The 144,179-nt window shown below is 34.2% G+C and overlaps 1 long non-coding RNA gene and 1 other non-coding gene across 2 annotated transcripts; both read right to left on the bottom strand.

Annotated features, from left to right (window-relative positions):
• Positions 1-31,004: 31,004 nt before the first annotated feature.
• LOC139081812 (uncharacterized) lies at positions 31,005-106,280 on the bottom strand. Its single transcript, XR_011537165.1, has 3 exons — positions 106,067-106,280; positions 36,322-36,446; positions 31,005-32,435 (listed from the first exon to the last, which is right to left on the bottom strand). It is a non-coding gene; the product is annotated as an uncharacterized lncRNA (long non-coding RNA).
• Positions 106,281-131,324: 25,044 nt separating this feature from the next.
• Positions 131,325-131,427, bottom strand: LOC139082115 (U6 spliceosomal RNA). Its single transcript, XR_011537845.1, has one exon. It is a non-coding gene; the product is annotated as a U6 spliceosomal RNA (small nuclear RNA).
• Positions 131,428-144,179: the final 12,752 nt, after the last annotated feature.

Here is a 144,179-nt window from a genome sequence, read left to right as displayed (position 1 = left end):
AAGTGTTTATTTACTACAGAATAAGGCCTTTGATAACTCATTATACTACATCTTGGTTGTATTTGAATTAGGCTATTAAGAAACAAAGTATGACATAACATATATCATATTTTATACCTCTGGTTTCCTAAAATATTTTCAGGTATTCTCACCAAATAAAAAATATTTTATTTTTCTCTATCATGGAAATGTTTGTTTCCATCACTAATTGTACAACATGGTAGTAATGATGAATTCACAAGACCATATTCTGGATAAACCACTGCAATATTTTTCTTTCCTGAAATTTGCTTGGTTACACAAATACATATTCTAAGTAAAGATAAAGCTTCACACATATTTCATATAATTCTCTTCCAACTTCACACAGAAAAAATGTAAATATTTACAAGGTTGGGAAATCTTTTTGGTATAAATCATTTAGATGCTGTATCTATTATTTTTCCACGTTATTTTTCTAGACTAACGATGTCAATCATACCACTAAAACTTCTGTTGAATCTTAGGACCATGGACGTGTGTTTTTCTTTCAAGACCTAATTGGAATTTAAAAGTCAGACTTCAAAATTAAATTTAATTTTCTAATTTATATTTTCGGAAATATATCATTGAGAAAGTATAGAAAAGGATATTCTCCTTTTGTCCAACATTATTGTTCTTTATTATACAGACAAATAATTCAATGGTGACTTTTTGTTTAGTGGGGTCTTTTTTCTCTTTTATTTTGTCAATGTTTTTGAGCAAATGTAAAATGCAGATAATTACCTTAAAGTGGAAAATGCTTTCAACCTTTCATACTCAAAGCCATTTTTCAAAGAGTGAATAGTGCTACATAATATAGAATATTTCAAAGAAATCATAATTCTATGAATTTAGAAATATGAAGAGCAACTGGAGTAACCAAATTAGATATCACGCTGTGCTAAATATGCAAAAAAAAATCTTTGTGCAGATGGTGAAAATCAAATCCATTCTCAACTTCACAACCATCTCTATATGATGAAAAATAGTTCAACAAACTATCCATCTGCCATATTCAACCATCTTAAAATCAAATAAATGAAATGCTATAAATAATTTGTGGTTAATTGTACACAATGTTTTGACTTTTTCAAAACTATAAACAATAGATACAAATCCATTCAGCAATTCTTTGATATGCCCCTTGTTATAGTCACTATTAAGATGGATATGACATTAAGGTATTTTCTAGTTGATATTTTTAGAGTGAAGTCATTAATGAAAAGTAGAAGAAAATATTTGGCTCAACAGAATATATATATCTCATTTCTTCTCTTCTGAATTAATTTTACAAAACAAAAATCAAACAAGAAACTTAACGTCTAATGTTAGCTTATAAGACGTATGTGGCATTAACATATTTTTAGTTTATACAGTGACTATAATGGTGTTTGTAGTATAAATTTTAGTGTATGTGAATTTATTTCCCTGTAAAAGGTTAAGAAAAGTAGATTATAAAATGTTTCATAATGAAATTATTTAGGAAAATAGTGTATTTACTAAGTGATTTGGAATTTGCATATTTGCATCCTGTCATCAGTATCACACTCAAGCCTACAGGTAAATTACTGGATGACTTGGATAAATTAATTAAAATATCATTCTTTCAGTCTGTTCTCTGAATAAATAAAAGAATCAGACACATTGGTCTCCAGGCCTCTTTTGTGTCAAAAGTTTTTGATCCTATGATACTATACATGATACTATATATGATACATTAGACTTATGTTTATTTGAAATAGACGGCTGCAAGTTTATAACAAATACAATAGTGTCACGTAACTTAATATTTAAATATGTTTCAAATTAAAACAAGCATGCTTATTTAACCTTCATTTACATATATAATTCTTTCATTCTGAGTTATAAATTAATTGTATCAAAGTCAAATTTTTGGTGTACAAATGATTTGACTGAGGAAACTCCACCTTCACATTAAAACAAAGGAATATTTGCATAGCAGTATTAATAATTTATATCAGATGACATTATAATGTCGTGACTATTGACCATAATAACAGACCAGGATAAAAGTTTCAAATTCAGTTGGAATTTTATTTATTCCTTCTCACTCATAACATAAATAAAGATGCCAAACACTCAGAAAGCTTAGAATCTTCTCTGTAACAATGGAATTATTAAAAATGACAATATTTGATATAATAAATTTAAACACACCCCAAATATACATATTAAATGTAATATGTTAAATAGGAGCATGTGATTGCATTCAATCAATTAAATTAATATAAACTAGAGATTGAATTTCATCATAGTACTTTTCAAAAAAATAAATATTTAAGCATTTTCAAATACTAAAACCAAAAACAGGCCTCTTTCCTAATATAGAGCGAAACACAAAAATATTTGCAAAAAGAGACTTTCACAGATACATAACTGAATAATGATCAATTGCAGTTCTTTCAGTGGAGGGTGGAGGTTGTTATGAAAAACTGAATCTCTCAGACAGGGGATGGCACAATTACCAGAAAGGAGAAATATAGAAAAAGTAAATTTAAAATATTGTAATACTCTTTGGAATACAAACCAAAGAACTCCAAATTTTTCAAATCAAAAGTACAGCTTCAGTTTCTTTTAGCACATAGTAATACACGGAAAATAAAGAATATTCTAGAGGTAGTCCTAGGATTACGTGGTCTTCATTGTAAGTATGACTTAATTTAAACTGTTCTTATAACTTATTTCATTAATATAAGTGTGAATCTTGTCTTGAATTAAAAAAATAAACAAATTTGGTTGTACAGTTATTACAATGATAACAAAAATGGGACCTTAAAATTTGAAGAGATAAATTTTATCTCATTTTTTTCATCCTTCATAAGTGTCAATGTGCATCATTCTGCCTCAAGACAGAAGTCAAGGACTGCAAGGCACATCATTTAAATCTGACTTCAGATACCATTAAATGGTAACCATCATTAGTCCTCAGATAGCATTGCATATGGAAGTAAACAGACTTTTGCTTTTAAGAGCTTGGGTATGACACTTAACAAAAAAAGACAACTAATAGTCATTGATTGCAAACTATTCATAACTAATCAACCACAGAGAAAGCTATGTTCTATAATTTTTGATTTCAGACTTTTATTTGTATGTTTGCATGTTTATGATTGCCTTTTGTACCTTAAAAACAAAAACACTCTATGTATCTCTATGTATATAAATCAAACTCACAGTACCAACTCTTAACAAAGACCAAGAGCAACTAAGACTCTACATTACTGTCAGAGTGTAAAATGCTTTAGCCACTTTGAAAAATAGTATGGGAGTTTTTATAAAGTTAACATACACTTACTTATATGTACATTATATGCTTATATATACATATACTTATACTTATATATACATATAAATGTGTATATAAAAATAAAAATATATTTACATATTTTTATAAAATATATATGTATATAATATATTATATAAATATAAATTTATATGATATATTTGTATGTTTATATAAATTTATAAACATAAAAATTTATAAACATACAAATATTTAATTTATATTTATTATATATATAAAAATATTTTAAAAATATAACAATGTTTATAAATGGATAACTCTACCTCTAAGTATTTACCCAAGAGAAATAAAAACATTAAAAAAATAACTTCACACAAATGTTCATAACAATTTTATTCTTAATAGACCTAAACCCAAATACCTATCAACAGGTAAATGAATAAATAAATTGTGGTATATTCATATAATAAATAAAATGGATCAAACTAACGGTACATTCATCCACACAAATGAGTCTCAGAAATTATTCTGAAAGAAAGAAGTCACACAAAAACATATTGTATGAGTCTGTTTTTGAGAAATATTAGAACAGGCAAAACTAACCCAAATTGATACAAATCAGATAAATTGCCTGGGTTGGGCATTAGGTAATTGTGAAGACTGAATTACAAAAAAGGACATAATGAAATTTTCTGGGTAGGTAGAGGTTTTCTATATGTTGATTGGTTTGGTAGTTTTATGAGGGTGAGCATTTGCAGAAAATTATCCACAGTACACTGCATTTTTAAGACAAAGACTTGGGTGGTTGAAAACTCTGCAACATAGCAACGTATTTTTATATTTTCTGGAGACACACCCTGTTGAATCATATGACTATGACTTGTTCACTTCTTTCTATTGTTTAGTTCAAATAAGAAAAGAAGTCAAATTATAAATCTTTAGGAAGTATTGCGAGATAGTGAATGCCACTTATAAATATGATCTTAATGAGATCTTCATCTTATTATAACATATCTTTTACACTATTAAAACATTTTACTCAAAGAAACTTTTTACCACTTAGAGAATGGGACACATATGTTCCAAATCACATTTAACACAAAATGTTTGAATACGGATATGCTATTGCATCTGCAAATGTGTGCAATTAACTTTTCAATCTTCATAGGACATTAATTATTGGGGCTTATGTCTATTTTAGAGTTAATAGCCATTTAAATATTTTTGATTTGAAACAATCATAAAGCATTCTTTTAAAAAGTGTTTCTGCCTTTGTACCTAGTAGGCAATATTTCCTGTTGCATCTAAGACTTAACCCTTAATATTTTAATAGTACATTCTCATGTATACATGTAGTGCAATGTCTGTCCTCCAATGTTTTACAATTTGAGTTTCTGTTATATAGAGCCAAGCTTTAATATTAGGCCAGGAGATTTGCACACAGTGCACTTCCATGACTGTGGCACCTCATTCTATCCACCTAACTAGGCAGTCATCCTGTTTGGTTTGAAAACATGGCAGGGGTGGGGAGGAGAATCTATTTCTGGAACGTGGGCAGTTTGAAAGAATGTATGGAACATATGATAGGTTTATATAATAAACGTGAGCAATCAATGGAAGAAATGATAAAATGATGTAGGTTAAAGTAATCTAATAGAGAAATCTGAAAATCTAACAATAGTGGCTGCTTTTGAAGTTTCATGAAGAAATCACACATATAAATTATCCAACTTAAACTATATAATCTAAAGACTAGACATTAAAAATGTATTAATTCAGGAAATTTACAGTAGGGCAAAATTCCAGGTCATATTTGGCAGAAAGAAATGAGAGAGAAGAGTGAATCTTTGAGGTAATCTAAATGAAAAAGCAGCATTATTTGTGGTTTCAATAGACAGGAAAGTGGGGTGAGAGATCAAATGATAATTCCAAGATTTCTTGCCTCTTACAGCAGGACGTTGGCAATATATTCTGAAGATATCATAGCGTGGCAATGGAAAAAACACAAAACCGCCTCACTATCTTATGTTTTCAATCTATATTCGATTCTTCCATTTCATGCAATGGTATTTCACATGACAATCGCTTAAAGGGAGGAGCACTTGAAAACATAGTATAAATTTATATGTTTATTAATCGTGATGTAAGAATACTAAAATTTATGCTATTTCATAGGCAGACATCTTAAGTACTCAAGAATTTAAGTGTTTTCTTTAGAAAAAAATTTACATGGAATTTGCATGGAAGTCTTCATAGCAAATCACTCTTAGCTGATGCTAAGAAAAAAATACTTTCATGTTAGATTTAAAATTTTCAAACTTTATTTCTGAGACAATCCAAATATATAGACATATTTAATGATGATGGTCATGACAGCATTTAACGAGCAATTACTATGTGGTAGACTCTGTATTATGAAGTGTACATGGATTGTCATATTTAATATTCATCAAGATTTTCTGAGTTAATAATATCCATTTGCCATTCATGTTGGAAATAATCCTTTTGAAGGCATCCTTTGCTCTAAAGAGTTTGTCATTTTGATGGTCAAGATATGCTGTATTTAAATAGTAACATGAACAAATCCATGCTTTAGAAGGATAAATTTGACATTGTGGGAGATGTAATACATAAAAAATGTTATGACTTCCTTCTCTATGGTTCCTGTCACTACAGCCAACTTAATCACTTTCAAGTTTCACATTGCTTCACTTTAAATTAAGAAATTATAATGTTATTGAGTGTTTACGATGCTATCACTTTGGAAAGATGAGGAAGGGTGAAAAGATGCATAGGACAGCTTACTTCACGCAGCTTAACTGAAGACAGCAGAAAATCCATTGATACAGGAAAAATATGATCAATTACACAAACAGTGGCTCACGGTTAGTGGCTCAATATGTCCTGTATGCAGGCATGGACATGGAAGATTTCACATCAAGATTGACATCGATTTTGTCTTCAACTGCCATCAAGATTGTCTTCAACAACACCAGTCATTGGAGAAATGGAGAGGGGATCATCAATTGCGGGGAAAATTATGTACAGATATATATTTATATATCACTAACAATTACCAAAGACTTAGATGGACTAGAAATTCTAAATTAGTACATGTTGTGATCTAAGAAGGCAAATAAAAAAATACATATACACAAAATAAAATTATCAGAGTATAAAAAGGAAATATATCATGACCAACACAGGTCCCTTTTGTGTAAGGGATGACCTGAGGTTGTCATTACTTAGAGGCCGCATGTGTTGACTGTGGCCGGAATACATCCAATTGTGTCAGGAAAGAATGTGAGCAGTGGCATTTGTGGTTAAACAACTTGCCCAGAGTCGCAGAGCTAGTAAATGACAGCTGGGACTTGAACTCGGATGACATAGCCCGTTCTCTCTTCTACTCTTCTATAACAACTTTGTTTACTAATTCACATTGTGAAATCTTGTAACAATGTTATTGAATGTATGACATTATCTTTATGGGCATGTAAAAATGTGATCAAATGGACTTTTGTATACTTCATATTTCTTGAATTTGGTTTTAAGGTTAAATGTACTCTCTATCTAGAGCTTTGATAGTAACTTCCAGATTTTCTTCTTTTTTAAAATTTACAATTACAAGCTCCACCTCAAAATTGATTCAATTTGAGATATGAAGGAGGTGGGCTAAATCTTTTAATTTCTTCATACAGAGAGATGGTTTCACAGTCACTATTTATTTTAAAAGCCTTTATTTAGTCCCTTAATTCTAAGGATTCCTAGTAAACAATTACACTTTAGTTGTATAACCAATAATATTAGAGTCACACGATCTTGGGTATTACTAAGATTTAATTGTCAATTTAACAGGCAAAACGAGGAGCTATTGTTGAATTAGTTTGTATTTCTTTGAATACTGATAAGATTGAGTATGTTGTTTTTTATTTCCATCTGGATTATTTTGTTTGGTGTGTGTATGTGTATGAGGCACAATGAGAGACAGAGAGAGATTGGTCATATTTGTTGCTCATTTTTCTATGGAAGTTATTTTTGCCTTGTTCTTATTAAGAAAGTCTATATGTTTTCAGATTTTAACTATCTTTTTCCACCATAAAAATTGCAGAGTCTTCTGATTTATTACTTGCCTTTTAATTTTGTCTGCTTTTTGAATTGCAAGCACTTAAAATTTTTTTATGTCAGGTGGAGGTATTCAGCCACTAACTAACGTGGACTAAATCTTTTTTCTTTTTGTTTGAACGTAATCAGAAGCAAAAGTCAGCAAAATCATAGCCTCCATTAGTTTTTAGTCATGTCACTAAGTTTAGTGAGTTTATTTTAATTCCCCCCAGAACCTATCAAATTATACAATGACAATCTTTAGTTCATTGCTTTGTGATTCTGAAGAAAGTTTTTGCCTTCATTGTTATTTTAATGACATATTTGTGGAGGGAAAAGAATTTGTTCTTGTTCTCTCATTATGACTAGGAATTATTGGCTGTTAAACTTGTGAATGACATCTTCAAGAATGCAGGGAGCAGTATTAATAGGGACAATAAAAAGCTGGTAATAACCAAATATATCGCAACAGAAAACATACTAAGTATTCTGTATCTGCACATAATTTTGAATTATATTGTCACTAAAGATTTTTTATGAGAAGTTTATTTTAAAAGTTAAAAATGGCTAGTTATGTTGTAAAGTACAAAAGAATCAGCATGCAAAAGAATAGCAAATATTTCACAACCTTTAGAAATACATAAAAATTTGGAAATAAACAAAGGCAGTACTTTTCCTTCTTTTCTATTGAAAAATTTTGTTATAAAACTGACATATTACTCCTATAATTAGAATATACAAGATAAACTTTTTACTTAACATGAGAATAGTAACTTCTACCTAGTCCTTTATTCATATCTGTTATTAAAGCTGATTAAAGAAACATAAACATTTTTAAAAAGTTATCCTGCAGTATCCAGACATTATATGAACACATAGCATAAATTAAATTGTAGAGATAGAACTGTTCTTAATTTGCAAAGATACAATTTTGAAATAGACATCAGTCTACGCCTCTTTGCAGAGAGCACATCGACAGGATTGTGTGTGTGGTCATACAGACAGATTGATTTTTTTCTAAATCTATGAAAGTATCAAACAACTTCTTGTTTGCAAAACAATGAAGTACCACCTCACTTGCATCACGAGGTTGAAGGGTCCTTCATGGATATCCTCCCGAATGCTGGTTTGGCATTCTTTTCAAACACGGATCTGCCTCTAAAACCGTGGCTGGGCAGTGTACAGAGATCACATGGTGCAACTTCTGGGGGATGTGTGTCAAGAATGCTATGCTTCTAACACCTCTTCTTTGCAGCCTCGAGAAAATAAAGTGATAAACCATGACTATTTCACTCTTACATAGAGTTTTAGCATAACTTTGTTCAGAAATCAGCAATCTTCCTAAGTGGCCGGACACATAGTTGAAGCTTTGCAGCCCACATATGGTCTCTGTTGCAAATACTTTGCCGTTACAGGGAGACAGAAGCCATGGATAACACTTAGACAAATGGGTATGGCTGTGTTCCAATAAAATTTATTCACAAAACAGGCAGCTAGCTAGCAGGCCATAGTGTACTGACTCCTAAATGAGATTACAAGATTGACATCTTGTACATCACGAGTTGCATATTAAGTATTTATAAGATACAGAAATAAATGTTACACTTTTCTAGTTTGCTTTATCAACAATTTGGAGTTTCTTTATAACTCACTTACTTGAATAATGAATTATAAAAGTGGTTCCTTTTCAATCATTCTTTAATATCGCTTGGAATTAGGGTGAGGAGAATTCCACTTTCTTTTCTAATACTCTATATTCCTAACTGACAAATCCAACAATAAATAAATAAAACATCCATCCTTAGGGTGGAAAATTGCCATCCTACATACATCCATCCTTCAGGTAGAGAATTATCATCCTACAAACATACATACAATTGTGGGCCCTTTCTTAGTATACTCTGAGCTTTCCTGCTATAACTTAGTACATGTATTACTAAATATTTCACATTCTATAGAATTACACTAAAAGTACATGCCCATGAATATGATAAGCATAAAATTTGTCAACTAAACCTTAAGGGCGTTTTTAAAAATGAAAGAAGACATTATTCATAATTATGCCAGAAACAAAAAATTTAAACCAGGACTGTCAGGGGCCATCCAAGACTTAAGATCTCTCTATTTATGGGAAAATAAGTTGGAGGGAGACCACTCAGAACACATACAAGTCTGTACCAAAGCTGTAAGTTCTACAGTAATTGGCCCTTGGGGGAGATAGGTTGGACCACTTAGGCAGCTCAGTCTGCTTAGAGGCTGCTCCTGAGATATTAAAAAGGCATGATAGCAAAAATATAAAAGTGCTGACAGCAGTTTACTTAAAGCTAAGGCTACACAGCTGCTGTAAGGATGAAGCTAAAGTGGAGCCCTGCATTAATGGAGATGTGCAACCTGTTATTAGCAAGAGCTGCGCAAGGTTGAGAATATGACTTTCTGGGGAAGAAACCCCGTAGCCAGGTACTCATTTTAGATTTTGTTGAAATATAACCCAAAGAGGCCTGGCTCTTATAAAGCACACTTCCTTTTCTTGTTGGAAATTTTAATCTACATCTGTTATTTTAATTCTTTTTGCTTAGGAAAGGCTGCAAATGAAACAGTGTAGCTTCCACATTTTCCTGATGTTTCTCTATGTAGCAATCATGCATGGGAATTCATGTTACAAAAAAGGGCTGTTTTTTCTACAACTTCAGCTAAAACAATACATTGAATTAAGTTTTTTAAAAGATAATTGTAGATTCACATGCAGTTGTAAGAAATAACACAGAGAGAGACCCCTTGTACACCTTGCTCTGTTTTTCCCTGACAGCAACATCTTAGGGAACTATGGTATGGTATCATAACCAGGATGTTGACATCGCTTCAATCCACCAATATTATTCAGGTCTGCCTAGTTTTCCTATATTCATTCGTGTGTGTGCAAGAAGTTCTATACACATTTATCCTCTGTGTAGTTTCTTGTATCCCCCACCACAGCCAAGATCCTGAACAGTTCCGACACCATGAGAATCATTTTTGTTGCCCTTGTAACCATCCCCACCTCCCGCTTCTTCAGCCCCTCATCTCTATCACCTGCCCACCACCAATGCATCCTCTCCTTCTAAATTTTCTTATTCCAAGAATATTATATAAATGGAATCATACAATGTGTAAGCTTTTAGGGTTGACTTTTTTTTTGCTCAGCATGATTTTGTGAAGATTTATCCACATTTTTGCATGTATCAATAGTTTGTTCCTTTTGTTGCCAGTTAGTATTTCATGGTATGGATGTAACATGGTATATCTAACCATTTACCCATTGAAGGACTTCTTGGCTGATTCCAGTTTTTGACTATTAGAAACAAAGCTGGCATAAACATTCATGTAAAGGTTTTTTTGAGCATGAGTTTTTGTTTATCTTTTGATCAATCCCCAAAAGTACAATTGTTGGGTCGTATGGTGGTTATACATTTAGTTTTTACAAGAAACTGCCCAACTGTTTTCCAGAGTGGTTGTACTATTTCACATTCCCACTGAAGTTCATGAGTGATCTAGTTTTTCTGCAACCTTTGTACTATTTGGCATTGGTACTTTTTTTTTTTTTAATTTTAGCCATTCTCATAGGTGTGTAGTGATGTCTCATTGCAGTTTTAATTTTCATTTCTCTAATGGCTAATGATCTTGCACACATTTTCATCTGCTTACTTGCTACTTGTGCATCTTCCTTGGTGAAGTGGCTATTCACTCATTTTGTCCGTCTTACACTCAGATTGGTTTTTTTCTGTTGAATTTTGAGAGTTATTTATAATCTAGATGTTAGTCAATTGTTGGATACAGAGTTTGCAAATATTTTCACCCAACCTAAAACTTATTTTTTTTTATTCTCTTCACATGAACTTTCAAAGAAGAAAAGATTTTAGTTTTAATTAGGTCTGATTTAACAGTCTTTTCTTGCATGCTTTTTGTGTCAATTATTAAAACTTCTTACCCAGCCATAATCCCATGATTTTCTCTGATGTTTTTTCCTAGAAGTTTCATAGTTTTACATTTTATCTTTACATCCATGACCCATTTCAAGTTAATTTTGTATAAGGGAGAGGTTTGGGTTGAGATTCATTTTTTGCCTATTGATATCTAATTGCCCTAGTACAATTTATGGGAAAAACTATCGTTCCTGCATTGAGATGGTTGTGCATTTTTGTAAAAGATCAGTTGAACATATTTGTGTGGGTCTATTTCTGCGTCCTCTATTCTGTTCCATTGATCTGTGCTTATCCCTCCTCCGATATCACATTCTTTGGATTACTTTGGTTAGATAGTAACTCTTAATATTGGGTAGAATTATTCCTCCTATTTTATTCTTCTTTGTCAAGATTGCTTTAGCTAGTCTAAATTTTAGAATAAGTTTATTTGCAGAATGCTTTGCTTGGATTTTGACAGGAATTACATTAAAAATGTAGATCAAATTGGAGAGAATTGGTATCTTTACTATGTTGTCTTCCAATCCGTAAATATATTTCTCCATCATTTAAGTATTCTCTGATTTATTTCATCAAGAATTTGCAATTTTCAGCATCAGAATCTGCAATGTTTTATTAAGTATATACTTAAATATTTCACTATCTTTGGAGTGATTATTGTAAATAGTACTGTATCTTTTATTTCAGTGTCTACATGCTTACTGTTAGCATATAGGAATATAATTGATGTTTGTGGGTTTGTGTGTGTATGTGAGTGTGTGTTGATCTTATTTCCTGTTACCCTGGTGAACTCACTTATTAATTCTAGGAGTTTTATTGAAGATTTCTACACAGACAATTCTGTCATCAGCAAATAAGGATAGTGTGAGGACAATATTTCTTTCTTTCCAATCAATATTTGTTTTATTTAATTTTCTTGTCGTATTTCAGGGGCAGGAACTTTTAGTACTATATTGAATGAGTGGTGAGAGAGGGTGTCCTTGCCTTGCTCCCAATCTTTTGGAGAAACTATTCTCTCCTTCACCGTTAAGTATCATGTTAGTCATTGCATGTTAGTTGTAGGTTTTTGTATTTCTCAGGTTGAGATAATTTCCCTTTGTTCTTAACTTGCTGAGAGTTTTTCTCATGAATGGGTTTTGTAATGTCAAATGCTTTTTCTGCATCAATGGATATAATGATAATTTTTTCGTCTTTTACTTATTGATATAGTAGAGTAAATTGATTTTTAAATGTTGAACCAACTTTGCGTAGTTGGAGTAAATCCTGCTTGGTTGTGACATATAATTTCTTTCATACATTTTTGGGTTCTAGTTGAAAAATATATATTTTTGAGACTATTTCCCTATAAACTCAGGGGAGATATTGGTCTATAATTTTCTTTCTTTCTTTTTTTAAAAATGTTTGCCTACTTTTGGTATTAGAATAATCCTGGCCTCATAAAATAAGTTGGAAGTTCTCAATTTCTCTTCTATTTCCTGGAAAAGATTGTGTAAAATTGGTGTTATTTATTCGATAAATATTTGTTTGAATTGTTCTGTGAAAACATTTGGGCATGGAGATTTCTTTTTCATGAGTTTTTCTATTACGAATTCAATAGTTTTATTGTTATAAGTTTATTCATATTGTTAATTTTGTCTTGGTTGAGTTTTGGTAATTTGCGATTTTTGAGGAATCAGTCCACTATTTCTAGGTTGTCAAATTTATGAGTGTTATTAGTTGCAGGATTCTCTCACACTCCTTTTAATGGTTCCAGGATTTGTTAGTGATATACCTGTTTCATCCCTGATATTGATGATTTCTGTCTTCTCTTTCTTTTTTTCAATATCTCTGGCTAGAAATTTATCAACTTTACTGATTTTTTTCCAAAGAACTAGCTTTCTATTTCGTTGCTTTTCTCTATTTTTGTATTTTCAATTTCATTGATCCCTTCTCTTTATATTGTCCTCCCGTTGATTTGCTTTGGGTTTATTTTGGTCTTTGTTTTCTAGTTTATGAGGTAGGAACATAGATTATTGATTTTATACTTTCCATTTTTCTAGTGTTAGAATTTCATGCTGAAAATTTCCCTCTCAGCACTGCTTTAGCTGCATCCCAAAACTTTTGATATGTGTGCTTCCATTTTCATTCAGCTCTATGTATTTTTTATTTTCTTTGAGGCTTCCTATTTGATCCGTGAATTAGTTAGAAATGAATTGTTTTACTTCCACATGTTTAGAGATTTTCCTATTGTCTTTCTGTAATTAAGTTCTAGTTTTATTTCATCATGGTTAGAGAACACACTCTGCAAGATTCCAGTTATTTTAGACATGTTGAGGTTTGTTTTATGGACCTGGTTATGATCTTTCTTGGTGAACATTCTATGTGCATTTGAAAATAAAATGTTTATTCTACTTTTTAAGTGAATACAAATGTCATTCACTTTTTTGGATGAAGTGTTACATGTGTCAATTGAATCCTGTTGGTTGACTCTCTCATTCATGTCTTTTATATCCTTGCTGAATTTCTCTACAGCAGTGCTTCAGTTACTGAGAGGGAAGTATTGAAGTCCCTAAGTATAATTGTGGATTTGTCTAGATCTCTTTTTAACTCTATTAGTTTTTGTTTCATGTATTTTGGTGCCCCATTATGTTAAGTCTCAAATTGAAAGTATATCAGTATATAATATTTCTCTTTATCGCTAGTAATTTTCTTTGTTTTCAAATCTACTTTGTCATGAGTTAACTTTTAAAAGTTTAATGTTTAGAAAATTAATTAAAAATTTCTTAAGCTCCAATTTACCTTTCCACTGGGTTTATTTTGAATATGTATACTTCCCTAGCATTCATCCTGATCTCTAAATTATCTATGAGTGTAAAACAAAGTTTAGTTTTTCATCAAATCTTACTTTTAAGTTGTAATGCCACAACTCTTATTGGCTTATCACATTTCTCATTCTTTTCTTATTTTACTGCACTTGAACTCAGAAGGGGAGCAAAAGAAAAAAATTCATCAAATAGTTTTAAGATTCCTCCTAACCCCACCAAGGTATTCTAGAATTGCTCAAGAATGGCAAGGGTCTGCTAAAATTTTTAAGATTTAATTTTGAGCTGGTTTCCTGAATATACTGAAAATATCCATAAAGAGCTGAAGAGAAACCATAAAAGATAAAGTTGAATGGTAACTTTCCATTTCCCTCTGGTTTAAATCTTTTAGATATAGAAAGAATCTATGCAGCTTTGTTATATCAGAATATAGTACACTCATATTCTATAATTTGTTTTAAAATGCATTTTTCAAAATGAAGCAAGAACATGTTTAAATTGCTTAAAATTTTTGACCATTTAAACATTTAATTTATTCCAGCATCACATACATTTATGTAATACTTTATGTTTAAATTCCATATCCCAATAAAATGCAAAAGTTTGGTATATAAGACAGCTTTGTTTACTAAACCTCCTAAATTATCATCACATTATTTGATTACTCAGTACTTTCTCAAAACTACCAGTGTTTAAAACTTATCATATTAAGAATTCTGTTTCATTGCTTTTTCTTCTTTAGCAAAGCCCTTAAAATAATGCTAGAAAACTTATATGCTGTTAGCCAGCATAAGAGCATTTATAAGGATAGATGTGTTTGTTTTGAAGTCAGTAGACATGATTTTATGATCCCATTTTCAAGTTTAATAAAAGTACTCGAAAACTGGAAATAACAGAAGACAAGAACTTTTGAATCATTTTACATGATATACGGATATGATTGAAGTAGCGGAAAGATGTGTTTAGAGCTTAATTTTTAAGGAGGAGATAATAGCTATACTGAGGAACTAAAAGAAGGTCTTAGTGAAAAGCAAAAGAAGAAAAAACAATTTCGTAATGAATACATGGGTTTGGAGTGTATCTAACAGTAATTTACAGACTGAAGTGTAGCAACGTTTGCTTGTATTCTCAGCACCAAACTACTAACTCATCATAAAAATAGGGTTTGACTTCTGGATATAATATACTTTCTTTATAAAATAATGTCCTGAATTTTAGATGCGAATTTTGCATTATAAATCTGCTACAGAACTTTCTGACAAAGATTATGATAAATCCTTCTTCAAATTTTGCTCTGATGTATCATAAGAACAATGAGGAATGAAACCACACACATATAAAAGGAAAACAAAGTATTCATCTTATGTGGTACTCTTGCAAATCTCTCTTAACATCTAAAGATATAGGTTTCATATATTTAATCAAACAGGTTAGGTATACAATATTGCCTTTACTACTGCACTTTAGAATTGAAGATGTCATGTTTAATATATTTTTATCAAATGTCAAAATTTCAATAACTGGTAAAATAAAATTAAAAATAAAATGAAATAAAAATGTATGAAAAAACTATACTCTTATGTACTTAAAAGTTATGGAAATATTATACATTTTATATGTTTAGAAGCTTGAAATTCAAACAGTAATTGCTTATCCCAAAAGTAAAATAATATACATATACAAAAATATTTGAAATTTGTGTGCACCTATTTCGGATTTAGAGTCACATCAATAAACATCAAATTACTTTGATTATTTAAAACATGTAAGTAGACAATATTTCATGTCTTAATATTCTTTACTGCATAAAAGTTCTACTTTGTTGATTATTTATGAATATTAAATAGAATCATCCAATGTAAATTCTAAATTTTCAATATATTTACTAAAATGAGAGAAAATGCCCCCATAATAAGATATGTGGACTATGAAGCAAAACTCAGCCTTTGTAATTTTTTACAAGTAAGAGTTTAAAAGATTTATGGAACATTATTTGAAGTGATAAATTTCGTCTATAAAAGTAATACATTTTCTAAGCAATGTGAGCAATAAAAATCATGTAATTTTGGGGCCAGCCCAGTGGCATAGTAGTTCGGTTTGCACACACACTCCACTTTGTTCCGGGGTTCATGGGTTGAGATCCCGGGTGCAGACCCACACTCTGCTGGTCAAGTCATGCTGTGGCAGCATCCCACCTACAGAATAGGGGAAGACTGGCACAGACGTTGGCTTGAGGACAATTTTCCTCAAGCAAAAGGAGGAAGATAACAACTGATGTTCACTCAGGGCCAACCTTCCTCACAAGAAAAAAAAAACTCACATAATTTTATTGTTAATTATTTTCTAAAACAACATATGTTGAAAATTCACTATTTTTAAATTTTTTTTATGTGAAAGTTTTTCTTTTTTGTAAACTTAAGCAATCTACTATAGATTTTCAAATTTTAAAAGAGCAAAGTACAATTTAAGCATTATACAATAATGGGGAAATTGTATTCTTTCCTGTTGTTCAGAATGTTCTATAAAAGAAGTGATAAATTTTACTAGCAACGGATGAGAGATTTGGGTCTCCCATTAATTTCAAGCAACTTTTTAAAATTTTTCAGTTATTTGAAACAAAGAAACCAAAACAAAGTAAAGTAAAACAAAACAAAAATATATAATGACTAAATAAATTTACTCTGCTAAGATAAAACATCTTTAAATATTAAATATAGATGACAAAGTGTTAAAAATGTTTAAATAAATTTAAATATGAAGAGCTAAAACTTGTTAAACTTCTGTCACATTTCAAGGACCAATAAACTATGCTAAGATGAAATATCTCTGAGTCTTCACAGCCAAACGAATTTGTTGGTACCCAATTTACAATTGAAAACTCTGTCTCTGCTTTCTCTTTTCCTCTCTGTCTCTGTCTCTCTCTCTCTATATATACAAATGTATAAATATATGTTGTTAAAAGATAAACTGAGGCATATTAAAATTTTTGAGTTTGTGCAAAAATTGATTCTAATCAGGCAGCATCCAATCTAGCAGGTAGAAAAGAGCTCAGAGGAGCTATACAAAATGAGGCTTTCATAGGCAGAAGGGAGCAGGCATAGGGAAGTTATACTAGATAAAAAAATGGAATAGTTATTGCAAGATTACTTTCTTTTACAGAATGGTAGGGGTCTATCAGGCAGATTACCTAACTACAGATGGTCCCCAATTTATGATGGTTTGACTTAATGTTTCTTCAACTTTATGATGGTGTGAAAGTGATACACATTCACTAGAAACTGTGCTTTGAATTTTGATCTTTTCCTGGGCTTGCGATATGACATGTGATAGTCTTTTGTGATGCTGGGCAGGGGCAGCAAGCCGCAGCTCCCAGTCAGCCATGCGATCATGAGAGTAAACGACTGATACACTACCAACCATTATGTCCCTACACAATGATCCTGTTTGTCACTTTCAGTACAATATTCAATCAATTAGATGAGATATAGAATACTCTGATATAAATAGGCTTTGTGTTAGATGATTTTCCCCAACTGTAGGCTAACTTAGGCGTTCTGAGCACGTTTAAGGTAGACTAGGCTGAGTTACGATGTTAGGTAGGTTAGGCGTATTAAATGCATTTTTGACTTACAATATTTTCATCTTCTGATGGCTTTATTGAGCTGTAATCCTATTGTAAGCTAGGAAGATCTGTAGTGCTGATCAGGGGATTCCTGATTGACTGGATTAAGATTTCATTTCTGAGAGAGCTGAAACTATAATTAAGTCTTTGTTTGGTGACATGAGGTTTAGCACAAGCGACTCCATTTTGGGCCTATTGTCTTATTTCTAACAACGCATATACATACATATATATAAAAGAGCTATTTGATTTCAAAACCCAGGTTTTTTAACTAATGCAAGATATTTCCTCTCCTCACATTTTATCTATGTTGGTCTATTATTCCTGTGGCTTTCTATGCCATGTACTCACATGCCCATCTCATTTTGACAGAAAGCACAAATAGCCTCTTAGGAGATCTTCCTCCTTTCAATGTCATCTCCATTCACAGTAACCTCTTTACTACCGTAAGAGTGTTTTTTTAAATGCCAATGTGAACATATTCCCTACCCTTTTTAGATCCTCTCAGTGGCACTTCTTCCTGTCCTCACCTTTTATTATCCCAAACTTTCATCTTGGGACACAAGAATATTAAAATGTTTGAAACATTTGTATTCTCTTCCCTTCTGTCCTAACCTTTTCCTTTCATTGTCATCTTCACCACTCAATAAATACAGACAAATACGTGCACGTGCTCACCACATTCACCATGCTCTCTTGGGAACACAACTCTGCCTTTGCTGTTCTCACTATCTCAGACGGCTGGCTCATCTTCCAAATTACTTTTTGCAGTATAGTATCTTTTCTTATTTTTTAAAGCACAAATGGGCTTCTTTCCACTAAACATCTTGCTTGATTAAAGATGGTTCAATGCCTATCTTTTCTTTCAAAATTTTTCTTTATCTTCCATTTTCTGTTGTTTGAAAATGACATGCCTAGGTGTAGGTTTTGACTTTTATCTTGCTGAGGTTCCTGAATCTGTGGTTTGCTGTGTGACATCAATTTGGGGGAAATTCTCAGTTATTATTGCTTCAAATATTTCTTCTATTCCTTTCTCTTTGTCTTCTTCTTGTATTCCCATTATCCATACGTCACACCTTTTGCAGTTGTCCCACAGTTCTTGGATATTCTGTTCTCTCTGCTTTTATCTGGTCTTTTTTCTTATTGTTTTTCAGTTTTGTAACTTTCTATTGACAATCCTCAAGCTCAGAGATTCTTTCCTCTTTAGTAATGAGCTCATCAATGGCATTTTTTATTTCTGATATAGTGTTTTCGAACTCTAGCATTTCATTTTGATCCTTTATTAAAATTTCTATCTCTCTGCTTACATTATCCATTTGCTCTTGTTTGTCATCTGCTTTTTCCACTAGAAAGCTTAGCATATTGATCATAGTTATTTTAAATTGCTGGTCTGATAATTCCAATATTCTTACTGTATCTGACTTTAGTTTTGCCCCTTGCTCTGTTTCTTCAAATTGTCTTTTATCTTTTAGCGTGCCTTGCAGTTTTTCTTAAAAGGCAGACATGATGTACTGGGTTAAAGGAACCCAGTACTGGCTCCCATGAGGGTTTTCTGCTCGTGGGTCTCTGCTCTGGTGAGTTGTGATTCTCTACATCTTCCTGTCTATCTTCCAATTTTGGGGGCAGCGTTTTGTCCTGTACCCCCAATTCTTTGGCAGATCTAGGAAGAGTTGTTGATTTTCCATTTGTTCAGCTTTTGTTTTGGGGGCAGAGTTATGACTTCAGAATTCTTTACATGCTAGGCTGGAAGCTGGAAGTAATAGCTTTTTCAGTGCCTATCTTTTCTATCTCAATAAATGAACACTTGTGTGATCTTGTTTCTTAGGAAGCTGCATGCTATTCCAATAATTGTCCATATCAAATTTCAATACAATTGTGTGTTTATTGTTTTTTCCTACTGATTAGTATGTATTTTGAGAGTGTTATTACATCTATTCATTGTTCCAGTACTAGGGATTAACTCAGTGTTTGATAGTGGTAAATGATTTTGGAATTGGATTAAAAATAAGTGATACTTATATTAAAAGTGATTATTTTTTATATACATTTACTAAGCTTAATTTGGGCTTAGATATTTGTTAATTTATTTCATCTTTTTATATGAATAGGCACTATTTACTCAAGACAGCTTAGTTTACATTACAGAATCAAGCAATCTCCAAATCGCAGTAACTTCAACTAACTAAGGTTCATTTCTTGTTCACATCTGTTGATGATTGTCTGAGAGCTCTCAATCATTTGGGTTTTATTGAGACTCACAGGGTAACAGGTCAAACATCTGGGACATCACTGATGAATGCAGCTTTTGCCCAGAATTGACTGACTTGAGAATGTTTCATATTTCTTTGGCTAAAGAAGTCACATGACCATACTTAGTTGTAAAAGGAGTAAGGACATGCCAATCTACCATGTGCTAGGAAGAAAAAATTCACCTTCACTTTTTCCAGTTTTTTTAAATTTATGTACTAGTATGTGTCTTCTAAACTGGCTCTACATAACAACTTGCCCCTAGGCTTTGCAGTTAAATGTGAACATTGGGACAAAGTTTTTTTCAAATATTTCCAAACATTTATTATTACCAACTAATTTACTTGTTTTGAATTTTATTTAAAAATTTTTCCTGCTTATTATCTGATAGTAGGGAGTATTGAAAAAATCTTAAATTACCATTGAATGTGTACTGTATTTTAACCTAAATTTAATGAAATAACATCTGTCCCCAAGAACTTGGTTACTGGTAATTTCAAAATAATTGATTAAGATGTAGGAGTACTACGTTATCATGGAAAAGAACATTGCAGAGAAATCAGCAAATGGAAATGAAACATTGAACCTAATAATGGAGAGCCCTTGGGCATGTTATTTCAACTTTCAGAATGTTATATTATAATTTTTTTAAGACATTTGGATTAAACAATATATTCCTTAGCTCTAAAATTCTGATTTGTAAGAATTGGTGATGAAGACATGTTACATAGCCACAACTTACTCCTACCTGCTGTGTTTATAAATTGGCCAGACGTTGAATTCTCAGTATTCCCAAGCCTGCTATCTTTTAACCTTTCTTTGACTAGTTAAGCAAATGAAGCTTAAAGGGATTAGCACAATAGTGTGTTTTCATGGTCTGCAGTTGCCATGAAATACAATATCTGGAAGTTTCAACACTTCAAATATTATCTTTTAAGAATATTTACTGATTATGGGAATGAGCATTGGATAGTCACTTTAGAAATCTAATTCAACAAATATCTCTTAAATAATTCCCACTAATTTTAGGTAGTTTTAAGGTTTTGTTTCACTAAGAATTAATTATACTAAATGTGTGAATTAGATATTCACGAGATGTGAATGTATATACATTTTTTTCAATAATTTTTCTTTTCAAACTTAAATAATAAATTAAAGGAAATGACATATTAAGTTTAGCATCAAGAATTAGGGGAAGTGATGAAAAAACTGTCTTTTTATTCCTTAAGTGATACAATAAGTTTAATGAAGCAAAAAGAAATTGAGAGTTATACTATTATTATCATTTATAAAAGAAACTTAAATGCATATACCAAAATGTAATTTTTAAATATTCCTCACAATTTTCACATTGGTGATGTATATTTTCAAGTATTTTTGTTTTAGAATCAATTCTCCAGTCAATGTTTCATCTTACCTTGCCTTACAATTATTATATAGCTTCACATTAAACAAGGATATATTTTCAAAAATTTAATATTCCATTTATTCATCAACCTTTATTAGCCTCGTATTTGGCAATTCTGTATTTTCCCTAGATAATTTCCTCCCCTTATATTTGTTACATTAAGAAGTTAATGGGTTTTTCTTCCAGAGTTCCCATTCTATTAATTTATCATCCTTTACTTCCGTACCCTCCATATTTCATGATGTCAGAATATCATTATTTTAACCAAAATTTAAATAGAACTTGGGATTATGTGGTAAAATCTTTATGACTCAATATTTAGCACAGTGTTTTAACTATTTTGCCTGTTTTGCTTGTAGGTTTACACGTGATTGCTTTGTTTTTTACAGTCACAGACTAGTATTTAAAATAAGCTTTAAGTGATATTTCCATGAATATTTAGCTCTGGAAAATTTCTAGAGTAGAGTGCTGGAGTAAATGCTCTTTCTTTGTATTCCCAATGTAGCTCTTTAGTCATTTAGATTTTAAATTGTATATCATTTGACTTTCTCCCGTAGAAGAGGTCTTTTAGGTTTGTTATGATCGTTGAATCTCTTTGAGTGAAAAATAACCAAGTTAAATGGTGGAAAGTCAGGGAAGGTAAGAATTACAATAGAAATTCTGAAATTTCATTTTTCAGAATGTATGTTATTGATGAATCTGTAATTATTGAACAAATTTGAAAAAAGGGGCAATGGAAGAATTTTAAAAATGTAGACAATAAAATTCAGGAGAGAGAGGAGAAAATTATGGAAAAATAGGGGACTAATGTAACTGAATATTAAAATATGGTCTATGTTTATTAATTAAAATTATTTAGTAGTAACATATGTTTAAGGAAAAACAGGAAATATTGAAAAACAGCAGTACATACTCTCATGCCTAATGTTGTGTTAACTCCCTTCTTCTCTATGTTGCAGTTTACGGGGACTTTTAATTTTTTATATTATGTAGAACATCACACTGGTATACTATAGTGACCAGGTCATGCTAATTGACTTGATGGTCAGAAATCTACAAGTTACTCCAGGTATTTTGGAAGACACGTGCTGGCAAGAGGGCAAGATATAAACCATAAACAATATCAACATTTAGGCATCTCTTACATAAGCAAAGCTTTTAAGGATTTAATGAACCAGCCCATGTTGGGACCCCCCTACATGGTAAAGAATTAGCTGTTGCAAATTGTCCCCTAAAATTCACTGAGAGTGAATTTTGACTTGGAATCTTCATATGTTGCTTTGGGTAATACTGCTCCATCCCATTCAGGAGACTGCCAGTTTCTATTTGGACTCAGGGCAAGAGAAGCCTTTGGAGCAAGTCCAGTCTGTGATATATGCTCTAATCTGCCATAAAGTTTTGGCTATATGATCCAGCAGATCCATTGATAATAGACTTACTCATGGTTGATAAAAGATGCTGTGTGGAGTCTTTGGTGACCACCAAGAAGAGAACTACAAATTACTAGAGCTCTGGAGCAAGATGAGAACTACTTGCTACTTGGGAAACAGCTCCTCATGAGCAACTTGGCCCTAGTAGAGACTGAGCTCCAGGCAATGAGATAACAAACAAACAGGAGAGCTGTGTATTTTCAGAAGATAAGGTAGGTTAAGCAGAAATTCATCTTATAATGTTTGTGATACATTCGTGTTCAGGCCCAAGCAGGTCTGGAGAGAATAAGTAAGTGAACTAAGCATATGGTCTAACTCAGGCCTTTATCTCTGTTGTACTGATTCTTCAGTTTGCACCTATTGCCTGATGAATGATTCCCTAAGACCAGAAGGTGGAGTAAAAACAAAACAACAAAACCACATTCACCTCCGGATTTGCTTATTATATTATGTGAGCCAAAAATCGAAGGCCAGTGCAGTACAGTTCTAATCTGGGGGAGTCTGATAGTCATCAGAGAATATTCTTTTACTGGACAGAGCAATATTTGAGCAACAAATTTGTTTTTTTACTTTGGTCTCATGCCCTCAATGGCTAGAATACAAGGACCTGAGAAATAGGGAATGATGATAGGAGTGACCTCCTCACCTTCATTCTTCAATAACGCAGTTTCAAAATGTGAGCTTCCTGGCCCCACAAGTTCAGTTTTTGTTGGATCAGAGATCCTGGTTTTCAAGTATGAGGACACTTACAAAAGTGAGCACAGTACTGTGGCCACTGAACCCGAAGCCATGAGTATCACATGGTGACTTTGGGCAACTTGTGCCCATGGACCAACAGGTAAAGAAAGGATTTACTATACTGGTTGCAGGAATTAGCCTTTATTGTCATAAAGAGTCTTAGTATATACAATTATATATGCAATGCTCAGCTCCAGACGTTACAACATAGTGTCACCAAGGACTTCTTGGTTGTCTAAGGCTTGTACTCTAGTAGGTTCTTCAAAAGCACTGAAAAGAATTGTATTCCAGGTTTTGTTTTTGTTTTTTTTAGTACTCATTATTGTTTATGTACTTTTATTTGAAGGTAAATTGAACTGGATATAAAACTTTGGTTCACTTTTTTTATTTTCATGCATAACTTAAATACATTGCTACCTTGTGTCTGTCATGAAGTTTTGCTGTTCAAATTTTGATACCAAATATAATTTTTCTCCTAATTAATAACTTGGGTCTCTTGAATGTTCAAATAACTTTCCAGCTTTTAACTTATTATTCATTATTATTCTTTTTTATAATATACCTCAGCTTTTATTGTTCTGAGTAAATATTTACGGATATATAGTGTACTCTCTCAATATAGTTCCAGTTCAATGTTTCAATTTAATTGTAGTATTTTTATTACAGGAAAATTTTCTTAAAATTTATTTATTCATTCATTTATCTATTCATTAATTTATCTACTTGTTCATTTATTAATCTATTTATAATCTACCTATTTATTTTTATTGCTTAGGTTTATTTCTTTGGTACCTCCAATAATAGGTATGCTGGATCTTCTTTGACTGTTTTCTATATTTACCTTTTTTCCATAAATCCATTTCCTGTCTTTATTTCTGTTTCATTAACGTCTTTTTCTCCTATATTTTCTCTAGTTCCTTTACTGTAATTTCTGTGGTATTTATTTACTCTAGTTAAGACTTCCTTTCTGAGGAGTTTTGTTGTTGGTTTTTTTGAACTCTGCCAATTATATATTCATATCCTCCATTCATCAGTTATAACATTTCTAGCTTTTATATTTATATTTATATTGCTGTTGTTTTTTTGACCTTTATAGTTTTCTTTCTTTTAGCTAATTTTATAATATTAGCATATAATCTCATTCTGTTTAACTTTTTTATTTTTCAGTACATATTTAGTTTTTTATAAATTTTATTAAATATTTTATATAGAGTTCAATCAAAAATTTTTATATTCCTTCTCTATAGAATAGTGTTTTCATATATAACCTTTTAGTGGAAGTTTCTTATATTGGAGTTGAGAGTAAGCCAGGGTAGTTTTTCCATCTTTACTTCTTGAGGGCACTCATTTAGTACAAAATATTAGGAATATTAAGCCTGTCTATATAACTATTTCCATAAAGCTGAGATCAAAATTCTTTATACTCCTTACTAGATGCTAAAACTCATTTTCCTTATTGCCAGTGTTCCCATCCTGCTTAATTTGAAAAGTACTTTGAGCCATTTTCTTCAAGTTGATGCTTTGCCCACATAGAACACAATTCTATACAAGAATGCTCAGAAGTGAGGGTGAAAGGTGCTACACAGCCCTGTGTGTTTATATCTATGCATTTTATGGTTACCTTAGTGAACATAAATTATGACATTTATATTGGATATTTCCTTGTATTACTCATCTGCCTGAATGATTGACAGAGCACACATTTATGTAGTTAAATATTAATTAAGAAACTTTTCTACTGAAATATTTTTAAAAATTTGTTATTTATTAATGTGTGGGTCTTACAGGAAACATCTGTTGTTAATTTGTCCTATCAACAATATACAGATACAGTAGAGATAATTTATTACCTGGTTTTATTTGAAGATGTTGCTCATAATTTTTAATTTTCCTATCTTATGCTTTATTAATTGCTTTGTCTTCAGAATGGAATCACTTTTAAACAATCATTATAATTTTGCCAGAAATTTAAATACATTAAAAATATTTTTAAACATGTACTTTTTTCAAAGAAGAGTAACTATATTGTTTGTAATGATTTTTTATTCTTATGTGTAGCTCTGGTCATAATTTTAGGAACTTGAAAGCAAGAGATCTTCAGTTTGACTTGTGAACTATTTTGTTTTGTCAAACTTTCACTGGGCATAATTGGAAGAAATTATGATTTCTGTATGATAAACTTAAAATTTCACCTAATACAAAGAAGGCCAAAGATGTAGCACAATTTCTAACATGGATATTATACTTTTGTCAATCCCTCCCTGGAATATGCAGTATTTTTTGTATTTAATCAATGTAATGTATATTAACAAGAAGATTTTTTGTTGTTTTATTCTAGAAGTGGTCAATCTAACAACGAAAATATTAAATACCAAATTCCTAACATTTACAAATAAATTAAGAATTACTGTGCTGATTAATCATATCTCACAGAAGTTAAACTTGTCTCTTGAAGAATGAAGTGTTTTTAGTAAATTGTTGCTGCCACTCTCCTGCTCGTCTGAGGTACACTCCCTTCGGTCACATTCTCCCTGAACCTAGACGTCTTGTCCCCATTTGCTTTGCAGCATAGCTGAGACAAGGTTTGAGTTCTTGAACAAACCTACCAGAATGAAAAAGGAGCACCAAAGTGAAAACGAAGAAAAGTAACATCCAATTCACGGTCTACAAGCTGTTTTCTGTTTTGCTTTTCATCAAACTGTGACAGCAATAATCCCCTTTGTGGAACTGTTGGCCCAAGAATCTAAGACCTGTCTCTAAGCCCTTGATCTCCTTTCTAGACCCCGTCTCCATATGAGGGTAAATCTCTTCTGGGTGATTGACAGCCATCTAGGAGATACCCAGCTCTAGGAGAAAACTCACCTATCTCCATGACAGACAGGCCTAAGTAAGAGAGCATATAATTTAATATGCTATCCAGTAAGCCCAGCAATCACACCATAGGTGATGCGATACTAAAAACCATCCCACAGGTTCTTCCATTGTAGGACTAAAGGTGCCTGATGATTTTAGTTCAGCATTCGTGGCTGAATTAAAATGTTTATTTCCTTTATTTTATATTTCCCAGGAGTCATTTAAAGCTTTTACCCACAAAAATCAACATAATGTGGTTTTCAAAAAGGTGGTTTTAGTGATTCTCTTGAAGATAAATCACACTGTGAATATTTTATTTATAGTGGTCAACATGAATCTGTTGTTATCCTGTGGAAAATTAGCTTAAATGTATTTTTGATGATAAAGGGCCTATGGCCCCAATTAGTCAGAAAATCATTTTAGTCTGTTTCCATAGTTATTAACACTTAATGGGAATCTACAATGTCCCAGGCTTTATGCTAGATACTTTACACACATTACTAAAAATATAATCCTTATTTTGTAAGGTGAGTATTATGCCCAATTACACATGAAGAAGGAGTTGGATATCAGAAAAGTGAAGGGAGCTGTCAAAGGTCACACATCTGGTAAAAAGTAGGGATGGCTATGTCTATGCAATTGAAATGTTTTTTCAATTTTTTTTCCTGACTAGGAACATTTTTTCCTGTCTAGAAATAATAACCCTATTAGAATCCAGTATGTGTTGATCAATAAAATATCCAAAATTTGTTTATATTTTTCTGCTTAAACTATCACTTTACTGATGCAAATTTGATACTCAATTTTAACTCTTTTTGAAATGTTTTATTATAAGAAAATTATTATTAAAATCTGATCATTTGTTTAAAGAAAACAAGATTCTGACAATGATAGTCAGTTTTCCTTTACGTTTATTTCTTAAACACGTCTTAGTTAAAAGCAAATCTGTTTCCTGGGGAAAAAATGAATTTAACAACATACGTACTGAAAACACTTGACACATAACTGATATTGTCTAAGAATTTTATAATTAAAACCTAAATGATTGTACCCATTTTGAAAAGAAGAAGAACATTGTATATTGAAATGATTCTTGAAACTATTTCTGGCTATCAATCAAGGATTATGGAACAATCGTTATATTTCTTTAGTGTAGTAAACTTAATACATAAATTCACGATTTGCTATTTAATCATTTTAAGGCAAGAAATATTTCAAGTCATCACTCACAACTTTTATTAATACATTAATGAGAGCTATGTAGAAATAGGCTTCATGAAGAATGTATAAAATAACTCAGTGGTGGCCTATATTCCATTCTTTTATTCATTTATTAAAACATTGATTGATGTTTTCTCCATTCATTCATTCCTTCCTCTAAGGGTCAGATGAGTTAACGACATGAATTCTTCAAAAGCATCTCTCCAGGTGTACTTTCATAGCCATATCAAGAAGCCAGCTGTTTGGAGATGTTGAATACCTACTGGTAAAATATGATCAGTTAGATGAGCTAGACCAGAGAGGTTCTATAATATAAAAATTTTTGATAGAAATGGTACAACGCAATCTGGCATTCACTCAAGCTGAATTTGTATTATATTTCACATTCATACACGCATATTTATTCAGCAATAGATTCCAGCACTGCATATACTTGAAATGATTAGGAGCATAGGTCTATCCTTAAAAACAATGCACTTGTCAGACCTAGCCATAGGAGTAGTTGTTGAACCTCTTGACTTTCACAATAGCAGAAGTATTTCTTTGTCAAGTTGTGTGTTGCTCAATTTACAAATAGCATTATTTTGGAGTAGTGAGTGATTGATATCTTTGTGCTTCTTGACATTGTTGAAACACAGATCCAACATCATAAGTTTAAGAGTTACCTGTAATAAATGTTATGAGAAACAATAGCTTATATTCATCATGTGCTAATTTACACTCAGTAATCAGTAGACAACTCTTTGTGGAACTTAAGTGAATAGCCACTTGACTCTGCAGAAATAGTTGCTGAACTGAAAATCTCAATGCAATGTAATACATTTTCCAAGTCATCAGAGAAGTGACTCAGAAATAGTTGGAAAACCATGACAGCGATTTAGTATTCTAAAGCACACTTCAAATCCTAGCTGTGAATTTACAGGAAAGAATAATAAATTGTATGTAACTTATTTAGTATAGAGAAGGACAAGCAGCATGGAAACAGAGGCCAATGAAGCTGAGTTTGGAAATTCTCTTTCATTTGTATCTGAATGTGGGAGGCAGTATGTTTGTGCTCATTTCCTGCTGATTCCATGATCAAAGCACTGTTAGTATATTATACTAAAATTTGCATTTATATATTAATTCCTACATAAAGGCACTAGAAAAAAATCAGCAGTAGCCACAATTCTAAAGTGAAGACATACCTAAACTACTTTATATAAATAATTATTTTCAGGCCATCAAAGATTGATGTTATGTTTACAAAGTTAGTATAAGAAAATGGATAGTTAGTAACAATGTAAAGTAATGACAAAAGCCCTGCTTTTGCAGTCAAACAAGCTTGGTTTTGAATTATGATTTCTCCATTCCTTATGTGCAAGTAACTCCAGGCAACTCATTTTCTTTTGTGGAAAAGAGAAAAACAAAATAATTATCTCACGAGATTATACTTAACATTAACTCTTATTCTATGTAAAGTACTTTGTAGGCGACCAGTAATATCGACACTTAAAAATATCTTTGCCAAACACCTCTTTATTAAATACACCTCCTTTCTTTTCTAACTGAATGAAGTCCTCCATAGTTATAGACTTTGGTGAGGATCAAGTCTGTGAATATCAGTTCCTACTTTACTATTTATTTTTTATGTTAAATTCCCATGATATCATAACAAATGTTAACCAAATTTCTTTCCAAAGAAAACATAGGCATTTGTGTTTTATACTGGCTCACGTTGTATTATGGAAAGAGGAATGACCTGTACCTGGAAGGCATGAGTTCAGACGTCATTGCTACAGCTTTTAGCTGTGTGATAATGGGCAAATCACATTACTCTTATTTTTAGCTTCTTCATATGAAATTCTAGGGAATAATATAAAACATACTTAAGTGAATACATTGAGTTAAATGGTATTTTGAACAAAATTCTTTTTGCATTTGATCTGGCTTTTTAGTCTTAAAATCAACAAGATCAATTGACTTCAGGTAATATGAACTGTTTTGGCTAGTTCTGGTCTTCATTCTAATGAATTCTCTAACAAATCTCATGTTAAAATGAGCTGTTCTTACGAAACGTCTACCTTTACATCTTTACCTACAAATTAACAGTGTTTCTAAAACCTATTTTGTCATTAGTCATTCTGAACTAATATACATATTTTTCTAAGTATAAATAATCTATTACACTAAAAATGATGGAGTAGTCTTTATTTTTATATTATACTGGTAGTTATATTAGTAGTTGCTTTTACTAGTAGGTTAGACTAGTGGTTATTCCTTTGTGTTTTTGAAAAATAATTCATTACACTCAGGACATATTTTAGTGCACAGTGTGTAAAATTTAGTTCCCTCGAGATTAATTATTAAGAAAAAATTTGTTGTGAACTACCACATCATACAAGAGAATATCATAGCATGTTTGTTTGTTTCTACCACACTTTTCTTTTTCTGAATGTTTCTGGTACTAACACATCGTCTACAAAACGCCATGCAGAAATAAATCTTGTGATTCCATAAGACAGGCAGTATCGCATTCACCAAATTATGGAGTCTGGTTCTGAAATTAACAATGCCTGATGCTTCCTTTTAGAAATGTATATACATTAATCCCCAAAATATAATATTTGTAAGTGAAACAGAGGTGGAGGATTATTTTTAGGTCTGATAGATTATCAATAGCCAGAACTTCTTTTTTGAGTGCACTCTATTTTCATATAACAAACTTAAATTTCTCCCTGGATTTTTAATTAAAAGACACAAGTGAATGCTCTTCTCCTGCACTGTAACGAGAAGATACTCAAAGAGCATCTCAGTAAGATTCCCTTCCCGGTGACCTTTAAAGCGTAGCTCTTTGGTTTCCGTATACTTTCACTATTTATTACAGTAAATTCTGCTGTTTACTTAAGTTATTTTGAGACCGTTTCTGTTCTGTATAACCCAGTTTAGTTCTGATAGTGTTATTTGCAAATCTAAAATAGAAAAATGTTTAAAATCAAAAGCTGGTTTATATCTCATTTGGCAGCACATTCTGGCAAAATCTATGTCAACCCAAGCTAACACAGGCTTCTTATACAGTTCATTACTCCCCCTTGGGATGAACATTCACATATGTTACTGAGAAATAATAATATCAAGCTACCCAGAATCTGATAGGGATATTACATAATATGCAAAATGTAAAATTCTGAAATACATTAATTTGCAGGAATTTTTTATATTTTATATGCTTGATTCAATATTTTGAGGACTTATGGCAGTTCTTGACTTCTTGCACCCATTGCCAATGTAGTTTGGTTTGATGGACTGTTTCCATTGTACTATAATTAAAGTTTTGTAAAAAAAGCACACAAAAACAAATATTTGTAATGATATGTCTTTCTGTTTCATTTAATAAATAATCTGGGCTGCCATTTTAAGCCATGACAATTCCAATGAAACACTAATATTTGAAAGTCTACTGGAGATTCTGAAATATTTTATACAGTTACATATACAGAAAAAAGCCATTATTTTCTAAGTGCCTAGTTATAAATTGTGCATTTACCAAGGCAATCGGGAAACAATTCATGCATATTATATGTATATTGCTAAATTGTGTACAATGAAATTCTAAAATCTATTGGCCAAAAAACATGAATTATGCAATACATTTTGGTATCACTAATAAACATATAATAAAACAGAACTGACTTACCCTTCTGATATAAGAAGGAGATTTATGAGATGTCATCTAGGTAGTATATTTGTGACACTCTAAATTCATGAACTCCTTCTGCATCCCATCCACACTGATATCAGAAGGATGTGACAGTACAACACATGGGATATAAAATTCTTCATAAAACATTACAACTCCATGAAGAAGCTTTCAGGATGTTGCCTGACTCTGTTTAGAGTAATTAGAATATTTAGGTTTTATTTGAAGTCAAAAATGCTCTTAATGCGTAATACTCAAATGTTTCTTTTTCTTCTATAAACTGTACATTACCTGTATCTTAACTTCCAAGTTTTCAGACAAGGCTTTATAAATAAAGCATAAAGAAATTTCACTTATGGAAGTTGTGAATTGTGGGTGAATCATATGAATATCAAAACTTAGTAAAGATTGAAGGATATGGGTAATTTTTGTCTAGATATAGTAGTTAAGATGTTTTTTAGAAAGTTAAGGCTAGGCAAGTTACCTATATGTAATTTAATTTTAAAGCAAGTATGTGAATACACATTATTGACATTGCTTTGACAACACAAAAACAAAACAAAACGTAACTTGGCATTGAAAAAGTATGATTCCATGAAATAACCATTTTCCAAAAGTGTTCATGCAAATGGGTATACATGTAATAAATTTGCTCCACAAATAGAATTTTACATTGTTTATTTTAAAAATAAATTTTCAGATAATAACCCCAATGAATAAGCAGTTGAAACTGACACAACAGAAAGTTTTAAAGCAAAGGATGGCTACAGTGTTTTGCTTCCCAAAGTGAAACTGAACAACTACCACCACCGCACTTGCATCCTCAGGCTCCTTCTTCATTCCTGTTTCTCTAGTAATGGTTGGCTGATGCATTACTACCCACTGGGGCAATGCCAGTAATGCTGTCGCTGCAATCTCTGGCGCAATGACATCAAAAGACTTCTTCGCGCTATTATGCCAGGTATAAAAGCGAGACAAGTTCAATCTGGACACCTGAAGAGCCCTTCTCCAAGGTCTTGTCAGCTGTAATCTTTCTGAAAGCTCCTGTTCATCAGGTCTAGTCTAGAGCAAATAGGAAATCCCAATAGGTAGTCTGTTCAGGAGAATAGAAAAATCAGTGGAATTAGATGGTTTCATGGCAATGCAATCAAGGAATGAGGCAATTTTTCCATTTTTATCTATTTTTTAAACATTTTATTTGAAGTGTATAGGCATAGCCTCTGAAAATTATTTGAAAAGTCAATGCTTATATGCTCTGCCAGTTAATTTTTCTTACTGTGCTTTTAAATTATTTCTTTGAATAGCACAGGCCTTCTGAAGACAAGGGAAATAAATTTCAACCAAAAAAATCAATTCCGTAAGGCATAGTTTAGTCCAAATAAATACAGAGTCCATTTGGACTGTACATATTTCTTATAATAATAAAAAAATCCCTCTAATTTTGTTGCTATATTATAAAATCTATTGCCTGGTATTGACATATACTAATACTTGCCTACATTGATACACATGACAAAGCTTGACTCTAAAATCTATTGACAAGCTGTTTTATCTGAATCCACTTAGTTTAGTTCTATAGAGACATACTTTGTGAGAAAAAATCTATTTGAAAGCACATATTAATAGTTATTTATATTTAAATAAATTTTATCTTTCATATTTTAGTGGTCCAAAACAATATTGTTAGTAGTATAATTATTACTATTAGTATAATAAGAGTAATTATATTATCTTGGACCACAATTATGTGAGATAGATCTATTTAAATATAAATAAAATACTTATTAACTTGCTATTTGATGATTATATTTTGGAAACAATTTTTGATTTTCAGACAAGAGGTATTCTCTAAGTACTAGGAAAATATATTATAAATATAAACATAATATATTATAAATTATATAAGTATATATAAGTATTATATAAGTACTAGTGAAATATATTATAAATACAATATATTATAAGTAGTAAATATTCTCTAAGTATTAGGAAAAATGCTACCAAACTTCATATCTTCTAAGTATTTATTGTTTAAAGCTGGTAATAACCAGTGAGTATAATGACCATTACCTTTAACATCTTCACTGTTTACACTTGGAGAAGTAATCTGTTTTCCAGCAGGCATATAAGGAGGGGTCACATGAAATTCTAGACACTCCAGGAGAAACTCATGATGACTTGCCATAAAAATCACCATCATTGGAATGACCCATGTTATGGATGAAATTGTACTAGCAGCACACTCTGTTCATTTTATGGATTTTTTTCAGTTATAAATATTATGAATCATTAAAAATATGTATCTGGATATTTGAAGTATTATGACCCAAATTCATATGCATATGTTATGAAATAAATTCAAATTCATATAGCATTAAAAAATTCTTTTTTCTCATATGTAGCTTTCAAATCCTTGAATTCCTCTTTATTTTTAGCTCTTTTCGCCTTAATAAATTTTTAAATACATATTTATGTGTATGAATACACAAGTATTCTATTTGACCATGTTATAGACCCAATTTGCATGTAGAATGTGTTTGGTTTATTAGTGATTTGCTTAAAAACAAGTGTTATCGTTAGTGTAATAAAGTTATGTGACATTGGTGATTGTCTTAATTGACCTTTTTTAGAGATTGGACTAGCTTCTTGGGGAAAAAAATCTTCAAATACAATTGGTAGCTTGTTAGCTAGTAAAATATGTAGATTCACAAATATGATTGTATAATTTTTCCGAAGATACCAGAATAGTCCTTTATTACATATGAGAATAGAGTTACTAAGTCTTACCTTTGATTAAAAAATAAATATAAATGATTTGATGTCATTTTGTACTTTTTCATTGATGACTATGATAGGCTTCAATTTTAAATTAATTCACAGGATATTGTTGAACTATTACTTTATGCTCACTTAAGTTCTATGAAAATTTAAGAAAAACTAAAGCTCATAAAATTTTTAGGTTTTTTTCTTCTCGAGTCATAAAATAATCTGATAGTACCCACACTTATTATTGGTATCAATAAGAAATAGGAGAAAGATGGTTTTTAAGTAATATAAACCAAACTAAGGTTTCTTTTATTAAAATTTGAAGACAGCAACAAATCCAAAATTATCTCTTTTATGCCTATATTAACAAGGATTATATAGCACTACATTTAACCTGAAATATGTCAATATTTAAAAAAATTAATATTTAGGTAAATTCTTTAAGTTTCATATTCAAGGCTTTGAATTATATGATTGTGTGCATGCAGAATACAAACATGATCTCATCACACACTCAGAATATTTTGTTTGGATATAAGAATTATAATTTTAATGATTGATCAGATAATGAAGAAAGTATTTATGTGATATTTACATAAACATATGAAACATAAACTTTACTCAATATGACTATATCGCTCACAAAATAGAATTAAAATATGGTCTACAGACCTATTTTGTTTGGTTCTTCTGTGCTTTTATTTGTTTGTTTTTCAGGAAGATTAGCCCTGCTCTAACATCTGCTGCCAATCCTCCTCTTTTCACTGAGGAAGACTGGCCCTGAGCTAACATCCATGCCCATCTTCCTCTACTTTCTATGTGGGATGCCTACCACAGCATGGCTTGCCAAGCAGTGCCATGTCCGCACCTGGGATTGGAACCGGTGAACCCCGGGCTGCCAAATTGGAATGTCCCCACCCAGCTGCTGTGCCACCAGGCTGGCCCCCTTCTGCGCTTTTATTGGTACTTGCTCAGACAAAATATTTGTCATAGTTTGATCTATATAGCAGACAAGACATCTGGAATAACCATACTGGAAGAAACAATTTCCTAGATTCAACACAAAAAAATCTAACTATGAAAAAGAAGTACGGACAATTGGGATTTCATAAAAATGTTTTAAAAATCTGTTTGGGAGGGAGTGACAGAGAGAGAGAGAGAGAATACACCATCATAAACACCTTAAAGAATTCCAAGAGCTAACATACCTTCAAATATGACTTAATACAACAGTGAAATAAGAAAATAAAAATACCACAAACATCAGCAATAACAAAATATGTTGGCAATAGAGAGACTAGAAACATGCACTCCCATATGTTGCCTTGATTGACAGCATAGGTGCCATTGCAGTGTGTGGGGAAAGGAATTTTTTTTTTTTTTTGTAGGGAAGATTGGCCCTGAGCTAACATCTGTTGCAATCTTCCTCTTTTTGCTTGAGGAAAATAAACTTTGATCCATTTCTTTAACCACGCATAATAAAGAATTTATATATGTTAAACTTGTCCACAAAAGGGTTCATTAAACATTTAAAAAGAATTCCTACAAATCAGTAAGTAAAAAGTAGATAATCCAATCATTTAAAAAATAGGTAAAAGCCTTGAACAATCACTTCAGAATAGAGGATATCTAAATGGTTAATAATCACTGAAATGTTGCTCAACTATTTAGTCATGGGGAAATTCAAATATAAAATCACATTGAGATAACACTACAGATCCAACAAAATCCCTTAAAAATAAATAAATAAATTGTGGGTATTAGTAAATTAGTGGCACACCTGGAACTCTCACACATAACTAGGGGATTAGAAATTCCTACAACCATTTTGAAAATCAATTTGGCAGAATCTACTAAAATTGGAATTCATATACTCTATGGTTCAGTAAATCATACTATTTACTATATGCTCAGGAGAAATGAGTGTCTGTATGTAACACACGAGTCAAGGATATTAAAAATAACTTGATTTGTAATAAAAAACTGGAAGCATCCCTGTTACTCATCAATGACAGGAAGAATAAATAATCTGAGGTAAATTTATAAAATATAATACCGTACTCGAGCAAAAATAATGAATTATTAACATATACTGTAACATGGATGATTTAATAGTAGACAAAACATTAAGCAAAAGAAGTCAGGCATCACAGAATCCATTCTACATTTTTCCATTTAAATGGAGTTCAAAAACAGACAAACTTAGTACTTACTGATGGAAGTCAGAAAACTGATAAAACTGAGGGTATATTCACTGAGAGAAGCAAGATGGAGGCTTCTGAGATGCTTGTGATGTTTTATATCTAGATCTGGGTGACGGTTATATTGGTGCACACATCTGTAAAGACATCATGAATTATATATCTAATAATTGTGCATGTTACTCTACATAGCTTATTCTTCAATAAAAACTTACTTTAAAAGAGGGAAAAAAACAACCATGTTAGAGAATCAGCAAGAGATCAACCACCAACAAAATTATGCAAGGAGACTATAAAAGTTGGAATTGACACACACAGATTATAAAATACATATGTTTCATGTATGTAAAGAAAAATACGAATGAATGATGAAGGAACAGATTATACAGTGAGACCCACTGAGTGTACATCCAAGCATATACCCTAGGGAATTATTTCATATTTGTTTAAGGAAACACAAATATGAATGTAAATAGCAGAAATATTGTAATAATAACTAAATAGATAAACAAATTAAACTTGGAACAATCTAAATGTCTATAGATAAACATATTTGTTTTGTTTATCCAATGTATAGTATGAAGAGTGAATATGACTAAAATACAAATATAGATATTAATGAGAATAAATCTGATTAACATAATAGTGAAAGAAAGTTCCAGAAGAGCACATATTTTATAGCTCAATTGACAGGAAGTTAAAAATCCGGAACAAAAAAGGATATTGTTTAGGATACCTACATACCCGTAAAACTATAAAATAAGCAAATAAAAACACCAAATTCTGGATTATGAGAATCTGGGAGGGGCACAAACTTCAAAGTTGTGATAGCAGAATGATTTCCCTTAAACTTTGTTGTAAGTACTCTAGCCTTCAATTTGTTATTATTCCTTATGCTTTTCACCTAGCTTATAAATATTTCTTTATATTTATTCAAAATTTATTTAAACTTGTATTTAAATCAAGGGAATGATAATCTTACAATTTAGGGCAATATTTACTTAGGATAAGGAACTGGGAAAAGAAGGCAAAATAAATGGAGAATAGCACACCAGAGGCTTCAACTGTTTTGATAATGCTCTATTTCTTAATTGAGTGAAGATACAAAGGTGTTTAAAAATTATCGTATGTTTCATACGTATTTGAATGTTCATTTAATATAATTATTGTATGTATGGTATATTGTACTTAATTTATATATATGATAAATACTTTTGGGTACACAATTTGGACCATCTTAAAATTAAGTTGTCAGCATATAAAATTTAAAAAAATTAGTAAAAATCCATATTTTGTGTTTCTATGGAAGTGTAAGAGATCTATGCAAAGCATGTACAAATAATGGCTATTGCAGGCTGAGAAGAGTCAAGGGCGCCTACTGTAAGTTCATGTATTTTCCTTTTTTCCATAGTACCCATCAGATCAATTCACTTATAAGTTTTATTGCTTCCATCCTATTTGTAATGGCGATTAACATATTTTAAAATTTCTCAATCTTCTGAACAAGCAAATATATATTATAACATCAGAATAAGTAAACAAATGCAACTTCATCTTTGGGATTAAATTTTAAATGAACATCTAAGACAAAATTTTTAAAAATTGGAAAATATACATTCTATTCAGTAATACTCCTGTTATCAGATATATTTCCTGTAAATAAGAAAACAAAGCAACTTTTCTGATAGGTACCACCCCAAGGATGGAAAGCACGAAGAATTCCCAGCATAAAAGCCACTAGTATTTGTAACAGCCCAAGAATTTTTTTTGAAACAGGCTATAATTTCACTAAATATATGATATTAGCATCCTCTCTACAAATTTTATAATATGACATGTGGGCTTCTATTGTTGGTATAAACTACCATAAGAGTGATTATATACATTGAAGTAAATCACCTCCTTAATGTTGAGGAAATGAAAATTTAGTCAACTGATAAGGCAAACATTCCAAGAAAGTCGAAGTGATACCATGTCTAGTTCCTATCAAATGATTAATAGTTGTTAGTGGTAGTTGAATTGTTGAAAAATCATACTGAAAGGATGAAGTGTGTATTCAGAAATAGAACAGCAAAATAAGGAAGTATATAATTAATGGATTCCTAAACATATATATGCTTGACTCTAAATCAAAAAGTACAAAGTGCTGTGTATGCAGTGTTCATGATTTCTTAAATTATCCATCACTTCCCAGTGTATTCTGTTAGAATGGTGCAACACTTGGTTCCCCTGGGAGACGGAAGTCTCGGTGCTGGCAAGTTGGGCAGTCAGATCAACAGCAGATAAAATAGACTTGGTTAGTAGGATACTTTGCTGTCGTATCCATCTTTAGCCTCCATCTCTGTTACTGAGGCTACAACATTTATGTGCCTTCTGGCCAGTTCTGGGATGACCAATGACAAAGGCTGGCTTTGTAAACTGAATCATTTTGTCTTGTTGTTCACACTTTTTCCACGGTAGATGCTTCCTGATGGGTATTAATATACAACACAAAAATCCTCACACTTTATGCCCATACTCCATCCACATGCCTCTAACTCAGACCTCCTTTTCTCTCATCTTCCAGTCTTTCTCTTTTCCAAGTACCTGGGCAATGTGTCAGGCCATTTGCCATCTAGAAAGCAGTCTGCTAAGCACTTTAAATGTATTAACTATTTTAAGCCTCACGAAAGCACTGTAATTTAGTTATTAGTATTACCTATATTATCTTCCCTCTTTTAGTGATGAAGAAAGTGTTGTCCAAGGTCCTACAGTGAGTAAGTGGCAGCGCCAGGATTTGAACCTAGGCAGGATGGCTCTTGTGTTCCTTATGCTTATGAACTTTCCATAGATTAGCTCTAGCCCAGACAAGAAATCTGGACAGATGTATGTTGTACACTTGCCAGGTAACCCATTCCGCCCACGTGGAAGAAGAATTCAGGCGTGCTTGGGGAAAACAAACAAGTGTGGGGAAAAGTCCCCCAGTCAAAATTAGATCTACTGTTTCCAGATGAGTTTAACTATTTTATGATTAGCTAATTGACTACTTTTATTAGATGTTACCAAAAGTTATCATTAGACATATTTGATAGTCAGCCTATATGACTTCAAAAATAATATAGATAAAAGCAATTTTTACCCTTGCTGTCATGATCCAGAATTCACAGTGGCAAATTAAATGAGATCTTAAATTCCTCTAGTCCAGTTCTGTCACAAGACTGTTATGGAATTACATTTTGAAGTAAAAAAGAATTTCACATATAATTATTACTCTTTGTATTCATGACCAACTTGGCCCACCATGATTAATTTGCAATTAAATGGTACAGAATTTAAATGGATATACAGTGTTCTAATTGCCAACTGTATTTGCCTATAAATAAAAGCAAGGGTTTCTCCAGAGTGTTTCTTTCTTTTTATTCTTCAGCAAATCTATGCGTTAAAAATTGAGATCTTAACATTTCTTCATCTTTGTGTAATATTGAAGTGAACTAGAAGGGATGGTCTTTTTCCAAACATCTTCTACTATAAGGAAGATAGAACTTCAGTATCTGAATCCATATTCATAGAAACTACTCACAACTTGGGTATTATATGACTACAATCTAAGGAAATGGGAACATTTGATCACATTACACCTTTCTTTGGCTTTTCTTTTCGTATTTTACTAATGAGTAAAGAAAAAATATATGGAGAAATAAAGCAAAGATAAAACAAAAAAGAAGTCAAAATATCTTTTCTCTTTTCCGAAATATGTACCAGTTGAGGGCAATATCTATTACCTATCTTTAGGAATTATGCTTCAGTTTTAGCGTTTCTGGACAAATTTTGTGGTAATAACGAAATTTTCCACAAAGCAAAAAACTTAGAGTTAACAAAAATCTTAGAATTAACACAAATTCTGATCCAACTTAGGTTCTCTGTGGATTATACTTTCACTGAGTGGCATTTTAATCAAATTTAACAAACGGAGGCATGCCTGGTACTAGTGAGGACTGGAATCTAAAAATAATACAGCATGATTTTCATTCGGCAAGGATGATAATACAAAGTACAAAGTGATAGTCTCAGAATGGGGTTTTAATGTGCCATTGAAACTTAAAAAAGGGGTATAGTTCATTGAATGGTAAAGACTGTAGTAAGTTTCAGGGAGGATGTAATATTATATTTAACTTGTACTTTGTAAAAGCTTTGAAATGCTGAGGGCTTCAAGTTAAGAGAATAGGTCAAGGAGAATTATAGATATTTGTAACCTGGAAAAATACTTAAAAAACAGAAATGAAGTTAGCTTGATTAAAGGAAATTGCACAAAAAGAGACATGTCTTCATTTTGTATCTGCAGTTTCTCATGACCATTTTGTTCCTAAAATATTTACTTTTGTCAAAGTCACCTGCTAATATTGTCCTATCCAATGATCAATTCTAAGCCCACATATTTGACAACTATTAGTGACTTTTGACTCAATAATTCTCTTCCTAAGTGTCATATTCACTTGGCTTCTGAGGTATCATAATTCTTCCCACCTACTTACCCAATTGACAGTTCTGTCCCCGGCTCCTGTTATGAATTACTCTTATTCCTGACCTATAAACGTGTCCATGACTGATGTTTGTCCATGGGCCTTCTCCTTCTCTAACTAGCCTTCTTTCTAAGTGATATCTTCTGGTGCCATGGTTTTAAATACTACCTATACACTGATAACTCCAAAACTTGCATCTCCAATTCCATCATCTTGCTTAAATTACTCACTTGAATAATCTCTTAAATGCTATACAGGGCAAAATTAACATGCCCCAATCCAAACTTGAAATCCATTTTCCCAACCATGTTCTTCTCCTAGGTTTTCCCATAATATTTAATAACAAATCTATATATTCATTTGCTCAGATTTTTAAAAAAGTAATTCTTGACTCATTTTTTTTCCACATCAAAAATCAAATTGCTTAGAAAATTCTTTCAGCTTTATTTCAGAAATATATCTGAAATCCAACGTATTTAAGTCATCCCATCACCACTTCTGTAGTGTAAGTTACCACCCTTTTTTAGCTGGCCTGTTACCATAACCCCATTACACTTTACTCTCTACATAGCAACAAATATATGCTTTTGGAATTAAAGTCTAGACTTTAATTCCTTTCTGGAAGAGTAAGAGATTGACCATCCTGCAGATAACAGTTAGAATTACTAGACAAATACAAATAAAAAGTAAAATAAACAAACAAACTGAAACTACCAGAGGGCTCTGAGAGTGAATAATATAGGCAGATTTTAGAGAGGAGATGATGAATGGAGAAAGCGAGCAGCATAGTGTGAATTTCCGGTTTCGATGGCTATGCAGAGCCCACGGACTTCCTGGATTCATGTTTAAAGTATCAGAGGAAGGAGTTAAGGCAATCAGGGCTCTGAGACAGACTTATGGGAGGAGTTTGTGGAAAGGAGAGAGCTGGAGAAATGTGCAAACTCTACCCAGGAGGCTGCCCCGTGGCCCAGTGATTAAGTTCGCCCACTCTGCTTCCGCGGCCCAGGGTTTTGCCAGTTCAGATCCTGGGCGCGGACATGGCACCGCTCATCAGATCATGTTGAGGCAGCGTCCCACATAGCACAACCAGAGGCACTCACAACTGGAATATACAACTATGTACCAGGGAGCTTTGGGGAGAAGGAAAAAAAAACAACTTGGCAACAGTTGTTAGCACAGGTGCCAAACTTTAAAAAAAATAAACTCTACCCAGGTCTAAGGATGACATCTGAACCATGCATTTGAAGGGCAAACTGAGATCAATCTGAATTGAGATTTGAGCTGCCACTCATGGTAGGCAAAAGAGAGTTTGCAACTTGAGGCTAATGAAGTTAATTGCCTGGTAAAACAACTATATCAACAGCCTCTAAAGGAATATATTAGAATGAACAACCTACATGACAATATGTTTGTAATGTTTGGGGTACAGTTCTAAATTATTCAACATACAAAGATGCATGAAAATGTCCTCGAAGGAAAAGATGATCAATATATTTCACCCTATGATAGCCCAGATAATTGTAATTATAAAATAAGGACTTAAAACCATCATCACAAAGGTAAAGAAATTTACTCCTGACATAAAGCAAAAAAGTAAGAAACCTCAGATAAATAGAAAATATTTAAAAATCAAATGAAAATGGTAAAACTGCAAAATCAATATCTAAAAATAAAAGTGAAAAATCCCTGGATGGATTAAGTGGCAGAAAGTAGCTGAAAGAGAAAAGAGTCAGTGAAATTGAAAATAGATGAACGAAAATTATCCAGTAAGAAAGAGACACATAATGAACAACGTTTTATGGATCTGTTCTAAGGACAAGGTAGAAGGGCTAACATGTGGATAACTGAAATCCCAAAAGGAAAAAAGAAAGAAAACAAGGTAGAAAAATATTTGAAAAAAATGATAGTTGAAAATTACCTTCGAATGCTGAAAGACATAAATTTATAAATTCAAGAATCTCAGCAAAATTCAAATGGTTGAATTTGAAGAAAACCACTCTTGGCCACAACTCAGTCAAACTACTAAGAACCAAAGATCAAGAGAAAATTTTGTAAGCATATTGAACTCCCTGATAACATGCAGCACAGAGGCATCACAATTAATGGTTAAGCAGCCTGACATTGAAGTCAGACTACATATGTTCCACTATTGTCTTTACCATTTGTGGAATCTGGTCAAAAAATATATGTGTGATTTTTCAGGCAAGACCATAGACTTTACCTGGCAGTCCTCATGGGAAAAGCTGTCCTCTCCACACTAGACGTGATGTACAGCCAGTGAGCTGCAGTCTCTGAAGGGAGTTGCAGTCAGACACCTTGGCTGAGGCCTCCCCATGGACCAAGGGAAAGAGGGGGAGACTTTGAAGTTATTTTTCCACTCTGACTCAGTACCCAGTACTTTTCCACCCCTAGCCCTCTCTCTTTTTTCTTCCCCTGGATCCTGGGACCATAAAACTGCAGAAGCCTTTTGCTCAGGGCTCCCTTGGTAGGAAAATGGCTCTCAGGTCTTTGCTGATGCATCTGACTCTCGAACTGTTCCCTCTGGGAAGATGGAGCAGAGGAGTCAACGTTTCTCTCATTTAGTCTCTAGCTTACATTATCAAAGTAAGTAATGAAAGCGATGAATCTTACTTCCATCTTGACTTGTTATTTTAATAGGCTGCTCTGACATCTGGCAGCTTAAGACTCTCTCTATCTCAAAGGAGCTCCTGACAAATTGGCTCAGCGAGCAGCACAGTTGATGAAGCACAATGCCATTGTGAAGAGCAAAAAGCTTGAAAAGCCTAAGGGGCACCATTTCGAGTCTGGTGGACATTCTACATGAGTGCTAGCAGATCATTTGCAAGAGTTGGAAGGTCCCATGGGCACTTCACCAATGAGTCCGGGAAAGCGCTAAAGTAGCCCGTGGGGCACTTCGCCCGCAATGCCAACTGGTCACGGGGAATGCTAGCAGAAGCAGTGTAGTTTTCTTGAAGCATGCTGGTACACTGTTGATATGAGATTTTTCTTCTCCAAGGAGGATCTTTGGTCCTTCTCTTTTGCCCCTAACTCCTGGCTAAACTCGGTCAGATTAGCAATCCAACAGAGGGATTTGAAAAATGCGGGAGAAGCAGTTCCCTAGCCACTGTTTGTAGCCTTTCAATGATAGGACCAGAGATGGTTGGGGATTCCTGGGAGCGGAGTAACTCCAATTAGGTCCCTTATGCTGATAAAAACCCAGCAGTTCAGCAAGTTGTTGAAATTTCAGGGAAAAAAAAAAGAGTATGGGGCCCTTCATGATTGATTTGCCCAGTGGCATCAAAGAGACCTTAGAGATTTAGTTAGATCCCTTTAGGAGGTATCCTGCTCGAGCTAATAAAGGAGAGTGGCCCGGTGTGGGACCCCTCACTACAAACTCCCTCTTCACAAGGCCCAGGGAGCAGCTGCTGCCAAGAAAGAGGCAGAAGCAGCAGCAGCAGCCACAGCCCCAGCCTGCCGTGCTCAGCTCCTTCGAGTCCTGGCTGGGGAACAGCTGTCTACACCTGCTGGCTGCTCCAACCAGCTCTCTCTCTCTCCTTGTGGTTGTGGGACTGGGTTGGAGGGCTCTGCCAGTCTTTTTTTAGACCCCTAACTTTCAGAAATAAACTAGACTAGAGGTTAAGCCCATGTGCCTCCATCCCCAGGAAGGACCAGAGGCCCTTTGCCAAGGGTAGAGCTAAATGGGGATATATAAGAAAATTGCACTTAGTGAGCCTCTTGGAGAATCATGTAAAGGTGACAGTGATCCTGGCAAACTTTAGCATCAAGGTAAGAGAAAAACACAATGCTTTCTGGTTTGGGTGCTGAAACCACCACCACTGGGACACTTGACCAGGGCTGACTATCGGTGGGTCCCTTTGGGTCCCTGCCAACCTCTACTGTTATGGCCTCCACTGCTGAATGTATCATTGCTGTTAGTGTATGGTCCATGTGCACAACTGCTAGCCTTCACTCTTACATTTTTCCCTTGGTAACTGTAAAGAAATAGACAACTTGTATTTAGGATCATTAATGTTTCAACCTCTAAAAACAATGAGAAATAAATTCTAAATTTGCAATCAAGGAGACGTCAGGATTAACATTTCTTCAAGATAACTATCCATGATATACACACACGGTGTTTGATTCTTCATTAACTCAAAATATACTTATTGAGCACCTCTAACGTTCCAAGAATGGTAATGCAGACTCAATCTCTCCTGTCATTCAGGTTAATTTCTAAAATAAACATTAAGAAAAGTAGTTCCAAATAAATAATTAATTAAAATCTGAAAGATGTCATGAGGGTACATCAGAGATAACAAGATACAACATATCTGAGAGCCTGATCTAGTTGGTTACTATTTAGTCAATTTATTTATAAAATCAAGTGAAGATAATTAAATATCACTCACTTTGATAGATATTATGGATCAAATAGTGAACAGATCCAAGATGTAGCTGCCCATTGAGCTTAGCATATTGCATTAATCACTTGGACAAATAAATAAAATGTAATAAATGCTAAGGACTTCACATGATGTTGTGAGCATAAAATAAAAGAAGTATGCAGAAATAGGAAGAACAGAGAATACGTCAGAGAGGAAAGTATGAGAAAGCAGGGATTCAAAAGAAATATAAGCATCTTCTGAGTAAACAGAGTGGAGATAAAGTCCACGGGGAATGAAAAGTCTGAGGAGATGAGTGAGGCGGCAGGAAGTAATATGAGTCATTTGAAGAAGCGGAGAAGCCAGGGAGAATAAAGAGAGGCATGGGCAGAGTAAAAGGCCTGCAGAATTAGGTAGGGCCCAATTGCACAGGTCCTTTCAGTTCATGTTGTGGATTTTAGTCTTCATTTCTAGAGCAACGTGAAGCTGTTAGCATATCTGACACCTGAACTGAAGAGTTTAGTCTTCTGTTTTGAAAATTCCACACAGGTTGCCCGTAGAAAACAGACTGGAGAAGGCCCAGAGTGGATGTGGGAGGACTAATTCTAAATTCAAGTCTGAGCCTCAGAGAAAAGGTCTACAGCTAACCTGGAGACGTAAACATGCAAGTCTTCTGTGGTATAGATGGTAATTAAAGCCAGGTGCACAGATAAAATTGTCTTTGGAGAAAGTGTAGGATCTGAGTAAAATAAAAGTGAGTCTAAAACTGAGCCTTGAAAGACAAATGCTGTATGTGAATGCATGTCAACAGTGTGCGTGTATGTGTGGGGTTGTGTATTCAAAAAGCATCCCAGAGAAGAAACTCAAAAAAGATTGAAAATTAAACTTTGGATTTATGGCCAAATCACCTCTGTACTATGAGCTCAAAGGTTTTTTTCTACCTACAATTAATGTGGGGCTGCTGAACCAAAACAGGAACAAGAAGAACAATTGAAACTATGCAGACTTTGACTCTGAAACAAAATAGCAACACAACACAGAGAGTGGGTTGGACAAGATTTTTAACCACCTGCACTGTTCCATCTGAAAAACACAGAATCTGTTTCTGCCTGCAAATCAGGCAGCCATTATCTGGATGGGGAGTACAAGCTTTGTTTGTGGCCAGGATCACCCATACACTCTTCCATTGCTGACAAATCTCCAATTCTATCTTTACTTTATTTTTCTTTTGACCTTCTTCACCCATTTCCCTCGCCTCACCACCCCACCCCCCACCTGCCCCCTGCCTCTGGCAAGCACGAATCAGTTCTCTGTATCTGTGAGCTCAGGGGTTTGTCTGTTTGGTTGGTTGTTGTTTTTGTAGATTCCACATATCCTTTACTTCTCAAATTATTTTAAAATTTCAATTAATACTGTAGGACTGTGATTTGAAGATATGTATCAGTGGCCCATTGTAACCAGGGCTAGTAGGGCAATGTAGAGAGAGTCGAAAGACCCCAGTACGAATTACTGAATTATGTGTTCTATAATTTTCAATGCATCACTTCTAGTAAAATTAAACATGAACACCGCCTGAAATTAACAAAAAGCAAAGCTTCTCCTCAAGGTTAAGTAAATTTGACAATGGGAAAGGATGTTTAAAGGCTGGAAAGTAGAATCACCCCAGATAATGCGTAGTAGATGCCAACATTTGACTAGAGTTTTCACATCCCTTTGCGATTCATTAAAATCTAAGGTAGTCATTCCATCACCACCCAGGTTTGAAGCGTGAGGTTCAAAGAGAAAACATAAACTACATATTGGCAAATGAGCCTATAAAAATCTTTCCAAATTCAAAGATGAGTTAACACACACACACACACACAGGCACACCCATGAAAAACCATTCTAGGGTCAATGAAAAAACATTTTGCTTCATAAAAGAAGTGGACAGTTCTTATGAAGAATCAAAGAATTAATTAAAAAAATAATATGAAATTATTTACCAAGGAACACTAAAATGTGCATAAAGTTTCTCTTTATCTATTATTAACCAAATATAATAGAATAAAGATGACATAGAGAAAGAGAAAAATAAGGATGCAAATGGCTATAAAATAAAAGGATTATAAAACTACAAAATAAAACACATAAGAGGTGGTAAAAACTCAATCAATATTCAAGAAAAAGTAGATGTGATAAAAAAAGTACTTGAAATGCTTTTTAAAATATTGAGGATTCTCTCTTTGCCATTGGTATTCTGGAGTTTGACCACAATATGATTATGAAATATAGAATGTAGTGAGAAAATCACCGTCAGTAGAGAATGGTTCAGTGAAACTCTCTTTAAGGAACAAGACTAAATTAAAGATGTTTTCAGTAAATGTAGGCTGATAGAGTTTACCACCAAGAGATTCACTTCAAATTATATTCATAAGGAGGCAATGCAGTAAGAAGAAAAATAATCTCAGAAGAAAGTCTGAGATTCAAGAAAGAGTGATCATAAAAAATAACAGGAATTTTATAAGTAAATGTAAACAGACATATATAAAGTAGTAAAAATAATGTACAAACCACTGGGTTAAAAAAAGAGAAAGCTTAAATGTCAGAAAATAACATGTAACTCAATAGGAGAGTAATCAGAGTTATGTTTTAGTCTCTTGAAAACAGTAATAGAGTGGAAAACTTCTAAATAAGTAGAAAATAAAAAGTGAATTGAGAAATAGAAAATCATAAACAAACCAATGAAGGCAAAACGAGAGACAGATAAATAGGAAAAGCCTAGAAATACGAGTATATAAATTAAATTAAGAAAATCATAGTTTTAAAAAGTTACAATTATTTGGAAATTAAAAATACTTCTGAATAAGTCATGCATCAAAAAATAAGGAAATTTTGAAAAATTTTAAAGGTAAACAATCATAAATTCTCACATGTTTAATTGGAAAGAATGAAACTAAAATAGTACTTAGAAATTTATAGCATTGAATGGTTATATTAGAAAAGAAGCTATTATTTACTTAAGCTTACCACTCAAGATGTTTTAAAAATCCCATAAAACCAAACAAACATAAAAGGGAACTAAGGAATATGAGAAAATGAGAGTAGAAATTAATTCACTTGAATGTAAAAGATAATGGAGAGACCAACAAAGTCAACATCTTTTCCTTTGGAGTATACCGTAAAAATTGGTAAATACCTGGCAAATTGATCAAAAATTTAGAAAAGACACAAATAAACAAATTAGTTGGGAGGAGAAAGATTACTGGAACATACAGTTTGTGAAAGCTTATTAATGAGAAAATCAAAATCTTGTATTATTCTACAATCATTAAAAACAATTAACCAGTTGTTTAAAATTTTTCTTGGGTTTAACAGAAAAGATTAACAATTGTTTTATAACTTCCGAAGGAAGAGATTATATAATCCTCACAAAAAATTCTTCTAGACAATGAAAAGAAGCCAAAGTGACACATCTCACAATGCTTACAAGTTATTATGAACCTAATTCCAAAACAAGATGAGAATAAAAAAGAAAAGAATATTGTAGGCCAGTTGTTCCTATGAACATAAATTTAAAATCTGCAATAAAAATATTAGAAAACTGAATCCATCAGTGTATATTCAAAAATAATGCATCAAGGCCAAAAATGGATATCCTGTAGAAGTGGTAAGTGGGGTTTCCAAGCAGAACGTGATTTGGAAAATTCTTGGGTAGTGGAAGGCTTCAATCGTGCTGGAGATGCCGCAGAACACTGAGGAAGTGGATGTCAAGGAAAGGAAGAGCTGAGGTTGTTCCCCATCCTGGAGCATAGGCATTGGCAGGGCCCACTTGAGGCAGGAGTGGGCAGTGTAGGTAAAGACTCAAAGTCCATTTCCATGAGTTACCACTGCCAGGAACAGAGCCTTGGATGACATTTCTGCCAGGCCTCCCACTTGTTGGGCTTCCTCTCCAGGACTCATCACCAGGGCCCCAGTCCTGCCACAGCTCCAGACCTTTTCAAACTTTCTTTTTCTCCTACTCGTTCACCTCAATTTATTACTGGGGAAAACCCTTTTCCTCCCTTTATTCCCCCTAAGGGTTCTTCCTTTCTTCTATCCTTTCATCAATCTAGTGTTTTTCCCCCCATCTCCTTAATGCCTATTAAATTCAGAACTTAAATTGCTAGCCATGACAAATCTTAATTGAACTTTCCTCAAAAACAAGGAAAGTTTCATTTTAATTTGAAAACTTTCCCAGGAGGTGAAGAAAAAATTATTGGAATGCCATTTTTTAACACTCAAAAAAAGATCATTAAAAAGTGAGTTTCCATATTTTAAAAAACAGCTGAACTCTTTCTCATGCCATGTAAACATGGTTTCATGCTCATTAGTTTCTTGTAATACATACAATATGAAGCAACTTACTGACATTTGAATAGAATATCTTTTCTTGACAATGTGAGTCACATTATATTTTGTAACATATAACGTTCTAATCTGTCAGTACGCAATAGACATTTTCTGCAGACAACTTATTTCCAGGCAAATGAATCCACAATACAAAGATCAGCTCTCATTTTAGATGATTGTATAGAACCTACAAGCACACAGACTGTAGAACAATTTGCACAATAGAAGAATTTTTAATCTGAATCATCATAGAAAACCAAGGAGCAAATGTTCATTTGATTCACTACTAAGAACATTAAATAAACCCGAGGCCTGTCTATGTGCTCTGTGTTGTCTGATTAAAGACTTTTGAAAGTTTTGCAATATTTCATGATATGATTTGACTGTACTATTCTGTGAATATACTACTATAAAATATCACGAAAAATGAAATATTTCTAATAATCTATTGAAAGAAAATATTTGTTTGGACTGCCTAATATTTAATTTCCCAAATTACAAACAAATGATTTATTAATACCTAGATGATAGCTTTCTGAATATATACCTAAGGTTAAACTCTATAAAACTATTTATTAAAACTGTAAACTTGTATTCATGATGGTGTGTATTGAAGCTTTATTCAGAGAATTACTCTTCTCTTATTTTGCCTATATGTATACTTGTGTCTTTATTAAAATATCATTGCTTGGGCCAGCCTAGTGGCATAATGGTTAAGTTCCCACACTCCACTTCAGCAGCCCAGCTTCCACAGGTTCAGATCCCTTGTGTGGACGTACCTACTCATTAAGCCATGCTGTGGCAGCATCCCACATAAAACAGAGGAAGATTGGCACAGATGTTAGCTCAGTGACAATCTTCCTCATAAAAAAAAAAATCATCTCAACATAGTTCTGTATATACACCTGTGAAATTTTTGGCTAGCCATACCTAACATGACTAGATGTATAATGCTTGAATAATAGCAACCTCATTTTTAAATAGAGTCTCATTTTTAGAGAAAGATACATATGTATGTATGTCTACCTATTGCTTCACTGAACTCTATCTCAGGAAACAAATTCTCATAAGGTATGCAGTAGTGTTTTGCGCATGATTTCTAAGAAATAAGAGAACAGAGTTTTAATTTCCCTGAATCTTTCCACATAACCTTTCCCATAACCTTTAATAAATTATTTAAAAACACCCTTTAGAAAAAAACTTACATAACCATTAGCCTTAAACTACATGTATTTGCTGTTGTTTGATTCCAAGATATTAAAAATCATTTTCTGCAATAACAGAATTCTATCATTTTAGTCATATTAAGTGAAAATATTTATTTAAATTTGTGTTCAAAAAAAAAGTGAGAAATAAGATATTTTCCCAACTGAGAGTAGATTTCATAAGACTGTTGGAAAAAGAGTTAGACAGGTAGGGATAAAAAGCAAAACTGCTAAGGGCGCCGTGCTTCAAGTAGACAGAGCCGCGATCTCGATGGCGGCTATCCATGAATTTTAAAGGAAGTGAACAAGAAAACCAGTGAACCTTTAACTGACATTTTTTAAAGTTCACTAGACTTGGGAGAGATTCTAGAGGATTTGAAAGCAGCAAACATGACTATGTTATTTCAAAAGGGTCAAGATAGAAGCAAAGAAAATATTATGAGAGCAGCAAGTTGAGAAAATTCTTACTAGCTAAAGCTGCAGGCTGACAGAATATTAGGAAAAAATTCTTTTAAATTAATCAACACAAATATACTCATTGGATGACGTGCTTAAATAATATAAACAGCCTATGGAAGAAAATACAGGCTTAAATGTGAAGTCAAAGTTGATATTGAAGTAAACCTTGAATAGCCACTGACAGAAGAAAAGTATTTGAAAGCTTTGAGAGGGTAAAGAAAAGAAGCAAAAAGACACAGCTTAAATTTAGAAAAACATTGATTTAGTATACCTCTAATCTAAGGATAACTAAGTTTCTAGGTGCAGAAGTCCACACAAATGGGTTTACATAAAGCAGGATATGTGATAATGCATCAGAAGTTCCCATGGGACCTAATTTTAGAAAAATCTGCTAAATGACTCTCTGGATCTATTTTCTTTACTGAATCCTCTTCTCTTCTCTTCTCTTCTCTTCCCTTCTCTTCCTCTCTCCCTCTCCTCTCTCATCTCTGTCTCATCTCTCCAACTATCTGTGTCGGCTTTTGTTCTGTAAGGTTTTCAATTCTTACTCTCTCACATCATTATCACTAGCCCAGTTCTGGCCCTGACTCAACATGAGCTTCTTAAATCCAGGAGCTCTCACGATCTATCTAACCATGTGCTTTTTAATTAAAATTTTAGAGAAAATCAGTTGGCTTAGGTTGGGTACAGTGCCCACTCCTGAGTCAGTAAGCTATGCGCAAAATAATGCAGGTCATCTGACCTCTTAGCTCCACACATTAATCAGAGGCTATAGTAATATACATCCAATAAAGGGATGGCATAGGCAATCTAAATCTTCTGAGTCATCAGGTTAGAAGGCTGGCTTAAAGACTTGGAGACTTTGCTCAACACAAGATCATAATTATGATGAAGATCTAAGTCATGTACATTGTGCACTAATGAGAGAGCAAGAGCATGTTTATGTACTGTACTATATGTAACAAAATAATTGCTACAGTTATTACTCGTTCTTATTCTACTTTTGATTTTTATCCAATTAGCAATGGATAGCCATTGAAAAATCTATAGAAAGGTGATGACTAACAAAATGAGATTTGTATTTTAGAAATATTTCTGTCATTAATACTAATATTTTTCTAACATTAATATAATAGATGTTTTGGATAGGGAAAAACAATACAGTTATAAGCTTGGAAATATTCTAGTTGAAAAATTACTGGGACCTTAAATAAGAAATGGACGGTTGGGCTGACACAGAGGCATTGGACATAAAAGACATGGAAGATTTATGGAATTAAGAGGACCCAGCAGATAATCAGAAGTAGAGAGGGATGAGTGGAGATTGTGCTCATATTTCTGGTGTGAGTGGCTTTTTGAGTGAAAGTGCAAACCACTGCAATAGCGAATGTTGAAGAAGGAGAATGCTCAGCGCATGACTGGCCTGGGAGGGAAGCTGGGGGATGGCATCCATCAGAATGTTTTTCAAACAATAGAAACTGTCATTTTTAACCAGAAAAAATGAAGTCATTGGAATGCTGTTGAGAAGGTCACAAAATCAATGAGGTCTACAGAACTAGGCTCAGAAAACTGGCAGGAGCCTTGGACAGTAAGTTGGTGCGAATTCATACATTGCCATGCTACACAGGAACGGCATGAGTAGGGAGCCACTGTGGCACACCTGCTGGTGACCTCTTGGCACCATCACTGCCTCCTGCACCATTCACAACTTCCAACTTTCTACCTGAATTTCCCTGCTATCCCCTGTGGATTCAAGTCTCAGATGAGAGCTAAGTAACCAGCCAAATGTCCATCTCGTGTCACATTTTGGCACTGGGGAGAGATTTGTTGACTTCCTAGAAGAAAGTCCTGCCGTGCCACCAAGAAAAACATCTAGAATGCTCTGCTCAAATAAAGAGTGCCATCAGATATTAGTTGGCTGAAAAATACATTAATAAATACAATGACAAATGTCCTCTATGGAGAATAAACGAGATGAGACACCTCTGTGGAAGATCCCACCACACAGTTGCACATGTGAGTTTGGAGCATCAGATAGACGTGGAGGGTTTCACTCTTCAGCATACAAGCATTTGTTAAAGCTGTAGCAATAGCTCTATCGTTCAGGATAAATCCAGATTAGGAAGGAGAGAGACTGGAGAATATTAAGGATGAGTGATATTTAAATGTAGGAAAATCCTCGGTAGCCCACAAAGCAGAAGGAGAAGAAACAGTCAACGAAGTAGGAGAAGCATTGAGAAAGAGCAGTGTTCACAAAATAAAAAATGAGTTTCAGAGGAGAGATTAGAAAACCATGTCAAAAGCTACTGCAGTGGACTAACACACCAACTGTAACGGAAGTTAATAATAAGGGGTCCTTGATGACCTTATTAATTCAGTGAAAGCTTGGAATAGAAGCCTGCAATTATTGGATTAAAAAAAGTGGTGGAAAATGATGAATCAAAGGCAGTAAGTGTGGAAAACGTATTTTCTATTTTTATTGATAGAGAAAGGAGAGAAGAATGTTAAATGGGAAGAAAGGTTTTGTCGTATTCTTACTCCACTGAATATTTATTTGAGAGGAACATTAATATGATGATAGGCTGAGAGGAACGTTAATATGATGATAGGCTAACAGGAAGGAGGTTGTAAGTCTGGGTGTTGAAGTCATGGGCAAGAGGGAATTTTGGAAGGAGAATTCTAGAACTGACACTTTTCAATGAAAGATTGTAATTACCAAAAATCATTTTCTCTTTTTTTTGGTTTATCCCCTGAACTTTAAACATTTACACACACACACACACACACAAATAAAATAAGAAGAAGGAAAGAAAGAAAGAAGGAAGGGGACAATGTAATGAAAATGAAAAACATATAGGAAAAAATCACTGCAGAGGAGCACAGAGAAGGCAGAATGTATTCTGCAGTGCTATCTACTTTTTTTTTTCTGGAAAAGACAAGTACTTTTCTTCATACCAGCTAAATATTTTGTAATAATACCTTTGGATAAGGATTCCGCTAATGTCTTCTCAGGCAGAAATTTCTATATAAAGCATAGGTAATTAGGGCCTCAGGTTATGTATGAGCATCTAATGGCCCAATTAGTCCTTCAGGGAAGCTCATTTTATCGTTCCATTGTTTCCTCTGCAGTGTTTCCATTTTTAATGTAGCCTCCCTATTTAGAAAACTTGCTTTGCACTTTGACTGACTCAGCTTGAAGGAACTTTTGAATCTAACTCATATATATGAATGTACGGATAATGATCTTTTGCGCTCTCTCTCTCTCTCTTTCCCTTTCTTTCTGTATCTCCTCATACTAACACACAGGATAGCTAAAACAAGGTCAGTACAGATGACCTCTGACAAAGACCTTCTTCTTGACTGAACTTTAGTCAAGCTCTTCTGACCCCTCCTCAGGCTCCTCTGAATCCTCCTCTAGATGAGGCCTCATCCTTGCCAGGCTATGTAGGTCTGGCCCAGTTCAGTTTTAGCCAGAATCCTGCTAAGTCAGTTTAGAGTGAATCTCCCATCCTTTGTATCTCATCGCTCTCACTATCAAATCAAATTCTAAAACTGAACTATCCACTCTCCGATCCCCTGGCCTGCCTTCAGCAAGAACCCTGTTTAGTCAGTCCAGCAAGAATCCCCCCACCCCTTGAAGTCTCCTCTTTGTAATTTTCCATCTACCAACCCTCCCACCCCACTGCTCATTGGCTATAAATCCCCACTTTTCCTTGTCATATTCAGGATTGAGCCCAGTTGTTTACTGGGGTCTCTTTTTCTCTATTGCAATAGGTCCTGAATTAAACCTATTTGTACCTTTTTAACTAGCTCTGGTTTTCTTTAACACCTCTTTCAATACATTTTGTATATTAGCATTATTCTTCTTGAAATTCCACAATTTGAAATGCCTTACAATATATTCATATTTATTTTGAAATAGAATGCAGAGAAATGCATGAGCATTTTTACCTTCTTTTTGAATATGCTTTATTACAAGTGCTATCCAAACATCTAACGTGATAACTGAAATGTAAATGATCTACAATACTTATCCTCACTTGTCAAACCTTCCCTTCTCCTATGTAATTTAGTAGAAATTAAGGAAGCAAATAAGTTACAATGAATCTGTTATTTATCTTGGTAAGTTAACCAAGGCAACAAATATGTTACCATATAATATAAAGAATTCACATATTCTTTGGGCTTTTTACTTGTTTTGTATTCTAGAAAAATCTGCAGACTGATCTTCTATCTTCTATTCCCAATGATTCTTTGTATGTTTCTTGTGGCAGTGTCTTTTCACGAGTCAAAGGCATTCTATTCTATTTCTATTTAGACCAATACTGCTGCCCTCTTTAAGATCTGGTTCATTTCATCCAAATGACTACTGGAGTTAAAAAGGAATTGCCAATTTAGTAATCGCCTACTCTCCCCACTCCCTGCCAGTTTTCCCCAGGTCAGCCTTTGATTGGATGAGAAATTTATGCATTTTTGCACAAGTCTAATCAGAATGCAGGCAGAAAATCTCCACTGCACAATGGAGATGACTGTAAAAGCCCCAGAGTTTATGTAAATAAGGGGGTGTTTGAGGCAGCCAATCTAGGACTCAAAAAGCTTGATTTGAGTGTGCCCAAGAATAGCTATAGAAAAGCATCGCTAGTTTGCATTTTAGCAGATGAGTTCTCCTTGCCGAATTTTTCATCAGAGTAAGTTAGTTCAACTCTTTAAAGAAACACAAAAGCATTACAGAAAACACTTTTTTTTTAAACTACCACAAAGGACTGCCAAATAATTAAATTAACCCACATTTTTTTAAGAGCTTTATCATTACATAGAGCAAACGAATGTAAGTGCTTGCTTTGTTGGGAATCAATTCAACAATTATTAAAGTCCCTCAAAAAGACCACCTCATCTACTTTTTCTTTCGACATACACTAGTCAGTCATATTAGATGTTCATATACTCAATCTTGATTCTGTTTATTTTGTGATATTTCTATATGAAATATTAAGTAAACTAAGAATAGTGGTTTTCTCAGTTCTTATTTTGCATCAAACAGAACCAACTAGAAATGCACAGGTTTCAAAGGGAGTTTTTGAAAATAGCCCCCGAACTGCCATATTATTCTAAATTATTTGGTACTTTGGATATGCTCAAGATTAATTTTGTTATAGCATAAAAGCATTTGTTTGTCAGTGCTCTCCAAGACTTTTTTCCCCCTCAAGAACTGGTCATATTTGAGGAGATATATATTTCATCTTAATTGCAACTGTGCAAAAAGATAATCATTTAGAGGTGGCTTTCTCCTTTTGCTTCCATGACAGTAATGATAAACAGCCTGTGGTAAGACAAAAAATGTCACACACACCCTGAAGACATGTCAGTGTCCTAATCCTTGGAAACTGTAAATGTGGCTTTATTTGGAAAAAGACATAAATAAGTTAAGGATCTTGAGATGAGAAAATCATCCTAGATTATCAGGGTAGGCCCCAAATGCCATCACCAGTGTCCTTATAAGAGAGAACTAGAGGGAGATTCCACACACAGAGGAGAAGGCGGTGTTTAAGACAGAGGCACTGATTGGAGTGATGAGGCCACAGCCAAAGGATGCCAACGATGCTGGCCACCGTCAGAAGCTAGAAGAGGCGAGGAACAGATTTTCTCCCAGAGTCTCCAGAGATAGCACAGCCCTTATGACATCTTGATCTTGGAATCCTGGCCTCTAAAACTGTGAGAGAATGAATTCTGTTGTTTTCAGCCACTGAGGTGTTGGTCACTTCCCACAGCAGCCACAGGAAACTTGGTCTCATCCCGAAGCTGCTTCCCTCGGGGGAAGGCCTGGACATCTCTTTCCCTCTGTGACACTTTCTTCTGGGTGTCAAGTGTCCAGATCAGTAAGGTTCAGGTGTGTTGACAAGTTAACATTCTTTCAATCTTTTCTTTATTTTCCCTACCTCAAAGAGGTCTGAAACTAAAATCTGACTCAAGTTTGTCGTAGTCGGGAGTAAGTGGCCAAAATAAAGCTCTTGGTATGAAGTAATTCAGAGGTGACAATTTTAGGAAAACACGATTCCACATGTTACACTATTCAGTTACCATATTTATCTGAATTGGAGTTTGGGGCAAAAGCATCAACTAATAATATGTATATTATGGTATTTACTATCTTTATTCTGTATCTATTTCCTACATTATCTTCTAAGTTGCAATAATTAGTCCAATGCAGTCTTCACACATTGTTACATCTTCTGCCAATTATTAAATAAAAATAACCATAAATAAATGAAGCTTGTTACTATTTCAAAAGAGAATTTTGAAATTGGATATTTATGCTAAGTTATTACTATGATTCCTGTAGGTGTTATTACTTTGCATAGGTAAAGTAAGTTTTTTTTTCAAAATTCTACTAGTATAGCTGGTCCGTTTAAGTGGGGGGAGAAGGGAAAAAAAGAAGAAAAATCAGACAAACAAAAAGCCCAGTTCAAAAGAGGCTCTCAGCTATGTGATAAAGCGTTATTTTACGTGTCACTGAAATTGTGTATTACAGATGTAAAGCGAACTCTTAAAGAACCAGTGCCCTGAGCAACAACAAAAAACAGCACGAGAGATCTCAGACCTATGGCAAGTCAGGGTATTGATGGAGCCGAGGGCCTGAAGTAGTTAGTACTTGATTCAAGGCAGAAGTGGAGTTTCTCCACTCTTCATCTTCAAGAAAAGACAAATGGGCTTTCATAACGGACCTTGCTCTGACAATGGGAATAAATGACTGTGATATCTGAGCACTTTCAAGGAGACCCAGAGATTCAATATGCAAAGTCTTTCATTTTATCATTGAAAGTGCAGCCTTGGATTATTACTGACAGCTAAGATGCAGTTAAAGTAAAGGTCATGCAGACTATTGACAATAATAAATTTTAAGATTTGGTGTCTTTTTGCTGAGGCCTTCGCAGAATCATTTATTAAAAATAAAGAAACGGAAAAAACTAAGAAAGAAAAAGAAATAAGTAGTGTGCTCTAGTGCAATTTAAAACAATAGATGCATTTTCTAAACTATTTCTGAATACCAAAACACTGTAGTTTTTAAAATTGTGTTAATAAAACTATTCTCTAAATTCTTAAGGATAACAAATCCTATAAACACTAGTAGTATAATGTAACCAAAATTAGAATATCTCCATATTTTGATACAGGTTGACAATACATAGTAGGAAGTTTATTTTTTATTATATATACCTGACCTTAATAGATCGTCCAATTTTTGACTAATTGCCTATTTGAATTATTTATTATTTCTTGCCTCAAAAACAATGACAAAAATATAGCTTTCAAATAATATATTTCTAAAATTACAATTCAAGATAAGCTTTATTTTAGGATTTTACTTTTATGGATATCAATTTTCTTCCTGATTTAGGTTGCCCTTTACTTGTCAGTTTAATTTACCACTTCCCTATTTCTCCATTCTTATAATGTATATATTTTCTGATTTGCTGCAATATAGGAAAAATACATTTGATTTAGGCTTATTTATTTATTTAGAAAAATATCTTGGAGAAACTCAAACCTTCTGATTATACAAGCAAAGAATATAGCATGTGGAAATACTTGATTCAAAATGTAAAGTCCCATCCAGCTGAAGAAAAGATTGGCTTTTTTTGTAACATAATGAGATCAACATAAGAGATGACAGAAGTAAACATAGACATCACAAAAATTAAAGATAAATTGTTGCTAACACTCAGTATCTAAAAACATAATTAAAAATGAATGCTGCCAGGAGCCGACTCACGGCTGAGTTGTTAAAGTTCCCTCTCGCTCCTCTTGGGCAGCTGGGGTGTGTGGGTTCAGAGCCCAGGCGTGGACCTACTCCACTCATCAGCAGTGCTGTGGAGGCATCCCACATACAAAAAGCAGAGGAAGATTGGCATGGATGTTAGCTCAGGACTAATGTTCTGCAAGCAAAAAAAGAGGAGGATTGGCAATGGATGTTAGCTCAGGGCGAATCTTCCTCACAAAAAAAAAAAAAAAAAATTGGATATGATCAGCTCAGCCCAGGGCATTTCTATTTGTACTAGTTTCCCCTGGTGCACAATTATTGGCAGTCCCACAGGGAAAATTGTGCAAATTATTGTTTATTCATAGGCTCTGAGTTGTGTAACAGATTGTGAAAATCGTGCGGTGTGACAAGCAGCTGGGGAGCCTCAGCCACTTCACTATTAATTTTTCATATTCCTTCAGCACAATCACAATGGAAGAACATAAAGGAAAACTTTCGAAGAAGAGGTCTGCTTCTAGCAGGGAAACAGATTAATAACAATCGTCTCTGCTCAAACTCTGGCAAAGCCCTGTAAGAGCAGGAGGAGGAGACCCAAAAGCATCTTTACTGTGTAGATTACTAGTACACAGGGCAGCTAGTGACGTTCCCTGGAAGCGGAAACTTCAGAGCTCAGGCTGTAGGTGTGATGGGCCACGTGAGCTTAACATGAACATTTTAACAATCCATTGCCATTTAGATTTAGGTGGTGACAGAAAACAGTTTAAAGTCTCATAACTTAAAAAAGCATATTAATCGCCTACAGGGTGGCTGCACAGTGTCATTTACCCTGGGTGATATAAAATGTTGAAGAAATAGTCTGCACTGTGATAATTGCAAAAAGACACACACCTAGATCTCTTTAGCTTTACAGATATTACGAATATGAGCATTTTTACGTTATTTATTTAGAAAAGTACATTATGGCAATGGAAATTAAGACATTTTCTATGTTAATAATCATGGCTAACATTAAAAAGCAAAAGATTGCAGTGATATACAATTTTTCTGTTGAAAGCTGTATAATAGATTCTGGTCCCTTGTGCATGTCCACACTGTTGGTTGACTGGATATAATTTAGTTTCTCCATACAAAAAGACCATAAATATAGAAAAAAGTAATATAGACAGTAAAGAGCTGTTTTCTTGATAGTACTAATATTCATAATAAACCTGTATTGAGCACTTCTCCTATACCAGGCAGTGTGTCAGCATTTTACATGCACTAAATTATTTAACCATCTCAACAACCTATGCACTCAGTAATTGTTAATTTCTATTTTAAATAAGAAATGGAGGCACATAAGTAAACTTGGCTGAGTTTGCAGAGAGCTAAGAGGCAGAGAGGATTCATAGCACAGCAACTTGAATCCTAGGCTATGGTTCTTGGATTTACCTATAAATTTGTTGACATGTCTTGGAGTTTAGAAACATAACTCTTCAGTATGGTGTTGCTTCATCAATTAAAGCATGGTATTTAGTTGAAAAATTGACATTTCGAAATGACTGATGAATAGAATGTTGAGGATACTGTTGAATGCATACAGAATGACACGGAAGCTATGACAGTGTTTGGAGCCAGATTTTAAGGTATCTTTTGCCTCTCGACTTACTCGAGAGGTAATATTGGCTGAGTCAGCCCCTGGAAGCCTCGGTTTCCTCATTTCTACAATGCTAACACTTCCTCAGAGCCTCCTTACGAGGACTGGAATGTAGCAGTACCTGATGACTGACCTTTTTGTGAACATGGTAGTTATTTTTATTAATATTAAAAATTTCAGATTAAAGTGGAAATAATTCATCATTTACTGCAACTATGTAAGCATTTTTTCTAGAATACAACTCATGGGGCTACCACGTCAACATCTTACTATTAGAATTTATATTTTATTTTACTATAAAACTTCCCTGCATTGTTATACTTTTCACTTGAAGGGACTGTGTCCTATTTAAGGACAGAAGCTTTCCTCAGATTATGTACATCACATAAGTGGGGCTCACATTTTTTTAGCTATCAAATCTAGATGTATCCAGCTCTAATGAATCAATAGGAGCCACTCTTTCGTGATGACAATACTACTTGAACAATTAACTAGGGGGATAACACACACACACTCAAGTCTATTTTATTTTTACAATAATTTGAGACACCAAAATGTTCTAATTCCAGATTTCTACTTTTAAAAAAGAAATAAGTGTCAATGCAGTTACTCATTTTACATGCCCATGGCAAGTGGTCAGAAAAATTCTATTTGATTTATTCAATAATCACATTGAATACTGAGAATATGATAGACTTTATTAGCTATTCTCAAACCAAATAATCAATATTCAAACTAGCCCCTAAAAATTAATCTGATTAATTTGGGGACAGAGAAATTAGTTCATCTGATTAATTTGGGGACAGAGGAAAGAAAACATATTTTTAAAAGCTACCCTTTAAAAAAAAACGTTTGTTAAATTGTGGTGAAATATGTATAACATAAAATTTACCATTTCAATCTTTTTTTATTTTTAGTGAGGAAGATTCACCCTGAGGTAACATCTGTTGCCCACGCTCCTCTTTTTGCTGAGGAAGATTTACCTTGAGCTAAAATCTGTACCCGTCTTCCTCTATTTTATATGTGGGACGCCTGCCACAGCATGGCCTGATGAGTGGTGCATAGATCCACGCCCAGGATCCAGGCCTGCGAACCCTAGTCTGCTGAAGCAGAGAGTGAGAACTTAACCACTACGCCACCAGGCCAGCCCCAATTTTAATCATTTTTAAGTGTACAATTCAGTGACATTAAGTACATTCACATTGTTGTGCAATCATTATCATCCATCTCCAGAAATTTTTTATCTCAAAAACTGAAAGTCTATCTCCATTAAACAATAACTCCTTATTTCCCCTTCCCCCAAACCTGGGAACCACCATTCTACCTTCTGTCTCTGTGAATCTGACTACTCTAAGTACTCACATGAGTGGAATCATACAGTATTTGTCCTTTTGTGATTGGTTTATTTAACTTAGCTTAATATCTTCATCCATGTTGTAGCATTTGTCAGAAATTTCTTCTTTTTAGGGCTAAGTAACGTTCCATTTATATATATACGACATTTTGTTGATCCATTCATCCGTCGACGGACACTTGGGTTACTTACAACTTTTGGCAATTCTGAATAATGCTGCTGTGAACATGGATGTACAGATGTCTGTTCATGTCCCTGATTTCGATTCTTTTGGGTATACACCCTGAAGTGGATTTGCAGGATCGTTTGGTGTTCTGCTTTGAAGGTTTTGAGGAACTGCCATACTGCTTCCCACAGTGGCTGTACCATTGTTCATTCCCACCAGCAGTGCATGAGTGTTCCCATTTATCCAGAGTCACAGTAACATTTATTTTCTATTTTTCCTTTGTTTTGTTTTGTTTGTAATAGCTATCCTAATGGATGCGAAGTGGTGTCTCATCGTGGTTTTGATTTGCATTTTCCTGATGCTTAGTTATGTTGGACATCTTCTCACGTGCTTATTGGCCTCCTTATGTCTTCTTTGGAGAAATGTCCATTTAAGTCTTTATTCATTTTTGAATCTGTTTTTTGGGGGGTTTTGTTCTTGAGTTTTTGGAGTTCTCTATTGATTCTGAATATTAATTCCTTACCAGATGTGTAATTTGTAAATTTTCTCTCTCATTCTATGGGTTGCTTTTTTACTCTGTTGATAGTGTCCTTTGATAAACAAAAGGTTAATTCTTATGAAGTCCAACCTGTTTATTTTTTTGTATGTTGGCTTGGTAAAATTTGTGGAATGGTTGATATTTGAGGAAAAGCTTGTAATAAACAATAACTTCTAAAGTCTATTTTTTAAAATAGGGGCCAGACCGGTGGTGTGGTGGTTAAGTTCGCATGTTCCCTTCTGGTGGCCCTGGGTTGGCTGTTTTGGATCCCGGGTGCAGACATGGCACCACTCATCAAGCCGTGCTGTGGTAGGCATCCCACATATAGAGGAAGATGGGCATGGATATTAGCTTAGGGCCAGTCTTCCTCAGCGAAAAGAGGAGGATTGGCGGCAGATGTTAGCTCAGGGTTAATCTTCCGAAAAAAAAAAAGACTTTTATTTTAGAACCCCAATAGGCAGTAAATAGGAAAGGATAGTGCTGATGTAATATTTGTATTTAACAAACATAAATTCCAATAGAACAGATAAAACAGGCACACGTAATATTTGGAAAATACGGAGTGCTTTATTGGAATTCTAAAAACAATAAAAAAGTTATTGCTCTCTATCACAATAAGATTTCAAAAGCAAATAATGTTTAAATAGAAAAGAAAATACAGGAGCCAGCCTGGTGGCGCAGTGGTTAAGTTGTTGCGTTCTGCTTTGCCAACTGGGCTTTGCCAGTTCTGGTCCCCGGTGTGGAACTACGCACCCCTTGTCAAGCCATGCTGTGGCAGGCTTCCCATACATAAAGTAGAGGAAGATGGGAACAGATGTTAGCTAAGGGCCAGTCTTCCTCAGCAAAAAGAGGAGGATTGGTGGCAGATGTTAGCTCAGGGCTAATCTTCATCAAAAAAAAGAAAAAAAATATGGATTTATATAAATCAAGTGTCAAACTCTTCAGGCAGTTGAGAATAAATCTAATCAATATGCATTGTGCACATCTTTCACATGAAAATTAATATTTAAGAATTCATAATATTAATATATTACTGTTTAAAAATTGTTATTTAACAAACATTATCTTTTCACAAATCTAACTCCTAGCATATACAATAAAAATATGCATACAACAAAAATGTAAGTATTGAATACTCGTCTCCTCTCTGATCTACATTTTAGTTTAAGACAATAATTTAAGCAGCTACTCAAAACTGTTCTCACGGTTTTTCTTCTCATTCATATATGTATCTATAGTTACAAATGAATTTAAACTTATATGTGTGCACTAATATTAACAGTAATAATATTAACAGTAAAACAATGCTATTGTCTATGTGTTGATCATTTACTAAGTGTCAGGAGGTCTGCTAAGTGCTTTTTGTACATTAACTTCTTGTTTTTTGATTGCGGTAACATTGATTTGTAACATTGTATAAATTTCAGGAAGACATCATGATATTTGGGCTTCTGTATAGACTACATCATGTTCCCCACCAAGAATCTAGTTGCCATCCATCACCATACATATGGGCCCCTTTACCCCGTCATCCTTCCCCAATTGCCATTCCCTCTGGTAACCACTAATTTGTTCTCCGTATCTATCTGTTTATCTTCCACATATGAGTGAAATCATGTGATATTTATCTTTGTTTGACTTATTTTGCTTAGGATAATACCCTCAAAATCCATCCATGTTGTCACAAATGGCAAGATTTCATCTTTTTTTGTCGCTGAGTAGAATTCCATTGTATATATACAATATATATATCTTGTTTATCCATTCATCTATTGATGAGCACCTACGTTTCTTCCAAGTCTTAATTATTGTAAATAATGCTGCAATGAACATAGGGATGCATACATCTTTTGAATTAGTATTTTCCTTTTCTTTGGATAAATGCCCAGAAGTGGAATTGCTCTATCATATGGTAGTACTATTTTCAATTTTTTGAAGAATCTCCATACTGTTTTCCATAGTGGCTGCACCAATTTACATTCCCACCAGCAATGAAGAAAGAATCCTAAAATTTATATGGTACATTAACATTTTTAATCCTTTTATTAAAATATAATAGAAATAGTATTACTATCATTAGTACCTCTTGAGGGAAAAATGTTAATTTTAGTGGTCATTTTGTCAATAAATAGTGCTAAAAAGAATTCCTAAAACTTTCATGCTAACTTTTTCTAAAATAAAACAAAGTAATTATAAAAATAATATTCAAGTATCAAAATGTCCCATGCATTACAGCCAAATATATCTCAATTTAAAAAATCCAAATGTATTACACACATTATATAAAAACCCAACTATCCCTGGTAGTTGGAAGATGGAACTCTTGTGCATTCTTCTATCTTGTCTGTTTCTTTATTTTGTTTGTTTCTTCCTAATTACCTGCTACTGTCACAATGTAATTTATTCACAATCAAGTACAGAGTAGGAAATAACTTCTTTGGTCAACAGATGGCATTCAGATTCTAAGAGGATCAAAACACATTCAATGATTCCCTGGAAATAATGATATGCCATAGATAACTTTTTTAAGATACCTTTCACATGATGTTATTGATTTTTTTTTTTTACAGTTCTCTATTTTTCTTTTTTAAGCAAAATTGCATGAGGACCACTGTCCGCTATTCCTACTTTCCATATTAATTTGCAATGTTTTTCTTCACACATGTACTATTCCAGTATTGCATCAATGGTTGTCTTTCTTTAATACATCGGACACTTAACTACTGTTCCTAAATTGTCATTTTATCAGCATAAGTCTCTCTGTATAAATTTCTCAAAGGCATCTCATAGCTAAAAGGATGAAATTCAAATTCCTTAACCTGATATTAAAAATCCACTGCAAAGTTAATTAAACTTGACTATTAATTTTTTATTCTGCAAGTTTAATGAATTGTTTATTAGTTCTAACAGTTTTTTGGTGGAGTTTTTGGGGTTTTCTATATATAATATCATGTCTTTTGCAAATAGAGACAATCTTACTTCTTCCTTTCCAATTTAGATACTTTTTATTTCTCTTTCTTGCCTAATCACTCTGGCTAGGACTTCCAGTACAATGTAGAATAAAAGTGGCAAGAATGGATATCCTTGTCTTATTTCTGATCTTAGAGAGAAACTTTCAACTTTTAATCATTAAGTATGATGTTAACTGGGGGTTTGTCATATATGGCTTTTATTATTTTGAGGTGTATTCCTTATTCCCTCTATACTCAGTTGTTGAGAGTTTTTATCATGAATGGATGTTGAATTTTGTCAAATGCTTTTCTGCGTCTATTCAGATGATCATATTATTTTTATCCTTTACGTTGTTAATGTGGTGTATCACACTGATTAATTAAGGGATGTTAAATCATCCTTGCATCCCTGGAATACATCCCACTTGATCACGCTGGGATTTAATATATTGTTGACTGGGAGATGAGAGATTGTTCCTGCTCCTCTGTGCTGAGTCCTGGGGGGATAACTGTGGTGGGTACCTACATGCCCATTAGAATCACTTCTTTCTTTGCTGTAGTGTGTGGGTCTCATGGATACAACCCCTGCTGACTTTCAGAGCTAGCTGTTTTGGGAGCCATCCCTCCTTTGGAAGTCTTAAAAGTTGAGGTGCTAGATGTAGGATACAAATGCTTTGCTCCTCAGGGAGAAGCTTAGAGTTGGGGATTTCCTCCCAATTGTATGATACCATGTTGGGCGTGGGGTTTATGGCAAGAATATGTTTTAGCTTTTCCTACCTGTTTTGATTGGGTGTCTTCTAATTCATCTGACCTGTAGGAGTTGCTTAACTAGTTTCTGGGTCTCTTTCAGAAAGGTTTACTCCACATGTACCTGTACATTTGCTGCATCTGTGGGAGAAGGGGAGTCGAGAGCCTCCTATGTCACCATCTTGGTCAACTACCCTCAAGATTATACGTTTGATCATAACATAAATAGAAATATTTCCTTCCATCCACCAAGTGTATTTGGATATTTATATAATGTGCAAGACTTTGAAAACATATATTTGAATATTTTAACAATTACTTAATATTCTTTTTTAAAAAGTGAAGTTGAGATTGACATTTTGGGGACTCCTTTTAATGCTGTTTATTTACAAAATGACCACTAAAATTAACATTTTTCTTTCAAAGTTCTAGATGAAAAGTGCTATAACAAAATAGTTGATGGCAGATAATACCCGCCATTGTGTAGCTGCCATTTCACGTATTTTTTTAATCTAATAATTGCCTACTCCCTAAGAGTTTTAAATCTGAGGAAATAATTTTCAAGTTCCTTGGAAATGCAAAAGGCAATTATGTTGCTCTATGCACTACTGCATTTCTGGAGAGAAAAAATCTTTTGTTCATTAATTCTCCTAGCACCTGAATGCTTTGTTCAGTAATTCTCCTAGCACTATTTTCCCAAGCAAGTCAACAGTTTAATAACTTGTAGGAAGTTATGGGAGGTTCATTATCATTTTGAGACGTTACTAATCATGGGAATAAATGCATTCTAAATTATTGATTGAAAGATATGATGCCAGGCACATATTTCTTAATTCTAGGGAAATTAACCAGGATAGGAATGGCCTTGGGAAGCAAATCTAGCATTTATTTCCTGGTTGCACAATCAATATTGAGAATACATGATGCTTCAGGATTCTTAACTTTATAGTTTTACCCAAAAGATGGGGTTATGTTGTACCATGACTTGCTCATTCCTGAGATGTTAATGCTTCATGCCTCCATCAGCAGACATAAATCTTGTTTATTAGCCCTCAGTAGTTGGTTGTTGGTTTCCCAGTTTGCTTACCCATGTTATTTTGTTGTTTGTGTTGTTGTAGTCATGGGTATTTTCCATATTCATGACTGTCTCTCATCCTTTGAGTATTCTTTTTAATATTTGGAGATATTCCTATACACTGAGTCCTATGTGCTCCTTACATAGAAAAGTCAGAGCTAAGTACCCATTCTCCTTTATAGTGAAGTCATGTGTACATGACTTAATTTGCCAATCAGACACCCACATAACAATTTAATTCAGAAATAAGCATTGTGACGAAATAGGCCTTTCGCAGATATTTATTTTTGCTGGCACGGTGAGGCACAGAATATCAGCCCTCAGCAGTGGCAGAGGCAGCCATAGTTACCACAAGTTCTCAGTGATAGGAAACCTGGTTCCCGCACAGGGACCATGTCAACGCTAGCATAGCAGCTGCAGTAAAGCATTGATTTCTCCAAACTTCCAAGCAGTTCTGAAACCTACCTAATATCATTTAATAAATCAATTTACTGATTAAACCATCCAGATTTGATTGTGGATTTTACTTTTTACTAAGTAATTTATTGATTGAAAGATGTGATGTCAGGCATAAATTTCTAAATTCTTTTTGATTTTACTTTTTTGCTAAGAAACCTGAGTGATTTTGTTTATACATATGCTTTTAAGAATAAGAGAAGTCAAGTAGAATATTCTCTGACTTCTATGTATGGGACTGTCAGTATACATGAAAATTAAATTTTCAGGATATAAGATTTGGGGACATGATTACCCTCAAAATTCTGCAAGCATTGATCACTTTCCTTCCAGCATTTTTATTCATCCAGTTGATGAAGACATGAACTAACAAAATGTGAACAGAAGATATCTCTTATCATTTAAACGCTCTCATTTATTTTGCTGTTGAACACAGCAAGCCTTTCAACTTAAACACTTACACATCATTTTCAAACCAGTAAATTCACAGCTATGTTTTGTATAACAATTTTCAAAAACATTTGAGGTTTCTCTGTCGAGAACTCAGTTAGTGCTTATAATGGATCTCAATTCTCTGTCCTCAGTTATATATTGTTCTTCGCATTTCTTTTCATCCCATTATGTCTTTTATTTTCATTGTAGTGAAGAACCCTAAGCTGATTATCAACATCATTGACATGTTCTTCTGCATCATTATATTTTATAATAAATATAACCAATATGAATGTTTTACTCTTGGAGTCTTTATATTAACTGATACAACAAGATTTCTTAGGTGCAATCATACAATATTTCATAGAAATATAGCATAAACATGCTATAGTATTTCTGACTCAAAACAATTATTTATGTCTCATTTAAGGCAAACACAATAAAGAGAAAATCATCCAGAGGATAAGTTTCAGGGCCAAGACAAATACACTAAATGCTTTTCCTAGGAGATCTCTGATGATCCTGAAGACCTGCTTTATTTGTACAAAAAATTCCTCATGGTCTGGCAAGAGGGCCTGACCTACGTTCATTCTGCAGATACGTCAGAAGCACGATAATCACTGCCTCTGCCTCAGAGTCACAGGAGCAATCATGTACCGTCAGATGTGTGTCTGCATGAACTAGCCTGTCATTAGGATCAAGGTTTGGGGAAGGAGAAGTTCCCTCTACCATTTTTTCATATTCTGATAGTCTTTGTGAATAGCTTCCATTTTAAAGACTGTATGGCTTTAATGCCTAACAGTTGAGCACAGCTTGAAAAGACATTAGAAATCCTAGTAAATGCTGAAAGGCCTGACTTCACTTCATGATCTAAGGCTTTGCTGGGGGAAACTTCACACATCTATGCATTTTTTTAGTGTTTTTCTCTCGATCTCTTTCCCTCAATCTCCCATTTAACTTAACGTTTTTGGCTTTTTAACTAGGTGTTCTAGTCTTCCAGTTTCCATTTAACATAGCTCATTGTTTTTTGTGTCCTATTCAGGGATGCTAAACTTGAGTGACTCAATGTGTATGTGGAGCAGAGGGGCCTCTTAGATTAATGTTATCATTAATATCATTATGCATGTTTACCAATCATTGAAAGGGGGGATGGGTATCCAAATCCAGTCAACTTTGATGAATAATTGCATAAAGTTACAGATCAGAGTATGCATAATTCCCAGCCCAATTTCCAATATTTATCTGCCATTTATCTGATGAGTGTTTTTATCCATTGGTGTGGGTTCTCTCCCATCTACATTAAATGTGTTGGACTCTCTGGACAGATATCGAGTAAATACAGAAAAGGGCCCTAACAAAGCTTATCTTGTTTTCCCCTCCTCAACTAGTATTGTAGGCGTAGGAATCGTATTCTCAGCTTTCAAGGCATTTCCAATAATCCTTTTCCTTCCCTTATCCCATCTTTTTTCTGTGGTTTTTCTTTTGAAATTATAATAAATGAATGGATAAAGAATGAGACATAGTCTTAAGGGTCAGGGTGGGGACCATGGGAAACTGTAACATTGCCTAAAATTTAGCATGCAGCCTGTAGAAGGATGGCTATTCAGTTTTCTGCTTGGTTGAGATTTTGTTTCTGATCCAGGGATTAGAGAAAGAGGCAAGAAATAAAGGTCTTTCTATCTACTTTCTGGCAGGCAGGCACACTAGCAGCATCGTACTGATTGTATATTTAATCCACTCCCCTTGGCCTTGTAGTTAATGGAAATTCCTCTCATATTCTGACAATAAGTTGACAGTAAGTCCAGTTCACAGTGTTGTGCAATTTCATCTTTTAAAGTCTCTTCCTAACTAGTTTAGCAAAAAGGTGGAGGAGGCTGCTTCAAGGACTGCTAGCCAGATGGCATTTTAAACTGGAAACGAAAGTATAGGCTTTTGAGTTTCCAATATATCTATGAATTTAATGTAAGAAATAATTCGTTCCACAACAAAAAAGATATGCTATGTACTGACCTCATAGAAAAAGCTGGAGAGTTAAAGCTCGATAAATAGGATATGTAGTTTGCTAAATTCCCATTGTGATCTCCATTACTTTTTTCTTTCTTTAACTGTGTATCATTTATAAACTATTTCTCATGCACTCTTCAAGTTAATTACCATGTTGAGAACATATAAAAGTTATTGAACAAAGAGGAGTTATTTAACGTCTTCAGTATGGTTGTATTTTCCAGAAAATTATAGTGTGGAAGAACTGGATCTTTTTTTAACATTAAAATGTGAAAATCATACACAAGTAATTTCTATTGTTTGCTATGTTTACAAAAACCTTTTCTTGAAATATTTTAAATTCAATTAATAGATATTAATTGATATTAATGGAGAACCAACTATTTTTTCTGCACCATTCCAGGTGCCACACGTGGGAATAAATACCAATTACGTGGAGCTTACCTTATTTCCTTTATCTGTCTTTGCTAAATTTTCATGTGTCCTTCAAGTTGCACGTCCAATACTATTTTTCCAGACCTTTCTACTGACTCTTAATTATAAGCTTTTTGAAGATGGAAGTCATATTTATATCCTCTTAAATCTCCCAATCCAGTTCTTTAACATGTACTTATTGAATAGAATCATATTTAACTACATAGGTAAGCCTTTCACAGAAAATGACATTCTTTTTTTTGTTTTGTTTTGAAGATTAGCCCTGAGGTAGCATCTATTGCCAAGCTTTTTTTTTTCTTCTCCAAATCCCCCCAGTACATAGCTATATATTCTAATTGTAGGTCCTTCTAGCTCTGCTATGTGGGACGCCACCTCGGCATGGCTTGATGAGCAGTGCTAAGTCTGTGTCCAGGATCCAAACTGGTGAAACCCTGGGCCACTGAAGTAGAGCATGTGAACTTAACCAGTCAGCTACAGGGCTGGCCCCAGAAAATGACATTCTTGAGTGCCCTTGTATTTGGCCCTTAGGAAAAATTCTTCATTCTATGATATTTGCTTGAAACAAATAATTTTAATTATTAGATAGGAAATATCTGTGTCTCAAGTCATGATGACTGAGGATTAGGTTTTTCTTAAATTTAAAAGATTGCAAAACTTTGTCACGTAATATTAAGAAGTAGGCTCATGAGTGCTAATGAATCTGAGAAATATTTAAATAATTCATGAGTACACTCAAAATACACACATCCCCATACACACACACTCCATCTTCAGATTAGCTAATAATAGCAGTGACCAAAACAATGATTCAGTTTATGGAACTTATAAATTTATGGAACTCGGTACCATATTAATATAAAAAGTGAGAGAGGTGCTAATAGAAAGAATCAACAACATTACATAACTTTTGGAACTTTATTTCATATTTCTTAAATTAAATCACAAAAGAAGCTCTTATTCATGATTGAGTATATATTTCCATAATGCCTCAATTTCAAAGTATGAGAATTGAGCCTTTTCTTCTTAGGAACTGAATTTTTTTGTAAAGCGAAGAAGTTTGTTTATATTTTACTCTGTTAGTAAACTGAGGCACAAGTGTCTGGTCAAACTATACAATGTAAAGAAGTTCCTAGGCTCAGTTATTGAATTCAGGTTTGTTTCATCTTATTTTATTATTTGATTTTTCTTTTATCTTGACTAATAGTTTTCACTGTTGCATTTTATGCATTTTTCAACCTGTCTTCTATCCATTTTGGAAGAAGGTAAGGTACTAGTCATTAAATAAATAGGGAAAAATATAAAATACGAAATTCAGGTAATTTTTTTAAACAAACTAGTATTTTACAAAATGCATTATTTGACAAGAGTAGAATTAATAAACATAAGAACTATATATTCCAAAAAGGTATTCAGAGTTAAATATGAAAACAATTATATCATTGAGTCATACCCTCTCATATAACTAAAAAGATCAAAATAATACATCAGTTTCAGGCTTTTATTAGAGAGAAACATTAAAGTAATACTCTTAAAAGTAAATCTCTAAAGAATTTCACAAGTCAACCTTAACAAATATCCCTATGTAAATTTAACTAATTTTGCTGTTGTAATATCTAATATAATATCAGCAATATCATACGGAGTAAAGTTTCCTCTGGTAGCAAACCCTGCTCGGATATAAATCTTGTAATGTAAGGGCTATATCATTAGAATTTAAGAATAAAAGAAAAAATAATAAGTTGCCCCAGGAGTAGTCCTGGATACTGAATATTATCACTTTCATTAAGTGGAGCATGGACTTCCACAATTGCCGGCAATGTGACACTATATTGATGGTATAAATAAAGGTACTTGCTATTATACACATATGCATGAGAAGGCATTCAGGAAGAGGTATATGGTAGAACTTGACATCTGAGGGCTTCCCAACCGAGGGCCCCCAAGGCATTTGAGGAAAGTAAGGTATTGTTGATCTTCTGGGGGACAGATTAAATTAACAAGGAGGCAAACAATGGAAAAATGATTCTGTAACACTATGTCTCTTCTCCCAGGAGATAAGGACAGCGGAGCTTAACTGTGAACATAGACACCAGAATACATAGTACTGGCATCAGTAACACCAGTGAAAGGGTCAATAAGTATGGACAAAAGCACACTGGGTGTATTAGTCAGGGTTTTCCAGAGAAACAAAACCAATAGGATGTATGTATATATATGGAGAGAAATTTATTTTAAGGAATTGGCTCAGGTGATTACGGAGCCTGGCAAGTCCAAAATCTGCAGGATAGGATGGACAGAAAACCAGGGGCAGGTGTTGCAATTCAAATCTGAAGGCAGTCTCCTGGCAGAATTCCTTCTTGTTCTGAGAAATTGTCTTTTGTTCTATTTAGCCCTTCAACTGATTTAATGAGGCCCATCAACATTATGGAGGGAAATCTGCTTTACTCAAAGTCTACTGATTTAAATGTTAATCTCATTGAAAACCACCCTCACAGGAATAATATATGACCACATTTCTGGGCACTGTGCCCCAGCCAAGTTGACACATAAGATTAATGATCATGCAGGGCCCGTCCTAGCCAGAATGAAACATTTACTTCAAGAAAGTTTAAGCCCTATTTCTTATACATTACTTTCAGCAGGACAACAATTAAATGATTTGAAGTGAAAGACCAAAAAGGGATCCACAAGAGCTCAAATTCTAGTAACCCAGCCAATGGCAGCAAAGTCCATATTTAAGGAGTACGACTAGTGAGTAGGTACATTGATTGTTGTTGTTACTATTTTATGTCTAGGCTGATACTATTCAACCATCACATAAGAGCAGTTGTTATATTGGCAAATGTATATTGTGAATAGAATCATTTAACTTACTTGCTTGAATCTGTGTCATAGCTTCCCTTTGAACTTCAATTATGATCCAAACTTAAAACATGACTTAAAATTCTTTCGTGACCTGAGACCTGTTCACCTCTCAAATTCATCTCTAGCCATTTCTCCCGTTGATCTCTGTTTCAGCTTATTCTGGAAGACAACAATTATTTTCTAATTCAGGACTTTTGAACAAATTGTTCCTTTTGCCTAGCACACATCAGCATTCTTTACTAGCAAGTACCTTCTCATCTGTTCAGTCCTGGTTCAAGTAACATTTGTCTTGAAAGGGCTGCCCCAATTCCAAACCTTGTTTGGTCTTCCTCTCTCTTGTAGCCCCCTTTTATATTAATAGCTTTTATCACAATTTTTAATATGTATTTATCTGTCCATTTGTTTAATATTCTTCTGCCAAGATGTTTTATTCACTGCTGTATTTTCAGAGGCTGGAACAATTTCTGGTAAATTACAGCAATGCAGCAATCATATGTAAGTCATTTATACTGTTTTTAAGTAATAACATACAAAGATGTTTTATATATTAACTGCTGAATACATTGCCAAAATTTTAATTCTATTACTAATATCAAAAACTACAGCTATTCCTGTTAACATTTCTTTTCAGGCCAATTATCAAACGTGAATAATTTTAAAATTTGAATTTTCTCATCCATGTAACTAATAGCTGTTATAAATTTATGCCTATTTCAAACTTAACAAACATATCCTTTATGCAATTTTCTCTACACACTTGAATATGCAAATCAGAGGACTTCCAGTTGAAATAATTTAATAAATTCATTTGTTGAGCTCCCTCTGTGTCTGAAATAAATAGCAATAAAAAATAAAAGATAAAAACCTAACAAATTAAGAAAACATTGACGGTCTAAAAAGTATAAAATAAACAATTTTGTGGAACAAAATAATTATAAAAGTGGTCCAGAAAGTCCGAGCCCATGAGCTCAGGAACTGATTCAGAAGACGCGGATGCTTCAGAGGAAGGGAGCAGAATAAATGTATTTCATGCAGGACAAGAGACTGATACCAGGCTCAGTGATTAAACTAGAATAGCAATATTCAAAGGTGTAATGGCTAAAACTTTTCAGAATTGAAGAAACAAATAAATCCTCAATTTGACAGTTTATTTTGAGTTCTGAGGAAGATAAAAACAAATCCATGACTAGGTATCTCATATTGAAACTATAAAACACCAAAAGCAAAAAGAAAATTCTTAAAAGCCACTGGAGGAAAAAGACCAATTTTCTATAAAATCGTGATGATTAGATGACAGCAGCCTTTTTTTTTTTAAACACTAACAACAAGGAGAAACAGAATGGTGTACTTCATTCTACATGTTTAAGACATACACGTTATGATTCAGAATTAACTTCCCAGCTAAACTGTCATACAAGAGTTTGGGCAAACTTTGTGTGAGTGTTTCTATGAATATAGCATAAGAGATAGCCTGAAAATCTTTCAACAATTCTTAAAAGTACTATATGAAGGGGCCGGCCCAGTGGCGCAGCGGTTGAGTTCGCATGTTCTGCTTTGGCTGTCTGGGGTTCACCAGTTTGGATCCCGGGTGTGGACATGGCACTACTTGGCAAAAAGCCATGCTGTGGTAGGTGTCCCACGTATAAAGTAGAGGAAGATGGGCAAGGATGTTAGCTCAGGGCCAGTCTTCCTCAGCAAAAAAGAGGAGGATTGGTGGTAGGTGTTAGCTCAGGACTAATCTTCCTCAAAAAAGTAAATAAATAAAGGACTCGAAACAAACAAGAAGTTAAAAAGACAGAGTGAGTAGCCAAGATTGTGATGGGGCTATCTGGCTAGCTTGGTAAAGGAGAGGCTGGCCTTTCAACAGTGGGCATGGGGCAGGAGCTAGGGCCTTCAGTCTGCACTAATTGGGAAGGTGGAACTGAGATTCACCATGTCAAGTGTGACTCTTGAAGAGCTAGTGAAAAGACAAAGAAAAACTGGGCCACCCACATAAAGAGGCAAATGTTCAAAGAATGCTTAAAAACAGATTTAAAAATTCTAAGAATCTCATAGATTATTGAAACAGTTATTGCAAATTTTAAAAGTTTAGAACTGAACAAAACTGGAAAGATCAAATACCAAATCTTACAGGACAGAGATTAGGCTGTATTTGAAAGTATCTTTTATGTTATAAATGGTTTAATAAAAACACAGGAAAATCATTCAGATAAGTATTCCATGCAAGAAATAGAATAAAATTGAGTAAACTTAAGGAAAGTAGAAAAGATAAAATAATTAAGAGGAGAAGAAATTTATAAAATAAAAATGTTTTAATTTTTAAATCCAACATAGGTATCAAGAAAAGATAAGAATTATTGCTATAAAAGGTTGAAAGAACTGCGGGAAAGAAAACTGTATGCCAATAAATTTTGAAGCACAGCTAAAGTGTCAATTTCAAGTAAAATAATGTCAAATTTAGTTAAGAAGAAATGAAAAACTTGTCTTAACTGAAATCATGGGATTGATTAGTAAAATATCTTCATTTAAAGGCACCAAGTCAAGGTAGTTTTAGGAAGATGTTTTACCAAAACTTTATGGAACATAAAACTCTGACTGTTTCTCAACTTTTTAGAAGCCAGGAAAAAAAAGAAGCAGATACCCAATTCATTTTTATGAGACTAATATAGCACCAACACCAGAATTAGTACCAAAATTATGTACTTTATAGCACTAAAACAAACATTTAACAATCTTAATTACAAAAGTATACATAAATATCTCTTAAGAAAACTATATTAAACCTAATGTAGAGATTTTCTGATAAACATAAAGATAATCTGCTATCAGAAAACACGTCAACATAATGGAACATATAAGATAAAAAAGCTATGTAATCAGTTAAACGGATTCAGAAAAATAATATCTATATAGGTTAACATTCATTCACAATATAAAACCTTACTAGGAAGAAAATCTTAGTGAACTTAAAGAGAACTGCTTTATCATGATGGAGTGTAGAGCATATTTTCTTAAAGTAAAATCTTAGAAAACACTTTAAAGTTAGGAACAAGAAAAGGATGGCCAGTATCATGCTCGTTGAATATATTACTGATCTTAGATAATATAAGAAAGCAATAAAAATAAATGAGTATGACAATTGTAAAGTTAATCATTTAAAGATGATATGATTGTGAACATATATAATCTAAGGACATCTAGAAGTGATAAGAATTAATCAGAAATTTCAGCAAGGTTGCCAGATATAAGATCAAGATCTATTTGAAATCAATACCACTTCTATACACCAGCATCAACCAATTTTAAAACATAATAATAAGAAGAAAATTCTATTCTGCAATAACAGTAAGAATTGTAAGTTACCTAGTAATAAATTTAATAAAAGATATTTATAGAAAAAATTATGAAATATTACTGAAGGAAATTTAAAAAAATACCTAAACAAATGAAGAAATGTACCCCTTCTCTAGATGGAAATTCTGTATATTTTATAGATGTTATCCTCTGATAGTTGATCTATAAATTCAGAGAAATTTCAATTAAAAACTACATTTTTTAAGTGGAACTTATCAAGCTGATGTAAGAGTAAATGGCTAAGAATTGTCAAAAAATATGAAGAGTAATAAGTGGGAGGATAAAAAAAGTGTAAAGAATTATTAAGGAGTCAGTAATTTGGACAGTTTGCTACTGGTGCAGTTTTATAGATAAATATACCAAAGGAAAGTAAAGAGAACCCAGAACGGAGCATGGATATACTGAAATTCAGTATTTAAGAGCCTACATTAAAAAATCAGTATGGAAATTACGTACTTTCAAAAATCATTGTAGGACAATCAACCATCACTGTAGAAAGTAAAATGTAGTTTTATCTTATTATAACAACATACGTAAATTTAAGTTTCAGATATATTAAAGACCTGAACTGAAAATCAATTCTTTAAACTTGCATTAAACATTTAGAGAAGAATCTTTATAATCTTAGTTTAGGAAGGACTCCTTAAACAAAATACAAAAGTACAAACCATAAAGTGAAAATTTTATAAATCAGACATGTAATGAATCTTTCTGTCCCTCAAAAGATGTTCTAACAAAATTAAAAAGACAAGACACAGACTTAGCGATAATTATTACAAGGCAGCACAGAGTCAAGATTTCAATAAGATTATAAAAAGAATTCCAAAATAATAAAAGGCCATGTACCCCAAATTTAAAAAAATGGAAGAAGGGCTTGAAAAGACCATTCACAGAAGTGGAAGTGTGAATATGAAATAAATGTGAAAAGGTGCTCAAACTCAGTAGTCGTCAGTAAAAAAAACTTATTGAAACAATAACAGTATTCCACTTCATATCCAACAGATTCATGTCGGTATGTACTATAATTTAGGAAGGATAATAAATATGGGAACTCTCATTTACTGGTGGTGGACATGCACATTAATATGTCCACATTGGGGAGAAATTTAGCACCAACTAGTACAGTTGGAGATGTGCATATAAATGTTGACATTTCTACTTATAAGTATATATATCTTTCACTAAAATTCTTGTACATGTACACAAAGAGATCTATACAGAGATTTTCACTGCATCATTATTTCTAACAGAAAAACGTATCAGAAAGATGTGTTTATCAACAAGAGAACAGAGAAATAGCTAGGTGCATATTTACGAATAACACATTTGTGCGTATGTTTTCCTTCATACCCAGGTACATAAAATCAAGCTAATTATATCATTTCACTCCACTATCAGCATCAGGCAGTATAAGATTAAATTTTTGTTTTATTTGATTGTATATTAATTTTTCCCTTTTTTCTGATCTTCATTTTTACTATCTGTGATAGTTAGCCTCAAAGATGGCCCCTAATGATGCCTGCCAACTCTTAAGTAGTCCCCTATCACATTTACCAAGGTTGGTCTGTGAGACCTATAGAATATTGCAGAAGTGATGTTATGCTAACCTCTGAGATTGTTAAACCTTGCTGTTTACCTCTTGCTCACTCTTTTTCTGTCTGATTTCACTTGCACTGGGGACAGACAGATGACCTGACTTAAGGACATTCAGGCAAGCCCAGTGAGGAAGCCCACGGGGCAAGAAACTGAGGTCACCAGCCAACAGCCATGTGTTATCGAAGGCATTCTTGGAAGCTTGTCCTCCAATCCCAGCAAAGCCATTCGATGCCCACTGGGCTGCCTCACATTTTGACTGCAACCTCAAGAGAAACCCTGAAGCACAACCACGGCACAAAGCTCTTCCTGGATTCCTGACTCTCAGATATCGTGAAGTAAAAATGCTTATTGTTTTAAGTTGATAAGTTTTGGAGTAATTTGCTATGCAGCAGTATATCACTGATACTTCCTTTTTCACCTTAGATGCCTATGCTAATGTGTTTGATATTGATCCTTTGTAAGGATCCTTGAAAGGTAATATAATGGTCCTTTTTGGGCATGTATTTTTAATTCATAAAAATGCTGTTGTGCTATAGATGCCCTTCTGTTTCATTTTTTTACATGATTTTAAGACATCAGTTTGGCTGAATGTATAACTGTAATGTTTTTCTCTAAATGCAGAAGAGCATTCCACAGTATGCATTCTTCATAACTCATCTTCCTGCCCATTCTCTTAGAGACCTGTGACTAGTTTTCTCAAAGGTGTATGCCCTGAAAGGGATTGGTGGGTCATAGAGTAAATACTCTCCATTTTCTTTTTGAAGACTGGCTTCGTTGCCTTTCATCTCTTTCCTATCCCCACAAATATATTTTATTTAATGTACTGTTTTACTAGGTAATATATTGATATAGGGCAACATTTAAAATATTTTATAAGTTTAAGTCTCCATTATGGTTATTTCCTTTAGCCTCCCATTTCTTCTCCCCAGAGGGAAGATAATACAGTTAGCTCACTGAGAGTCCTATTTAAATGATTTATTGTATACACAAGCAAAGATGGATGCTTTACATTTTTACCCAAATAGTAGCACATTAAATACACTGTTCCACACTGTACTGTTTTTTTTACTTTGTAATTTATCTTGAAGAAATTTCTACTTTAGAACATAACTCCCTCTTCTATATAGGTCCATATTGTACCATTGTTTGATTTTATCATAATTATGTAATAATATCTTTATAGGTGGACAAAGTAGACTAATTCCCACCTTTTGAAGTTTCAAATAATCCTATGAAGAATAATCTTAAACAGATAAAAATGATTTTATATACGTACAAGTTTACCAGTAAAATGTATGTTTAGAAATATATTTCCGGGTCAAAGGCTAAGTGTATTTATAATTAAAACAGATATTAATATTTAAATAGATATCTCCCTAGAAGTTGTATCAATTTAAAAAGCTTTATCAGAGAATCCATGTTTGAAATTGCTAATTCCTCATTTTCTCTTTCAGGTGTGAATTCAAACTTTTCTATTTGTTTCTGGTTTTGTGTGTGTTTGTATAATGCACACAAATACTGAAATCTGTATGTATTATTGACAGGTTTATATGCACATATTCCAAATTTAGGAGGTACAAAAGGTAAAAGGGGAAAAGTAGCCTTAGCTCACATCACTTTGCTCAGTCACACAGTGATTTTCTCCTGTGGCAGCAACGGCTACATATATATATAAATTTGCACACATAGATGAATTCCACTTATTTGGACATTTGTACTTCCTTTTGCATTGCAAAAACTGGAAAGAGAAAGCTCTTTCATGAAAGGTACTGTTTAAAAAAGAGGCGCCAGATTTCTGTGTAACCATTTATATTAGAAATATATGGCTGTATCATCTCAACAAGCAAACATCACCATTTATATGGATCTTAACAAACTGCTACTTTTCTTCATTTTCCACCTACTCTGCGAGACCGTGGATAAGAGGCTCGACGCTCTTGCTGGTCTTAGTGTCTGAGCCTGCTCCAATCCGCACGGCTTGGGTGTGTTGCACAGCAGTCATTCTGGGCTCATCCCCTAGTATCTTTGTATCATCTCTGTCCAGCCCACGGAAGGGAAAATAAGACACAGACACACGTGTCTTAAATGCCTTGTCCCAGAATGTGTGAACATAACTTTGGTTACTTTCTACTGAAGAAAATTTAGTTACATCGTCACACCTACTTTCAACGGAGTCTGGAAAATATGATTTAGTTTCAAACATATATTTCTTTATTATGTGCCAATATTTGAGTCACATTTTTTGTCTCTTAGTGTTTTATTGTTGTTGTTGTTAAGCCGTTTACTATGAAAAGGGAGAACAGATTGAAGAGCAGAAGTCGTCTTTGTCACGTTTCAGAGTTTTCGCTTTCACGTTTATAGCTATAATCCACACGGAATGCACATCTAGATACGGCGTGAGGAGATATCTGTCTTTGTTTTGTTTTCTTTATAGGGAAGGAGTTTTCTCAATTTAAGGCTACTCTTATTGACATCCTCATTTCCGTATATATGTGAAACTATTTTTTCAGTTTTCTAATCTGAACTTTTGGTTCCTTTATCCTTGTGCTAATATTATACTATATAAATTGCTTTTTACATATTTCTTAGAGCACTTTTCACAATAAAACTCTTCTTTTATTTTCTGTTAGTAATTCTGTTCCTTTACTCTTTCATACGAGTTTTAAAATTAGATTTCCAAATTTTACACACTCACAAACACAGACACACATCCCTCTCTATTAGAATTTTTATTAGAATTCCTTTAAGTAGAACAAATTACAAACTGTTGATCATCATGATGTAGATGTGTCCCATTCATAAACAAGACACATTTATCCATGTATTCATGATCTTCTTTCATAAATTTTAATAAAACTTTTAAAAACTTCCCCATATCTTTTATATCTGCTCTATTAATACTTTGATACTTTAGATCATTTTATGATACTGTAAGTAGTGTCTTTGTTTCTGTTATATATTCTAATAAATACTTGCTAAAGAAAAGAAAAACAATACACAGTACTATCTATATCACCATCATATTAAATATTATTTCTAAGATATATAAATACTAATTTCAGGATGTCATAATGTTCCCTTTGGGAGAGAGAAAAATAGTGTTAGCAAACTTTGCAAAAGAATTTCTAATCATATGTACAATGTCTTATTTCTTTATAAAATTAAACAATTTTACCAAAGTTGAATTCTCATCTGTACGTTACTGTTTGTTTAATGTATCTTCCAATAATTTTTTATAACGTTGAGGAGTAATATTTTACATAAGGATTTACAAGAGCATCATTCATAATAATAATTTTAAATGAAGTGAATTATTGTAGCCCTCTCTGACATTTTATATGTAAGCTTTCCATTATGTAGGTTCCTTATTGAAGAATACAACCAAGGCTGCTTATATGATTGCAGTGCCATGCATGGGATAATTATAGTTGAATGAAATTAAGCCTTAAAGGTGAAAATACCTGATTCTAGCTATGGCTTTACTATTGTTTCTGAGTAACCATGCATGCCCAATTTCTTTAACTCTACATTGTTTGAGTAATTAAATTAGAGATAATAACATGTGTGCTCCATTTCAATGAGTTTAATAATAATATAGTGCAGCATATACAATTTCTGTTTATAACATGCTGTACAAAGTAAAGCTAATGTAATATTGGTACTTTGCAGAGTTCAGCTCAAAAACAGTTATTGAGTGTGTGCTATGTCCCAGGCACAGAATTTGGGATAACAAAAAAAACCCCAAAAAACAAAATCATAAAAGTACACAGATGTGTTTTTTTGTGCTGAGGAAACTTCACCTCTGAGCTAACATCTATGCCAATCTTCCTCTATTTTGTATGTAGGTTGCTGCCATAGCATGACTGACAAGTGGTGTATGTCTGTGCCTTGGATGCGAATCAGTGAACCTGCACCATGAAAGCAGAGTGAGAGGAACTCAACCACTACATCAAGGGGCCAGACTTAAGGAGCTTACATTCTAATCTTTTTAAAGAATTTGGGGTAATTCTTCCACTAAGCACTCTTATTCATGGTTTCTAGGGCCTTAATGTGATATTCTCTCTTGATGTTGACAAATAATTTTGTGAGTCTGTTAGCATGTAAAAGTTCTTACTAAAATTTTAAAAAAGAGCAGATTTGGATATTAATATTTTATGAGAAGATGCCATTTGTAAAAATAGAAATAAAACACTCAGTTAATTAACTCACCAGTTATATGAAACAAATTTTTTCTGATGGTGGGCAAAAATCTAAAATATTAGAGCAATCATTTCACTCATGACCTAAATCACTCTTTTCTCCCTCTTTGGTTAGGTCCCCTTTCTCCACACAAGAAGTCTAATAAGAGCATTCAGCTAGAGAACCGAATAGGAAAGAGCTGACTGTTTTACAGAGCCTCTAAATTTAGTTTTGAAATCATTATAACTTTTCATTAGTTATAGTTCTGCATCTTTAGTTTTTATTGACAAGATCTTTTATTTTTTATAGAGTAACATCTTCAACATCTCTACATGATAGCCAAATCTGTGCCTTGAATTTCAGAAATTATTACTAACTGAAAAACTGACACAACCACATATGTCCCATAACAATCTCAATATTTACATGTCCAAAGCCTAAACTCATTTTAGTTCTTCTTAAAAAATATTTCATGTCCAATGTTCCTTACCATCACCCTTCAGGCACCAAGTCAGCATCTTGATAGTCATGAGAATGTCTTTCTTTCCCTTGACCCCAAAATGTAACTTGAAATCCTGTGGGATGCTGAATTCTAAACATCTAAATTCTAAACATTTATTTATTCCATTCCCACTACCACTGGCTTACTGACAGCCTCCATCAAATTTCACTTACAAAATGCTAATATCTTGATGGTTTCTCCGCCCTCTTCTTACATCGCTTCATTCGGTCTTTGGCATTGCTATTAAAATGAGAGTTTAGTGTGTGCATTTGATCTTGTCTCAACTTATTGCAATCTTTCAGACTTCCCAAGAGACATAAAAACTATTTGTGATTGAGTCCAGCAAATCTGTCCAGAATCACATTACTGTACTTACCTTAGCAAACTGTATCAGAGCCAGAATAAACTACTTGCTGTAGCCTGCACATATGACTAGCTACTCCATCCGCTGTTTCCTCTATTTGGCTTGCACTTGCCTTTTCTCTCCTGAAAACTTCTACAAAGCTTTTTGCCATTTCTTAAGCCAGATTCTCTCCTCCCTACCTTGATAATGCTTTGCTTATACTCCCCCAAAAAGCACTGACAGGGTTCCATCTGATTTCTTCTTTTTGTTTGGACTCTTAGATGATGAATCTTACCCCCTCACACAGTGCTTTGAGCATATAGCTGTCTGCTAACTGTACATGTTAATTAATATGTATTGCATGCTATGATTTTTAAATTGTACATAAAGAAAATCTATCCCTCTCTGTCTATGGGTGTATGTGTTTACATAAGTAATGAATAGTTTATTACACTGTGATATAGAAATAGACAGGATTACTATAATGTAAATCTCATTTAGGTCCTATTCTTGGAAAGACTGTAATGCAAACAAAAGACATAATACATATAGAAAACTGAGTTTCTAAATTTCTTATGATACATTCACAATGCATCGCTCTCTACATATATGGCAAGTAAACTATGCATCAGAACATCCGGCCTCACTCTCATCCAGCATATACTTATTAAATATGTGTAAAAAGAACCAGCAATAGAGAGTGTAGCACACTCATTTTTTGTGCATTCTCTGTGCACAGATGCAAGTCTGCTTCATGTTTATAGCTCAGTGATTTTTGAAAGAAGATTAATGACATGGGTATTTGCAAAGAAAGTGTCTATGTGACCAACATTGGTGCTGCTCTTAGATATCAGTGTTGTGGTGCTTTGTAACAGCCATTTTTTTGCCACACAACCCTATTTCATGGAGGTGACAGGCTGTCACATGTAAGGTTTATTTCTATTACTCCGTTTGCTGCTTTAATTCAGTCTATTTAATTCAGTGTCTTTTCCTTTCCTTTTCATATGTTAATTGTGATTTGAACAAATTAACATATCTAACAAATCCTGCAATTAATTTTTCAATTCAGATTGAGGCACATATTCCTCCTGAAATACATTAGTCTTTTTAAATAGTTCAGTTTCCAGTATTTACCTACATTTCGGAACAAGGTTATGCCTAGAGTTACTTTGATGCTGACTCTCTGGCATCGCTCAATGGCTGATTTTAAGAACTGGGCTTTAATCACTACAACTGTAAAACGTTCATGTTAAGCTCGTCCTCTGAAGGCAATCTTTAATATCTCCTGAGCAGTCAGATTTTTGTAGAATACCATTGTGAGCTCAAATGAGATACTGTTCTGTTAGGTCATATGAATGGGGCTGGAGCTGTGAGGGACTGTGGGAAAGAAATTTGGGGCAGGAAAACACGGTTATATTTTTTAAACAGTAGTATCTGAGATGTCGGGGCTGGCAGGAATAAATAATTACATTTATGCTTCACGTAATGCAAATACCATTTTATAAAATCATGATAAACACTGTACACACGCCAAAAGTCTTTTACTTGCATAGAAAACACCTTATACTAATTTGGAATTATCAGGGATTTTATATTTACCTTTCAGAGATATTTTCTTCCTTCAAAATTGCAATAGCTTAAAGACAAAATAAGTCATAATCTGCCGGTTATAGAATTGCATTTCCCCGACAGCAGAGAGTTTTTAGATTAGCATTTCTTTACTTATTATGTATCCTACTCCATTTTGATTTTGTTCAGACAGCAACAAGAGATAATACTTGTTTATTGAAAATTTAATTGTCTCTCAAACAACTTAAAGATCCACAAATCTGAAATCTAAAATCTATGAAAGCATAACAGACAATGCTCTGTTCAGTATCCAGGTCTTCAACACACAAGGTAAAATATGATCAGTTGCAAAAAACAGAAAATCCAACTCATACTGACAAATTACAAAGGAGACCTAGGTGCTTGCCCCACATCCACACAAAGAAAACGGCCCACAGAGATGGTCTCTTTTATCTCCCAGATAACTGAATGGCCCAGATTAGTTGAGACCAAATGACCACTCAATATCACTGAAATGCTCTCATCTCTGTCATCTTCTAGGGGCCACCTTCATCCACGGGCTGCCTTATCCTGCAGTAGTGAAATTGATGCTGCAGCTTAAGATCTCACATTCCTTTTCCACACAGTCCAGAAGAGAAATCTTCATCTCTTCCAACCATTACCCAACATTCTGGGCTTGATTCCATTTAGAACAATTTAGGGTCAGATTTTGAAGTGACAACCTTGCAAGAGGGTATGCCTATCATGTCACTTCTTGGGGATGAGAGATGGCATCAAACCCACTCCTACTAAAAGGCTACTACAAATCAATGATCTGGGCATAGACGACAAAGAGGCAGATGACAAAGTCCACTGCCGTTCTATGATATAGAGACACTATATTCAAACATAAATCATTGTAAGAGACTGAAATAATGGCCAATCAGGACCTCTTTCTAAATATTTTATTGTAGATTATTTTCAAACTACAAAAGCAATGATGGCAATTGCAACAAACATACCACATAAATGCGGATGTCTAATCTGCATATTCTCTCCAACGCAAACCTTTATCCCAGCAAGTCAAACAATCCTTCAAAAATAACCTTTTAAATCAATCAGAGATATGTGACAAAAACTTATATTGAATCGAGTGCATAGTATACATTCATTTTTGTGGCTAAAACAAAAGAAAGGTGTCCTTTCTTGTTCCTTTCTGTAAATTTTCTATGGCTCTTATATTGAGAAGTAAAATCCACATAGAGAAAATTGAAAAATGTAAAAGTTCAGTGTAACAAATTAGTTAAAAATGCACTCCCCAGAAACAAAAAGTACCCTTCCATGTCAGTAGCATCTAAGATAAAAAATAGAACATTTTGATAACCCCAGAAGCCTTCCACTTTCTTCCACCAAACGTAATTCCATCACTCTCTCTAAAGCAAACCACTATGTGGGCTTAAAGTAATCACACTTTTCTTTTTAAGATTACAAAATTTTAACCTATACAGTTAAAATTTATAATCCCAAAAGCACAGATTTGGTAGATTCTTAAAAGTCTGCTCATGCAATAATGCATGCAATATTTTATCCAGGTTTCACAATTTCATAATAAGATTGCTCCTTGTATCAGTCATGAACGTGGAAGCAAAGAAATTGCACCTGTAAAGTCATTGAGACAAGTTTAATAAAGAAAGATTTTTAAAGTTATTAACTAGGTTTAAGGCTACTGATAAGAGATACTGGGGTTAAGAAAAAGAGGAATTTTAGCTTCCTTAACCCTGACCTGAAAAGATAGGATAGAGATTCATTCCTCCCACTCTCTAATCTCTTTCTGGAACTTCCTATTTTCGAAAACCCAAGCATAAGCCAAAGCAAGGGAGTTCTTTGATACAGTCCAAACAGAACAGTTTTCTGGGACACAGAGCATGATGGAGATGGATGGATAGTGGAATTGGAGGGGATCACAGAGGATATCCAACAGAGCTTTGAAGTCCTTTTATACATTTCTCAAGTTGGAAAAGTGTGTGGATTCAGAAAGTGACAGTCCTTTCCAATGTGCACCTTCTTGTGAAGAATGATCTCCAGTTAAAATATGAGCCAGTCTAGATATCGTACTGTTTTGAATATCTGTTTATCTTATGGAATAATTGCACTCTAAAAGCCAGAATTGTTACCAAGAGATGAGCAACTTTCAAACATTGCAAAACTAGCACATACAAAGTGGTACCACAGTGTTACCCTTTCTAATAGTTACTGAACATGCTCATAACATGGTAGAAGATTTTGGGTTACTGCCTCACTACATCAATGAGAATCTATAGTGCTGAACCTTGAAGAAGATGAATAACTGTTGCTCTATTGGGAGGTGTTTCTGTAGATACTCCTTTGTTTGTGTGGGAAAAGAATCGTCGGGACTCCCATCTGTGGATATCAGTATCTGCCCCAGCTCTTGAATGTTATTTGTGTCCGACATCATCTTTGTAAGAAACTGATGCTACTCAAGAATTATGTTTTAGTTATGGAGGTTTTTTTAAATGTTCATTGCATATTGTAAATTTCATACCATGACTATAAGCATTAGAATGATGTTTATCTTGCGACTACTCAGAAATTAGTCCCAGTTAGAACTTTAATATCAATGTGGTTTTCTGAGACGTTTTTCTCAACTATTTAATCTCTTTCCCAAAAAACCTATATTATCATCATTATCTTGGAGGTTAATGACTACTTGTTATTAAGGACTTACTGTGTGCTAAGCACTGTATTAACTGCTCTGCGTACACTTGATATTTACAATAGTCCTAGAGCTCAGTCCATATGGTAGCCACTAGCCACATGTGGCTATTTGTTTAAATTTAAATTAGTTAAAATGAAGGAAAATTAAAATTTCAGTGTCACTAATTATATTCAAGCGCTCAATTATTAGTGGACAGAATATATTTAGAATATTTCATCAACACAGAAAAATTTGTTTGGCTGTTTAATGAGTCAGAAATAGTAAATAACCTGAACCTTCTACCACAGGATGTGTGACTCTCAAACTACAGTCATAAATTCCATATTATCCAGACAATAGAAACTGTCTCTATTACATTTGCTATTTTTTTTTTCAGCAAGATACCACTGCATAGTAGACCCCTCACAGATTAGTGGGAAAAGGAATGACTGGTTGAGTAAAAAATCAAGGTAAATGACTTAAAGCTAATTACGTATCTGGCACTTCTACGGGAGGGAATTGTTCAATGTCTGATTTATTGTATGGCTTTTGTAGATCATCATGTGCTGTATCCCTTCAATAAAGAGATAATAATTACATACACGCTTTGTGTTTCTCTCATAATTTGAGATTTGTTATAGTACTCTATATCCCCAAATTAATTTCCCTATTGAATATACTACATTTTTGTTATGCATTTTTGCATATTGGCTAACTTTGTAAGATTTAATCCATCAAAATAGCAATCAATTTAGTCTGAATAGTACTTGCCTTCTGAGTATGACAAAAATAAAGGTGAACTAAATGTTGCATTACTATTCCCACTGGATTTTACCCATGTGTTTCCAATACCCATTTATTGTTATGACATTGTTTTATCAATTTACAAGTGTAGACTTCTTCCTATATTCCCTTGACTATTCATTGTATCATCCAAATTTGAATTATGCAAACTTCTCTTTCTATTGTGTTTCTGTAGTACACTGAAATGGCATAAATCTTTTATTTATATTCAGTTCCTCTGGAGACTCAGCAATTTCACAGGTGCCTTTATTCATTGAATGGTGTTCAGAGAACAGTTGTGAATATTAGAAACTTCTCCTCCTTCAGTGCTTTTAGAGAATTTGTTTTGATAACTAATGTGCATCTGGGGATTTTTTTTTTTAGCTTGTGTATATTCTTCACCTTGATAGGCAGTTTTTAACAGCTGTCAGACAGTTTTCTGTACACTCAGGAATACTTAATTTGGATTTGTAAAGATTAACTAAGAGCAAGAAAGCATTGTTTATAAATTATTTTAATGTGCAGGAATAAACTCCCTCTATAGGAGAAAAATTTCAATAAAATTCTATATAATATTTCTAGTTTGTGGTCACTGAAAATTCTAACCAAAACTGGGAACCAAAATCCTGTTAATTTCTGCATGAAGATAGTATTAATGAGAATAAACTCAGGTTATATATCTGGATTTATGTGGTGTAAGGCCTAATATTAAGGTCAATATTATATGCTGCCTTGACATTTAGTAAAATTGGGATGATCTCAAATGGCCTAACTGCAAGGAGGCCTCCCCACTCTGCTCTCATGGATGAAGTACCCTAGCCAAACACCCTCCTTATCCGAGGGGCCAGACACAGTTCTTGCTGATCCCTGAGGAGTGAGTTTCAATGCTCTGCCAGCCTATGGTATTATTCAGACAAGCTAATCAAATCCTTCCATGGGAGACAGGGTCACTACAAAACCTGCCACCTCCTACAGCCCCTGGTTTAGTCTGTTTCCAGTTACAACCCCACTTGGCCCAGCATAGCATACGGTGTCCTCTTCCCCTGAGCTGTGAGTATATGTGACTAATAATCTGCTGTCAATCTCATGTGTCTCGTGTTGTGTGTCACGTGTCTGGCCTTCCTCATAACCCTACAGTGGGCATCCCTCCTTTAACAATAGGATTGACAGAAGTAATCAACACAATTTGATGTTTTGTTGAGTGCCATATGAAATAATATTTGCATAATCAGAAACAGAAGCACTATTAATTACATCAAAGAACATGTGCATATACATTGCAATCTCTTTTTATAGCTAATTTCTTTAATACTGTATTTATCACTAGGTCACTAAATTATAAACACTTAAAAGACAGTGTCTATAACTTGAAGTAGCAGAGTCTAATGGAAGACACAGAAACACCAACAAGAAAACCAACGAGATAATAAGCAGTGCTCGGTAATCACATTTTTGAATCTTGTTCTCTCTGCATGCTGCAACAAAGTGGAAAAGACATAGGGCCTGGCAAAGAGTATGCATTCAATATGGCTTTCAGAAATAAATGGAAAAAAAAAACCGTATACTAGCCAAATCAGAAGGAGTAATGAGGAAAGGCTTCTTCAAGGAGCTACCAGAAACTGAGAGTAAACTCTAAAACACAAGCCAGAATAGCAATCCTGAGCTGACAGCATGACAGCGCAAGAAACAAGCCTTAGAGTGGAGATTGGGGTTTAATGCATTCACATTTGTAAGATATGTGACCTTAATCTTCTACTCATTGAAGAGCTAGATTAAGCTGAAGAACCTGTCAATAAAAATGAAAAGTAACTTGATTTAATTGGTAATCAGATAAGTATAAATAACACTTTTGAGACAACAGCCCATATCCACCATATTGGTACACTTGAAAGAGTGAGAATTCTAAGTACTGTGAGGGTTGTAAGGGAAGAGGAATTCTCATATGTTGCTGGTTGTCTCTAATCTATGGTGGTCAAGAACAATATATATGAAGTAAAATATCTCAAGAAAGAAGAAATTTTATAGAGTAGAGAGGTGGAAAGTATCATATTTGTCTTTTTTTTCTCATAGTGAATAGCATCATTTAGAAATTTGTGTGTGTCCAGTGAAGTATATTTAGATTATTTTATCTAGGTTTAGCCAAGTTAAGACTCATAAGGGGATAAATGGTCTAAAATATTTTTTCCAAAAAAACCCTGAATTGAAGATGATACTAATAACATTAGATCAAAGTACAATATGAAAATGATTGAAAATGATAATTATCTTACTTAATCAGCTCTGACATGATGTCAACCAAAAAGTGAATTTTCAAGATTATTTTAAATATGAATATATCCCCGTGATCTTTATTGCTGGACCAGACCCTAAGTGTATACTTTGACTTGCCTAATTGGAAGTTATGAAATCATCAAAAATAGATAGATTATAGTAATACTTTTCTTCTGTATTGCAGAATTTTTAATTTTATATTTGTATGAATATTTTATAGTATATATATTATATTAACATAAGAGAAGAAAGGAAATGCTTGAGTATATTGACTAGAGAGTCATTGAAATAATGAATTTTGTCATCTAAACTCAGTAGGGAATGACCTGAGGAATAAAGAGCTCAGTGGAAAAATGGGGATAAAAATTGAAATGCCAATGGACTGGAGCAGACTTTGATCAGTTCACCAGGCCTGACTTTTGATATATTAAAGGGAGGAGCAGGAGCATAAAAGGATTTAGGATTTAGAACTTATATGAGTTCTTGCTTCTGATATTATTTTGAGTGATATTTCTTTTTGAATTTCTGGTCTAACATTCTCTATCTTCAGCCTACCGCAAAATGAATCAGATAACTAATGGCACAATGTTTTCATTATGACCACTAAAGATGAAAACGAAAAGTTAATATCATCAGTTTTACTGAAACATAGAACCAGCCTTAAGAATTATCTAGGGAATATGATTCAGTTACAATGAATTCATTCAAAAAAAAACTATAAAGGAACTTGAAAATACTGAGGCAGAGAAGGGAGAAAAGGGAGAAATGAAATAGTGTCAGTAAGTAAAAAGAAAGAAAGAAATTGAGAAAGGGAAAATAAGAAACTTGTTGGCAGTCTTTTATGCCAGGAAGGGAGCAGAATGCTTAGTAGAGGTATACAGAAAAATCAGTTTGAAACTGGCTGTAACATTTTGTATACCAAACAGAAAAGTATAAGTGACCCAGTTTCTCTGCATCCTCATCAGCTTTTGATGTTGTCACTATTTTATCTTAGGCATTTTTCTTCCAGAATTGTTTAGTCATTCTGACTCCTTTGCCTTTCCACATAAATATTAGAATAATCTAGCCTATAAATAAAAATATTGCTGGGATGTTGATAGAAATAGTGTTAAACCTCTATATCATTCTTGGAAAACTGACTTTTTTACTATCATGAGTCTTCCAATCCAAGAACATAGTATGCCTCTCGATTCATTTACATTTTATTTGACTTCTTTCATCGGTGTTGCATAGTTTACAACATATAAGTCCTATATACGTGTCATTAGCTTTACACAAGTATTTTATTTTTTTGAGTGACTGAAAATTCTATCATATTTTAATTTTGGTACTGGGGTGTTCATTACTAGTATAAAGAAATAACAATTGATATTTGAATGTTTATCTCGTATCCTGCAAATTTGCTGAACTCTCATTAGTTCTAGAAGATTTTAGTAGAATTCTTGGGATTTTCTACATAGACAATCATGTCATCTACAAATGGGGCAATTTTAATTCTACCTTCCCTATCTTTATGCCTTTTTTCTTGCCTTATTGCACAGTGTATAACTTCCAGCACTATATTGAATTAGTGGTACTGCTGGATATTCTTGCCTTGCTCCCTATTATAAGAGAAAGCATTCAATCCTTCACTGTTAAGCATAATGTCAGCTGTAGGTATTATGTAGATTATTCTATGAAGCTGAAGAATTTCCCCTATTTTCCTACATTTTCTAAGAGTTTTATGATAATAAGTGTTGAACTTTTTCTGCACCAGTTGATCTCATCTAATAATGTGATTTTTCTCCTTTCTTGTTAATATAATGGATTATATTGATTGATCTTTGAATATTGAAACAGTCTTGAAACCTTTGTCATAGACTATATTTCCTTTTATATATTTCTGAAATTTATTTACTAATATTTGTTAAGAATTTTTGCATCTATATAAATGAAAGATATTGTTTTATTATTTTCCTTGTTTTGTGCTATCTTTGTCTGCTTTGGTATCAGATAATCCTAACTTTGTAAAATAAGTTGGGACGTGTTCCCTCCTGTTCTGATTTCTGGAAGAGACTGTGGTGCCTTCGTGTTAGCTCCTCCTTAGATGTTTGTCCAATGAAACTATCCAGGTCTGGAGAATATTTTGGGTGGTGGGGGTGGGGTAGGGTTTTTTAATAACAAATTCAATTTTCTTAAGGTTATAGGACTCTTCAAATTATCTAATTTGTATTGGGTGACTTGTGGTACTTTGTGTTTATTTAGGAATCCATTTCATTTACATTGTAAATTTATATATATAAAGTTGTTCATAATATTTTCTTAATGTCCTTTTGATAGCTGCCAGGTCTTTAACACCATCCCTTATTTCATTTCACCTATTGGTAATTTGTATCTTTTCACTGTTTTCTCGGTAGAGGTTTTTCAAATTTAATGATCTTTTCAAAGAACTAGCTCTGTTTCATTGATTTTCTCTCTTTTTTTGTTTCTAATTTCATTAATTTCTGCTCTTATTTTTATTGCTTCCTTCATTTTCCTTGCTTTAAATTTATTTTACTCTTCTTCTACTAGATTATTGGGATGAAAAGTAAAATTATTGAATTTATACCTTTTCTGTTTTCAATATACATATATATATATATTTAATGTTATGCATTTCCCTCTCAGCACTTATTTACATGTGACCCACCATTTTAGATATATTGTATTTTCATTTTTATTCATTTTTAATGTATTTTTTCATTTTCCTTGAGTCTTCCTCTTTGACCCATGGGTTATTTAGAAGTGTGTTGTTTAGTTTCTAAATGTTTGGAGATTTTCCTGTTATCTTTCTTTATTGATTTCTAGTTCCATTCTATTGTAGTCAAAAAACACACTATGTATGATTTCAATTATTTTAATTTGTGGAGGTTTGTTTTATGACCGAGGATATGCTCTATCTTGTTATATATTCTGTCGATGCTTGACAGGAACATCTATTCTGCTGTTGTTGGGTCGAATACTTAATGAATGTTCGTTAGATTCTGTTGGTTGTTGGTGGTATTTTCTATATTCTTGCAGATTTCTGTACAGTTGTTCTTTACATTGTTGAGAGAGGGAGGTTAAAGTCTCCAAATATAATTGTAAATTTTTCTGCTTCTCCTTTCAGGTGTTTCAGTGTTTGCTTCATACTTTGCAGCTCTGACATTGGTATATGGACATTTAGGATTGCTCTGTCTGCTTGGTGGAGTACACTTTTATGATTATATAATGCTCTCTCTCTTTCTGGTAGTTTACTTTGCTCTAAAGTCTGCTTAGTGGTATGTTAATATAGCCAGTCTTGGCTTCATTTGATTAAGGTTTGTGTGGTAAATTTTTTTCATTCCTTTACTTTCAATCTGCTATATTGTTATATTTGAAGTGAGTTTCACTTTCTTATAGACAGCATATAGTTGGGGCATGCTTTTTAATCCACTCCGTGAATCTGTGTCTTTTAATTGCTGTATTTAGATATTTGATATGTGAGGGCTAAAGTGTGTCATTTTATTTTTGGTTTTAGGTTTGTTCTCTCTGATTTTTGTTTTTATTCTCTCTTTCTTGCCTTCTTTTATGTTATTTAAACATATTCTTAGAATTTCGTTTTGATTTATACACAGTGGTTTTGAGTGTATCTCTTGTGCAGCTTTATTATTGGTTGCTCTAAGTATTACGTTACGTATAGGACTTACCGTAGGCTACTGGTGGTGTCATTTTACTAGCTTGAGTGAAGTGTAGAAACCCTATGTCTTTTATATCCCTTTGCCTTCTTTGTTTACAGTATAACTGCCTTAGATGTTTCTTCCACATACATTTAGAACCACATCAGTGATAAATTATTTGCTTCCACCACCAAACATAATTTAGAACACACAAAAGGAGGAATTCTACTCCATTTTCCATATGTTTTGTGTATCATGTTCTTCTTCCTTATGCCCCAAGGTTCATTCCTTTCTTACTTCTTTTCTGTTTAGAGAACTTCCCTTAGCCATTCCTTTAGGTTAGGTCTGTTGGTGACAAATTCTTTTAATGTTCCTTCATTTTAGAATGTCTTGATTTTCTTTTTATTTCTGAAGGTTATTTTCACTGTATATTGGATTCTAATCTACAGTTCTTTTCTTTAAAATGTTATGCCACTTCATTTTTCTCTCTGTGGTTTCTGATGAGAAATCTACTGTCAATGCAATTGGTTTTTTTTCCCTAAAAGTATTGTATCATTTCTCTGTTACTGCTTTCAAGATTTTCCTTTGTCTATAGTTGTCAGAAGTGTCGTTATGATGTGTCTTGAAGTGGATTTCCTTGGGTTTATCCCTGTTTAGGCTTCACTCAGCTTCTTTAATTTTTAGGTTTGTGTCTTTTGCCAAATTTTCAGTCAGTATTTCTTTGAGTTCTTTTTCAACCTCTTTTCTTCTTGTCGTTCTGGGAGTATGATGACAATGTTAGGTCTTTTGTTATACACCTAAGGTCTATGAGGCCATGCTCTTTTTTATTTTTCAGTCTATTTCCTCTTTATTGTTCACATTTGGTAATTTCTGTTATTCTTTCTGCCAGTTCACTGATTCTTTCTTCTGTCCTTCCCATTGTGCTGCTGAGCCTGTCGATTGAGTTTTGGGGTCATTTTTTTTTTTTTTTTTGGCTACTATATTTTTCAGTTCTAAAGTTTGCATTTAGTTCTTCTACTCCATTACTGAGATTTTTGCTTTTTTTCCCTGAGACTTTCTATTTTTTTTATTTGTTTCAAATATGTTTGTAATTGCTCATTATAGCATTTTTATAATAGCTCTTTCAAAATCTTTGTAAGATAATTCTATCATTTCTGTCCTCTTACTATTAACATTTATTGACTTGTTTCATTCAGTTTGAGATTATCCTGATTCTTGTATGATTAGTGATTTTTGATTGAAATTTGAATATCTGGAATATTACAAGACACTAGATCTTATTTAAACCTTTTGTTTTAGCTTATATCCTCTGAACTGCTCTTTTAGTAGAAAACTGGATTCCTCATGTTGCCTCTTTGACATTCAAAGAGGGGGAATCTTCATTACTGCTGGATAGGAGTGGCTGTTCCAGCTCCCCACTAGATCTCCAATGATACCTCTCTGACTCAAAAGGGTAAGAATAACATTATTTCCCCTCTGGTCACCAGTGACACCATGGGGGTAGGGGGTGGGGGGATTCAATAACCTCTTAACAACTGGGCAATGGTGTAAATCTTTATTATTCAACTAGGACAAATCTGATACTACTCTAGCAGAGAGGGTAGAGTGCCTCACTACTGCAGGTTGGGGTGGAAGTCCAATATATCCATCCAGTCTCTGCTGACACCACGAGATGTGGCCTCATTAGTGCCTGGTGGGGATGAAAGCCCTGGATCCCAACTCTGCTCTCTCTGATACCTCCCAAAAGTTGGAGGGGTTTGTTACAGATTAGCAAACATGAAAGTCTAGGCTTCCCATTCAATCTTTGCTGACCTGCCTGAGGTTCGACCCACAGTCTTGTCTGTGATGTTTGCCTGGAGTAGAGAGGTTAGTTTTGTCCTTTGTAAGCATCTGGGGTCCTTGCAACTCTGGATTCCTGGGGGAGTCAAGATGAAGCCATGTGACCTAGATTCAGTCAATTAAAGTAAAGGCTACCCTTTACTTGGTCCTTAGGCTAGAAAGAGCAGGATTTTTGGGGGGCTTCTTTGTAAGCTCCCATTCCAAGTGTGGAATATATGATGCAAAAAGAAGTCTAGGGAACTTAGCACTATGCTGTTCCTTGGATACCAAGGATCAGAGCTGATATGCCTTCTGTTCTCCACCATTTAGAATCTTCTTATGTTTGTTTTATATATGTTGAGAGTCCCTAGTTGTAATTAAAGAGAGATATAGGGAATGTATGCCTACCGCATTATCCTAGAAGCAGAAATTCTCTCATTGTATTTTTAAATAAGTGTATGCCAGGGCCATGCAGCTTTCATCAAAGGTATTATATTTCCTTGGACACTCACCAAAAGAAGTAAGTAAATCTGTGTTTCTTTGATTTTTGAGTGGGTCTAATTTCTAGAATCACATTATTAACTTACTTTATGTTGAATTTGCCCCTCCAGTTCTTCATTTTCACTTCAGACATGACTTTAATCCCTAAAGCCCAATCGTTCTAGAATATATTTAATTAGTTCTAATATGTCATTGATTGTCAGATAATTGTAATTATAATCAAATGAGAGTGAGGTATATATCAATGTAACGATATATGCCAATTCCAGTAAGAATTTAAATGGGGGGTTATCTAACTTAGGATAAAGAAAAAGAAATACCGTCATGTGGCACATAATGACATTTCAGTCAACAAGAGACTACACATATGATGGTGGTCTCATTAGATTAGTACCATATAGCCTAGGTGTGTAACAGGTTATATCATCTAGGTTTGTGTAAATATACTCTGTGGTGTTTGCATGACGAAATAGCCTACCAATGCATTCTCAGAACATATCCCCATCATGAAGCAACATATGACTGTATGTGATTTTTCTTTTCAAGTTTTCAATTTTCTGACATTCATGTAGGGCGCTTTTGAAATACGCAAGCAAACAAAAAAAGCAGCAATATAGAGCAACTGGTACACTTGTAACATAGCAGTGTATAATCATTGAACTGATTCCAAAGAATATTTACTAACACAGAGAAATACTAAAACTTTAATGCTAAATAAAATTACAAAACCAAACCAAGTGAAGAGCTATGCTACTGTATGTCCTCCTGTTGTACAAGTGCCTGCCTTTTTTTTCTTTGCACAATTTTTTGTTTCTCACTTTCTTGTGGGCAGTATCTCTGAACTCACATATTAGAAAACCATTGAATTTTAACTATGGCTGAAGATACACAGAAGATCTCAGTTGTTTTATCCATAGTCGGAGTGAACTCTGATTAAAAACTTAAAAATCACATCTAGTGATTTTAAACATCTAGTCTTGTGAAAGAAGTATGAAAGTTATCCAGCCAAGCCTTAGGAAGCATCTGGGGTCCTTGCAACTCTGGATTCCTGGGGGAGTCAAGATGAAGCCATGTGACCTAGATTCAGCCAATTAAACTCTTTCTCCAGAGGTGTGGAACTTTGAACATAATGAAGCAAGAGTGGAATAAGACATTATAGGTTTTTCATACTGGCACTGGCACCCTAATTATTAAATATTTTTGTTCCTGTTTTTTATTCCTTTTTTCTTATCTCTGTAACAATTGATTCTGTAAATTTTCAGGTAGCTTTTAAAAGTTCTGTTCTTTTCTTTTTTTTTCTGATTCTTAATGAGATTTGGATACTGTCATTTACTACTAAAAAAAAAAAATCCCAGCTGATATTTGCAGAAACATAAGTAAAAGTATAAGTTGCAAGAAAAATACTTAAGTATAACACAATTTAGCAAATATTAACTTCATTTAGTGATAATAGAGGTGGAATTTTAAATTTTTTTCTTATTTATTTTTCCCTGTCATCAACAAAGCAAAATTTATGATAATTTACTTTTATAATCAATAAAATTGCTTAAAGAGTAAACAATGCAGAATATAGAGCAGTAGGAATTAGAGAACTAAGGCAAGTCTCACAGAGAACTTGCTCAGTAGGGGCAAAGTTCTCTAAACACCCGTTTGTTTAATGTAGCAGCTAGTAACAAAGTAGAAAGAAAACATTAAGAAAAGGTTGTACCCCAGGTGTGTCAAACTGTGCTGAAATAAAAATTTTCGTTAAATTCTCAATTCAAGTAGTCATTATTCCCCCCCAAAAGAAAATCAAAGCAAGGAAAACTACATACACAAATGTTATTCAATTCTTCTTCTTTCCTCCATTTCTCTGTTTTTTCCCCAGTAATGATGAAAAGGGTCCAACTGGTTTTGATGGATCCCTAATCTTGGTTCCACCAGGGTCTTCCTTTGAATATCATAACATTTCTGCCTTTGCAATTATATGACTTTAACAGACGCTGATGTGGTTAAGAGCATCACGCTGTGTCTACAGCCCAAATTTATCTGGGCCACTTTTATGTAAAAATGTCTGTGAGATTAAGGATAAAAGAAGTGTTGAATCTCAAGTACTGCTTTGGTATTTTAATCAAAGAGGATGCATTTTGGAAGTAATTTCCCATCAGATTTTGAACTGTTTGGGGAAAGGATTAGAGGATGTTTCACTGTGTTTTGTACGTCATCAATTACTTTTGTAAAAACCGTAAGTAGTAACTAAATGAGCTATTCACAAGCAGACTTTATCTTTGGTATTATACATTAGGGTAGCACTGAATCTCAGGCATGGCTTCAGAGATGCAGAATATATTATTTTCTATAATTCATTGTCTCAGTGAAGTCACTATCATCCACAGCTAAAGAATTATTATTCTGAATTCAAACTTCTAAAATAAATTGGTCACCAAACTAAAACATCTGAGGAGCAGACAAATTGAAGATATGTGGATCTGGGTTCTCTGTTTTTTTAGTCATATATACATTTTGCACCAGAATGACCACTTTTCTATGCCTTACTTGAAAATAATGAATTTAAACTGCTATGAATTTAAATAAAATTTAAACTCAGAGTTTTAATGAAAAAATAAAACATAATAGAGAAAAATATGATTTTTTTAGAAAAATTGCCCTTTAAGTAATAAATTTTTTATATAATACTATTTCAATGCTAACTGTATGTCCATATGGTCAAAACCACAGAATGAATGCAAAAGAATATTATTTACCTGATGGGAAAAGTACTGTGCATACAAATACTGCACTAATCTAATTAGTAATTGTGTATTCTCCTAAAAACTCATAGATCATTTAGATAGCAATGGTTTTTATTAAAACAATTGATTAATTATAATTGAATTATTTATTGGTGCTATATGTTGTTAAAGCGACATAGCTTCAGTTCATAGGGAGAATCTTACAATACTCCATATTTCGCATATCTATTCTCAATGATAGTAAACCCAGGCATCAATAAGCAATTAAAGTAAATTATATTAAGAATGATATTTAATAAAAACGTTCTTGAAGATGACTAATAACCTAAAAAGCAATATTTATCTGAACTCTAATTAATGAAAGAATAAAAAGTACTGAAATATGCAACAGCCTGACACTTCCTCTCTTAAAATAGTTTTCAATCAGATGGGAAATTACTTCAAAATGCATTCTCTTCTATCAAAATAAGCTCAGCATCCAATTAGAGCAGATATCTTTCATAAGACATGCTCTCTCTCACTGTTATTTAAATAATTATTTTAACCCCTAACTTTCCTAAGGAATTATGAATAGTACAGTATGTCAATTTTTGCACATTATCCTTCTTTGTCTAAGGAAGAGATTGTTGCAGATGAATAATACCTTTAAGAAAGATCATGATATTTTAGAGAGGTGGACAAGGAGAAAGAATGGGCTTGGGGTTAAGACATTTCTTGAAAGTCACTTAAATTAGTTGCAACTCTGTTTGCTCATTTATAAAGTAAGCATTAGGATAGGCGTACCTACTTTACAAGATTATTCAGAGGATAAGATATAAATGTATGGAGGTACTTTATAAAATATAAATAGTGTGTATAAGAAAAAGTCACTATACACACCTATAGACAGTGTATATATACAGTATTTATTTGTGTGTATGCATACAATCACAGACGCACAAATACTAGAGGTACAGAGACATAAGTCTCTGTTTTGCACACACGGGGTATCCGTGGCTCTATGACAAAGCTATGTCATATTATGTTAAACTTGTACTTCTTTCTATGTTATACATTTGTATCAATTAGACCCAGCACCTTAGTAGTCAGCTAATTTAATCACATTCTATGTCAGTTTTTTATTCTTTCCCAACCAAAGTTCTGAAGAGCACATATCAACTTGGATCCAAAAGAAACAAAAGGAAAAGACAAGCTACTTTGGGCACATTTTAGTTTGAAAAATGGAAATCAAAATTAAACGTGGGCACCATATAGTTAAACTGACCAGGAGAAAAAGCACGCACACTTTTTAGCCCAAGTTTAATATCAGGTTGACTTAAAATCCTTGAAGCATAATTGGCCGAAAGTACTCTGAATTTTGTACGTTGGTTTTCTAATGAGGGAAAAATTCCAAAGCTGCTATTTGAGAGGGGATCTTAACTCTGTCAGGAGAAAGCAATGGAAAATCCTGAGATCATCCAGCACTCACACTACAAGTGCAAAGTTAATTGGATGTCATTTGTGTTAAATAAAGAATTGCCGGTTTTGATAAAAGCTGTTCTGACAGTTTCTGCCCAATTGCACACTTCTGTCACAGATTTCCCCAGAAGAATAGGGGAGTTATTGTCATATCTGTTTGTCAGTTAGAAAAGAAAGAGAACCACGGTAAATCATAGGACGAACAGGATACAAGCGAGCGTCCCAAAGGTGTGAGTTAGAAGGAAAAGGAGGATGCAAGAGAAAACACTGCACAGTGAATATCTGGATTCAAAACGTGAGTCCAACACAGTGAAAGAAATGATATTGCTGCATTTCTGAGATGAAATCGCTCTTGAAATCCAGGCTTACTACCTCCAAATTTGCATCAGTTATAGAATATAAACCTTGGAAAATGAGATATCATGTCACAATTAACAACTCCTTATCAAAATAGAATGTCTGATTTAATTTTACTTTGTCACTGTTAGCTTCAGAGCTAGCAATGTGTTTCTTTTTCATTAGAGTATTTCTTGTCACTGTGAGGAAAGTTAAAATCTCTCCTGGGTAGCTTAACCACCTGTTCAAAAATGAATGTTTCTTAGTTCCTACAACATGACTTTCATCTCAAAGAAAATTTGTGAATAGTTTACCAAAAGGCTGGCATCTGAACACATAGCAAACCTCCAAAGGCTCTGTGCGTTTTGTTTCTAGTACATTTTTAAAAATTGTGTTACAAGTAAGAACTGATTTTTCTGCGCAGGCAAACTCTTGTCTCAAGCACATATGGGCCACACGTTCATGCTCTGTACTTTGATTGCAAAGAGTATTACATGGATAGAGGACATAGGTAGATTTGGAGATTTCCTGGTGCTAGTGTCCATGTCCCCAGTACTGATGATGTCTATATGTAATTAATGCCCACCCTTCACTGATTTGAAGAGAGATAAAGTGTTTTACCTTTGTAAGATTTGCACAAAATCTAATCGTGTGGAATAAATTAGATGGAGAGGTATTGATATCATGATTCTGGCTACATTATCTCAATATTCAAGAAATTTAATTTCAATGCTAACCCATTTCTGAATTTCCTTTAATAGGGGTCATATGCACACTGAGGCATACATGCTTTCTCTCAAAACATTAGATAGAGGGGCAGATGTTTAGTTAAAACAGCCAAGAGCAAGACAATAGCCTCAATTTTCCAGGAGATATTGGCTCTTGAGACACTGCCAGTGGGTTTAAAATGGGGAGTGTTTTAAACTGTCATGAGGCAGCTTATCTCCTGCCTTTCATAGGTCTCTGTACTTTTACATTTGTGGGAAATGGGGGGAGTTTCCTTTTTAATTCTTATTTGATCCACGTTAGAGTCTTCTTTTCAACAATTGCTTCATTTTTGTCCACCATCCCTTTGACAGCAGCCTTGAACCTACATTTGCTACATTACGTGAAAATCTAGGGAAATCACTCACCCTTTATAATGACACTTCTACTGTAATGCTGAACTTGGCGTGGGGTGATTTGAGCAAAGATGTGATTCTCATGAACTTACCATCTCTTAATTTCAAGTACCACCGCTAAAGCATAAAATAGTTTTATACACATCTAAAGATGTTCAAACTCATTCGTAATCTAAAGAATGCATATTAAAGTGACAATGAGATATAATTTCACAACTATGGGAAGGAGAAAAAAGCGTCAGACTACCAGTGTTGATGGGAATGTCGAGTACTGGGAACTCTTGTTTACTGTTGTTGGAAGTGTAAATTAACATAACCACACTGTAGAGAGAGTGGGAATTGCCTCGTGGTTAAACATATGAATAGCCTATGAGCCAATTCCACTGTTAGGGGTATATGCTGCAGAAACTCCTAAACATAAGCCTTGAGAGTAATGCTCAAAAATGTTTATAGCCATCTTCAAAAAAATGGTGAGGATTCAATCAGGATATGGAAATTACTCCAATTATTTTAACAGAGAGAATGAAATATCAAAAATTACTAACTAGACATAAATTTGTTCAGTAGGTGTCAGAAAATGCAGAAAGAAAACAGGAAGTTATCACAAAGGTAGAAACTGCAGGAAGCAGCTAACAACTCTAGGACTAATGGGACAAAATGGAAAAGATTGAAAGCATAAAAACTCAAAGCTTGGAGAGAAGGGCCTGCAGAGCTGAAACATGGCTGAGGCCTCTGGGGAGGGAGTGGTGGGCTTGGATCTGGACCTCTGAGTGGGAAGCGCCAGTCATCGGTGCTGCTCTGTCTGAGGGGACACAAGAAGATTTCGTGAATTTCAGTAAAACTACAAAGCAGATTGAACTATAGCTGTGGGAAGAACTTCTGTTGCTGAGATGAAGATGTTTGCTAGGATGATCCTCAAAGGAAGCAGAAAAAAGAAGCAGGAAGCAAATAGGAAAAAGCAAGACCTTGCCTCCTCCTCCAGCCTTGTAATCTCCCTACAACACCTCATATTTATGGAACCTAACAGGCCATCAGCTGGCAAAGTGAAAATGTGACTTGCAGAAGTTCCAACCCCAGAATCAGAAAGCAAGGTGTAGAATTAGAAGTTTAATGTTGAGGATCAACAACCTAACAACTGCCCAAACTGGAAATAACCTAAATGCCCATCAGTCTATTAAGGATATAAAATTATCCTATGTTTATCAAATAATATACTACCCTTCTGAATCAGTTAACTCTTCAACAGAACAAGCTTCTCAGTGGAATACAAGAAAAAGCAATTATTTCTCACAGATCAATGGGAAGGCTCTTTGTGGATGGGCTAGGAGTCGGCTGACCTAGGCTGGGCTTGACTGGGACGCCCTTCTTCAAGGTCCAAGTCTAGCTGTCTCACGTCTCTTTCGGAGCCCAGACTGCAGGAGCAGCAGCAATATTCGTGATGGCAGAAGTACATGAGGACAAGTTGAAAAAAGTGAAGTTCTTCGCAGGCCTAGGCTTGGAACTGGCACTTGCACTTCTGTCACATCTGACTTGCCCCAGCAAATCATACAACCAAGCCCAAAGTCAAGGTTTCAGGAAGCACACCCCACCAATTCCCCCAGCCTGAGGTAATGCCAAGCTTGTAGGTGCGAGAGATAAGGAATCATGGCCAATAGTTCAATTTACCTTAGTCTCCCCTCTTGGTCACAATTATTCATAACCCTCCCACATGCAAAATGCACTCACTCTCATTTTAGGACCCTGAAAGCCTCATCCAATCCCGACACTGAGATCTCGTTAATACATTAGGTCCACAGGTCTGATTGAAGTTGCTCTTGATCCAAAGACTCGTGAACTAAAAGGTTATCTTCTCTGCACGCAACCAAGATTCCACCACCAAACAGTGACAGCTTGACAGGAAAACCATAATAAACACTCCCAGTAAAAAGAGAACAATGGAAAACATGTGACAGTCTTTAGTCCTTAGAAATTCTGAATTCCCACTGGGTAAATGCAAGTCTGTTCAGTTACAACAGGAAGAGAACCTGGTTTAGGCTCACATTCTACAACCTGGGATTGTCTTCTCTGACCATTTTTCTGCACAGCTCTTGCCTCTGTTCTTGGCTCTGCTCCTTGGAAGTTTCTTTCTTTTTTTTATTATCCATCTTTGCTATTTCTCAAGAGGACTTTGGAATATATGTGTTTTTGCATATCCTGCACTCTGCCCATAGAAAGTTGGGGGCTCAGATGTCCTCTTATATCACATAGAGTCTCACTCCCTTTAGTTCAGGTTATTAATGCTTTTGCCAATATGGCTCTCTCTAAAAACATTTTAGGCTTTCTAAATATTTGATTCTAATCAAGTTAATGTGCCAAAAGTCACATGCACAATTCTTCTTAAGAGGTACCTCTCTCTCTAGAGTCAAGTAGAAACACTTTGAACACATCAGGCTTCTGTAGGTCTATTCTCCTAACCTTTCTTGAAGTCCACTTCCAGTTGAAATGATAAGAAGTTATCACCATAATTCTTTTAAAATTCTTAACAAAAAGTTGTGATGATTTTGACCTCAACTAGTTCTGCAAAGCCAACGCCACGTATTTTAAGATTTTGTTTAATTCAAGGCCAAAATATGTCAACATGTCATGGTCAAGCCCAAATTCAACAGACAGGGAAATATACTTGTCCATGATGAGGCCTCAGCAAGGGCGTGGACGCAGGGAGGGGTGAAAAATTGGAACCAATCACTAAACAAAACACCAGTGAGAAGAAATCAACCACAGCTATATAAACTGACATAGTTGCATTACAACATTTTAGTGGTAAGTAGAAGAAGCAAATCACAGAATATACACCTATGTTTACATTAAAATAGAATTAAAAACCTGGAAAACGGAGCAATGTATACTTTAAGGAAACATTTATAGATAACAGAAATATTCGAAAAGAATATCAAGGAATGATTCACTGACTTTCGGATCGGTTTTAACTCTAGGATGGTAGAGACGGGATGAGATAATGGAAGCAAGCACAGGGAATTCTACAATACTAGTAGTCTTTTGGGTTTTTTAGTGGGGAGCAGGTGGTTAGTATGCAGATTTATGTTTATTTTTGTTGTATCTGTTTCTCTAAATTGTATAAACAGATTTTTGTGTGCAGTGTATACACTGCACACATGTACATTATATTTTATATATATATGACAAAGAGGTAAGTTTTAATGTACTTAGCTTTGAGAAAATGAAAATCAAGGAAGTATATAGTGAGAGAGGTGGTTAATTGTGTTGCTCCCCAGAGGAGAGAATGACAGAGGATGTGAACAGGGGAGGACACAATGGAGGATAAGGCCTAAAGCATGGCCAAACTGCATCAAATTCAAATTTCCCTTGCCCATTCTTTTTTACCATGCCCAACAATGCAAACGGGGTGTAAGGCCGCAAGCCCAGCCAGTGGGGTATCGTGCTGAGAGACCGAAGGAACAACCTGGAGACTGCGAACAAGACATGTAGGTTTATTGGGTCCTACTTACGGGAGAGGGTCCAGTGGTGGTTGGCTGGATGGAAGCGTGCACCCGCAATCGCCCCCCAAGAGAAGCTGGCTTAAGTGGGCGGAGGAACAAAGGCTGCATGCTTGCCAAAGGGCTGTCCTTGGTACAACCAGCGTTCCCAGAACAGTAGCTCACGTGGAGGGGCTCTGTGTCCCTGTAAGACGTGATGTTCTTCTCATGGGATAAGGGAGGATCTGGGCTGGCCAGGCCCAGATGGTTACAAATCCCGGTAACTGGGCTGCCTGCCCAGAAGGGAGCCAGAAGGACACATGGTTTCAATGGGCCTGGGGGCTTTTGCTGAGCAAGCAAGGCCCAGGCCCTATTGGGCATAATTTTTATTCTCGTTATAAGCATAAACATTAAAAAGATTAGTACCACTGTGTAATTAAGCGATATCAACATGGAAGCAAAAGAAAAATTGATCACTCACATCAGTGAAGGAAAAGGAAAGATAATCAGGCTTATAGAACATCATGAAAAATTATATTTACAAGCTCACAAATTTCTTTCCGTCTTCTCATGATATATTATCCAAAGCTAAGTAGTAATTTAATAATACTTTGGAACAATTGAAAGAAAGATTTAAGACTGGCTTTGAAAAGACATAAAAGTTTTTTTTTTTAAGTTGCCTCATAAGAATAGAAAGAATCATATTAACTGAAAGTAATATGCCAACATGAAGCTCATCATAAATTACAATAATTCAAAAATGCACTGGTGTTAAATTTTCAAGTAATAATCAAATAGGTAATTCATTGTATTAGATGGTAGGTATTTGAGATTAAATACCTTAGACTCTAAGACTTTTATTGTAATTATTGGCAGAGATCTTTTTCATAATTTTAAATGTGTTTTAAATGTATGCATATATTTGCATATATTTATTATACATATACACATATAATCTTATATGTATTATTATATGTACATATATAATTATATATAATGTACAGGTTTTAATAAATTTAAACCATGAAATTAAGTCCTAATTTCATGCAAAATGACAGAGAACAATTACCTTTTGTAAAAGGCAATTAAATTTAACAATATCAAGAGGATGCCTTTTGACTTGTAAAGCACCTGCAATAGCTTATCAAAGGAAGTGCTGCCAGTTTCCGGGACGCATATTTGATTAACACTGCCTTAGCATTGGTACTATGCCTATATTTTTAGGACAGAAAGGTTTAATTATTAGCGCATTGTTCAAAATGACTATGTTAAGAAAAATGTGACCACTTACACTCTCTTTTTATTTTTGAGAGTCTTGCAAAATAACCTACTGTCTCTATGTTTCCAGTTAACCCTGGTTATTGGATGTGTCTTACAAGTGGCTAAAGAAGTGTCAATAACTAGCTCCTAATCAGCCCTTTGGAGGCTTATCCATTAAATTAATTTGCATCTTTACCAGCTTGTCTTTGAAGTTCTGTTGAATCAAAAGACCTTATTAAAAAAAAAAATCATGGGGGATTTCACTCTCCAAATCACAAGAGTTTTTCCTCATTAAGTTAACAGAAAGCTTGAAAAACAAAGTTAAATTAATATTGTCAGGACACTCTTTCTTTGATTCTATTATTAGAAATAAAACCATGTTTAAGCATACTTTTTGGAATCAAATTTTTATAACTCAGGGAACCTACTTTAGGAATGTAATTATGATAAGTGTAGTTCGTGTAATCAACTTCTTTTCTCTTAAAATAGTTCTATTTGGATAGACATGTATTGAAGCAATCATAGAGAAAGTAACACAGTGGTCACCGCGACAACAAAGATAAGGGAGAGGGTGGCAGTGGAGGTCAAAGTTCACCTCTGTTTCTCCTCATTTGATGCTGTTTTTCCTTCTTCTCTCTCCACTCTCTTCCTCCCTCCTTTCTCATCCTAGGAAAAGCCGTGTACATGGAGGCACATACTGAAAGCCGCAATTCTCAATATAACCTGTATTTGTATTTTAGAAAAACTTTACTAATCCAAAGAAATATCCTTTTGATGAAATGAGATAAGGACAAATTTTTGAGAAAGTAATAACAAGCAATATTTAAATAAATCTAAGAAGGAACAAAATATAGAGAATCAACATAGAAGCCACCCATCATCTATTCTTTAGTTCTTTGCCTTTATATCAACTCTGTACCACATCAGTACGGTAATGAAATGGTGGTCTTCATTTTAAGAGGGTCGTATAGCAGTAAGTCAAAGTATTTAAAAATGCTAGTTATTAAGGCTTGACTCTGGAGGGTACTATGCATTGTGGAATATCTAACTAGTCACACTTAGGAGATGTGTACACACTAAAAATAATCTAACTAGTCAAGGAACTTAAATTGCTAAGCCAACTGGCTACTAGATACAAACATTTGGAGTGTTGTCACTATAATTATTTTTTACACTCATATACACACATACACACATTTAAATATTTTTTGACAGTTAATTAGGCTTCTTTCCTGGATACATTTGTTAATTCATTCAACAACTTTTTTTTGAGAGCCTGCCCTATGCGGAAAACTGTGCTGTACCAGAGAATATAGTGATCAACAAGACAGACTCAATCCCAAGTTAACAGAGTTTACAACAGTACAGGTGAAGAAATAAACTAATATACAAAAGAAAAATCTATCATTAGATATTGTCGTAATGACAATGAAAGAAAAGGCTCCCACAGAACACTAGGGAGTATCTTTTTTAGATGAATACTATGCCAAAGTCCCTCTGAGGAACTAACATTTTAGATGAGACCTGAGGATAAAAACAAGCCAGAAATGTGAATATTTGGGATAAATATTTTCAAGGAAAGGAAGCTATAAATATTAAAGACCTAACCCAAGAAAACTCTTACTTCTTTTGGGAATTAAAAGACAAACAACACGTTTAGAGTGTATTGTAGGGTAAGATGGTTTCAAAAAGAAATAGGAGACGGATTCAATAGACAGATTATGCAGTACCTTGTAGGTCATATTTAAAAGTTTAGATATTATTATCATGCAATGAGAAGCTTTTGAAACAGCTTCATAAACATGTTAGCAATGCAGACAAGCTTGAAGGTTATTTTAATGTTCTGGTGAGAGAAAGATACCTTGGTCCCTAAGGTAGTGGTGGTAGCAATGAAAACAAGTGAGTGCATGTGAGAAATTAGGTGAGACAATTATGGAATTTGAATATAGATATAATTAAGATATGAAGGAGAAAGCAGAATGACCCTCATAAGAACGACCTCAAAACTTCTTAAGGTGAATGGTAATAATATCTGAGTAGACGAGAGAAAGAGAGAAAGAAATTAATTTGAATAGAAAGGAAATCAAGTGTTCAGTTTTGGATGTGTTAAGTTTAAAATTCTTGAAAGACATTCCACTCTAGATGTAAATTAGAAAGGTGGACAAATGAGTTTATAACTGAAGGAAGTAGTCCGCTCTGGGATACACATTTAGTGTTCACGCTCATAAAGACATTGTTTAAATAATATAAGAAGAGAATGCAGAAAGAGAAGAGAAAAAAATCTCAGAACAGAGAATTCAGGAGCTCTACTATTTAGAAGTTGATGAAAGAGGACGAGACCAGGAGACAGAGCAAGAGTTGCTAAAAGGTCATAAAATGTTGAGTCACATATGTCAAGGGAAAAGACTGCAGAGAGGCACCAATGTCTCCAAGAAAAAAGGAATAGTTAACTGACAAATATCCTTAGAGTTGGACAGAGGATTGTATCAGAGGGTGTAGGTAGAAGTACAAGGAGCTAGGCTCTGTGAAATCATCACGGGGTCCCTGGATATGACACCAGGACTCAGGCAAGGTGTAGGAATATGACGCTAAACAATATGATGCAGGAATATAGGTTTTAGAGTCAAGGATAGAGACTTAGAGAATATGACAAGAACCTGTTTAGAATTTCAGGGGTCACAATATAACATCCCTTTTCTCTGTCCATGTTCAGTATAAAGTAAGACAAGAGAAAAGAGTCAAGCAGATTACTTTATTACTGATAGAACCTAGATTAGACGTTAGGCCTACAATAAGTGTCTTAATAGTGAAACCCCAAATGAAAATTGGAGAGTCTTATCTGTTCAGTCAGAAGACTAATTATAGGCTTTCTGCATAGGAGACCAATCCATACGAGACACAAAGCATGAAAGAGTAGAACAGAAAATGTGCTTTCTTTGGGGTTCAGGCTTCCAAACTCACCATCGAAAGGGGTACTCCAACTTCCTTTTTGAAGTAGAGCATGTGGTAATGGAGCTAGGGGTTAGGAGTTGTAGGGCCTGGGCCTTGCTTGCTCAGCAGAAATGCCCAGGCCCATTGCAACCATGTGTCCTTCTGGCTCCCTGCCAAGCAGGCAGCCCAGCTACTGGGATTTGTAACCATCTGGGCCTGGCCGGCCTGGATCCTCCCTTATCCCAGGAGAAGAACATGGCATCTTACAGTGACACAGAGCCCCTCCATGTGAGCTACTGTTCTGGGAACGCTGGTCGAACCAAGGACAGCCCTTTGGCAAGCATGTGGGCTTTGTTCCTCCGCCCACTTAAGCAAGCTTCTCTTGGGGTGTCGTTGCGGGTGCACACTTCCGTCCAGCTGGCCGCCACTGGACGCTCTCCTATAAGTAGGACCCAATAAACCTATATGTCTCCTTCACAGTCTCTGGGTCATTTCTTTGGCCTCTTGGCACAATAGACACCCTGCTGCCCTAGCCCAGCTGGGCTTGTGGCCTTACAGGAGCCTTTAGAAAAATCTCACTTCATGGAAAACAGAGGAGACAGCCTGGAAAACACCATTCTACCCACATCCCAGCAGACATGTTTATTGCTGCTGTGATGGAAGTCAAGTCCCCAGTCAAGAAATAAAGACAGAACAGAGCTAATAGAATTAGAGCCGAGGTTAGAGAGAATCCATTCTCTAGGATATCTTGAGGCTGAGTAACACAGCTGCTGAGAAAAAGTTCATAAACTTCCCCATCAGTAGTGACAGGATTGAACCTGGAGATTGAGAAAGATTTGATTTACAGGTGCCTTGAAGTGACTCCAGCTGTGACTAGAAGGATTTTCCATCATGAACACAAATAGAACATGGCCACGGATAAGAAGGCACTATGGCAACCAGATAACTAACACGAAGTTTTCCTTCTAACAGGAGAATAAAATAAGAAACCTATACTCTATAAGGCATAAAAGAAAACCTACAATGCCAGAGAAATGAGGAATCCTGTTTCTCCGTGTAAGATAGAGACACAGCAAGTTTGATTTTGATTCTATGCAGTTTTATCACCAGCTATTCAGGAAGTGATTTTCATGGAAAGGTCAAGGATGATATGGAACATGTTTTAAAATTTACAAAGTAAGTCGTGTATTAATCAGAATGTTTCAGTTAAAAATGGAAAAATCCTAACAAACTAGCCAGTGAATTTTAAAAGGAAATTCATTGTTATAACTCGGAAGTTGAGGTGTGGTGCGAGTCTCAAAGCTGAGAGGGACACAAAACATAAGTTCAGATCTCTCTCTCTCTGTAATATCTTCTTGCTTCTGTATGATCACTTATATTTCCTTCTCACTCTATACAGAACTGATACAAAACTTTATGTAGGCCTCTCTACTAACTCCAAGGAAATGGCCAGGGACAGCCGGAGGCAAGGCCACCACTGACTGGCCTGTATGGAACTTTAGTGTGGAATTGAAAATGTATCTGTCTAGATAAACAAAGTCCTTCAAAATAGGCCCAGGCTTACGAACTGGATCTTGACCCATCATAGAAAAGTGTGCCTCTTCTCTAGCAGAAGCAAACCTGTGTCAGGGCACGTGGCTTGCAAAGCGACATTCAGGCCGAATTTGATCTCCCAGCCACCACCTGTTTGTGCCTTTGGGCAGTCAGCTGGAGTCCCTGGGGCCGGGTGGACATATTCCACCAAATAACCCAAAGAAATAGAAAACTCCCTCTCACAACACACATGTATAAAACCAAAAAAAGAAAAAAGACTAATTGCCTGGATCAATGTGGTCATGAATTAGTACAGCAAACACAGGACAAGGGGGCTGGGCATTCTGCCAAAAGGGCAGAGTGTTGTTACCATTAAAAGGAAAGAAGGGCTGCGGAGTAAACAAACAAGAAATGTGCCTGCCTCCCAAACCCAGTCTGTCACACACATACACACACACACACACACACACACACACACACACACACACACAGAGCCATAAAACCAACGCAAACTCCTATCTTGACTGAATATCCTCCTCTAGCTATGCAGTCTCTACTCTTTTTCTCTTGTCTCCTTCACATGCAGACTTCTGAAAAATGTCTCCTACAATTTCTGCCTCCCCTGTTTTTCACTTCATTTTTAGCCCAGTCCGAGCTTTCTCAAGTCATTCTTCTAGAACAGTTCTTGTTAAGGCTACACAAAACTTTCTTGTTGCTAAATCAAAGAAACATTTTTCAGTTTTCATCTAACTTGACATCTTCACAGAATTTGACTTCACAGACCGCTCTTCTCCTTACTTCTTGAAGAAGTTCTGCCCTTGAAAAAGTGACGCCACAGTCCCTTGATTTTCCCAGCATCTCTGGCCAATTTCTTTTCAGTGGTTCTTTCAGGTTCATCTTCCTTATTATAGCTATTAAATTTTGGAGCACCACAAATTTTGGTGCTTGGCTTGTTTCTCTTTCTTCACTTTATATTTCCTCTATAAGCGATCTCATCTATAGTTATGTCTCAAAAGATACATATACAGAGGGGCGAGCCCCACGGCCTAGTGGATAAGTTTGGTGGGCTCTGTGGCCTGGGTTCAGTTCCCAGGTATGGACCTACACCACTCATTGGTGGCCATGCTGTGGTGGCCACCAACATACAAAATGTAGGAAGATTGGCACACATGTTAGCTCAGAGCAAATCTTCTTCAGCAAAAGAAAAAAAAAGATACGTATACAGAGACAGCCAAAAATCTGTACCTCCAGCTGAGGCTTTCCCTCTGAGCTGTAGATCTTATATCAAACTGCTGTGTTAAAAATTTGCCTTGGATGTCTTAGGGGCACTTTTAATTAAACATGCACTGGTTAAAAACACGTTATTCCCCTCCTCTTTCTTCATCAAGCATGTACCCGTGCACTGACACAGTCTTCTTCTAATGATCCCAGTCTCAGTGTGTAACATCACCATCCACCACCACTCATTGACTGCTGTCTCCTCTCTCTTAGTACTCATATTCAGTGTATTTCTACCTCTCATAGATTTGACAACTTAAGTATTTCTTGAATTTGTTGATATCGTTTAATCTAAATATTCACTATAAGAGCCAACTCTACTATCATTTCACACATGGAACTCCACATTAGCCCATCCACAAGCTCCTTATCATCTTCTCCTCTGCCCTCCAGTCTCTTCTTTCCAATGCGACCAAAGAAATCTTCTGAAATTCAAATAATATCACTCATCAACCAAATTTAATACACTGCCTAAAACTCCCACACCATCTGCTCCCATCTGCTTCTCTGATTTAATTTTGTGCCATGTCCTATCATTTTATTTTTCCATTCAAGAGTCATAGGTCTTCTTTCAGCTTTGAGCATGCACTCCTCCCTCACATCATGGGCCTTTGCACATAGTCTATACTTTCCATTATGAATGAATGATTTTTCTTGCCATTTTCACCTGGTTACCTCAGATGCTACAGATTTTACTCCAATTGTCAGTTCCTCAGGGATGTGTTGAATGACTTTCTAATGAGGTGAAGCCTTCCTATCATGCCCTGTCAAAGATTCATGTACCTCTCATTCACAACACTCATTACATTTGTAATTTTAAATTAATGTTTGTTGAATAAATGAATTAAAAACATTCACATAAATTCTTTACTACCATTACTCCACATGCAAAGGAAACCATGCTCAACTCTCTGCAGCGGAGACATCTCTAGATCTCTACCGGTTACCAGTTATATCTTGTTTCAGCACTAGGTTCTTTGGGTTATGTTAAACTTCTCTGCCTAGACTCAGATGTGGCTACTTACAATCCAGCAAAGAATGCCTAATGTTGGACTACGCATTCTAATGGACCCAATATCATTGGTAGCACAATGATTCCATTGATATTGGTAGGGATTGAAACAATCAAACAGACTCTAGTCACTGGCCCAGAAACTAAACTATATACTGCTTATCAGTATTAATGAATAGTCACTATTCTGACAACGGAATTAATTTCTTAGTCAGATGTAACAGATGCTCTGTTATGCTGCCCAGATCTCCCTGTTCCAAACCACAAGACTGAAGCACTCATTTTTCCAAGTGTGGGGAGTATTGTCATTCAAGGTGAATCCATCTCTGGGAGTTGATTTGGATGAATAAAGCCACTTGACTCAAGGTCACCCTTCCCCTCCCTTCGTTAGAGCAGCCCATATCAAAACATTGGCTGATGCAAAGATACAAACACCTAGACCCAGTGTCCCAGATTGGGACAACTCTAAAAAAAAATTTATATGAGTTTGCTAGGGCTGCTATAACAAAGCATGGCAAACTGGGTGCTTAAACAACAAAAACTCATTGTCTCACAGTTCTGGAGGCTCGAAGTCTGAGATCAAGGTGCCAGCAGGCTAGTATGGGTCATTTCTGAGGGCTGTGAGGGAAAAATCTGTCCCAGGCCTCTTTCCTAGTTTCTGGTGGCTGGCTAGAAATCTTTGGCATTCTTTGGCTCTTGTTGTGTCATACTGATCTCTGCCTTCATCTTCCCACAGCATTCTCCCTGCATGTGTGCAGTGACCAAATCTCCACTTTTCATAAAGACATCATTCATAATGGATTAGGGGCCCACCCTATTCCAGTCTGGTTGCATCTTAACTAATTATATACAAAATGACCCTATTTCCAAATATAGTCACATTCTGGGGTACTGTGGATTAGGACTTCGAAAGGAGTTTTGGAAGGGGCATAATTCAATTCATACCACCATCCCAGTTCCAGAGCTCCCCTAGGAACAGCTGAGGTATCTGTTGACACTAATTCCTACTTCAAATTTTATTTCTTCTACAATCGTTTTCTTTCAGTCTCCCACAGATGTTGGTCCCCAAAACTCTTCTGAAAAAATTTCATGAACTCAAATATCTGGCCAAACTACTACTTTTGGAGAATCTGACTTGTAATATTTTCCACTGGAAGTTGTCTGAGACAGCAGACCATAAAATAGGATTTTGGAGCTGGAACACTTGCTGATCAGCTGGCTCAGAGTACCACGTAACAGGTGACGGGTAATAGGTGAAGATGGGTAGCTATGGCATACCAAATATGACAACTGTGGAAATTTTCACTACAGGTGGACTGGGTCGGGACACAGATAAATGGACTCATGGGTATCAGGAATTTACCATATATATGGGGAAATAATAAGGACTATGAAGCATAATGGTCATTTTGGATTAACTGATGATTTGGAAAATGACAAAAATTGCTAAGGGAGATTAATCACTAACAAAAAGTTAAGAGTGAAAGCCAAAGAGCGTCTTTAGAATCATATAAATAGGCACTCATCACCTGAATCTAGAAGGCAGAGAAATATGACGAGCAGGCCCAGGCCTTAATGGTAAGAGTAACAGATATACGGACAAGGGTGAATTCTCAGTCTTATCAGTTCTGACATGCCAAGGTTGGCACCCTGATCAGAAAGAAGTAATGCTACGAGAATAGATTAACACTATTAGATTAGCACCCTGATATTTCTATAAATTATTAACTGAATGCACAAGGGGATCCTCTCACATTTACCAGATAAAAAGATTGCTACTGAGAAACTGCTTTTGCAAAGAGATCAAAGATTGTTTTTAGAGAAGATAAAGCCAAATATGACTATCTAAAATGTACAGGTTATCTTGATAAAAATGAAGTTTTAAAATATTTTCTGGGCCAGCCACATGGCCAAGTGGTTAAGTTCGTGTGCTCCACTTTGGCGGCCCAGGGTTTCCCCAGTTCTCATCCTGGGCGCGGACATGGCACCGCTCATCAGGTCACGCTGAGGCTGCGTCACACATAGCACAACCAGAGGCACTCACAACTAGAATATACAACTATGTACTTGGATGGGGGGTGCTCTGGGGAGAAGAAGAAAAACAAGAAAAACAAGAAAAAAAGAAGAAGATTGACAACAGATGTTACCAGATGTTAGCTCAGGTGCCAATCTTTAAAAGAAAATTTGTGTCAATTTATTAAATATTAAAGCTGGTGTGAATTTGTATGGTTCACTTGACCTTGCAAGACTGTAGTCATCTTCTCACCTGAAAAATAAGATGTTTCGACTAAATGATCTCTTTCCTTTATAGATTAGCGTGATTCCCATTATACTTCAAGTGTTACGTATCTCTCTATTTTCTAGCCTTACTTTGGCTCAGAAACAGAATTTTTTTGTTTTTTGCATTGACCATTATCTGTTTCATAGAACCTATCATGTCTTACTAGGTACATATGTTACTATTGTCACCTGCTTCATGCCGTTCCCCTGAGAATTATGAGATACTTTCAAATATCTATCTTTTATAATTTGTCTTTTCATTCTTAGTCCTACCCATCAAGGTGTCTTATATTAGTAAGCAAATAATGTTTTTGTGTAATAATTGATATATTATTCTACAGGAACTGGATTCTAGTCTTTTTAAATGTCAAAGCCAGATCCCAATGCTTAAATAAATTGACAAATATCCATTTATAATTGGGCTTTAAAATAGCAGCCTTTACGTATAGGTCTAATTGGCTTCTATCTGTATAACAAAATTACCTTTAAAAAGAGGTTGTCTTTTTACTTATATACTGTTGCTGGAGAAATATTGGAGTGGTTTATTACTCTTTTTGTTTTTTAAGTGTAGACTATTCTTTTTTAAATTGTCTTCTTTGACCTGAAATGACACTCTACAACTAAATTTCCAATTACCTCTAAAAGGTAAGACAGGGTGATTACTGAATTTAGGAGATCTGGTTTATAGTCTTTTTGTTGATGTTGTTAACCAGAATCTTCCTTCTTTCTCTAGTGGGAATGAAAATGAACATGAATGAGCTATCTGCTAAAGTCTAGAAAACACAATAGGATACTAATACACCAAGAGTCGAATCAAGCACAGGTCTATCTACAGAAAGCCTCCAGCCAGTTAAGTGTAGCTTCTGACTTGCCTAGTAGCTATAGTACCCAAATATTTTGGCAGCCTCAGTTTTTCAGAGACATTGTGGAATGTCAAATGACATTGTCAGAGACATTGTGGAAATAGAATATTCCTTCCTTTTATATTAATCAAAGTCCAAGTAGTTCACAGCAAGTTTGGACGACTTGTCATGAAATTGTCAACTCTTATAAAATGTCCTATTAATTTTAAAAGACATAATCATCTTAGAAATGTAGCTAACCTCCAAATATCCTTTGATACATTTATTTAATCTGTACATGGCCCTTCTGCTCCTCTTACCTCATTAAAAATCACCAAGAATAGTAACTAATGTTATCAAGACCACCATGTTGTGCTATAAAGGTAACTTAAGTATTGGCAGGTTTATTAGTGAAATACTTTGAAGTAACCCTCAATTAGGCTTTATATGATTTAGTACTGAACTGTGCAAATTATACCTTTGGATCAATACGGAATGAAAAATGTTCAAAGATAAATTATAAATTTACACCCGATATTGATTGACAGTATGTCTGGTTTCATTCTTCTATAACCCATATAATAACACACTGAAAACAATTCCACTGAAAAAATGGAAGCACTAAATGAAAATCGCATTACTAATGTAATTCAGCATCATATTTTAACTCTAAGTAGTTATTTAGCAGAATCAGCAGTTTAGCCTAACAGAGAAAAAAATAGTCTTTTAATTATGATAACTTTGTCTGTTGAACATTTGACTCATTGTTTCTTTTAGATTACACTGGCTCTCAATCAATTATTCTTAGCATAATTTGAGGCTGGAAAATAATTATAGAGGCAAAAGAAACAGTATGCATTTCTTGATATTCAAAACTCGTAAATGAACTGGTGTTCAATACGATTGAGAAGATTAAATTTAAATGCATATCTTTCAAATCGATGCTTTACATCAATGTCTCGTGACTATTTATTAGTTTCCTTTTACTGAAATATTAATAAGATTAGCTCCTGGGATATTACAAAGAAGGGAAATACGAAATATGTTATTTTTATTATGCAGTTATTCTTTAATTTTGAAAAAATTTAAAAATAATTATAATTCAAATTAATATACATTGTAGTATGTGTACATTTACGTATATTGAATACGTGGCTGAATAGAGGCATAAAATTCACGAACATGATTTAATATCCTCTTCAACTTCAAAGGTACTAATATTGTCGAGGAAATTAATTTTGCCTTGCCATCAAAAACTTCATGATAAAATAGAAACTCCTTCATTTCTCAACTATTTTCTCATAAAAACATAATAGAAAGGCAAAAATAAGTCTTCTTTTTCAAGATGTTAAGATATTTTTGAAGTAAATTGAGGAGGTAAACAGAAGTAAAGTAATTAATTTTCTTAATTTCTCTACACAAATTTATTCATATAAATGTGAGCATCTTGTGTCATATGTGTTATATTATTAAAGGCAAAGAATCTACTCTTGATGAGTTCAGCCTTTAGTAAGCAGGTGACCAATACTGTCAAAATACATGTTTAAAACTTCCAACAATTCTGTTATAGTCCAGGACTAATTTTATGCACTAAGGGAAATTTAAGAAATAATTGCTTACTTGAGATCTGGTTAAACCCCTAATGGATTTGAGGTGTAATTGTTGTTCTACAATGGCTGAATAATATGCATAATAATCAAACTCTTTGTGTAGGAAACATAGTGTCCATTTTAGAGGAAGCGTTTGTCTTAGTCAGCTGGGGCAGCTAGAACAAATTACCAGACTGACTGGCTTAAACAACAGAAATTTCTTTCTCACAGTTCTCGAGGCTGAGAAGTCCAAGATGAAGCTGCAGACAGGCACAATGTCTGGTGAGGGCCTTCTTCCTGTCAGGAAAGGAAGTTCTCATGTCTCTTCTTGTAAGGGCGCTAATACCATTCATGAGACCTCCATCCTTATGACCTAATTATCTCCCCAAGCCCCTCCTCCTAATACCATCACACTGGGAGTTAGGATTTCAACATATACATTTTGGAAGGATATGAACATTCAGTGCATAACAGTGTTATATAGAACAATGAGGCATTTCAAATATTTATTTTGCTGGTTATGAATATGTTGGAGGACAAAACAGAACTCATAAGCTGCCATACTCTCCTTTTTATTTTTTCCCCCAACAATCCACAGGCTAGCAAAATAATCAGTTTCATTTAATGCTAATTTGCAATTGTTGCTTCATCCAGTAAAATCTGTTCTTATATAATTCAAAGTATATATAAAAATAATCCCTATGTAGTAATTTTTAGCTTTTAGAACTTCACAGAATACTATGCTTTGTTTGAACACTTAATTCACATATAACCAACTGTTTCTTTCATCATACAACATAATTCATAACAACAAACATACACATTGACACAGGTTTCATTCCTAGAATTAGGGATATGGACATTTTAAACTATAACTCACTCAACTTGATCTCCAATATAGTTTCTTTGTGATGTTTCATAAACGAATGGATTCATCATCTTGTCCCAAGTTTTACGTATTCCAGAAGTGTTTTCTTATATCAAGTCACAAGTATATTTTCCCAGACATATCAAAGCGAAGAAAACCCTCTCTACTCAAACAAGCTGTATTGCTTGAGTAAATGAGGAGGTTTGGTTTGTCGTACGTCAAATTTCAAACTTAATTTTTCAAAAAAATCTTACTTTGTGTGCAAAGTAGAAAAGGTTCATGAGTTAGAGTCACATGGATGTATGTTTGAACCATAGCTGCATTTCTTGGTTGAGTTACCTTGAGTAAGTGACTTGATCCCCTTAAGACTCAACTTCTGCATCAACTTCCTCAACATGAATGTAATAACATCTACAGCAAGATTGCATGCAGTGTCTCGTACCTAGTTCATGCTTAATAGAATTTGGTCTATGGTAATTAGCACTAGATTGTTAAAAATATCATTCCTTCTTTCAGAGTGCTAAGTGGAGATAAACTTATAAACTTGGAATATTTTACACCATATTTTAGGACAGAACCAATCTAGACCTATTGAGTCTTAAAGGTTTATTGTAACATTACCTCCCTCAAAAAGTACAATTCCTCAAATGTTGATAATTGATTTTATTAATAGTGATGCATTTTATAAATAACCCTAAAAGTTAACATATTTATTATTGTTTGGATGACTAAAGAATCTTTGTGTGTGCGTGTGTGTGTGAGGAAGATTGGTTCTGAGCTAACATCTGTTGCCGATCTTCATCTTTTTTGCTTGAGGAAGATTGTCGCCAAGCTAACATCTGTGCCAGTCTTCCTCTGTTTTATGTGAGATGCCACCACAGTGTGGCTTGACAAGCCATGCTAGGTCCCTGCCTGGGATCCAAACTCACAAACCCCAAGCCACTGAAGCAGAGTGCACAAACTTTCCTACGCCACCAGGCCAGCCCTGACTTAAGAATCTTTTGAAACATAAATATCCCTGAAATATTTCCAAAAATATGGGAGAAAGTCTCATAAAAAATATATATTTTATCTAGTCTTTCACATATGAAAAGTGCAAAGAAATTTATATAAGTAAATAATATATTTAATCCTGAAAACTCTGATCTGCTAAAAGTAAAATACTAGGTAAAGATTTCACAGCTTATTGTTTAAAATTATGCCTCAACATGACATAATTTTAGCTACACCAACCAACACTTATAATCTCTCTAGATATGTCAAAAAATATTCATACATGTAAGCAATCTGTGAAAGATAACTATTGACTTTAATAATAATACACAAGGATTTATTAAATTAAAACATTAAATTTAGGGGACGTATTTAAGAGGGGATGAAAGGATTATCTTTTATAGTAATGGAAGACAGACAACATTGGCATTGGGATGAGATGCATGATTTTTTTAAATGCAGACAATTTTAATTGTCTACTCCTCACAAAATGAAATCTTGTTAGAGGCGATGTGTTAGAGAAGTGATGTAAATAAAAAAAGCATTTTTCACTTTAAATACAAATGAATGCTTATCAATAGCTAGGCATTATTTATGACCTAATATAACTGTATATCATTACCTATATAGGTAGAATACATTGTAACTAGAGCACAGGTATATTTATATTCTCTCTGCAATCCATGAAAGTCTGGAGATTAATGATTCATTGAAATATTGTTTCCAGGGCAGCTTCTCAAATTGCTTGGGCCTAGCCAACATTTCTTGATATTTCCTTTCATTTCGTTGAGGAGAATAGGATCCTGTAAATATTCACTCTTTTATATAGCTTTGGAATTTTAACATTTAGCACAAATCTTCTTTTTAATACCCTCATAGGTATTAAAATGTTTGTAAAAAAGATAGAAAGCTTAGAGACGTACACTTAGATTGCTCCTTCTTGTAACAGGAATTGCAAGCATTTATAAGACAAAAATGGAATTCAAGGAGTCAAATAGTTTCAGAGGATTCATAGAAGTAACCCAGGGATGGAGAACTTAATGGGACAGAATGTGCTGCTCTCACTAGTAGAAGAAGAACTAAGAAAATAAAATAGAATAATGGCCATCTGTAGTAGAATGCACTAAGTGATCTACCATTATTTTCATAATAGGATATGCTTATTGATACAGAACTATGAATTTAAAAACAAAAAACAAGTGAAAAAGCCAACAAAACTTTAAATAAATAGACTCTGGTGTCATGAGGGACCATGGAGTCTCAGAAGATGCAGCTTTGCATACACAGCTGAGGGAAGCCTGGATATGGCTGAGAGAGACGGTTTGCAGAGATCGCCAGTGATTATCATACCCACAAGCTCCGCAAGGCTGGGGAAACATCAGGTGTGAAACATCGAGCCCCCAAATCACAGGTAAGAGAGAAGGGAGGATTCCTCCAGAAGTGCCCACCTCCTTGACAGGCTGGCTTCATATTCAGTCAGAGATGCAGTTTGGGGATGACGTGGAGATTGGGGTACAAGCAGATGAATACGGGATTCCAGCGAAAGAAATTCCTCCAGTTACAACTCCAAACATATCTGTGCTTAGACAGAAATGTTTAAAGATTCAAGTATAGATGTTTCTCATATTTGTAAGTCAATTGTTTTTAAAGAAAGAATAATTTATTCAAGGCTGAAGGAAAAAAAGAGGAAGATGCAACAGGAGCTCCAGTTTTTGTCTTTTTAGAAAGAGTTTTATTGATAAGGTAAGAGGTATGGTTGCTGTTATAATGATTTTAATAGATGAAACAAGAGATTGAACTGTCATTAGTAAAACTGCTTGAAGCAGAACTGCTTGAACCAACTGCTTGGTTTGGGGTATTTTGGGCCATATTTTACTCTCCCTGTTCTAATAAATTATTTTTAAATCACAAAACATTGAATATATAATATTCATATTTCAACATAATTCATCTAAATAATTTCTCTTCATGGGTAAACCATATTATATTACTTGTGCTTCAAATTCCCTAACTCCTAATTAAGTTTTCGCAAAGCAACAGCAATGCAAGTAGCCAGATTCTAGATGAAAAATGTCCATTTCAATACAAATTATTAAAGTCTGGTATCTGTAGAATAATCTGGCACCTATTTTACATTGTACACATCAAGAGAACACTCAAAGGAAGATAAAGTCTAATACAATCATTATTAAATGTTTGTTAGTCAAAGCTCAAAATCTCATTTATTGTATTGCTGCAAAGAAACACTTATTTCCCAAGCACAAACATCTCTAAGTTTTGATTATTAAAACCTCAGATGTCAATATTCTTCTCGCTCAAGGTAGTGGGTATTACAGTGCTTATCTGTTAATGAAAGCTTATTTTTTACCACTCAATTTTTCTATTTATAACCTAAGCTACATTATTTTTTTAATTTGCCTTTCAAACTTAAACTGAATACTTTCACCGTTGCTTTGTCATGGACATGGCAAAATATGGAGGAAGAATGAAGCAGAAGGTAAACAAACTAAATAAAATGAGAGACAGTAATGGCTTAACACTATAAGTTATGAAAGCAAACTACTTGGGCATTTAGAACATAGAAATTATGTTTGTATTTTTTGTACTGTTTTCTCCCTATCCATGATAAATGCTCAATGAGAATGAGAAAAAATAACTTAGAGAAACTGAAAGTAACAAATTTCTCAGCACTGTTTATTTGATATTTCCTCATATTTCTTGTTTTCCCCCGTGTTATTAAAGCATAATTGACAGGTAAAATTGTAAGATATTTTTAAATATATAAAGATATATTTAAATATCTTTAAGTGTGTACTTTAATACACATCCTGATGACTTGATATACACATACGTTGTGAAAGGATTCCTGCTATCTAGTTAACACATCTATCACTTCACATATTTATCTATTTATTTATTTATTTATCTATAATATTTTATTTATTTAAGTGAGAACATTTAAGTTTTACTCTCTTAACAAATTTCCCTTATGCAATACAGTGTTATCAGCTGGGGTCACCACACTAGACATTAGATCCTCAGATCTTATTCATCATAGAGATGAAAGTTTGTACCCTTTTACCAACCTCACCCTATTTCCTCACCCCCAGCCCCTGGCAGACACTTTTCTACTTTCTGTTTCTATGAGTCTGACATTTTATGTTTTTTTAGATTCGACATATAAATGATAGCATGCAGTGTTTGTCTTTCTTTTGTCTGGCTTACTTCACTTAGCATAATGCCCACAGAGTCCATCCATGTTGTTGCAAACAGCAGGATTTCCTTCTTTCTCCTGGCTGGTATATGTATATCCATTCATCTTTTGATAGACACAAGTTTTTTCCATGTTTTTGCTATTGTGAGTAATACTGCAATGAATGTGGGAGTGTGGATATCTCTTAGATACCATGTTTTCATTTCCTTTAAATATATACCCAAAAATGGAATAGCTGGATCATATGGTAGTTATCTTTTTAATTTTTGGAGGAACATCCATACTGTTTTCCACAGTGGCTGCACCAATTGACATTCCCACCAACAGTGCACAGGGTTCCCTTTTCTCCACATCCCCGTCAATACTTATTTCTTATCTTTTTGATAATAGCCATTTTACCAGGTGTGAGGTGATATCTCATTGTCGTTTTGATGTGGATTTCCCTGATTATTAGTCATGCTGAGCATCTTTTATGTACATTTTGGCCATTTGTATGTCTTCTTTGGAAAAATATCTCTGTCCATTTTTTAATCAAATTGTGTGGGTTTTTGCTATTGAGTTGTGTGAGTTGTTTATATACCTTGGATATTAACTCCCTATCAGATATATGATTTGCAAATATTTTCTCCCATTCTATAGTTGCCTTTTCATTTTATTGATGCTTTCCTTTGCAGTGCAGAGTTTTTTAGTTTGATGTAGTGCCACCTGTTTATTTTTGCTTTTGTTGCCTTTGCTTTTGTTGTCAAACCCAAAAAATCATTCCCAGGACCAATGACAAGGAGCTTACCCCCTGTGTTTTCTTCTAGGAGTTTTATGGTTCAGGTTGTAAATTTAGGTCTTTAATAATTTTGAGTTGATTTTTGTGTGTGGTGTAAGATTGAGGTCCAGTTTCATTCTTTTGCATGTGGCTGTCCAGTTCTCCCAACACCATTTATTGAAGAGACTGTTCATTCCCATTGTATATTTTTGGTTCATTTGTCATAAATTAATTGTCCATGTATGTGTGGATTTATTTCTGGGCTCTCTATTCTGTTCCATTGATCTAATTGTCTGTTTTTATGCCAATACCACACTGTTTCGATTACTATAGCTTTGTAATATAGTTTGAAATCAGAAACTGTGATAACTCCAGCTTTGTTGTTCTTTCTCAAGATTGCTTTGGCTATTTGGAATCTTTATGGATTAGATTCTTCTCTCTATTTCTGTGAAAAATACTGTTGGGATTTTAATAGGGATTGTGTTGAATCTGTAGATCACTTTTAGTAGCATGGACATTTTAACAATATTAATTCTTCTAATTCATGAGCACAGAATATATTTCCATTTATTTGTGTCTTCTATTTCTTTCATCAATGTCTTACAGTTTTCAATGTAGAGGTCTTTTATCTCCTTGGTTAAATTTTTTCAATGTAGAGGTCTTTTATCTCCTTGGTTAAATTTTTTCTTATGTATATATTTTTGATGCAATTACACATGGGATTGTTTTCTTAATTTCTCTTTCTGATAGTTCCTTGCTAGTATAAAAACACAATGGATTTTTATATATTCATTTTGAATCCTGAAACTGCATAATAAACAATCATTTATTAGTTCTAACAGTTTTTTGGCAGAGTCTTTGGGATTTTCTACATATAATATCATGGCATCTGCCAACAGATGCAGTTTACTTCTTCCTTTCCAATTTGGATGACTTTCATTTCTTTTTCTTGCCTAACTGCTCTTGTTTGGACTTCAGGTACTATGTTAAACAAAAGTGGCGAGAGTAGACATCAGTTTGTCACCACTGAGTATGATATTAGCTATGGGCTTGCCATACATGGTCTTTATTATATTGAGCTACATTTCCTCTATACTGAGTTTGTTGAGAGTTTTTATCATGAATGGCTATTAGACTTTGTCAAGTGCTTTTTATGCATCTCTGGAGATGATCATATGATTTTTATCCTTCACTTTGTTAACGTTATTTATCACATTTATTGATTTGCAAACATTGAACTATCCTTGAATCCCTGGAATAAATCTTGCTTGATCATGGTACATGACTCTTTTAACCTATGTTGAATTTGAATTTGATTTTGTTGAGGACTTTTCCATCTATGTTCATCAGGTATGTTGGCCAGTAATTTTCTTTTCTGTGACATCCTTGTATGGTTTTCACATTAGGATAAGAAAGACCTTGTGAGACGATTTTGGAAGTGTTCTCTCCTCTTCTATTTTTTAGTAGAGTTTTAGGAGGACTGTCATTAATTTTTCTTTAAATGTTTGATAAAATTCACCAGTGAAGCCATCTGGTCCTGGACTTTTTTTGTTGGGAGGTTTTTGATTACTGATTCAAACTTTTTGCTAGTGATCAGTCTGCTCAGTTTTTTATTCCATCATGATTCACTCTTGGTAGGTTGTATATTTCTAGGAATTTATTCATTTTGTCTAGGTGGTCCAATTTGTTGGCATGTAATGGTTTATAGTAGTCTCTTATGATTCTTTGTATTTCTGTGGTATTAGTTGCAATGTCTACTCCTTCATTTCTAATTTTATTTATTTATGTGCTCTCTTTTTTTCTTGGTTAGCCTAGCTAATGCTTTTTCTATTTACTTTACCTTTTCCAAAAACTAGCTCTTAGATTCACTGATCACTTCTATTGTCTTTTTCCTCTGTATTTCAGTTATTTCTGCTCTTATTTTTATTTCCTTCCTTCTACTAACTTTAGACTTAGTTCTTCTTTTTCTAATTCCTTGAGGTGTAAAGTTAATTTGGTTTTTGAAATCGTTCTCTTTCTTAATGTAGGCATTTATCACTATAAACTTCCCTCTTAGAACTGCTTTTGCTGCATCTCATTGATTTTAGTATGTTGTATTTCCATTTTCATTTCTCTCAAGAAATAACAAATTTCTCAGGACTGTTTATTTGATATTCTTTCATAATTCTATTGTGATAGTATGTACTTTGGTCAGGAGACTTTCAATTCTTGATGATGTTCCACCAGTAAAACTGGTTTAGCTACAACTTTGAGGAATAGTTTTGTTGTTGTTTTATTTTGGATTTTGTTTTTGTTTTTAACAGAAAAATGCCAGTGTAGCTCATGTTATATTGTCCTGTTACTTGTTACGATGGATCAGTGTTAACACACTGCTAAGAATGTATGTTGTATAAATGCTATACCTGATGATAAGTTGCCATGCTCACCTAGAAAAGCTTAAATTTTCCAAGGATGAAATAAATAAATATCATAAATTCAGCTTCAGAGTACAAATAATCATTTTTGGCATCTGAAACATCTGGGAAGAACTTACCTCTATTTAAGGAAATACGAAAATCTTCTCAGACCAGAAATCTCACATCCCAAGAAAATAATTTGACACTGTCTTTCTATGCTACCCTTCGTAAACAAATATTATGAATGAGTAATTAAAAATTACTCATATTAATTCACTCCTTACAAGAATATACTTTTACTCTTTCAAAATGAATAAAATATAAGAATAATAAAAATAAATAAATGTGTGAACCTACTGCACAGGATCACCAATCAGCAGAGGTCTGTACAGATTTTGCAGAGCCTAAATGTTATACAATTTGGAAGCCTGCTGTTTTAAAACCTATACAAACTTAGTAATACAAACTTATGTGCAAAGTGAATATTTCCTTAGGATGACCAAAATAATCACAATGAATTTCAAATTTTGAAGTGCTGAATAATATCCCAAGCAAAACAAAATATAGAAACATGACGAAAATATTTTTATCTTCTGATATACCTTTATAATTTTGTTGTCCTACAATTGGTTGCATCTTCATTGCCTTTTCATATAAAAGCAATTTGGTAATATTTTCTATAGAGAATAGAAAGATGATTCATTATTCCTCTGGCATGCTTAAACAATATCACAAAACTTTTAATAGTTTTGAAAAAATTTCAGATTAAAGTTTGTTATTGATAACGTCATATAAAATTTTATAACTTTTGTCAAATTTTCTCTTCTGTGAAATATATGTTTATAACATTGAGCTACAGCATTAAGCTACAGTAATCTTTTCTTATTGTCTTTAAATTTCAATATGCATGGTTTAATTTATAGTTTGAATATTAATCCATTTGATCATATGTTCATCATATGTTTCACAAACATCTTCTACTCCTTTGTGGTTTTTTATTTCAAGTACCATTTGTATAATTAGGTTCATGCACTTCATTGTTTAAATATTTTTGATATAGTGAAAAGAAAAATTACTTAATGTATATTTTTATAATCTACGTCTTGCTTAAAACTATTTCTGTATCTTAAGGTTATAATTATGTTCTATATTTTCACCATAATATTAAAGATTCCATTCCTATGATCATAATAATCTCTTATATTTTCTTCAGAATACAAAAGACTTGATTTTCGTATTTAATTCTTTAATCTATCTGAGCCTGATTTTTTAAATGGCATGAACTAAAGTCCACATTTTTTCATGAACATTCAAATGTCTCAGAATAACTTATTAATTATTCAATTCTTTACCCAGTGATTTACAATATTATTTCTGTGATATATCATGGATCCATGTAAAAGTATCATTTTCTTTTCTCTCTATTGGGATCTATTACTTATTTTGACTACCACTGAAAGTATCAAAATCTCTCAATATTATAACATAATAATCTTTGATATCTGAAGTGATGCTCCTATCTTTCAAAATCATCTTGAATACTCTTAATTGATTAGTATAAAAAAGGTTTTTATTTTGCTTTTTTATGAACATAAGGCAGAGAAAATCAGACAATGCTTTATTTTTTTATTGCAATTTTTTAACCACACAGGTGCTGTAAATTGAATCCCATATCCAAATGTTCTTTTACCTGTGTTTCAAACATTCAGGGAAGCCAACTACAGGTATATTCTTTTCTACCTAATGTTAGGATGGAGTCAGACATTTTTGGTTTTGGACGACTATTTCCATAAGTAGGTTTTCTTTTTTTAGCTCGCTCTATACCTGAACATGAAATTCATGTCAACATCTTAGCTTTAATTGGGTATTTCAAGTTCTACCTTCTCCAAAGTTGCTTGAGCAAACATTCCCCTCTGATGCCATCAATTTTCTTTGTTTTTATAGTTTCTATGTCTCTGCTGACGTTCTCTAAATACTTTTTCATAACATTTAAATTTTGTTTTCATCATTGAGCATAATTATAATAGCTTAACATCCTCATCTACTGCTTCCCAACCACTAGGTCATCTCAGAATTACTATCCACTAACTTTCTTTTGGTCTTGAGAATGTTTCATATTTTCCTGTTTCTTCATATGTCTAATAAATTGGATTGCATTCAAGATAGTAGGATGTTTATATGCAGACAATCTGGATTATGTTATAGTCTTCCAAAGAGTGTTTGATTTTTATTAAATTGTTTGTTTTGTTTTATAACACAGTTAACTTGGTTGTCTCAAACTGTAATCTCTATATTTTGAGCGATAGGTCAACCCTAGGTTCAAAGCTTTTATGCTTAGGTGTGCTACTTGGAGTTTGTCTCATGCATACAAAATTTAGTGATCAGTCAGAGATTTGGGCAGAGATTATCCTCAGAATATGGGGTTCCCCTTCTGTGACTTTTTCCCTTCCTGACCCCCCACAATTTCCAATAGCTCTGGATGCCCCCAATTGGAGTGTGGTCCTTTAGATCACAAAGCCAGTGATCTCGCAAGAAATCTAGCCAGTCTTAAATTGCTCACCATGGCTAGCAGCCATGAATATTTATCCCAAGCCATTTCCTTTTTCTAAATATCTGCTTTTGATTTCTCTCCAATATCTGCGAGTATTTGGGTTTTGTTACTTTGATTTATCAGTCCAGAATTTGTAGTTTTATCTGCAGGAGGATCTGTCCAATAGGAACTTACATAGCCATACCAGAAGCAAAACTCTAAGGCCATCAAACCTAATGCTAGTATTAGTATTTGATCCTAATACAGCCCTGACTTTGGTTTCCTGGTTTCTTTTGTTGTTTTCGTTACTGTTATTTTTGTTTCTTTGTTTGTTTTCTGGTCTTGTTGGTTTTCTAGTTTTTGCAAACTCATCAACAACATAAAATAAATAACTTTATAATACTTCTTGTATCTAGGCAAATTTCATCAGTAGACTTTACAAATGCCTCATTTATTATTGTACTGGACAAGAGAAGGCATTGTTTATTATCCACATTAATGTGGATATGACATTTACTTTTAAGATTTATCTAATCTACTTATTTCCCCTATTTCTTACCAGTTTATTTTTAATGCAAGCATTCTATAGCAGAAAACAATTTCAATATGAGTACAGGAAATAAAGGGTTAGTTTTTACTGTGCTTTATTATAAACGAATTTAGTCATTTGAGGAAGAAGAATTAAATTTTCAATTCCTTGGTTGAGAAAAATTAGTTACATTTTCCAGTTACAAATCTGCTTAGGGATGAAGGAAAAATATTATATAATAAAAATCCAAAATGTTTGGATGAATTTCAGAAAATATCAAACTTGATATTTTCCTTAATACAAGGTAATAAATATGCACTTTTAAGTTGGGTGCAATAGAAAAAAATCTTTTTCTCTAAATTGGCTTAGATGTTATCTGAAAAAAGCACAGATCACTGATGCATCTGATATTTTTGCTTATCTCCATGAAGATTCATGTGTCTTTACAGGGAAATGTTTGCAGGCAATATAAAATTCTTAAAATAGGACCCACAAGTACAGCCAAAGTTATCTGATGAAAGCACAGCTCAATGATAGAGCTGAACATTGTTCTGACTTCCCTGGGGAATAAATGGAATTTACATAAAAATATTTGAGGGCACCTTAAAAATAAAATAAATAAAAATAAAATAAATAAATAAAAATACAAATAAAAAGAGCCACTGTCAGACTCACAACTTGAACTCTGAATTGAGTCCCCAAGTTCTTTGTTTTTAAACTTTATTCAGAGGCAGTGTTTATTGTGAAGAGCAGAAAATCATTTAGGTTGAAAATATAAAAAGAAGCATATGACTCATTTGAATTCACTTCATAATGGAGCGCAAATAGAAGAGCGAGTAGAGTAACAAAAGCTTTCGAGGAATAAACAAAATGTGTGGGCTCTGGACTAGCAATTATCTTTTCCAATTTTTTACTTTGAAATATTACTTAACCTGTCTAAACTGTCATTTTCATTTTAAAAATTAGGACTAACAATGTCTATTGTGCCAAATACAGAGTATTTATTGAGACTCTAATGAAGAAATGCATGTAAAATTAGTAAAAGGTAGAAAGAATCAAATTAATAGATACAAATTTGAAATATGTTTGAGAACAGATCTGAAGTTAAAATTACGTTTCTTTGTAGTTTTCAGACACTTAATGCAATGTTAGGTACTTTAAAGTTTATTATTCACTAAACGAGCAAATAAAACAAAGTTTGTGTCACACTTAAGAACTAAGTTTTTCATTTGAAATGAATTCTTTAAACAATTATATATATATTTACTTTTAACTTTTTTTTTCTATGGAACACTTCATGAATTTGCTTGTCATCCTTGTGCAGGGGCCATGCTGATCTTCTCTGTGTCATTCCAATTTTAGCATGTCTGCTGCTGAAGCAAGCACTTTAATTTATTTTTTAACAAATAGTTTACTGTGCTACCAGAAGCAAGCTCTGCACTAAATTTGGTGAAAATAGAAATGAACAACTTAATGCCTCAATGAGCTCACAGATTAGTGGAAATAAAGAAACACATATGACTTAATCAGACCCATCATATTAAGTGTCAAATGTGCACACCATAAATGCTATGGAAAAACAGATGACAGAAGTAATAATTCTTTTGGAGAATATTGTAAAATGATTAACAGAAAAGATAATACAGTCATGCATTGCTTGACAACAGGATGCATTCTGAGAAATGCATTGTTTGGCACTTTCGTCATTGTGCAAACATCGTAGAGAGTACTTGCACAAACCTGGATTGTATAGCTTGCTACACACATAGGCTGTATGATACTAATCTTATGGGACCACCATTGTACATGTGGTTCATTGTTGATTGAAACGTTGTTAGTGGTGTGTGAAATGTGTATTTGAACTGGTATTTAAATGAACTGCAAGGGGAGGAAAGGTGACAGCAGCCAACATTTCAAAATAACAGCAGTTGCACGACACTTACTCTATACCAGACAGCATTTTAAGTGATTTGTATTTGTGGAGGGTTTCATTCTCATGACATATGAGGTCAGGTTTAATCTTACCTATAAAGTTAGTCTTATTCTTACCTTTTTAAGACAAGAGGAAACTAAGCCTTGGAGAGGTAGGTGGCTTCCCCAACAGCACACACCAAATTAGTAGCAGAGCTGGGATTCAAGCTCAAGCAGTCTCTCGCTGCCATCCAAGTACTTAATCTCTATCTTACACTGCCACATTTGAGCACGTCAACAATTTTCACAAGTTGAAAAATGGGAATAAGCATTCCACCCAGAGGAAATGGCATGAGCAAAGGCATCAGCCAACTAGAGCACAGGGAAGGACATATATTCTACTGACTAGTGAATTAAGCAGAAGGTGGAAGAGCAGTCATAAAATACACTCCTACCATGTACGCAGAAAGGATGAGCTAATTAAACCAAGATGACCCCTTAATCTTTCTGTAGTCAATTGGATGATATTCATCTCCACCTCATTCATTCCTTTTGAGAAATATTTTATCATCATCAATGTTGAGCAGGCCTTCAATAGATACATAATTTCTATATGAATAGAAATAATCGTATCTGGAAAAGTGTTTACTTTGCTTTCCCCAATTGTGAGAATGGAGGGATTTGGAATTGATACTATCATGATACAATCAGGATGATCATTGTGGGCCTTCTATTAATAGAAGGAAAGAAAATATCTAGGCACAAAGTGAAAACAGCATAATTTTCATAAGTGAAAGAAAATTATAATAACGTATTACATATACACATATATTTTATATGAAATTACCCTATTTAAAACTAATATTGTGCCACCTTAGTTCTTACATAGTAATAAGACATCAAAAATTATAAGGGCCCAGCCCTGTTGCCAAGTGGTTAGAGTTCCACGTGCTCTGCTTCAGCAGCCCAGGTGCACGGGTTCAGATCCCAGGCGTGGACCTACTCCACTCACCAACCACACTGTGGAGGTGTCTCACATTCAAAAACATAAAGGAAGATTGGCACAGATTTTAGCTCAGGGTGAATCTTCCTCAAGTTAAAAAAAAAAAAAGGAGGATTGGCAATGGATGTTAGCTCAGGGCGAATCTTCTTCAGTAAAAAACAATATATATATATATATATATATAAATGACATCCATAGTAACCAATATACTTTCACACTCTAGAGTTTCATAAAAACACATCAAGAAGACAAGATTATAGGAACTCGGTAGTTTCCATGGTTTCAGAGTAAAGCTAATGATTTCAGGATCAAGTTAATAGGTAGAAAATTTCACAGATTCTCGAAAACTACAATGACAATGAGATATTGATTAAACATATCCATCTGGCTGGAAACTGATTTGAGAATTCAAGATAATAAAATATTGGTGTTCCAGTAAATCTTCAAAGATTATCTCCATTCTCTAAATGCATCTTCTAGGGATCGTAATAATGTTTTAAAAAATAAAATATGGTCATTCCTCAGTACCTGTGGGTGATTGGTTCCAAGACCCCCTGTGGATAACAAAATCTGCTGATGCTCAAGTCTCTTAGTTGAGGCTCCATATCCGTGGGTTCCACATCTGCAGACCAACCTCAGATTGTAAACATAGTGCAGTCATGCATCACTTAACGACAGGATACGTTCTGAGAAATGCGACGTCATTAGGCAATTTTGCTGCTGTGCAAACATCATAGAGTGTACTAAAGGGGAACTGAATTTGCCACCCCAAAATGTGTCTCTTTAACACGAGGATTATTTTAGGCTGATTCTTCTTAAGGAACAAAAGATTTATAAAGTTTTTCTTATTACCTCCCCCTTAGCTATGTAAAAGAATTCAGATAAAAAAATCTGTCTCAGGAATTGAGCTATCATCTTAGCATAACATGAACTAGGTGGTAGAAAGGGAGGAAACTAAAAAGCCCTGTTTGTTGTTCTGTGTTCAGAACCCCCTCTGTGTTCTTCTGTTTCTGTGTGGCCAAACAAACATTTGGTTTCTAAAGTTTGCTCTTTTTCACCTCTCTGTGAATCGTCTTCATTCCCTCTGAAGTCCTTTACTCTCCCCACCCTCAACATCTCCTTTTCTCTTGAGCTGAGGATGATATTTAAAGTGAGGGCTTTGGCCAATTTGCAAATTACTCAGTTTTCTTGGATTTCTCCCATGTATGCATGTTATTAAACTTTTGTTTGTTTTTCTCCTGTTAATCTGTCTCATGTCAATTTAATCCTTAGACCAGCCCAGAGACCCTAAAGGGGTAGAGGAAAACTCCTTCCTCCCCACAGTACTTACACAAACCTGGATGGTAGCCTACTATGCACCCAGGCTGTGAGGTACTACTCTTACGGGACCATCATCATATATGCAGTCTGTCATTGACTGAAACATCATTATGAGGAGCATAACTGCACACGATCTGCAGTTGGTTGAATCCACAGATTCAGAACCCGAGGACACCAAGGGCTGACTGTGTGTATTGCCTAATCTTTGGAATGCTTCAGGGAGTAGCTTGAATCTGGTAAATACTCAAACATCCGCAAAGATGGCAAACTCATGCTGTCTTTCATTGTTTCCTTGAGGAAATTTCAAAGTATTCATAATTCATTTGATTTCATACAAAATGTTATATTAATGTATTTATCCTACCCTTTTTTAGAATATTAACGTGAAAATTTCTGTGGAGAAATAAAAAACATGAGGTTGTTTGTATCTTCAAGTATCTCCCAGTTTAATGAAACTGATGGACACATATTTACAATGTAAAATAAGTGCTAATACAAAAGCAAAAGGCTAGTTACACATACTCAGAATTCAAGTTATTAATCCTAACAACATAAATAGGCTAAGATAAATCTTCAGAGAAATTGCTTTGGATGTATAGCCATGGATTAGTAACTAGAAACTTCCTACACATATTTTCTGTAAATACGGTTTAGTTATGTACCTTAAAGAATTTAATAAGAATGATAAATACCACCTTACATTTATTTACTACTTTTGGCTATTGAATTTAAAACACATGACCTCTTTGGATACTCACAATAGCTGTGTGAGGCAGCTATGAATTGTTAGTGCAATTAAACAACAGGAGAAATTGTGGCTCAGAGAGGATGATACATTAAAAAAGCTAAGCAGTTGAAATGAAAGCTTAGAGTCTGATTCTTAATCTAATCCTTTTTTCTCCACACATTGTATCTTCTTCCAGGTACAGATTGGTGAATCAAATATCTGTGGAAAATGAAAGAGGTCTATTGTTTTCACGTATCTCTCTCAAATATGAGGCATCCCGCAAAAACTAGAAAAAAATACTATGGAAGTTTAGCAGTTATCCTAAATAGCCATGACTCCTGACTCAAGGACATTTGTTGCACGAAGGCTTAAGTCACTGCTCATGGTAAAGTCCTTCAGGTTAAAGTAGAAGGAAAAATATAAAGCCTCATTAATATTGGAGAGATTACACCATATAGTCTCTAATGATGCTCGGCGAAGCCCCCACGATGTCCTCAGTGAACAGGAGGAAGAACTGTTTAGTTCAAGGACAAGAGCATGTGCCTATAACACCTCCTAGTTATGTGTGTTCTTATCCATATTAGAAATACTTGCACTTGTTCCAACCCATGGAGAATGCAACTCAACACCTGTCACCTTCTCTATCTTTTTTTCTCCGTAGTACTTATCTTCCAACATACTGTATATTTTATAGTTTATTCTGTTTATTACATACTATGCGTATCCGAATGTAAGCTCTCTAAGGGCCAGTTTTTTGGTCTGTTTTTCCCTCGTTGAATTCCCTGTGACTAGAACAGTGCTTAATGCATAGTCAGTATTTCTAAATATCTACTTATCATTAGTATTATATTATTTATAATTATTATTTTATGGTTAATATTATAAATATTTATTCTTAAATATTTATTAAATAAATGAATGAATCATTCATTAACTTTTAAAAGCCTCACCAAATACCATGGATACTATTTTTGTTTAATAATTTATTAATTTATCAAAAATATGTTTTGATTGCCTATCAATCAGTGTGCAGAGTACCGTGCTGCAATACTGTGCATGGTGAGAGATGACCATCTTCAGGGAGCTTGTAGTCTTATAGGGAAAAACTATGTTAAACCAATGGTTATATTTTGAACTGTAAATGTCCATATAACAGGATAGTACATTTTATTTCCCCTGGGGGTATCGAGAAGACCTCACAGAGGAAGTAAACCTTATTTTCAAAGATTATTAGTGTTAAAATGATTATTCATGTTAATGTTGAAGGTTGAAGTTGTAGTTCAGGCATAGGAAACAGTATGTGTGAATTTTTTGAAGCAGAAATAAACTAGGTGTGATCAAGAATGAAATTAGTTTAGTGTGACTCTATCCTAGTGACACGGGAACAAATGGGGGCAAATATGGCTTGACCTGGGAACCTATCACGGAGGACTTTGTACAACTGATGGGTACCTTTATTATTAATTATAACGAAATATATATTTTCTTTATATTAAGTGCAATGGAAAACAATGGGAGAATTTTAAGGAAAGGATGTGATTATGATCAGATTTCCACTTTATAAGATTGTTCTTTGTAGTGAAGTGGAAGTGAGAAATGGGTAAGTGAGGTAAAAGTAGAGACGAAGAAACTTTTTAGAAGGTTATTTCAAGAGCCCAAGTAAACGAATAGAGATGGCTTGGCTATGCTGCTAGCAGTGGGGATAGGACTGAGCAGATTCACTCATGCATTCGTTCAAAAAGTTATTTGCTATTTTCCATGCGCTCTAGACACTGAGCAATCAGAGGCAAAAAGACCCTTATGGGGCTTATAGTTTATTAGGGAAATCAAACATTTAAAAATACTAGTTGTTAAGAAACTCCAGCAAAAGGGATCTTCTTTTGATTGGGCTGTGACAGTTGGCTTCTTAGGGAGAGTGACTTTTACATGCAACCTGAAAATCAAGATGACTATATCCAAGCAAACAACAGGAAACAGAGAAATGAAAACATGTGTAAGGGGGAATCCTTGCTGAAGGACGTAGTGAGTTGGAGGAATTGCAACTAAGCAAGAATATAGTGAAAAACCAGAAAGAATAGAATGGGGATGGAAAGAAAAAGTCCAGTCTTGCCAGCCTTCAATCTTGGGTTAAGAAGCATGAATTTTGATACACATACAATTGGAAGCCATTCATGTAATATAAATAGTATACAAGTCAAATATTTACAAAGATAAGTACAATAATCCAATTTAATTTTAGGTCACTGGGACTAATGTTTGGAATATGGATTACCTTTGAGAAAGAGTAGGCACAGTTTTTTTTTTCATGATATAAAAGATATGTATTAATTAAAGGATTTCTTAATTTTAATGTAGCTCAATTTATAGCATTTTCCTTATAGTTGCTGCTTTTTTGTGTCTGTTAGCTATCATTATTTTTATTCATTTATGTATTTGTTTAAATCATATACAAATCCACTATAAAGTGAATGATAATAATGCTTCTAGTACTATACTCTTGCTAACCAGGTTAATGACCCAAATGATTGCAAAAATCTAGGCAATAGGGAAAATATCAAGTCTCTTCTCTTTCCAAAGGAAGTCCTTCCCCAGTGTGTGCCACCTGGAGTTCCAGCCTTTCTCAGTTCTCATAAGGTGGGCATGGAGGGCCCAGCTACTCCTGGGTTCTCACTGTTCTCTTCCTGTCCATGTGAGGATGGATCCAGGTACAGGCTCCCCAGGTGGATAAACTTAGTAGGAGGCGTTTAACTCCTGAGGAGGAGGCAGGATTTTAGGAAGGATATGGTCAAGATATTTAGGAGGTTATTTGGACATTCCTACAACTCATTCTTCAAATGCTGTCTTAGTAATAAAACTGATATTTTCCTTTTCATCTCCCCAAATCTCTCAGTCAGTTCAAAACTCAGGAGTAAGGAGAAATTCCGTGCACTTACTAGTGCTTTGAAATTGCAAATTGTTATCCTCTGCCAACATACGAATGGCAATCCAATGATGTCAAAAAATAAATCATGTTGAATGATGCAGCTTGTGAATACTCTCATGTTTGTGGTTTACAATTAATGGGAAAATATCTCTAAATCAATTATGAATGCATAAAGTTCTGCTTAGATTAACTAAATGCACCAAAATATACAAGCAGCATAAAGGACGGTATTTTGGAATGGATGAATAATAGAAGACATTTTTTAGGCCCATCGCCACCACCAAAAAGGAAAAGAAAACAGAATTATGACAGAAAATGGAACTCTGTGAGAATGTTATAAAGAATAGAGAAAAGATTAAGCGTCAGATTTGAAGCACTTATTTCTAATTTCATATTACAAGAGTTTACATTTACTTACTATACTCGTCATTCACTCTTTTACTAACTGCTTATTTTCATTTTATCCTTTAATATATAGATTAAAGTTAGATAAATGATATTTGGTTTGTCATAAAATATCATTTACTTAAAATAAATAGGTTATATTTGTGTAGCTGAGAAATAGTTTCTCACCCATAAATTACTGACCATATTATTCCTAGTACCACTCCTAGTACTGATTAATAATTACCAGTCTCCTCCTTGCCAAGCATTGTGCTAGGTGTCCTGTCTATATTATCTCATCCATTCAGCATAATTTTAAAGTTGTTATTACTATAGTCTTCACTTTATAAATGAGAAAGCTGATATATAATAAGGTTAAATAGCTTCCCCATTATGAGAGATCCAGCATGAGGAGTGGCCCAGTTTCAACCTAGGAAATGTAACCCAGAGCCTATGACTCTAACATTCTATCCATTTGCCTCAAACTACAGATCTTGTCCTGTAAGCAAAACTGATTAGAACTTTATAACATTTCCTCCAGCATATATAAGGCCAAAAAGAAAATGTATGTAAATAAATGTATTACGGGTTTCTAAGATAATAAATTAACTAAAACATTTTTAAAAATAGGGTACAGGAATGTTTCATCACTGAAACAATTTTTTACATTCTACAATTAATAGGAAAAGGAGATAAATTTGTTACTCAAAGAAAAGTTTGTCATAGTATAAAAGAGAGAAATAGTAAGTCAATTTTGATGGCAGAAACTTCTTAAATTTTACCCAAACATGTGTGAACTATAATGAAATCTCTTATTCAGTTAAATTCTGATAATCATCCTTGAATGGCAGTATAAAGTTGTAGCACTTTTTGGGGTCACCTGGTTTTGCTATGTGGTTCTCCACTTTTCAACCAGAAACAGCTCTCATAAACTTGACTAAAGAGCGGTAATGAGATTTTGTTTCAAGTAAAATCTTGGTATTTTAGAACTACTTTTAAAACTTTTAAAACTTTGCATATACACAGTGGCAAAATCATGTTTACAAAACAATTTTGACAATTTGTTTATCAATCAAATATTTGACCTTTTCAAAGCACAATATAATTGGCAACGTCCTGGAATGTTCCATGCTCTGGCTAAGCCAATGTGGATGGACTATAGATGTCTTAACAGAGCTTTGTGTAGTGTGGAAAATTTGATTGTGGTTTTGATTGGCTTATGAAATGTGCAACAAAGTGTTGGAAATATGTGAACCTACAAGAAAGTATAAGGGAGAATAAAATGACTCTGAATGTGAAATAAAAAAATGAAAAGTTAATCAATCTATACAAAAACAAACACACTTTTCTTTTTCTTTCTTTCTTTTTTTTTTTTTGAGGAAGTTTGGGCCTAAGCTAACTACTGCCAATCCTCCTCTTTTTGCTGAAGAAGACTGGCCCTGAGCTAACATCCATGTCCATCCTCCTCTACTTTATACATGGGACGCCTACCACAGCATGGCTTTTACCAAGTGGTGCCATGTCCGCACCTAGGATCCCAACCAGCAAACCCCGAGCCACTGAGAAGCGCAATGTGCGAACTTAACTGCTGTGCCACTGGGCTGGCCCCACAATTTTTTTTTTAACTAGAAAAATTTAGGGGCAAGTAATTTTAAAAGCTCAAACAAATATTTTTCAAGAGTTATTGACATTCCTTGATTGGCCATAGCACATATTTAACATCTTTTATAACATTTACACATTGTCCTTATATTTTACTTACTTGTGGACTATATATACTAAAACCATAAAGGCATTTAGCACAGTGACGGCACAACCTCCAATGTCGACCTGTTCACTCTGTATTCTCAGGCAATAACTGTTATATTGAAAAATATAATTGAATATATTGACTACTAATTCTGAATAAATCTCAGTACTAGATATTTGATCAAAACTTATTCACTGTTCTGTAAGTTCCAGCCTTTCACCTTGGCAACTTGCAAAAGAAACCGCTGGTAGGTTTAATTACTTCTTTCCCATCATGCAGAACAATTTCTTCAGGCATATCAACCGTAAAACACTTATAATCTTTTTGAGGAAACGCATTGAACTGGTGGAGTTTGAGGTGCCATAATAGCATTTTTTTCTTCATATGGAGGTTATGTTGAATCCTGTAAAGAATCCTGAAGCTTCGAAATTCTTTTGCCCAGCAGAGGGAATGGGGGGACCGCGGTTAACATATATGTATATTAATTGTTCTATGCTAATGTCAAAGAGGACAGTTCCACATTGAAAAGGATATTTGAGCTGAGTTTGATCTTAATTCTTTTTATAGATTCTCATTGATCTGGTTCTGAAGCAATTACTTGACAAGGACATGGAAAATCACAAAGGAGAAGCTCAACTAATGACAGTATAAAGACACTTCTGATAAGTGGTCAGAAATATGATCAAGGGCGGTTTGGGTTGCTTTAATCACTCTGTATGGGTTTCTGAATTGCATTAATGATGGTCCCATTCGTGTGTTATTAAGCCTCATTTTACACAGGCAAGTGCATGCCAAGAATGTAATGACATTTAAGCCAAAATATTAAAAGTATAATAGTTATATTTTCCGCCTCTATTTTATATTATTTGTAATTGGCAACCAGCTTTAAAACTCTAAATTTCTAATTCTAATGTTTTACGGACCTTCCTTAAGCCTCAAATCTAAGAAACAAAACTCATATAAATTAGTACTGCTTCTCTTGTAAGTTGATCCATCAAAATAGGATAGATTAAACCCAATAGCATTATTAAAAATTTGGCACTGTTATTTTGCACATCCTTAGCCAGAAAACCTTTCTTTATGGTTGCATATTTTATTAATCAGGATAATAATTTCTAGCTGCTGTTAAGAACAGCCACAAAATCTTAATGAATTAATGCAATAAAACCTATTTCTCACTTACACCATAGTCCAACACAATTAAGGTGTGTCTATAATGCTGTTCTCCAAAAAGGAGGAGATTCAGGTTACTTGCATCTTGCGGCTTCATCCTCCCCTATGTCTGCATCAGAATGTTCCACTGGATCCTCTGTACACAGTTGGCAATGAGCGATGACAGTCTATGACAGAAAGTAAAGAATGTGTTATGGCCAAACCTATGAGGTAAATCCCTCTATCCACAGTCCTTTGGCCAAGTCACAGATCAAGTGAGGAATCACAAGAGGACTGCAATTATGGGAATTATTCTCCCCCATAAGCCCAGAACAAAGAAATGGATTAGTGGGAAGTCATCCAATCTCCGTCACACATATTATCTATATAGGTAGTTTCTCCCCATTTTCTAACTAGGAAACATTGCGTCAAGTTTATTTAGTCACTCAATGAATATTATAAACAAGCCAAGCAAATACAGTTCTACGTAATATGCTAGGTGCTAGGGATACAAGTGAAAAATGTCAGTGAAGTCTTTGCCCTCATGGAGCTTATATTTTAGTGTAGGGAGACAGCAAGCATGGGGCAAATAAAAACTCCTATAACTACAGTTAGATTAGTGCACCAAAGGTAATAGGTTCGGTAATATTTTCAAGATTCTATGGGGGATAATTTATATGGGGGATCTCCAAGAAAACATTTTTCAACAGAGAGCTGAAGTATGAACTGATGATATGAAAGGAGAGCAGGGAAAAGAATACCAGGCAAAGGAACAATAAACACAAGGACCTCTAAACTAGGAAGAGCTTGATTTGGGTAAGATGTAGAAAACAGCCTAGTGCGGTAGAAACACAATGAGCAAGGATAAGCAGAGCAGGCGATCTGGATGAGTAGCCAGGTAGGAACTAGACCATTCAGAGTCTTGCAGGCCATAGCGAGGTTTTTGTTTCATTGTAAGTATGGTAGGATCTTGGAGTCCTGGAGTCTGGGCTATTCGACCACACCTTTGTTAGTTGTATGACATCAGCTAGTTTTTGCCTCGGTTGTGAAGGGAAAATTATTGATCTTTCTACCAGACAAAGTTATTTCTTAAAACCTCCTTTGCCCTGACAATATTTGAAAAGTATTTTTGTCTATCATACTATGCAGAATATTAAAAATTACTTTTTATTTGTTTAGAAATAGAATGGCCCCATTAAATATTTTCTTTTAATATTATAGTATACAACGCCATATGGTTGCCAGAGGGAGGGATATATTGAGCTTTCAGACTATCTGAAATCACATAGTGTTTTCCAAATGTAAGAAGCCATTTCCCAATCCCTTGGTAGAGAAATATCCTATCAATCTCTTCCAAAATATAGGTTACATACTTATATATAAAATAGATATGTATATACTTTCATAGTATTACATACCTTTCTAACACTGAGATTTGAAAATTTCACACTACATGTGGAATATTTTTCCCAACTTTATCGATACAGATGACCTATAACATGGTACAAGGTTAAGAGTGTACGATGTGTTGATTTAATACACTTATACATTGCAAAAGGATTACTAACAAAGTGTTAGCTAACACCTGCATTACCTCATCTAGTTACGATTTCTTTCTTGTGGTAAGAACGTTTAAGATCTACTTACTTAGCAACTTTCAAATATGTAATACAATATTATTAACTATAATCACCATGCTGTACATTGGATCCCCAGAACTTAATCTTATAAGTGGAAGTTTGTACCCTGTGACCAACATCGCCCCTTTTCCCTCACCCCTGAGTCCCTGGTAACCATCATCCTTTCTGTTTCTAGGAGTTTGGCTTTTTTAGATTCCACGCATAAGTGATATCATATAGTGTTTGTCTTTCTCTGTCTGACTTACTTCACTCAGCACAACACCTTCAAGCTTCATCCACGTTGTTGCAAACAGCAGGATGTCCTTTCTCTTGGCTGAACTGTATCACACAGTGTCTATGTACCACATCTTTATCCATTCATCCACTGACAACACTTAGGTTGTTTCCATATCTTGGGTATTGTGAATAATGTAGCAATGAACATGGAGTGCAGATATCTTTCAATATCTTATTTTCATTTCCTTTGGATATATACCCAGGAGTGGGATTGCTGGATCATACGGTGGTTCTATTTTTAATTTTTTGAGGAACCTCCATGCTGTTTTCCATAGTCTCTGTACTAATTTACATTCCCACCAACAGTACAGGATTCCCTTTCCTCCACATCCTCACCAACACTTATCTCTTGTCTTTTTGATGATAGTCATTCTAACAGGTATGAGGTGATATCTCATTATGGTTTTGATTTTCATTTCCCTGGTAATGAGTGATGTTGAGCACCTTTTCCTATGCCTGTGGGCCATTTTTAGATATTCTTTGGAAAAATGTCTATTCAGTTCCTCTGTCCATTTTTTAATCAGATTGTTTTACTTTTTGCTATTGAGTTGTATGAGTTCTTTATATATTTTGGATATTAATTCCTTATCAGATATATGATTTGCAGCCTTATAATAGTTTACATGAGACAATTAAAACATATATACAGCATGTGATTCAAGCTTGAAGAATAGTATGTTTTTTATTACATAAGGAAATTAAATTTAGACTTCTGTTTTACTCTCTATTGGCATTTAAAATTGTGACAAAAAGCTAATCTTTCAGATACAAGATAATGTATTCCTTTGACTAGTTCTTAAACTTTAAATTTTAATGAGCTTTCTATATTTTGTTTTAATGTGTTATTTACCCTTGATTTAAATTTCAACTCACTTTATGACTCTAATGAGATGCATAGAAAAGGCACTATCAATTCATATTAGAAATTCCCCAAATCCCTTTACACTGATTCCCAAAATAAGTAACATCAGCCTCCCAGAGACATAATGCTAATTTTTATTGATGGCTACCATCAGTAAATTAGTAAACAATGCATTTTAAGTTTCAT

This window comes from Equus przewalskii, chromosome 2 (genome assembly GCF_037783145.1).
Source record: "Equus przewalskii isolate Varuska chromosome 2, EquPr2, whole genome shotgun sequence".
Classification (NCBI taxonomy): domain Eukaryota; kingdom Metazoa; phylum Chordata; class Mammalia; order Perissodactyla; family Equidae; genus Equus; species Equus przewalskii.
The sequence above is the reverse complement of the archived record's forward strand: the minus strand, read 5'-3'. Positions and strand labels throughout refer to the sequence as shown.